This window comes from Mesoplodon mirus, assembly GCF_964341445.2.
Source record: "Mesoplodon mirus genome assembly, chromosome: 4".
In the NCBI taxonomy this organism is placed as follows: Eukaryota; Metazoa; Chordata; class Mammalia; order Artiodactyla; family Ziphiidae; genus Mesoplodon; species Mesoplodon mirus.
In genome coordinates, this window is record NC_138979.1 from 183,321,250 (window position 1) to 183,465,428 (window position 144,179).

Consider the following 144,179-nt stretch of genomic DNA (forward strand, 5'->3'; position numbering starts at 1 on the left):
TCAGGTCTGCATGGTTGTGAGAGGAGGTGTTGGAGCAATAAAATCTCTCACCTGATTCCAAGTCCTCAGATTCAAGCAACTTGATCAAAACTTTTGTTATATTAATTCCTCAAGATATTTAAAATTGTCTGAAATATTGCAAGGTGGCACGCTGCTCACCAATTCTCCACATTTCCTGCTCTCCTGGGCACATCTGAAGTTTAGTTTAGGCATTATCTTTTTCTTTTAAATTAGCTTTAGTGAAGTATAATTTACATACAATAGAATTCACCAATCATAAGTGTACAATTTGGTAAGTTTCCACAAATGTACACAGTCATGTAACCACCACTATATTCATGATACAGGATGTTTCCATCACCCTGGAAGTTCCCTTGTGCCCTTTGGAAGTCAATCCCCTCCTCCCACCCAGTGGCCCCTCCTACTCACTAGTCTGCTGTCTATCACTGAAGCTTTGCCTTTTCTAGAATTTTACCTAAATGAAAAGAATTCATATAGAATCTTTGGCTTCTTTCATTTGGTTTCTCTCATTTAACATAATGCATTTGAGATTCATCCATGTTCTTGCACATATGAATAATTTGATACATTTTATTGCTTTCTACTATTCCATTGTTTATCCATTCAAGCACTGATGAACATTAAAGTTTTCCCAGGGTTTTTGGCTATTATAAATAAAGTTAGGCAAAACCTTTATGTGAACCCATGTTTTTATTTCTCTTAGATAAATATCTAGAAATGCAATTGTGGGTCATACAGTAAGGGTGTACCTAACTTTTAAGAAACTGCCAAGCTCTTTTCCAAAGCTGTGTATTATTTTGCATCCCCATTAGCAATATATGAGCATTCCAGTTGCTTTTCATTCTTGTTGGCTTTTGTTAGTCTCTGTCTCTGTCTTTTTAAATTTTAGCAATCGACTGATGATGTTGTACACGTTTTCATGTGCTTGTTTGACCTTCATGTATCTCCTTTGGAATAGTGTCTGTTCAAATATTTTGTCTGTTGTTTTTATCTTATTGTTCATCTTTTTATTACTGAGTTGTGAAAGTTCTTTTTATAGTCTGGATACTAGTTCTTTATTAGATAGCTGTTTTGCAAATATTATTTCCCAATTTGTGTCTTGCATTTTCATTTCCTTAATGGGACCTTTTGAAGAGCAAATGTTTTAAATTTGAAATCCACTGATTTTTTTGTTTGTTTGTTTTTTAGTTCACCTGCTTTGTGTTTTATTTTTTAAATCTTTACCTAATTAATACAAGGTCATGGAGATTTTCTCTTTTTTAAGTTTTATAATTTTAGCTCTTACATTTAAGCCTGTGATACATTTTATGTTAATTTTGAGGTGGGAAGTAAGGGTTGAGATTCATTTTTTAGTATATGGATATTACCTTGGGACAATAGTCAAAAACCAATATGTATGTATGGTTCTATTTCTGGACTCTATATTCTATCCCATTGATCTATAAATCCACCTTTAAGGCAATACCAACAGTCTTGATTATTATAACTTTACAGTGAGTTTTGAAATCAAGTGATGTGGGTGCTCCAATTTTTTTAATTATTTAGGCTATTCTGAATCCTTAATATTTCTACATAAATTTTAGAATCAGTTTGTCAATTTCTATTTTAGAAATCCTGATGGAATTTCAATTAGTATTGTTTGAATACATAGATAAATATAGGGAGAATTAATATTGAGTCTTGCCATCTATGAACATAGTATATCTCTTCATTTCTTTAATTTCTCTAAGCAGGGTTTTGTAGTGTTCAGTGCACACACATGCATTTTTTTGTTAAATTTATTCCTTGAAATATCTTTTTCTTATATGATTGTAAATTGTACAGGCATACCTCAGAGATATTTCAGGTTTGGCCTCAGACTGCCACAATAAAGCAAACATAGCAATAAAGTGAGTCACGTGAATTTTTTGGTTTCCCAATGCATATAAATGTTGTGTTTACACTATACTGTAGTAAGTGTGTGATAGCATTATGTCTAAAAAAAGTACATACTTTAAAAAATAGTTTATTGCTAAAAAAATGCTAACCCTCATCTGAACCATCAATAAGTCTTAGTAGTAAGATCAAAGATCACTGATCACAAATTACCATAACAAATTTAATAATAATGAAAAAGTTTGAAATATTGTGAGAAGTACCAGAGTGTGACACAGAGACTGGAAGTGAGCAAATGCCGTTGGAAAAATGATGTCTATTGACTTGCTCAGTGTAGGATTGCCACAAACCTTCAATTTGTGAAAAATGCAATATCTGTGAAGTGCAATAAAGTGAAGCACAATAAAACAAGTTATGCTTGTATTGTTTTTTAAAATTTATATGACAATTATTCATTGGTATTTATAGAAATACCATTGACTTTTGCATATTGACCTTGTATTCTGCAACCTTATCAAATTCACTTATCTGTTCTAGTAGCTTTTTTGTAGATTCTTTGGGATTTTCTATGTAGAAGATAATGTCATCTGGGAAGAAACATTTTTACTTCTTCCTTTCCAGTTCATATGGCTTTTATTTCTTTTTCTTACCTTATGGCATTGTCTAGAATCTCACATATAATGATGAACAGAAGTGATAAATGCAGACATCATTGCCTTATTCATGATCTTAGGGAAAAGCATTCAGTTTTTCACCATTAAGTAGGATGTTAGCTATGAGCTAACTTAGAAAGTTCCTTTCTGTAAATACTTTGTTAAGAGTTTTTAATCATTACCAGGTACTGAATTTTGTCAAATACATTTTCTGCATACATTCAGATGATCATATGATTTACTTTCTAGTCTGCTAATGTGGTGAATTACATTAATTGATATTTTAATTCCTGGCATAAAACCCACTTGATCATGATGTATTGTCATTTTATATATTACTGGATTCAATTGGCTAAAATTTTAAATATTTATATCCAAGAAGGATATTAGTCTGTAGTCTTCTTTCTTGTAATATCTTTATATGGTTTGGGTATCAGGGTAATGTTAGCCTCATAAAATAAGTTTTATTATCCCCTCTTCTTCTATTTACAGCAAGAATTGGTATGCAATTATTATTATTTCCTTCTTAAATGGTAGATAGAATTCACCAGTGAAGCCAGCTGAGCCTGGAGGGATTTTTTTGCTTTATTTTTGTGGGAAAGATTTAAACTACAAATTCAATTTATTTGTTAGATATAGAGCTATTCAGGTTGTCTATTTCTTCTTGACTGAGCTTTTGTAGCTAGTGTATTTTAGAGAACTTGTCCATTTCATATAAGTTGTGGAATATATTGGCATTAAGGTGTTCATAGTATTCTCTTATTATTATTTTAATATCTATAGGACATGTAGTGATGCCTACTCTCTTGTTCTTGATATTGATAATTTGTGTTGTCTCTCTTTTTCCTGATCAGTCTAGCTAGAGACTTATCAATTTTATTGCTCTCACAAAGAACTAGATTTTGTTTTTATTGATTTTCTCTATTGTTTTTCTTTTTTCTATTTCAGTGCTTTCTGCTCTTATCTTTATTCCTTTTTTCTGATTATTTGAGGTTCAGTTTGCTCTATTTTTTCTAGTTTCTTAAAGTGGACGATTAAGTCAATGATTTGATAACTTATTTTCTTATATAAATATTTAGCGTTGTAAATTTCTCTTTAAGCACTACTTTAGCTGTGTCTCACAAATTTTTATGTTTTGTTTGCATTTTTATTCAGTTCAAAATATTTTTAAATTTTTCTTGCGATTTCTTCTTTGATGCACGAATCATTAAGTGTGATATTTACTTTCCAAATATTTTGGGAATTTTCCAGATCTCTTTTTGTTATTGACTTCCAGTTTAATCCTACTGTGATAAGAGAACATTAGTATGATTTCTTACCACTAAAATTTATTAAGACTTGTTTTTATAGCCCAGGAAATTAACTGTCTTAGTGAATGTTCCTTACGTTCTTTAAAAAAATGTGTACTTTGTTTTTGTTGTTGAAGTGTTCTATAAATGTCAATTAGGTCGAGGTGATAGTGTTGGTTGGTAGTAATGTCTTCTACATCCTTTTTCATTTTCTATCTATTTGTTCTATCGAGTATCAAGAGAGGAGTATGAAATCTCCAATTGTAATTGTAGATTTGTCTATTTCTCTTTTTAATTTTTTCAGTTTTTCTGCACATAATTTAAAATTCTATTATTATATACATATGCATTTAGGATTATTATACCCTCTTGAGGGTTATCATGGTCCCTTTTATAAGTGATGCTCAACTTTTTTGTCTGAGGCCCACTTAGTTGGAGCAAATGATCCTGAAGTTCATTACCCTGCCCATTCCCATTTTCCAAACTAATTACCAAGAAAAAAAAAACGATTAACAAAATGAAAACCTAGAAGCTATTCTACCAGTATATTTACCAATGTGAGACTACAAACCATTGAAAACCACTTGAATTCAAGACCACACTGATAATTTACTAATAACAAAGTGTCCCTACCCAAAACTAGGGAAATTTCAACTCTTTACCTACGTATTTGATCTACTGTAATTTTGCATCAATGTCAGGAAGTCAGATTCCTTGATGGAATGCTAAAATAAAGTCCTTAGTAAACTCCAGTAATGCACTAAATTTAATTTATGAGAACTATATTTGTTAACTTTGAATAACTCAATGAGTTACTGCTAAGTAAACATCAGCCATGCATAACAACAAAAATAAATGGGCTTGTGCATCATTCACAACTAAGAACTGGACTCAGAATGTACATTTCTAATTAGTTTGTGACTTTTCAGGAGTCCCTTACTTCCCACCAGTGTGCGGTGGACCACACATTGAGAACCACAACTCCATGCAAGGATTCATTAGAGTAACTGCTTTCAGATTAAAGTACCAGGAAACACTCTGCTTCCCCTGAAGCAGTACAATGGCTTCACACCAATGACTATACTCATTGTATCCCTTTTCTCTTTGACAGCCAGGAAGCTCGGAGCCAAACTTGCAAATTGTCTTGTGTGTTTTCATTCTCACTTCTTCTATTTAAAGCAGCATTTGCCCTAATCGTATTATTCATATTGTTCTGATTATTAAACATTGCTTTTATCAGCCATCTCTTTATCTTTTTTCTTATTTGTCTGTGTGTTGAACAAAGCACTGACATGAATAAATAAATGCATGACTCTCTGTGGGTCGCTTCAGTTATTCCCACCATCCTTGAATGCAAAATTCCGACCCCAGCTTTGCATTCTGCTAGTCCACTCCAGCCCCTTCCAAGCTGCTAAAAATACCCTTGCATACTTAATTCTTTTAAGATAGAGGAGAAACAAAGTCAGCTCCCTGCCAGTCATCCCACCATAAGAACATCCCAGAACGGCAGACACGGCCAGGGCCTGGTGGGCATGAGATGATTGAGAAATGAAAAGCAATCCTGGTCACATGGCATCGCAGTGGAAGCCGGGGGATGCCTTGTGCATTCTGCTAGAGCAGTTACCAGGGTCTGGAGTCGCCGCGAACATGACATTGTAATCTCAGTTATGTTTTATTTATGGGGAGTGGTGGCACATCGAGGGTGTGTTAACAAACAAAGATGATTGCTTCTGAGCCACTCTTGTCCTGAGGTAATTAACACAAAGTAATGCACCAGTTGGGGGATTCAAAGAGCCGACAACATTTTCCATAGGAAAATGATCTGCAACACCCAGGCCAAAAGGGTGGAATCTGGAGAAGTGAGGAAGTGTTTTATCTCTGGTTAAAGGTGCCTCATTAAAAGGCACTGGCATAAATTATCCTTCCTTTTTTAAAAAAAATCCATATAACATTAAGAAAACTACAGAGTATAAAATGTCAGGGGCAGAGATGTGTGGATTTGCAGCTGTTGGTGAAGTGGGCCAGGGGCTCCTGGTGTATCTTGCATGGCATAAATTAAAAATATTGACTGCAACCCAAATAGCATTTGCAATCAGCTCAATGTGGCAATGTGTTATACAGACCATTTGCTTTTAAAAAAATTAAAATATGAATCAAACTTGGATGACAAAGAAGTTCAACTCGGGAAAAATCAAATACATCATCAAAAGGTCACAATTCATAGACAAATTGCTGTTAAAATTTATGACTTGTTTGCAAAATGTACTGTTGATCATTGGTAACTGCTAAATGCTTGGGCGCCTTCTGACAAAATAAATAAATAAATAAAGCACTCTGCATTCATTAGGGGGAAAAATATGAAAAACTACCTGGGATGCTAATACCTAGCTGAGGGAGGGTAGAGGATGAGGCTGCTAGTCTGGGCAAAGCAGAGGAGGAAGGACTCGGGGAGCTCAGAATCCAAAAGCAAAGAGGGATGAGCATCAGCCAGGCTGACTCACGGTCACTCCTTGGGAGAATCTGAGATGGCCAATTGTCCAAAAATCACAAAAATCAGAGCATCTAAACATTAACCAGCAAGGTTCCTGAGGCCCCAGAAGACATGCTTAGAGATTCTGTGCGATTCTAACCTTCCCGAGGGCCCCAGCTCTGACCCTCATCTGTGCCGGGTTCTCCAACCTCATCACCTACACATCTCTGAACTCCCTGGTGGCAGAGACCACCCCCAGGTCAGATGGGCCCCTCCAGTGCCCAGCAGAGCACCTGGCACCGAACAGGGCAAACTGGAGGGCTTTATGGTCTCTCCCCAGCATCCCTTCTACCCTTCTTGCATTGGGCAGCAGCTACAGATCTAGGGTAGGGTAGAAATGCCCCCCCCCCAGTCCAATCCTAGGCTCCTGGCCACCCTGATTGGTTTAGAAAACCAGGATTAAGCCAGTTGGCACATGGCTTTCTTCTGGCCAAGGAATTGGTTCAGAAATAGTCGTGCGGTCCATTTCAGGCCAATGAGAAGTGAGGGAGAGTTGGCTGGGGAATTCTAGGAAAGGGGGTTCCTCCCTCTTCTGAGAGAGACCCTAGAAACCTGTGCCCTGGAATAGAAGGAGATGAAACGGGGAAGGTACACTGAACCCAGCTGTGAAGGATTTGAACGCCATGCTGAAGCGTCCGCAGCTCCCCCTAAAGTTAGGTTGGGGCCATGTCATTGCTTTCTGGCCAAGGGGCTGGACACAGAAGTGATACTCACCACTCCCTGTCCTGACCCAGTAGGACACCTGCGTGTGACTCTCCATATTTCCCAATACTGATGGCTCAGCACAGAGGATCCAGCAGAGACCCCCGAGGAGACTCTGATCAGCTCCATCCAATAGAACTTTCTGTGACGGTGGAAATGTCCTATGTCTGTACTGCCCAATATGATGACCACTAGCCACGTGTGGCTACTGAGCCCTTGAAAGGTGGCCGGTGCAAATGAGGACCTGAATTTTTAATTTTATTGATTGTTAAAATTCACTTGAATTTAAATAGTTTCTGGTAGCTACCATATTGGACAGCACAGTTCTAGAAGATGGCAGCAAAACAAGACAGAAGGGGCTGGAGTCCCTGAATCTCTCCATAGGAAGCTGCCCACCATTCACTTTATGGGACTGTGACATTAACAAGAAATCAACCTTCATTACATTGAGTCATTGGGATTTTGAGGTTGTGCCAGCAGAAGTGTGAATGATCCTGGCTGACGCACTGGTGCTTATTGGGTGTTGACTCAGTGCACCGAGCTGAGCACTTTGCATGCCGTATCTTATTCAATCATCCCAACAACAGACGGAGGTGGGTAGCATTATTACCCACATGTTACAGATGAGGAAACTGAGGTGTAGGGTGGTCATACATATGGAAAGAGGCTGAATGGGATTACAACCCAAGACATCCGGCTTCAGAGCCCCTCCAAGGTTAAAACCAAGGGACCCATGAGGGATGTTCCTGTCGGGACCCAAATGGAAGGCAGTGGCTACATTGGAGATGAACCCCAAAGAGTTCTATGATCTAAGGGAGCTCAGAGAAGAAGGCCCCTTGGCAAAAGAGGCACCAGGTACCTGGTGGTCTTGTTCCTGGCTTTGAACTCCTCCTTGCCATGCTGCTTTGACAGTGCCTCTGAGGGGAGGGTAGCTGATTCCCCAGGGTTCTGTACCCCCACACACACAGGTGGGTGTTCCCCCCACTGAGCACAATGGGACACTTCCTCCTTCCTCAACTCATAGCCCTCCAGGACCCAGGATGCTAAAAGCTACAGGGGACTGTGCCAGGGTCTATGTGCCCATAGGTGAGAAAGCACACATGGTCTGGGGTGCAGGAGGTCCAGGAGATGGGGCGGGAGAGGATCTCGATTCATACGTCCCGTAGGACATGGATGGGAGGGGACACGTATTCTTGAAGGCGGGGACAGCGTGGAGAAAGGCCAGATGTCTGGGAAGAGCTTGCAGTGTTCACAGGGGCAGGACGCTTCCTCTGAGGGACGCACTGTGGCAGGTGAGGTGGACTTGGGGTTGCCACCGTTCATTTGGTTGTTTATTTAATACATCCATCATTTTCTGATACACGTCTAGGAGCATAAGTCCTTCAGAGCCTTCCTCATGCATCACCTCATCAATCTTCCAACCGTGCTGTGAGGACCGCACATCCACCCCTGTTTGCACAGAACGAAGCAGGCTGAGAAGTGACGGGACCCGTCCGGGGTGAGGCCTCAGAAAAAAACGTGGAGCCAGGAGGCGCCAGCTGATGGGGGCAAGGCCAACTCTCCCTCGCTTCTCATCGGCCTGAAATGGACCGCACCAGCTCTGGAGATGAGCACCCATTTAACCCACATGGGGCTTCTCGCATGTGAACCTCCCAAAAAAACCCGGCATCAGAATCTCTCAGGATTTATGTTTAAAATGCATACTCCATATTACTCAGCCACAAAAAAAGAATGAAATAACGCCATTTGCAGCAACATGGATGGACCTAGAGATGATCATACTAAGTGAAGGAAGTCAGACAGAGAAAAACAAATATCATATGATATCACTCACATGTGGAATCTAATTTTTAAAATATGATACAAATGAAATTATTTACAAAACAGAAATAGGCTTACAGACTTAGAAAACAAACTTATGGTTACCAAAGGGGAAACGTGGTGGGGAGGAATAAAACACGAGCTTGGAATTAACATACATGCACTACTATATAAGAGAGATAACCAAAAAGGACCTACTGTATACAGGGAACTCTACTCAATATTCTATAATAACCTCTATGGGAAAAGAATCTGAAAAAGAATGAATATATGTACATGTATAACTGAATCACTTTGCTGTACACCTGAAACTAACACAACATTGTAAATCAACTATACTCCAATTAAAAAATGCATATTCCAGGACCCAGACCTGCAGACTCAGAATCTCCGAGCAGCATGAGCTGGAAATCTGTATTTTAAATACAACCTCCATGGATGATGCTTCTACTAGTTAAAGTGTGAGAACCAGCAGATTAATCAGGTTTGGGGGCTCCACATCTTCAGGGAGCCTGTGGGACTTTCTCCAGGAGGCAGCAGCCTCTGGACAGGGTCACTGGTCCCTAGAGCCCTCAGGATGATCTGGGTGGGTGCCACACAGCATCTTTGCCCAGAAGATGCTCGCCAGGGTGTGTGCACTGGGTGTTCAGTGCAGGGGAGGGAGGAAAGGATCGGAGATGAAAGAACAGAAGGAGAGATGGAGGCGAGTGAGACTCAGTGATGACAGACAGACAGACAGAACGAGAAAGTGGAGGGAGAGGGAGGGGAGGGAGCATAAGAAAGACTAGAAGACAGAGGAGACAGTGCAACGTGATGGCTCCCATCTGCCAGGTCTCTGGCCCCTCCTGCGAGCGAGGGCTGGCCAGGCCGGAGCAGCGCCCCACCTCCGGAGCAGCGCCCACTCCACATGCCAGCCACCCCCTGCCCAGCTGCCCGGCACTCAGGGCTGGGGCAAGTGGGTGTCTCCGTGACTGTGCCCGGCAAGGCTCCCCCAGATGCACACATGGTGGGGGGTGCGTGATGGAGCCAGCCTTCCCAAGTCCACTCCCAATGGTGGTCAGGAGGCTGCAGGTCGTCTGCAGACTGCAGGGGTCACGGGTGGGAGGCAGGGGGCAAAGAGGCTGGAGTGGTGAGGGGTGAGGGGTGAGGTCCAGGGCCTGCTGGGAACATGGGACCACAACCAGAAAAGGAAAGGGAAAACAATGGAATTTTGTTGGGCACCTTGCTTGTACCAGGGGCCTTGGCTACCTTTTGCTGTTTGAGCCTCACAACTCTGCAGTGAAGAGATCTTGTCCCCATATTACAGATAAGGAAACTGAGGCTAAGAGATTACAGACCCCAGGTATTTAGCTGGTAAGAAGCAGACCCGAGATTCCTGATCAGTCTCAAGTGCATCCAATTCTGAATTCCATATTCTTTCCACTGCACAAAAGTTTCTAATTTCATAAGAGGACAAAGAACAGTACAGGAGATTTTGAAAACAGTGCAAGTTGGCAATACCAGAGCCATCACAAGGCAATCATGACCAATCATAGACAGGGATGTTTGGGAGTCTGGGGGATAGAAGAGTAGCTTCAGCATAATGTCTTGGGAAGGCTCCATGGGGTGAAGGGAGTTATCTATTTATTTATAATTCTCTATCTCACCATCTTCTAAAAAGTATTGAGGAGGTTACGATAAGATCACATATACAATAAAGCTGTCAAAATAGAAACTCAAAAATAGTATAGAAGAAGGAATATTTTTTTTGACATCACATCGTAGGAGGAATATTTTTTTAAAAACTCAAACTATGTGGATGCTGTGCTTGAAAACTAAATTTACATGGAGCTTCCTGGCAGTTGTGGCAAAAAGGGAAATGCAACAAGTTACATGATTCAAATACAAGATGAACTATATGGACTTATCAAAAGAGATGTTTGTTTCTCAATGCTAAGTCCTAGAAATCAGGGATAAGAGTTCTAGATGAATAAAATATCACAAACACTTGTTATCTTGTTATACACTCAGACACACACACATATATAACTACATATATAAAACATGTGTGTATATAACATTATAGTTGTGTAGTTACACAGTTATACAACTATATAACTATACAAGTATAGTTGTGTAGTTGTATATAAAACTTGTATATGTAACTCTATATACTCTTATAGTTATATATATATGATTGTAAATACAGTATATAACTATATAGTTATATATACAACTGTAGCAATAGAGCTAAATAGTATATAGTTATATGGTACATAGTTATATATAGCATGTGCCTGTGTGTGTGTGTGTGTGTGTGTGTCTAAACCCAAAAGAAAGGGAATCCTTCCTGTAATAAACCATAATGGAAAAGAATATGAAAAAGAATATATATATATGTATAACTGAATCACTATGCTGTACACCAGAAACTAGCACAACATTGGAAGTCAACTATAAGTTTTTTAAAAATTTAAGTTGCATGTACCTAAAAAAAAAAAAAAAAAAGAAAAAGGAATCCTGGAAAGAAAAAGGAATCAAAGCCAGAGTGGTGAGAACTGACTCCACAGCTCATGGGTTGCCGACCCACAAACAGAACCTGGAACTAGGGACTGGAGTTCTGGCAACAGTCCCTGTGATGCTGGGCACGTAGACTGGATCCTTCTATATAAAGCCTGGATTCTGAAGAGCTGCTCTGTTGGCAAAAACAGGACAAGAAACTCTATACCCCCTGGCATGTAGTAAAGAAGTGTGTGGCCTCTCTGGGCCTTAGGTGGAAAAAAGTGCTGCGGCCAAGCATGTGTGGGACCCAGGTTTACACTCCCTTTCTAGACCAGCTGAAGTTGCTGGGGTCTCACAGAAGCATCCAATAATGTGTTCTGAAGGATGTTTTTATAGCAGAAGTCACCAGACTCACCCAGAGGGGGAACCCACAAAGATGAATTCACAATCCGAAATCACAAACCACCATGGAATCAGATCCATGAGAGTCCTTGGAGGAAACAAACCAGAGAGAACTCAGAATGATGCAAAGAGCTGAGCAAGAGATCAAACTGCTGTGTTTGAAGGATGTCAAACAACATAACAGAACGTGTCTTTAACAAATTTTTGTTTGTTTTCATTGGCCATGGTTGAGAGAATTGTTAAGTGACAATAATTGTTTTCATAGCCAGCCCTAGAAATGACCATCCATGGCAGATGAAAGTATCACATTATAATGAACCCCATTTTAGGTGTAGCCATAGAGAAAAGTTAATTGCTAGTGCAGTTTTGTGATGTTGTACCTGGAAATGAGGTAGATCGTGAAATTCAGAGAGAACTGGCCATCTTGAAGGATACAAGTAGTCAGACTCTGGTGAGAGTCTAAGTTCTGGTCTTCTTTAAGAAAGGGGACAGTCGTAAGCCCAGTTACAGGTGCTCAGAGGTTACCAAGTGGTTGGCTCACTGGATATGGAGGCACGTTTACAAAGAGTTATTAATCGAATCCTCATCATAGCTCTATAACGTAGTGTCTTGATCAGCTCATGCTGCCATAACAAAATACTACTGTCTTCTGTCCTCCATCACCTGCTTTACCTCCTGTCTATGACAGTCTGCCCTCCACATGCAGCCGGAAGAGTCCCACTAAAATGTAATCCAGAATCAGCCACCAGTATCCTTCCCACGCATTTCCTCCTGGCACTTGTTTTGACTCATATGTGTCTTCATAAAATCACAAGTATATAACAGATCCTGTAATGTGTTTATTTTAAAACCTAACATTCCTCACAAACACCTTTGCAGTGCCATTTAAATCGATCCAATAACATTATTTTTGATACCTGAAAAATATTCCATTGCATGGAAGTTCTATCACTTACTTATCTCATCCCATGTTTTGGGGCATTTTCTAGATTTCCAGCACAGTGGACATCTTTTTAGTTAAATCTGTGACAGAATTATAGTTTCTTGAGGATGACTTTCTAGAAGAGACATCATGTCAGAGATTAATCAAAAAAAAGGCAAGTTTGCTTGTGTTGTGATCCATGCTAGGTTTAGGGATGTATAGGCATTTACAAATTGCCCAATGGTAATTCTGTACAGAACCTTTACATGTCTTAGAAAATCATCTGCTAGAGCAAATGGCTCCAAGAGAGAGCAAATACTGGAGAGACATTTATTAGAGCCTCTCTGACACACATTATTCACTTGAATATTTTCAGTTGCAAAGGCATTAGCACTAACCTCCTGAAACTCTGGGAAAGGTAGGAGAAATGAGGCACTCCTTGAAGCATCCACATCTGATATACTTCTATAGCCACACACACGTTTAGCTAGATAATTTGGAATCATAGCATATGAATATTTTCTATTCTTTTGAGTTAACATTAGGTAGGGCAGAAGATCTGAACATTTCTCTAAAGAATATGTATAGGGCTTCCCTGGTGGCACAGTGGTTGACAGTCCGCCTGCCGATGCAGGGGACACGGGTTTGTGCTGTGGTCCGGGAGGATCCCACGTGCCACGGAGCAGCTGGGCCCGTGAGCCATGACCGCTGGGCCTGCGCGTCCGGAGCCTGTGCTCCGCAGCAGGAGAGGCCGCAGTGGTGAGAGGCCCGTGTACGGCAAAAAAAAAAAAAAAAAAAGAAGACGTACAGATGGCCAAAAACACATGAAAATGTGCTCATCATCACTAATTATTAGAGAAATGCAAATCAAAAGTACAGTGAGATATCACCTCACACTGGTCAGAATGGCCATTATCAAAAAAATCTATGAACAATAAATGCTGGAGAGGGTGTGGAGAAAAGGGAACCCTCCTACACTGTTGGTGGGAAGGTAAATTGGTACAGCCACTATGGAAAACAGTATGGAGGCTCCTTAAAAAACTAAACATAGGACTACCATATGATCCAGCAATCCCACTCCTGGGCATATATCCAGAGAAAACTATAATTCAAAAAGATACATGCACCCCAATGTTCATTGCAGGACTATTTACAATAGCCAGGACATGGAAGCAACTTAAATGTCCATCGACAGAGGAATGGATAAAGAAGATGTGGTACATATATACAATGGAATATTACTCAACCATAAAATAGAATGAAATAATGTCATTTGCAGCAAGATGGATGGACCTAGAGATTGTCATACTGAGTGAAGTAAGTCAGACAGAGAAAGACAAATATCTTATGATATTGCTTATATGTGGAATCTAAAAAAAAGGGTACAAATGGACTTATACAAAACAGAAATAGAGTTACAGATATAGAAAACAAACTTACGTTTACCGGGGGGAAGGGAAGGGCTAAATTGGGAGATTGGGATTGACATATGCAAACTACTATATATAAAATAGATAACTAATAAGAACCTACCGTATAGCACAGGGAACTCTACTCAATACTCTGTAATGGCCTAAATGGGAAAAGAATCTTAAAAAAGGGTGGATATATGTATATGTATAACTGATTCCGTTTGCTGTATGCCTGAAACTAACACAACATTGTAAATCAACTATATTCCAATAAAAATGTTTTTAAAGTTAGCATTATCTCACATACAGTTTTTCTACTATTACCAAAGTCAACCCCCTCATTTTAAATGGATATAAATATTCCATTTGAACAAAGTCTTTATCAATCATTCACTTCTTTTTTATTGAACACAGAGGCTACTTCCAACATTTGGCTGTCATGCATGTCATTGGCTGGAATTTCTCTTCATGAATAGTAAGCAGTGTGTCTATGTTTCTTTTTTCCCTTTGGCTACTGAGAAGCTTAGACTCAGATTTATGATTTAAGTGTAGCAACGTATAGCCTGCTTCTCTATGCTATACTTTTACACAGGTGCGTACGCCATGCTCTATCTTTTCTTCTCTCTGGTCCTATGTTTTACTGCTTACTTACATTTTATTATGTTTCCTATTGGCCTCCTCAGAGCTTTGTGGAATTATTGAAAAATAATTTAATGAAATGTCAAAGTGACCATCTGTAAGCATATAACTCATCCTCTCTCTAGGAATCGCTGACGAGTATACTTAGTATAGTTGCTGAGAATAACATGACCAAATCAAATAATCACAATACCATTAAGCCCTTGATATGTACTACCCCAGAGCTTTCAGAAGGAAAAAGGGGAACGTGGTTGAAACACGATAGAGGTAACAAAACTGAATCCTCAATTACACCACCAAACACAGGCCCAATGGCTGAGTGCCAAAAGTGGTTGAACATCTGGGAGTGTCACCTGCAGTCTACCTCTTAATTTCTTCCTTTCACTTACCAATTCCTTGAGTCTGTTTCCACACTGTACTGTGGGCCATGGAGTAGATGCTTTGTACAGTCTTGTCAATGGAAGGAGAAAGAAGGGCTACGAAGAAAGAAGGAGGAAAGAGACACCATCCCTGATCCTCAGTAGTTCCTGGCTTTGCTGGAAGACCTGCCTACCCTTTGGAAACTTCAGCCTGCAATGCATTTTGTGCCAAAAAATTTTCATATGGCCTGTCCCATGAGCGACATGCCAGTATTGTTATCACATCGTGGGATTTAGACTGGGTGGGAGACCACCCACTTCCTCTAGACAGGACCCCTGGGTTCACATCTTGGATGTGTCCCAAATTAGATATTTCTTATTTTTTTACATCTTTGATTATAAAAGGTCACAGAAACACAAGTATATTTTCATCGTGGCCTGTGAGAAAGAGACCACAGTAAAGAGAGACAGTTTGGACTGCAGCAGGACACAGTGGGGCAGGACTGGGTTTCTAATCTGTAATGAAGACATGAATGTCTCCCCCAGCCTCATGTTGGACCCTGAGCTCCCATCCAAAAGACAGAACCCTGCTTGTGTGTTCACTCACTGCCTCCCCAGCTAACTGGGAGTCATCCATGCTGTGGACTGCATCTCCAAGGTCTAGGAGCATGGGGCACTCAGTAGGAACGCCAGGGTCATTAAGGAAACAAATAAGTGAATAGATGGATGGATGTCCCATCCTGCCAACTGAAAGGTAAACCCCTGGAAGGCAAGGGTGAGTCTTACTGATCTGTAACTTCCCAGCAGAGTCTGTAACACAGCATAGGTCTTCGATAAATGTTTATTAAATGAATAACTTGTGGGTGGTTGGCTGGATGGATGAATGGAAGGATGGATGGATGGATGGATGGATGGATGGATGGAATGGAATGGAAGGATGAATGGATAAATGGGTAGTTGGATGGATGAATGGTTGATGGGTGGAATGGATGAATGGATGGATAAATAAATGGATATATAGATAGAAGGATGGAGGGGTGGATGGATGGATGGACGGATGGATGGATGTGCTATACTTTAGGGTTTGGGAGATGATTCCTATATTACATGGGCTTGTAATAAATGACTTTTAATGGTCCCGGCCAACTATAAGATTTTGCTTCTCCATTGGCTTCACTGTGCTTTCCCAACATCCATGCATTTTCCTGTGCCATACCCTCTGCAAGACATGCCATTTCTCCCTCACCTGTCCTCAACTTCCCAGCGAATCCTTACTCATCTTTCAAGGAGCAGCACAATTTCCCTAGCCTGCCCTCTCCCCAGCGGATTAGTTGCTCCCTCTTCTGGGCTGCTCTCACTGCCCACATTGCCGCATCCTGCAGCGTTGTTTCATAATGCATTTCTTTCATTAAACAAGGAGTCCCTCGAGAGCAAAGACCAGGCCCTAGACCTCCCTGTGTGCTCAGGTCTGACCTCCAGCTCAGTCTTTGCTTTGGGAATTAAATAGACTTTTGAGCTCAACCTGCTTTGACTTCTTTAGCGCATCCTAGATGATCTTTAACCAGAATGCTATAAAATTGTTTTGAAGGCTAGACAGAGCAGGCAATTAGTGACTAAGATTTCACCTGCGCACAAGAAAGTCAGAATTTGATCCTCCCTGGCTTGAAAGTTACATGAGTTTCATTATATATTTCATCACATTAACATTTTTTAAAAAGTTCTATTCATCTAGTTTTAACTCCAAAGCAGAAGAAGATGTTTTCTAGCTTTAATTGCTGAACTTACAGTTGAAGAGTGAGCTGTTTAGCAGCCTACTCTGATGTCCCCAACGTGCTCAGGACCGCTTAGAAAATGGGGAGACCCTGTGACTTGCAAGGTGGATTAAGACCCCGAGGTAAAACCAGCAAAAACATGGGATTTTCTGTTCTTGAGAACACATTCTCACCCTGAGTTTCGTCATCTGAACAGGGCACATTTCTGACCTTAACTTTCCCATCAAATTTTGTTATTCTGTGCATACACGGCATGCTCATCTGAAGGCAGAATGGGTCCTTCCAGATCACCTTAACTCTCCATTTTACAGGTGGGAAAACTGAGGCCCAGAAAAGGGAAAGGACTGGCCTGAGGTCACAGAGCTACCGATGGGACAATGAGAATTGAATGGAGCTTTTCCTTTGCCCTGCTGGTGATCTCCAAATTGGGCTTTCTTAAAAGGGCTGAGGGAAGGGATAGGCCATGAGTGTGAATGTCAGGCATTCACACATGTTCACACATCATCCCAAGCTTTTTTTTTTTTTTTTTTTTTTACTCAGTTTAGGTGTCTGTTCCTCAACCCTAAGATGGAGGTTCTTCCCCAAATGACCACATCTCCGTATATTCCTATCAGAAAGCAACTGACCATTTCAGTTCTGCTATTTGCACCGTTTTCTGGGCGGGAAAAATCACAAGTCAGTGGGGGATAGGCAGGACCTACAGCAAAGAAGAGAATTCTTCTCTGGGAATTCTTATTCCCTACACCCCTAGAAAGCAGGGCAGGCCACCTGCCCTGAATGGCTACCCACTCCGTTTTTAGTGCTGGACTTTAAATCCTACTACCTCTATTCATCCGGTGGTTAGATATGGCCTTGGGAGCATGGTGACTTTTTGAAGACAGCACACAGAGAAACACATCTCCCTCGTTCTTCCTATCATCTGGCCAGAACCCACGCAGCATCTTCGCAAGCATGGCTCAGTGTTTTCATTTTTTGCAAAGTCTCCTTGTGAAGATTCCCAGGCTGCCTACCTTGGTACCTGGTTTGTGGATGGTGCCCAGTGAGTTTGCAGAAAAGTGACTTGACTGGAATGTTCTTTGTGTCTTGAAGAGCAGGAAACATAAGAAGAGTGGTCGAGGGGGACGTCCCTGGTAGGTGGTTAAGACTCTGCATTTCCGCTGCAGGGGGCGAGGGTTCGATCCCTCATTGGGGAACTAGGATCCCACATGCCACAGAGTGTGGCAGGAAAAAGGAAGAGTGGTCGAGAACCCAGCGGATCTTTGATCCCTCTTCACACAGGGGTGGGCTCTGACCCTCACTCATTGGAGGAAAGCAACAGTTTCCTAAGTGGGTGAAACCCAAAGGAAAGCTGCCATCTCCCTCTTCCATCTTGCCAGTTGCTCTGGGCCCAGCACGGGGAAAAGCCAAGCTAAAGGCTATTTCCTTCTGAAAGACATTGTCTCCTCCTGCAGATCTGAGATTATCCCCAAAGAAAGCATCCTCAGATCTATCAACCTCTCACACAGGGGAAGGGAAGGTGGTCCTCCTGTGTGATTCTGTTAAAACTCATGGATGGGTGGAGATGCTCTCTAGTCCAACAGCCTCCCTTCATGATGGGAACCCCAGGGGACCAGACCAGACCAAGGACACAGAGCAGCAGGGCCTCTGTCCCATTCATTTCTGACCCCTCGGTGCCTCACCCAGTGGCTCTCCCTGGGAATTCAGGAAAGGTTAGCTGAATTACACTAGACCCGAGCCTTGTCATTCCCAGACAAGGGCTTTTAGTTCTAAACCACTTGTTCTCAAACTTGGCTGTATAAGAGTCACCTGGGTCATTTTCAAAAATACTGATGCCTGGATCTCACTTCCAGATTCTGATAGAAATTGGTCTGGGGTGAGGCCTTGGCAGTGGGATTTTGAAAAACTCCCATGTGATTCCAATGTGCAGGCAGGACGGAGAACCACTATTCCACATCACAGTGCTTCACAGGGGTAAACAAAGAGAACTGTTGGTCTCTCATGGCATTATTTCCTGTCCTCCCAAATACAGGAGTAAGGGGTTGAGTCAGGAGGAAAATGGAGAGAGACCTTTAAGTCACCCTTGGAAATAAGCTGTCCATTCCCTACCCTTGAAAGACACAGAAAAGGACAAGGTTTGGAGATCAAGTTAAATGTCCAATTTATTTTTATAACTTGAAACCAGAACAAACTTGGTTTTGAACAAGCGTACAAATGAAATGGCAGACACATGCTGAACTGAACATTGTGACATTAAGGGAAAAAAGAGGCCCAAAATCTTGTACAGAGAATAAAAGGAACAATAAATATTTTACTAAGCCATATTGAAATGACCTCCTGTCATCTCAACATTTTATCCATAATAAAAAAAAAGTGCCTGTTTCTTAAACAGAGCACAAATACCAAGCAATAATAAATAGTTCCAAACTTGTAGTAAAAGACAGAACCTCCAAGTAAACAACAAAATCTCATACAATAAGTAATAGAAAAGGTAATAAAAATATTTCGCCTTGCCAGTACAAATGCAAACAACTTAACTCAATGTAACTTTGCTTCACAGAGCTGATACAAAGAGCACCAAAATCATGGGTTTGCCTGTGTTCCACAAAATCTTTGACTGTCACTTAGGACAGGGATGAAAGGCTGATTTCCCTACTTTTCACATTTTTGCTTAGAGGAATTCAGCTTCCTCCTCCCCCCGTGAAAGACCCTCAAATGGCAAGTGGCAGGTTCCAATTTGGGGCAACTTTGAACCAAGTTGTGGCAACTTTGAACCAAGTTGTGGCAGTGTGGAAACCGGCGGGGTCAGTGGGTCCCCCAGGCTTGGGGCCTCTCTCACTGGGTCATCTGCTTCAGTGTTGGCTTTTTAAACATGAAAGAGAAGCAAAATGCTCATTTCTCTGCAGTCAACAGAGACAAAATCTTTGTGCTTTAGGATGGCTTAGTCCTGGAATCGTGGTGACTTTGCGGAAGCTGGTGAGAGCTGGCTAGCTTTTGTTAACTACAGGAGGATCGCCTTGGAGGCTCTAAAGGACCTTCCCAGGGCATCCGGAGGAAAGGGCGGCCCCTGGGTCTTTAGATCAAGCAGGTAGGAAATGGACATCTCAGCTTTATCTTCCACTTCCTCTCCCTTTCTTTCTACTTTGCAAAGGTAAATGGCAAGGAGCAAAGAGCATACTAAACAGAAAAGCGCCCAGAAGAAAGATTTCTGCGTTTGGTAAAGAATTGCCCGACAGGATGCTTGGTTATACTTTCGTAACCTGAAATGGTTTCTTAGAGTTCCTGAAATAAAAAATGGCTTCCTGATATAGGTATTTTTTTAAAACGTATTATTCCCTCATCCAAAAAAACCACCATTTTATTATCTTAAAGCTACTTGGCTTTACAAAAAAAAAAAAAAAAAAAAAGAGTTGGGGGACAGAGAGGGAGAAATAAATCAAATAAAAGAACAAATAAAGGACTGACAGAGGGGTAAGGATGGAGAGGAAACACAGAGGAAGGAAAGAGAAAGAGATATGGAAAGGCACCGAATTCGTCCCAGGCCCTAGGCATTCGGAAACTGACGGAATGTAGGTTTCGGAGAGAAAAGCAGCAAAGCAGGTAAGAAAGACAACAGGCCAACACTCTCCAAGGGATAAAAGGTCCTGGTTGTGATGGGGACTCCTTCCTGAAATCCGATTTGCGCTGGTCCCAGCCACAGATCACGTCACCTGCGCCTAGCTGATACACCAGCTCCCTTTATTACAATTTTTGTTTGCTTGTTTGTCTAATGCTTTCTCAAGGACTAAAGAAAGCTCAGCTTGCATTTCTTTCTGCTCTGAAGGGCAGGGTGACGGCAGAGGAAGAAGATGCTCTGGGCTCTCCTCTACACCTGACATCTTTACAGATGCCTCTTAAAGAAAGGGAGGGCTCTGTGAAATGGTACCTATACCTTGACAAACACTGATTTTTCCACTCAACACGAATAAAGAATTTCCCATCTGGTCTGCTGTGGCCACACCAGGGAGCCTTGATGCAAGGTTCAGGGCATTCAGAGTGAAGCCCTATTCGAACAGTCCTTTGTAGAGGCCAATTCCGACAAAAATATATACAACTAAAATGATTTGTGAACCAAAGCATTTAGCTACTTCCTTTTGTTTCTTTTCCTCAAAGGTTGTCAAACAACCCTTTTTTCTCCTGTACAATAGGACTTAACATACAAATTTTTTTTTGCAATATTTTATCCTGCCAAATTAAAAAAATATATTATGGCAGCCTGCTTGTTTTTGTTTTTTTTTTTCTTTTTATTTCCAAATTCACTAACAAAAAGGTACATTAAATCCTTTTAAAAGGACAAGCTTACAGTTAAAAAATTACAAGCTCCAGTAAAAATACAGCAAGTGCCTACATCATATGAACCAACCAATATATCCATTCCAGAGAGGTGGGAGGAGAAAAATAAGTACAGATCAGAAATGTGGATTTTTTTTTTCTGCAAAGCAATAACAATATTAAGCACTTTTTTTCTACATACTTTTTCTACATGGTGTAGCAATCCCCTTTTAATCCCCAAATACAAGTTTCTATACATTTTTTTTGAAATAAAAATTCAACACCCAAGGCAGAAAAAAATTTACTAAAACTCCGACTTTACAGTTACTGTGACAAGAACAAATTATTATAGACCCCACCATTTAAATTTTACTGCAACATTTTCAAGGAAAAGAAAAGGGTTTTTTTTTTTCTTGTTTTGTCAAATGCCCAGGCATTCTCGATTATTACAAATACTGGTCCACTTTTACAGTAATCAAGAAATTTTCATATATATAATATATACTAAAACCCCGTCACCAAAAGAAAACAATATACACGCAGCCACTGTGGCATCTTTTTATAACCTATTAAGCAAACTCTGAAAAAAACGATCGCTCCAACACACATACACACAATTTTTTTTTACCCTTGTATGTATCCAATACTGTAAACGTATTTTTAAGACAGAGTGCACTAAATTTAACTTTAGAAAAAAATTAGCCGTTGTTCCTGAATTGTTTTTGTTCTGTTTTTCATTCAACGATATCAGCTTGTACCTTGTGTCACTTGAGTTTTAATTCAGCAGTAAATCACCTCCACTCCACATCTAAGCAGCGTTGTCCCACAGACAAAAGGGGCTGAGGATAATTCAGCTAATGGATATCCAAGGTTGTGCTGGGTTTATTTCTTCATTTGATTGGGTCTTATGGCATTTTCATGTCTTCAACCAGGATTTTTGAAAATGTATTTAAAGTAAATGTGGCTTTGTTTGTTTCTAAAGAAATGTACTTTTCTCGTTTTACTTTTTTTTAAAAAAAAGTCTTTTCATTTCAAAAAAAAAAAAAAGTTTTGCATTTGTCTCAAGAGACTCAAATAGGAAGATCAGTTTTCAAGGCACTCACATCAAATTGAATGGCAGTAGAAAAACTGTCCAATAAATTATTTTATTTTGTTCTTTATAGTGCCAGTATTGTGAATGCCACGCTTAGCAATACTGACACTCAATCTCAGCCATCCCTTACAGTTTAACCCACCTCTGGGCCAAAAAGAAGAAGATGCTGCAATTTCTTGTTTAGAAGCCATTTAATTTAAATGCAAACAAAAGCTTTAAAGTGCGGGTCAACAGAATTCAAATGTCTAATCTTAACAGTCCAATGCTTAGTACCTTCCAACCTAATGGGATAGAAAAAAGAAAAAAGAAAAAAAAAAAACTTGCGAAGTAGCGCTGGGCACCTTCGGATGGAACTCTTCCCGTTTTCCAGTAAAAGGGAACTGAAATTGGCAAGATCCTCCCCCCACTCCCCCCCCGCCCCCCCCCCGTACAATGTCATCAGTGTGCATTACGTGAGAGAATAGTAACTTCCCTCAATTCACTATCAGTACACTTGTCTGCTTGGGAAACGATCAGTTGTCACTGGCAGGAATGTATGACTTAGGATTTCTGTGGTGGGGGTGATAGAGAGAGAAGCTGTCAAGCCAGAAGAAGCCTGAAAGAACACGGTTGGTTTCTCTCCTTTCTGTGTCACTGCGGGCCACCACCATCTACCCCCAAAAGTACCCTCAGCCCATTTTATTTAGTCTAATCTACGGCAAATAGCAGAGATGGCATCCCAGGGCCCACCAACATTCCAAGAAAAGTACGGGATCTGCTGGGAATGCACAATTTTAGAATGCTTTTGGGCCATTTCCCAGGGGCAGCCCTCAAAAACTCCTGTTTCTCTGGCAGTGTGGAGTTTTCTGAGGGCCTCTCCCCCCCACCACCACGCAAAGGTTTCCTTATGTATTGCAAAGTTGAAATCAACACAGAAAAGGCCTCTGTTACTCGGGACATCATCAGTGCTACATCTCCTTTCCGATTCTGAAACAAAGTGCTACAACTTTAAAGATTGTTATCCGCTGTTCATCCACCCCCTCCCCCAAAACAAAAACAAAAACAAAAACGCATGCCACTTTTTATTTCAGGACAAAAAAAAAAAAGGAATAAAGAAGTAAACAACTTTAAAAGTCATTTAAGTGTTGGCTTCTTCACAAGAAATTACACATGCTTAGCTTAGATTTCAAAAAAGCAGCGCCCTCCCCCCCCCCAAATTATAATTTAAAATATATGCTTCCCCTCTACATAGCTCGGGAGTCATCGCTCAGGCTACTACTGAGTTTTAAAAAAAAAAACAAAAAACTGAAGAAGGGATGGATACCCAACAAAATCTCTTAAAGGAATTTCAACAGAAAGAATAATAATAAAAAGTACCTGCACATGCCAAAAAAATTACAAAACCCAATAAATACAGAAATTATTGCACAGTTAAAAGGCTCCACAATTTTTACTGCCTTAATCAACCCTCGGGTTTCCATAGGACTTCGCAGACACAGGTTAGGTTGGAGGGCCGCCTCCCCTGGGGCCCCAGGGGCTCGCAGGGGGTACCGAGCGGCGACGGCGACACGGAGGCAAGTGTCAGGTCAGCATTCTCTCGCTTGGCGACGGGGCTACTGTACAGGTGCGCGGGGGCCGCGCGCGCTTAGCTCCTCTCGGCCTGCTCGATTTTGACGTCGTTAGTCAGCAAGTGCTCGCCGTGCCACTTTTTCATGTGTTTCTCCAGGGTGCTGTAGACGCTGAAGGGCATCTGGCAGATGTCGCAGCGGTACACCTCCTTGCCGATCTGCCCGTGCGTCTTCATGTGGCGCGTGAGCTTGCTGCTCTGAGCGCACGCGTAGTTGCACAGCTCGCACTTGTAAGGCCGCTCGCCGGTGTGGCTCCGCCGGTGCACCGTCAGGTTGCTGCAGTTCTTGAACACCTTGCCGCAGTACTCGCACGTGTCGCTGCGCCGGCCCTCCTTGGAGCTCGGCCTCCCGGGGCCCGGGCCGCCCAGGTGCGGCGTGCTGCCCCCGCTGGCCGTGCCGCTGCGGCCCGACAGCCCGCCGTCCAGCAGGTCCCCGGGCGGCGTGGAGAAACGCAGGCTGCCGTTCTCGGACGAGTGCTCGGACGACGTGGCGAAGGGCGACTGGCGCGCGTCCGTGAAGCCCAGGAAGGGGTCCTTCATGAAGTGCCGCGACGCCGCGTAGCCCACGAGCCACTGCGAGTACACGTTCTCCGACGGGATGAGCGCGGCGGGCGGCAGCTCCAGGTCCTTCTCCACCTTGATGCGCTTGGCCGCGCTGTTGAGCCCGGGGCTGGGCAGCGGCGCCGGCTTGCGCGGGAAGAGGCCCGGGAAGGGCTCGGCACCCGGAGCAAAGCCGCCGCCGCGCCCGTTGACCGCGCCGCCCGGGCCCGCATCGCCGCAGCCGCCCGCGTCGTCGTCGTCACCCGGGTCCCCGCCGCCCGCCGAGCGCTTCAGGAAGGCGCCGCGCTTCTGCTTGTCGGCCAGCAGCTCGCCATAGGGCGGCAGCGCGCCCAGGCCCACGTTCTCCATGACCTTGCCCAGCACCAGCGCCTTCTCGTCGGCCAGCGCCTTGGCCGCGCCGCCCACGCCGCCGCCCGCGCCCGGCACCCCGGCCACGCCGCCACCACCGCCACCGCCGCCGTTCTCCCGGTTACGGCTCAGCTCCGAGTCCATGCTGAAGCTCGACTCGGGCCGGCTCTCGTTCTCCAGCAACAGCTCCTCCTCCTCGTCCTCCTCCTCCTCGTCCTCCTCCTCAGGCTCGTGGCCCAGCGACGGGTCGCTCTCGTGGTGGCGGAAGTCACCGTCGGCCGCCTTGAGGCCCTCGCCGGCCAGCTCGCTGGTGCCGGGCTCCGGGGAGCTGGCGGCCGAGAGCCCGTCGTCGGAGCGGCCGGCCAGCGAGCCGGCCTTGTGCATGTGCGTCTTCATGTGGCGCTTGAGCTTGCTCGCCTGCGAGCACGCGTGGTCGCACAGCTGGCACTTGTAGGGCTTCTCGCCCGTGTGGCTGCGCCGGTGCACGATGAGATTGCTCTGGAACTTGAAGGTCTTGCCGCAGAACTCGCACGACTTGCTCTTGGCCGGCGGCTGGGGCGGTGGCGTGCCGCCGGGGGGCATGGGCGGCAGCGGCGGAGTGCTCAGGAACGGGGACTTGGGGCTGGGCTGGAAGGGGTTCAGGAGCCGGTGCATAGGGTTGCCGCGGCCCGGGGACACGGGCGGCGGCGTGGAGCTGTTGCCCGCCAGCTCGCGGAGCCGCCGCGAGAAGTCCATGGCGGGCGAGTCGATGGCCATGGGGTTCAGGCGCATGACTCGGTCGAAGGCACTGGGGTGCTGGGCGACGAGCCCCATCTCCTCGGCGCTGAGGCGGTGCGGGTCCAGGTGGTGGCGCGGCGGCGGGCTGAAGAGCGGCGGCGTGCCGGGCAGTCGGCCCTCGCCGAAGCCCGGGTGGTCCCGCAGGATGGGGCCCGTCATGCGCAGCAGGTTGAAGGGGTTGCTGTCGCCCAGGAAATTCATGAGCGGGGACTGGGCCACGGCCTCGGGCCCGAGCGGCGGCGGGATGGTGAGCCGCGGCGTGAGCGAGCTGCTGGCCGGCCCGGGCTCCAGGTAGATGCGGAAGCCGTGCGTGTTCTGCGCGTGCTGCAGCAGGAACCACGCGCTGTTGAAGGGCTGCTTGCATGTTGTGCAAATGTAGCTGGAAGGCTCATCTTTACCTGGGGAGACACACGGACGGAAAGGCAGAGAGAGCGTGAGAAGCGGAGGACGGGGGCTTGCGCACCACGGGGCCACTGACCTGGAGGCGAGCCGGGGCCGAGTGCGTCCCAGGACCCACGGCCCTTGAGGGCGGCAGCAGCGGGACGGCTTCTGAGCAGGCCCAGGCCTGCGACCCCCTGGCAGGTCCCCAGCAGAGGGGCTGAAGAAGCCTGCTCTGTGGGCTGGCCGTCCCGGCAAAGCCCGGACCAGGCATGCGACCTCAGCAAGTTACTGCAATTCGGTAGACATACCTCTGTGCCCCTAAAATACGGTGTCCTTAAGCCCATCACCTCAGAAGCCAAAGGAGATGTGTTTGTGAGAATGCCTGATTCCAGTAATAGGAAGTATGGGAAGGCTGGACTGCATAAAAGATAGCAGGGCAGATTTCAGCCGTTCAGGGCTACCTTCACACTGGCCACGGTCTAGACAAGGGATTGTCAAGCAAGGCACTACTGACATGTAGACCCTGATGATTCTCTGCCTGGGGGCCGGGGGCCGCCCTGGGCTTTGTAGGATGTTTAGCAGCATCCCTGGCCTCTACCCACTAGAAGCCAGTAGCACTCCCTCCCCTCCCAGTCATGAGGATCCAAAATCTCTCCAGGGGCTTCCCTGGTGGCGCAGTGGTTGAGAGTCCGCCTGCCGATGCAGGAGACACGGGTTCGTGCCCCAGTCTGAGAAGATCCCACATGCCGTGGAGCGGCTGGGCCCGTGAGCCATGGTCGCTGAGCCTGCGCGTCCGGAGCCTGTGCTCCGCAACGGGAGAGGCCACAATGGTGAGAGGCCCGCGTACCGCAAAAAAAAAAAAAAAAAAAAAAAAATCTCTCCAGGCATTGCCAAACCTCCCTGGGGGGGGGGGGGGGCAAAACTGTCCCCTCCCCCCCCCGTCACTGACTAGGCAATCTTTTTTTTTTTTTTTTTTTTTTTTTTTTGTTGCGGTATGCGGGCCTCTCACTGTTGTGGCCTCTCCCGTTGCGGAGCACAGGCTCCGGACGCGCAGGCTCAGCGGCCATGGCTCACAGGCCCAGCCGCTCCGCGGCATGTGGGATCTTCCCGGTCCGGGACACGAACCCGTGTCCCCTGCATCGGCAGGTGGACTCTCAACCACTGTGCCACCAGGGAAGCCTGTAGGCAATCTTTGATCCAAGAAAGTTCTAAGAAGCACAAATCAAACCAAATCGCCTTGTGAACATTTTAAGAGAAGCGGCTGATACCTCTGCATCACTCAGGATTTTAACTACAGGAAATCCCAGGGTTTCATACACCAGGGTCCGTGCAGAAGGTGCTGTCAGATTTAAACACGGATGCGTAGGAACAGAAGGAATTCAGCATGTTATGAACATCACTACTGGGTGACAGCTGCCCCCCACCATTGCCCTCCTGGCCTCACACACACACACACGCACACACACACACACACACACGCCCCTAACCACCGTGTGGAATCTGGCCTCCAGAGACCCCTGGAGAGGGGGAGGGGTGAGGTCCTTTGCCAGAAACACTGAGTGAAAGAATGTCACATCTGACAGGATGGTCAGGATTAATGGTGGCAAGTGTGGATTTGTTACAAACTGGCTCTGGTGACATTGGGAGCCAGTCAGTGGACGCTGGTGGCATGGAGCCAAAACGTCCCTGTCTTTGTCCATCATTAGGGTCATCACAAAATGGAGCCTGGACCTTCCAACCAGAACCTCTTTTGTGGCCAACGTCCTCAACCTGCGGGTGAAACTGGCTGCTTCTCCAGCCTGAACCTCTTCTCCTCATGCTTCACGTGAACAGGACAAGTGTGGGCAGGTCCTGCCTTCCAACATCAGATTTGCTCACTGGCTGGGGAAGGAAAAGGAACACGACATCACAGCTGAGATCTTGAAAAACCCCTTATTGTTTTTTCAAACCTTCTCGTACCTGGAAGATTTTAACGCTGATAAAGCACAGTAGCCGCAAGCTCCCTGGTGGAGCCAAACGTGCATGTTAATTTCCATACCCCGTATCAGGAAGGGGAGGGGGGAGTACACGGGGAGGGGGGAGTACACGGGGCAGGCTGGAGCAGACAATCCCCATCTCAGCCACTCCCTGGAAGATTAAGGACTTCTGAAATCCCGTACAGAAATGTATTTTTTTTGGTTTTCCAGCTACAAATTATGTTTCTTGGGGGCTTCACCCTTAGCAGTAAAATCCAAATGGCTCTGGGACCAAACGTCCTGAGTTCCATACAGGTTAAACTTGACCTCTCCCAAGGTCCAAGGTCCAAGGGGCCTGGACCTCCCTGAGCCATGCAGTGTGTGCGGGCTGTCCAGGGGGCAGGCGGGCAGGGTGGAGATTCTCCCAGACACAGAAGCAACCGGGCCACATCAGCCATCACTGGAAACCAAGACCTGCCTTCCAGGTCTGGTGGTCTATGGGCATCACTGCACGCTCGTGTGCAATAGGACATGTGTCTGTGTGTTTGGTAGTGAGGAGACCAAGAGGGGCGTGGGGGGCAGGGAGGCCAAAAAGGAAAAAAGAATTCCGAAGGTCAGCTTCACCTCACTTTTAAACACAGCTCCAGGAGAACTTCGGAGGCAATTTTCTTTCTCCAGGGTGTCTGGGTAACTTCCTCCTCCCAGTATGTCTGTGTAATTCAGTTCCCCATGCTGGAGCCCCTGGGGAGAATTTCCCCACCTGGAAACGTGGCCTTTCCTTCCCAAGGCCCTGGACGGCCGTGGTCCTTGCTGCGGGAGCAGTAGGCCACACGGACACCCCAGCCTTCCCGTCCTGCGTGCCACCCCGCTATGGCAGAGAGCGCCAGCTTCTTGGAGGCACCATCTCCTGTCCTGGCTTATTAGTAAACGCGTGTGGGGAACAGAAGTCTTCACCTCAGACGGCCTCATGGGAAAGCTGGCCAGAAGCCATAATATTTAGAGTCGTCTGCAAATCCTTTTCTGGAGCAAGGCAGAATAAATAAGTAATAAATAAGAAGATAAAGGAAAAGTCCCTTTCGGACACAGGAGCTAATACCACAAATGAAGCACCACCTCCCACAAGGTCGTAGATCTTCCAATTGAAGATCACTCTGTACCCTTCACCTCTGCTGCAGCCACTCTCACTGACCAAACTACTGCACACAGCTGCTCTGGTTTCTCATGTTTTTAAGACGGGCCGCCTCCCTTCCCCCAACCTCTTTTTTCATCATCTTCATTTCCTTGGGTCTCTCCAGAGCACTTCCTGTTTCTTCTTCTGATGGCTACACATTTTCTAGAAAGTTCTACTGCCCGTGAGGAATGTGGGTATCAGAAGACAATGCAAAACTCTTAGGCAGGCCAGGAATGAAATGGCCAATTAAAATATATATATTTTTAAACTCAAACGGCAGTTGCTGAGAAGCATGTAGCTGCATGTTCTAAAGAGTTCAGATGTTTCCACTTTTTGTTTAAAAAAAAAAGAGCAAAAGACACTGCTAAAACTCTAACTTGGAGCAACCGGGAGGAAGTTAACTGTCCGGAATTCACCATCAGGGGGAGAAAAGCTCTGTGTGTATCCCTTGAAGAGGATTCCAGGGTCCCTCGTCAAGCCAGGGTAAGCTCTTTTCCCACACCCCTGAACCCATCTGGCTCCCACACTTCTCTCCACGCCATGGCAAGATTCACTGCAGGTGCCGGTCTTCCCAGGATCTGACGGCTTCCGATGTTTTTAAAATCTCCCAGCCCTCAAAGGCCCTCCCTAGACAATGCACCTTCCACTCTCCTTCGGAACATTTTTCTGTTCAAATACTCACTAAATATTTTAAAGCCCCAACACACACAGTCACCAACGGCTCATTTTTAAATGCAGCGGAAGACCCTCGGTGAGAGGGCTGCTTTGGACTCAGGGCTGTCCCCCCTCCTGGAGCTCAGGGCCACCTGCCCAGAGGTAAGCTGGAAGCTCTACCACGTGCCGACTTTGCTGGTGGCCCACACAGGATCCACGTCCCGACACGCTGCCACTGTGGCTGCCGACGTTCCAACTGAGAGGTCAACGCCTAGGTTATTTTGAAGCGACTTACCCAGCGACGCCAAACCTGGCCTACAGGCCTAGAAACGTCAGCTGCATTTGGATCACTACATCAGGCTTGGCGGCTCAGAACCCAGGGCCCGTGTCTTGTTTGCTTGCTTCCTTCCTTTTTCCTTCCTCAGACATTTTTGGTATCCATTGGCAGAAACCCACACTGGGTCTTCCTTTGCTCTCCTGGCTTTCAAGGGAGGCCCTGTGTTTTTCTCAAATTCAAAACCCTCCCTGCGATCTCTGTTAAAGAGAACCCTGGGGGCTTCCCTGGTGGCACAGTGGTTGAGGGTCCGCCTGCCGATGCAGGGGACACGGGTTCGTGCCCCGGTCCGGGAAGATCCCATGTGCCGCGGAGCGGCTGGGCCCGTGAGCCATGGCTGCTGAGCCTGCGCATCCGGAGCCTGTGCTCCACAACAGGAGAGGCCACAGCAGTGAGAGGCCCGTGTACCGCAAAAAAAAAAAAAAAAAAGAGAACCCTGGACAGCAGCGTGAGTTCATACCTCCGCCTTGACATTCCCAGCAGAGTGATGTTGATCAAGTCACTTAACCTCTCTGAGCCTCTTGTTTCCTCATCAGTAGAGTGGGAATAACATAGCTGCTTCCAAAGAGGGCTGGGGGAGCAAATGAGATCGCACATGTGGACACACCCTACAAAATTCACACATCACTACGCACATGTTATGGTTGGGCTTTGCATGTTTTGTTTTTTATTATCCACCTTGTACCTGGCAGTGGATGTTTCAGGGATGCCTTTCAGTGTAACTCTGGCAGTAATAAAACCCTGGAGGAATTTTCTTCTTTTTTCTTTTTTAACATCTTTACTGGAGTATAATTGCTTTACAATAGTGTGTTAGTTTCTGCATTATAAGAAAGTGAATCAGCTATACATATACATACATCCCCATATCTCCTCCCTCTTGTATCTCCCTCCCACCCTCCCTATCCCACCCCTCTAGGTGGTCACAAAGCACCGAGCTGACCTCCCTGTGCTATTCGGCTGCTTCCCACTAGCTATCTGTTTTACATTTGGTAGTGTATATATGTCCATGCCACTCTCTCACTTCGTCCCAGCTTACCCTTCCCCCTCCCCGTGTCCTCAAGTCCATTCTCTACATCTGCACCTTTATTCCTGTCCTGCCCCTAGGTTCTTCAGAACCTTTTTGTTTTTTTAGATTCCATATATATGTGTTAGCATACGGTATTTGTTTTTCTCTTTCTGACTTACTTCACTCTGTGTGACCGTCTCTAGGTCCATCCACCTCACTACAAATAACTCAATTTCGTTTCTTTTCATGGCTGAGTAATATTCCATTGTATATATGTGCCATGTCTTCTTTATCCATTCACCTGTCGATGGACACTTAGGTTGCTTCCACGTCCTGGCTATTGTAAATAGAGCTGCAATGAACATTGTGGTACATGACTCTTTTTGAATTATGGTTTTCTCAGGGTATATGCCCAGTAGTGGGATTGCTGGGTCGTATGGTAGTTCTGTTTTTAGTTTTTTAAGGAAGCTCCACACTGTTCTCCATAGTGGCTGTATCAATTTACATTCCCACCAACAGTGCAAGAGGGTTCCCTTTTCTCCATACCCTCTCCCCTGGAGGAATTTTAATGCAGCCTGCCTAATGCATTAGAGGTTCCAGGGAAGTAGAAACTTGCGAACGTTGAGGAAGCGTCATTTTTTATTGTGACTCTTGGGAACCAACACGCAACTGGGCTCCTGCAATGAAGTGCTACCGCCCCACCACCTCTGCTAGTAGGAGTTTTTTTTTTTTCTTTTTTTAATGAGCATTTAAATAATTGTTCTTCCTTATTATGCTGGTTAATAATACCAATAAAGGTATCAGGAACGTTCAATATAAAGCACACCTTTAATTGAGTTATTATTCAATTAAAAGGCCATAATTGAGAGCACTAACTTAAGAGGGCTCTCCTAAGGCCAAGTGATACCCAGTAGAAGGGTATTCCTGCCTGCAGGGGATTTAGTGGTTCACGGCTGCTCAAAAGCCACAAGCAGATACCACCTCCCAGCTCAAACAGGGCCTGGGGTGATCACCAGCCAGGGCCTTTCTCCTCCCAAAGCTGGAGGCAAAAATGAGAGTCCTGACACTTGGACACTGAAGAAAGAACTGGGTCTTGGCTTCACGTGGCCCTCTACCGTTTGCAAAGCACTTGACAGTTGGTTTGGCATTTTCACAGCCATTAGCGCATTTCATCGTCACTCACACGACCGCTGAGGGAGGCCAGGCAAGGACCACCTCCCTGCTGGCACGTGATGGTGCTACAGCTCAGAGAGGCAGAGTCCTCCAGACAGCAAAGGGAGGGCCACGTCCCTGCTCAGGCTTCCAGAGCCCTGGCTCCCTCCTAGCTGCACCCCCCAGCACCACCTGAGATCGTTCTCTTTACACTTGTCAGGGCCTGTTTCACAATGAAAAGGTCCTCCTGGCACACTGTGTGTGTCCTCCCAGTGAAGGGCACCGATTACCCTTTGATGGAGCCCAGTCGGGTCCACCACGGGCCTTGTCCCTGGAGTGGAGATGTTTAAGAGAGCAGGTGAGCCTACAGGGCAACATGCCACTCAGGACCTGGCGAAGGGGTCATGAGACACCGGCAGCCAGATTCTGGGGCAGGCTGTTAGATCCAGGGTCTCCCTGTGGCAGGCCCCTTCCCCTCTCTGGATTTTAGGGTACCCAGTGCCCAAGGAGAGGGCTGGATTCATTGGCCGACCACCCAATCCTCCTCCAGAATCTATGCCCGCTAGCAATGCCATCTCCTCAGTGCCCAAATGTTAATAATTATTGTCACTATTATCTCTAGATGTGTAGACCCCTTATTAGTTTAAAGACTGTCTTCCCTTTCATGATCCCAGAAAGAAAATGTCAGTTGGTTTCCTTGGGGAACTCTGTAAGTTTTGTGTTCATATCGTTTCTGAGCACAGTCACCTATGAAATCTATAAGCACCCCTGCTTGTTCTGAAAGCCTCCTATCAAACAAAACCTCAGCCTCTCCAAGAGAGAAGGTGGAGCTAAGGGAAGAATAACAGCAGTAACAAGAAACCATTATTAAACCCTTACATGAGCTGCCTGCAGCGAAGGAGAACTGTCCTCACAACTCCCAAGGTCAAGAACTGTCATCAGCACCATTTCACAGATGAGGAAACTGAAGACTGGAAGAGATAAGAGCCACACAGCCAGCTGTGCTCTAGATAAAAGCTTAGTCAAAAGAGGAAAGGGTGCAGACCTGGGCCCCTCCCAAGCCAAGGGACCCCAGGGTAGGAGACAGGGCAGCTGTGTGTGCCTCGGGATCTTACCTTTCGTTCCAGCCACGTGCTAGTGAAATGTGGAGACGTGTTGTTCTCGGCTAGAATTGCAACAACTTGGTGAAATCAGGCCAATTATCTCATGGAAAAGTAATAGATGCCCTTTGTTGGGTGTTGGTTCTGGTGCTGACAGCATTTGCATTACCACCATAAATGGTCTCCCTGGTGACGAAGTGCTGAGCCAGCCTCAGTCTAACACAGCCAATGCCCCTCCGCCGATGCCCATGGCAGACATTGCCAATCCATCCCCACACTCCCCCACCAGGCCTCAGAATCCTCTTTAACCCAGAGCTCCAGACAGCCATTACCACCACAGAGTGTGCGTCTGCCTCTTTGCCATCCCTGGACCCCAGCTCACATAAGCCCACTAAGTGGGGGGACCAAGATAGATAGAGCTGAGTGGACTAGGTAGCAGGGTGTGTCCTGCTGAGAGCAATGCCTACGCTTGCCTTTCATTCATTCATTGAACACGTAGGAGCTGGGCACCCTTTATCCACTAGGTATTCTGCTGGTATCGAGGGATGCAGCTCTCGAATTCCAGGGGGAGACGAGAGCACCTAATAACCCTCTCAGTTATTTCATGAAAAGTACGAGTGCTGCTAGGACCAAGCTCAAGGTGCTGGGAGAGAAAAGCATGCAAGGGCTTGGCTGACTTTGGGGTTTAGAACCTGCATCACCCCATGTAGTCTCATGATAACTCTCTGCCCGTGACCAGACAGGAGCAATAAGGGAGGCTCAGAGACTGCAAGTAAGTTGCTGGAGGCCACATGACTGGCCTTGGGTCATTTATTGAAAATTCATCCTCTGGTCTGGCTTCTAAGCTCCCTGAGGACCGGGGCTGAGCTGATCTTGCCCACTGCCACAACTCCGGCCACCAGCAGGGTGACAAACGCACACGTGCTTCAGAATTGCCGGTGCCTGTGTCAGCTGTGTTCTGTCTGTTTGCTCCCCCGTGGTCAACGTGGCTAAAGTCATCACAGCCAGAACAAGGGCGTCTGCCCAGGTCTGGGTGAACCTTCCCAGGCTGTACAGTCTGCCCTCCAGGCGAGGCCGCCTCCGGAGCAGGGCCCAGCTCAGCACTCAACACGACCCTGCTTCCCGGGCTCGCTGGGCAGGACCCCGCCCAGCATGCCCACGCCTCTCCGCTGGCTGTGTTCCAACCACCAGAGGATTCTGGGATCCAGGTGACTCCAAAGAACCCAGACGCTCCGCCACCGCCCCCATCCACCTCTAAGCCGCCCTGGCAGAATGGGCGAGCAGGCCAGCGATCCTCCCAAATCACAGCCCTGACGGCCGCTGCTGCCCGGAGGAAGCACCAGGCTCTCAGCCTTCAGGATCCGGTCGGACTCACTGCCCACTCACGCGCTGGCCCCCCACCCTCCTGGTCCTCTCCTTGCCCGTGCATCTCACACATCCTTGCACCTGCCGTTTCAGCTGCCTGGAATACCTGCCTTTCCTCCTCTCCCTGCAAAACATCTTCTTAGACACAGCCCAAGCATAGCCCCCTCTGAATCCCCATAGTCTTGGGGGTCATCACCTGCCTCTGACTCTGGTGGGCTTGACTCACATACCACTGCATGTGTCAGAGGTGGCCTTGTTGGCGCTCACAGCCACTCTGGAAAGTGGGCTCTAATCCAGATCTTATATAAAAGAGAAACTCAGTCCATCACAGTTAAGTGAGGGGCCCCGGGTCAGGCAGCCTGTGGGTCGCAGAGCCCAGATTCACAGCTGGGTCTGAGCCCAGGGCCTGGGTCGTGTCTGACACACACCTCGCTGCCCCTCCACCGGGCCTGCAAACTCCGCCGTAACCGGCCCTGGACCAGCCACAGCACACCATTCCATCTGCCCCCGCGCACACCAGCGAGCTGGCCGGTGCCACAAGCTGGAGGCTCTGTGCAGGAAATGCCACGTGGAGCTTGGCTGAGAATCGAGAGGCCCCACGAGTAAGAAACCTCACCCCGCTGTGGTCCACTCACCCTGAGAGTGTCCATGCGGCAGAGGTCAGCTTTGTGCTTCCGATGCCCCGAGTTACCTCGGGCTGGAGGACTGGGCCTTCAGGCTTCACCACAGCCTCAAACTGAGGCCCCAGCATCCCGCTAGACAGCCAGGGGGACAAGAACCCCAGCAGAGCAAAAGCAGCATCCTGGGAAGTTATACTAAGGCCAAGGAAATCTAATCTTGTCCCAAATGGTCTAGGGACATCCCTTTCCCATTCATTCATTCATTCACTCATCCATCCGGTCACCATGTGCCAGGCGCTAGGACCCACAACAGGACCTACTTACTCGGAGGGGTCAGCCACAGGTGGGGGTCGGGGGGGCAGCGGTGGGTTAAGCTGTGGACACAAAGGATTCTGAGGCACAGCAGCATCTGCCGAGGGACCTCAGAGCATCCAGGGAAGAGGCAGGCAGGAAACACCGCGTGGAGGTGAGTTCAAGCCAGACACAAGGAAAGTGGCACCTGCCCAGATCCAGCAGGGAAGGCACTCGGGGTGGAGAGCCCTGTGTGAGCACCCTCGGGGTGCACCAAAGAGAGAGCCGCTCTGTTGGCTGCAGAAGCAGGCAGGGGCGGGGAGATGGGAGAGGCGATGAGAAAGGCAAGGACCTGCGGAGAACTGTGCAAGTGTTTCCAGCCAATGCATCCCCTGCTCGTTCTGCAGGGTTTCCCGTGCAGGGCTGTCCGCACTCACCCACACTCACCCTCCAAACCCAGGGCTAAATCGTAAACGTGAAGAAGATGACCCTCTCGAAGGGATATGGGAACAGATGTATATGTATAACTGATTCACTGTTATAAAGCAGAAACTAATAATAAAATAAAATAAAAAGAAGAAGATGCCCCTCTCTCGGTGTGCTCATTCTCCTCCTAAAAAGCCAGGAAGCCCCTCAGGACAACACCCAAGGTCTGCACCACACTACGTCTGCACCCAGAAACCGCACCACTGGAGCAAAAGCTGAGAGGCTCTTCTGCACACGTCTGTTCTTTTGCTCCTTCCTCCCTTCCTACCTTTACTCTACACATGCAGGCAGCGTGTGTCGTCTGCCAGGCCCGCACTGAGCTCAGGAGGGATATGCCCACGCAGAGCCTGCGGTCCAGGACAAGAGGCTCTTGACTCCACAAACATGCAGTAAGGGCTCAGGCCGCTAGTTCACTAAGAAAGGATGTGCCACACGGTGCAGGGCCCTGAGGAGGAGAGACTGACGTCCTGGGAGGATCGGGGGAGACTTCTCGCAGGAGGAGACCCTGGAGCTCAGCTCAGAAGGAAAAATGAGTCCATTGTGCAGAGAAAGGGCAGAAAGTGTGTGCCCAGTGGAAGAAACCGCAGGCACAAAAGCATGGAGGTGGGATCTTAAGATTCGCTGAGGGGAGGACCTGGATGTGGAACTGAAGAGGCAATGCAGGATCCACCTGAGGAGGCTCTGAAAACACGCAAAGAAACTGAGCTGGAGAGAGACCAAATTCCATTGCTGCAAATTCCATCACAATGAAAACTTTGATTTTTTTTTTTTTAATGAAGATTTTCAAGCCCACACTCAAGGTCTATTTGAATCACGAACTGTTCAGTACAACAAAATCTCAGTACAACGAAAGGATGGAGGTAAACCCCTCGCAGAGTTTGGTTGCAGACCAGACCTGCCCTTCCCAAACTAAGAAACCATAATGTATAAAGAAATGAAACTGGGGGGTGGAAAACGCAAAGAGGGAACTTCAAGTACAATCTATGAGGATCACTAGCTTAGCAAGCGAGGTGGCTTCTAAATCACCCTCTCCAGCAGAAGTTCTATTATTCCAGCAAGCCTCTTATCTGAACACCCACGGCTGAGAAGCCCGTCTTCAGGAATGGGGTGGTCCAGACTCCTGGGGAAACAGGGAGGTAGGAAAACTGAACTACGGCTGCAGGCCCCATACACCCCCGATTTCCCCCAAACAGTCTTGACTTCAACTGCTCGATTCTGTGGTCACACCAGGTGTGCAGTTCAGGCTCAGGAAACAGCCACCCAGCCCTGAAACAAAGCAACACCTCTAACTGTGCAGGGGGCATCTCGGGGCAGGGTGAGAACCGTGGTGTTTGCTAGTCAGATGGAAGAGCCAGAGGCAAGACCCACAGAGTGATTTTATACGTGGCAACTCATTTACGGCATTCTGGAAAAACTACAGCGCACTCCTCAAGAGCATCTGTATACAGTTCCCCCGCTTTACACCAGGCTCTCACATGCGCTGGAGATAATGTCTTCCCCGAGATAGATGAATGCATCGTCAGACTCCCTTGAAATCTGCTTTCTGTAGACTTCTCTGAAAAGGACGTACACTTTTCCAGTGCGCGTTGGTGGACTGAGAGATGAACGTACTTCCTCAACCCTTTCCCCCCCAATATAGGGTTTTCTGAAAGGATTCTAGAATTCTGGGGACGGGAATTTAGCAGAGAACATGAAGAGGAGGCACAGAGCAAACCATCCTTATCAGTTAATGGAAAAATAAAGAGTGAATTAAGAAAGAAACAGGAAAAACCCATCACGCAGTGAGCTGCTTGGGTGCTTGAGTGCTGGTGTGTGCACAGATGTGCACACGTGCACACACGCCAAGCACATCTCATACACACATTCTGGCTGACACCGGAAGTCTCCCTTCTCTGTAATTCACGACTTCCTTCACGAGGCAGGTCTCCATCCTTCCCTTCCTTAAATCCCCAGAAGTCTCCACATTCCACCCCAAGAAGTATTGCAGGGGCAGTAAACCTCGTTTTAACGGAGCCTCGATGCCGAGTTACACGGGTTAGCTAACGCAGAGGGGACCCATAGCCACACACTGCAAACAAGCAGTAATATATTACGTAGATTGTTCTGAGCGGCGTGCGTTAGAGCAAAAGTGTGCGGGTCCGCTGGGATTGATAAAACACAAGGAAACAGCAGATGCGCACCTGTAAATTTGTCTCATTTGTCTCTGAAGCGAAAGGTTATTCCCTCGTTCAGAATTGGTGATAAAAACATGCTAGCCCAAGGTTTGTGGAGAATATCTGAATATTTAAGTTGTGTATAATGATAGGCGATTATAGGATAAAAACTGGGCCTTATGAACAGGGGAGCACTGTCTGGATCACCAAGTACTTCCCACCGCTGAGTCATTTATCTTTAACGCACAAGCGCTTCCACGCCACATGCCCCCCCCCCCACCACAAAAAGGCTGCAGGGAGTGTTACCAGACCCCACTGCCACGAACCGGTAACCACCCAAGCTTGACTTTGCCTGGGTGGGTGGATTCTTTTCTTTTGTCTTTTCTTTTTTTAGTTTTGTTTTCTTAAACATGTCTAGTACCTCCCTCTAACCAAGAGCCGAGACTGAAGTCACGCCCCTCCAGGACAACCTCCTCCAGTAGGCCATCTTTCCGGACCCGGAGCCCAGGCCAGGCGTAGGGAGGGGCCTCTGCCCCCGTGTGGGCACCCTGCTCCCCAGCACCCTCCCTGGAGGCGAGCAGGGGGGCTGGCAGGAAGCACCAGCTGTACCGCGCGCCCGGGCTGGCACCTTGGCATCCTGGCTGGAGCCGAGGTGCCCGCCTGGCCCCATCCAGGTTAACCAACTGCAATGCTACAGTAACTCCAGACAGCCTGTCACCGAGCACAAAAGTCACCAGCAAGTGAATGTTCTTTTCTGCACCACAATTAAGACGAATCAATACGACGGGCCACAAATGGTATTTTACTCTCAATAAGAACTCGAGCTGAGTTTATTCAGAATATTTTAGCGCTTCCCCGGGGGATTTTGGGCCGACGCAGATGGCAAATAAAGTACTCAGCCTAAGGCTACAGCACATTATGGTAATTCTAATGTCAGATGTACTTTAATATACAGCTCTATTTAATCACCCCATTATTTCACATTTCCATATGAAAAACCTGCGGCACTTCTGCGGTGCTTTGCCTCTGCCACGGTGCCAGCTTCCTGCAGCCCGCGGGCGGTGGGGAGATGGTCATCCTCGCCAGGCACGGCTCACAGTGTCTAAGTTCCCAGATGCCCCTCTGCACAGCGGAGCTGCCCGGCATGATCAAGGGGTTTGGAGATGCACCAAATGCCACGGGAGGTTATGGGAAAGAGAAACCTAGCAGCCCCCGCACCGGCTGCACACAGGTTCACACACACATGCAGGGGTGTGTACACACACACACACACACACACACACACACGGGTGAGGGCTCACCACTCAGCCTCTCTCCAAACACCAATAACCCCAGCAATGTGACTGGGTGGCCCGGTGGTTAGACCCAGCCAAGGCACTGGGCTGGACCAGACACGCCTCCTGCACGTGCTTGTCACAGCACTGCCCCACGCCCCCACCCCACAAGGGCAGAGGAAGGCGGCAGCAACGCAAGGGCGGGAGGAAATGTGCAGGGGCAAGCGGAGGCTGGCTGGAGACAGAGGAGGTGGGGTGGGAGGGGGAGAGGAGCTGCAGCCCAAACCGACTGTACATCTGGAGCCAGGGGGCCCCCAGGATGTCCTGTCGGGTTCGTGCTGGAGAATCTGAAGCTGAGGAGCTCAGGCCCCAGGGGAGGTGGAGTCCCGTGAATTCCAAATGGCTGGAGCACCTCAAGGCTGGCTCGGGAGGCCAGCTGGCGGGAAGAAGCCGGCGGAAGCATGGGTTTTGGCTGAGCCCAGGAAATCACTCTAACGCTGTCACATGCATACTTGGCCACATGGCGTTCCAGAGAAACCCAGCACGAAACCCGCTGACCACCCAATTCTAGATTTCTCAAAGATGGGCTGCTGATGAGTGAAATGAAACCTGGCACCTGGCACCTGACCCTATTGGATGCCCCACTAACTAGTCAACATTTAAGGCCACAGAACAGGATTCCTGTACATGGGTACAGCATATGCCACCCAAATGAGGCCGCTGCTGCCCGTGAGCGGGCCCGGTCCCACTCCTAACATGGGGGAAACAACCTCTAAGGGAAGCAAGGAGGCAGGCGGGGAGAGAGGAAGGAAAGAGAGGCGACAAAACTGAGAAAGTCCTAGCGTACGTTGCCAGAAACACTAGCAAATTCCTCAGAACTGTCCGCTTACCAATAACTATCAGTTAACCTAATTCTAGCAGATTTGTCTCATAAGCTCAGTCTGGGAAATGTTTTTTAGAGGAAAACTGCTTGATTATTTGAAGATACAGACTCTGGCTATTCCAGATCCTGCAGGTATCACTGCAACAAACAGCTCACCACCCAGCATCCACCACCCACCGTAGTCGCCCCGCAAACCAGGATCAGGACTTCTTCTTAAAATACACTTTGGGGGGGTGGGAAATTCAACAGTGGGAATTCTTTCTCCATGTCCAAGGCCTTTGATTCCACCCTATTATTTCTGGTGATTCGTGAACCTAAAAATAGATACTAATATTCCCCAGTCCTTTTCCTGGCTGTAGCGAGTGCCAGATTGGAAAAAAGAGCTAGAACAGTGGCTCTCAACTGAGGACTATTTCGCCCCTCTCGGGGATTTGGCGATGTCTGGAGATATTTTTGATGGCCACGATTAGGAGGGCGGCGGTGTTACTGGCATCTCGTGGGTAGAGGCAGGGATGCTGCCCAACATCCTACAAAGGTCAGCAGGTCTGGGGCTGCCAATCCAAAGCTAGACGCGCCCCGGCTTCCCCAGCAGCACTGAAGCTGCACCTGGCAAAGCCGACTGCAAGGGGAAAGTGGGAATCGCGGGTAAGGCAGAGAGTGGAAGGGGAGGAGAAAGAGGGGAGAAAGAGGGTGGAGAGAAACTCTGAGACCAGAGAAGAGAAGGAGGAGGGGCCCACATCACTGACTTTTGGCAGTAAGCGGACTTGTGGAATCCCAGTCAATTTCGTCATTATAGAAATCATATGAATTCCAGAACGGCCTGGAGCTGCAAATATCCGGGGCTCCTAGGGAGCTCTGTGCCTCGTAAAGGGGAATGCCAGCCTCAACAGGCAGAGGGAGCAGGGGGCATTCGATGTGCCAGCACCCCCTCCCCCCAGCCTGCCATCAAAACACCGTCCGCCCGATGGACGCCTCCCTCCAGAACTGGACTCGGCCACCAACGCCAGGACGTCAGGGGCTGCCCTAGATTCAGCTGCTCAGACGTGAGCCTTGCAACAGCGGCTGCAGGAGATGAAAACCCAAATACACTTCCTGAAGTCAACGAGATAAAAATACAGTTTCTGCTGCGTACACCACTCTTTAACAAGGCAGCAATCCTGATGCGTTGAGGGAGGGGGAGGAGGGAGCAGAGAGGATGACCACGCAAGCTTAAGTCCATCAAAAAAAAAAAAAAAACACGATCCGGAGCGATTACATAAAAAGTACAATTAAGGACCGCTCAGAATCCCGAGGCCTTGGAGAACGTGCTGCCTCCGGAATATTTTTAGAACAATCACTGCAGTGATTCTTCTGAGTTGTAGAAACACTCCCAATCAGAAAGTCAATTTTTCCTCTATTTGCAGAAGTGAGCTGGCTCCACGGGACGGAATGCGTGTGTTTTGCTTGGCGCCTGTTCACGACGCTGTCTTGGCAGCGTTTCCTTGGATCGCGCACGGTGAACCTGGCGCTCACACAGTAGCACTTTCATCTGAAGCGCCCGGGCCACGCTTCCCTAATAACAGCCTGGGAACTGCAAAGCCCCTGCAAGCCCAGCCCTTTACATGGGGAACAGAGACGGGCTTTCGGGGGGCCCCTCTCGCCACAAGAGGGATTGTAAACGGGCTGGTGCTTTCAATAAAGCTGTTAAAAGGCGGAAAATAAAACAATGCCAGCGAGTTCTGGCGACCTTTCACCTCACCCCCCACCACACACACACGCACACACACACGCGCACACACACACACACACACCCAGCCCTGATGGCTCCTCCTTCCCTCCCACTGCCCACACAGGTACCAGATTATCTCTGGACCTTCTGAAGTCTGGATGGGAAGGGACACGGCCACTTCAGAACCTCATCGGGGTTGAGTCCCTTGGGCCTGACAGATCTGATTCTCCTGCTTGGTAGCTTTGGCTGAACGTGAATGTGTGAACTCAACTCTGAGCTACAGTTTCCTTCTCCACGAATGAGGTTAAAACCTGTCTTGAGGCTCTAGGGCACGCGTGTAAAGAATCTTACATCTGGCCGGCACCCAACAGAGGAAGCTACTCATGAGTAAGAATGTGAATGAGTGAATGAATGAGTCAGTGAATGAATGAGTGAATGATTAAATGAGTGAATGAATGAATGAGTGAGTGAACGAATGAGTGGGTAAGTGAATGAATGAGTGAGTGAGTGAGTGAATGAATGAATGACAGCAGGATGGGGCTCGGAGGGAGGAAAGAGAGGGAGCACCCATGAGCCCGCCCTTCACCATCACTGGTCAGCAGCCGCGGTCCCGCCCTCCCCATCAGGGGAGCTGTCACTCAGAAAAAGGACTTCCAGGTACCCTTTCCTCCCCTCCCTGGCGTCAAGAAATGTAGTTATTTCGGCCTCTTGGAACTGGCTCATCACCACTGTCTTGCTTCACACATTCCCCTTTCTTTCTCTCTGTGTTGTTTACAAAGGTTTCACTCTGTTTTCAACTAATCAGAAAGGCCCTGCTAATACACAATTAACATGTGATTATAAAAAAAATTAAAATAGCTTCCAGAAGAAGGAAGTGTAATTAAGTAGAGAAGGCTTTTCAGTAAGTGCTTGCTTTAACCCATTGTCAGAACACAGTCTACGTTCATCCACAATGCCTGGAACAGATGCCAAGGGCAGAATGTTAAAAACAAGTAAAAAAAAAGGACATTATTTTTGGGGGGAATAATAACCACCAACTTGGTACAACATGCTGGAGAACTCAGATTCCGGCTGCAGAGGGCTGACCTCCCCACAGCCCTCTCACCACCCTTTTCTGTAAAAACGCTTCTCTTCTAAAAAATAAAATAAATGATTAAACCCAACTCTAACATAATAAGTGAAACAGAGTGAAGAAACAAGATCCAAACACACATATTTACAAACTCCACCATCAACAGAAGTTCTAGTCCAGACCACGAAAAGAGTTTGATATCACCACTTTTTAATCAAGTCCGGGATCATTTTGTTTCAGATCATTCTGGCCAAATTTCAAAAGGAATCTCTCTTAAAAACCCCCAAATCGAAAATGGATTTTTAACCTCATGTTCAAGAAGCAATCTGACAAATCGAAGGAATTCTTCTCCCTTTTCCTGCAGCCATCCCGATGAAATCCAGCCATTCTATGGGCCCGATGTTGATGGTTTCTGACAACCAATATGGTGCCACAGCAAACTGGAAATTCAAGGAGTTCCCATTTCCTTGGGAACCCTGTGAGAAACGTGTGTGTCCCCGCACACGAACCATCTCCCAAAATGATGGAGAAGAAGCAACATCGGAAAGCTCAGGGCTGGTGGCAGGGCCACCACACCAGCCACCTGTCTTCCATCCTTTGAACCCAAGCACAGAGCAAACGCTCCCAGCCCCAGACTGTCCCCAGCCGCTGAGGGAGCAGTCAGTGAACGGCCCACACTTCCACCTGGCCAGCCAAGAAGCTGGGGCTTCTGGACAAACATCCCACCATGGAGGCATCCCTCTGGGCCACTCAGGATGCCATCCAGCGCTGCCCCTGCACCTTGAACCATGCACGAGGCACCACGGTTCTATTCCCGACTCGGCGGTTGTTAGCTGGGTGACCCTAGGCAAGGTGTTCCACTCCTCTGGATCCATCTCCAGTGTGACATTCCTCACCTGTGAAATGGCCCCAAGAGGAAGCAAATTTCTGTGTCTTACAGGAAGAAAAGTGAGATTCAAAGGGTTTAGGTGTCTGGCCCGAGCTCCTGTAGGAAGTGAGGGAGCAGAGACCACGGGTCAGTCTTCTCAACCAGGGGGCTGACTGCCCTCGGGGACAGCAGCCCCCAGGAGCCGACAGACCCTGAGGGGCACTGGGCACCCGCGGGCACCAGGTCAGCAGGACCTTGTTTCATCCCACAAGTTACGTGCTTTCACTGCAGTCCATGGATGAGAAGCCTGCGGCTGAGGATTTACTCTTGTCTGTCTAAGGCCACCCAAAGTGTAAAATTAAGGCAGGCAACAGCAAGGTCATCCAGCCCTCCCCACGTACCGGATGGGGAAACTGAGGCTGCCCAGTGGAAAAAAGACTTCCCATGTCACACGTGTGTTCGGTGAGGCAAGCCCTGGTTCCTAACCTGGGCTTCTGAGTCCCCTTGACAAACCCACCCCAGGCACCAACAGGCTGGTCCGCTCTGACCCAGGGCTTCTTCTGAAGAAAAGAAAGAGTGGCTTTTCTTTGTCTTTTCAATGGCTCCCCCAATATTCCCCATGCCTCCTTCATGGGGTTTCCCCCAGCACCCCCATTTCACAGATGAGACCAGAATGCAGAAGGCGAACAGCAGGCCCACGGCCTACACTTCGCCACCCAGCACCCTGTCATCACCCCACCCCACAACCCCTGAGACCCAGGACCCTTCCCTGGGACCCCAAATACAACAGCCTGCATATCTCAGCATTTGTTTGATAACTCCTACTAGGGTCATTGCCTCGGGTTCAGATGGAGAATCCAAGGCTCAGAGACATAAAGCAACCTGCCTGAGGTCACACAGCTCAAACCCATCCAGGGGCCGGCAGCCACGGTGGTGCTCAAACTAAATGTAAATACATTTCCTAGTAAAGCGCCCTGACTCCGCTCCCAAGGGACAGCAGATCCCTCCAGAGTGGGAGCCTCTCTCCATCCATCCCGGAATCCTTCATCACTTGGCACCATCTTGACACATAGTAGGTGCTGTACCCACACCTGCTGAACTGAATCCTGCCCGCCGTCCAGAGAAGCCGTTAAAATTCTGCAGCCGGCGCCCGCCCCGCGCATCTGCACGGCGCAGCAAGAACTGACAATTCTTCCTAGATAAATATCTGGAGAGAAGTCGGGAAACAATTAAAACTAGAAGCTAATAAATGATGGAGAAGCCCATAAGCCAAGTCCTGGCCCACTTCCCAGTCTTCATTCATGCATCAAAAAACCCCAGCGGTCCGAGGCTTCAAGAGGGCAGCTGGGCAGTGGGGCTGTCCGGCGTCATATAAATGGGAATTAGATATGATCGAGTATACTCATTGCATTCCCAACAGCAGACACTATCTCCCAACTCCCCCTCTCGTGTCTCCCCAGCCAAGCCCCCTCCTCAGGGAACTGGCGACAGATGATCTTGTAACCAGGCAACCAGGCGGAGGAAAGGTTCCAGAGTTCCTCCACTGGAGCACTGGCTCCCGGGATGCAGCGCCGTGACACCCTCTTCCGGACCTTAAAAAAACTGGAGGAGGGGGCAGGTGCACGAGCTATCCCCCCCACCATGAAAACTTAAGTGCTCTGGCGTCCTCCCTCCCCTCCCAAGCCAGGCCAGCGGCCAGCTTTTCAGGGAGACAGGTTTCCACGTGTCCCCCAGTGACGACCATGGCTATGGACGGACCTGCAACGGAAGGTCCCAGGGCCACAGTCTTTCCAGAAAAGCTCTCGCTCTGCGGCGGCCAACCTCCTTGCCGATCTGCCACCTGTAGCTGTCTTAACAAATGCTCCCAAGATTCCAGGGAGCCTCAGAGGTTCAACCGGGTCAGCTGCACTTTGGGCAAATATGTGCCCACAAAGAGAATGCCCTGTATCCATGGTGGGGGGAGGCGAGGGAAGAAGGATGTTGGGGTTCTCAACCGACAAAATGGAAGCTCTGTGTGCAGGGAGCACGTGGACCCATCCACGCTGACAAGTCAAAATGCTTTCAAGCTGTATTAGACACCTCGAGAGCCCTTTCACTGGGCGTTTGCCATAAGCCAGGTGTCCTCACATCCAAGGGGATACTAGGTCCACACCAGTTAGGTGGGTATCATGATTATCATGCTCGTCATGGTAACATCGAGGCTCCGGGCTAGAGGGGCTGCAGGCACATGTACCACAAGCTGGGAACTTGCTAGGAACTTGGCCAGGAGGATTTGTATACATAATCTCGTGAACTTTATGCTCAGCCTGGGAGGAGACCCAAGATGCACAACCAGGGGGGCAACTGTGTGGCTTCCTGCCTCCCTCACCTGTGCCCTTCCCAGGGTTCATGACAGAGCCTTTGCCAGCAGTCATCTCATCTTAGGGCACTGCGTAGGATTACGGTTGGTGGCATCGAGCAGATAAGTGAGAAGAGGACCACGGGCAGACGGACACATCGGCAGAGGGCCCAGAGCCTGCCAGGCACCGCCCCGGGTCTAAAGAACCCCCTGGCCCCTTCCTGCCGGCCGGCTGAAGTCGGTATGCAAAGCAGGGTCCAGACACTCTGAATTCAGGGCAGAGCTGTCATTTTCTTTCTTTCTCTCCAGTAACCAGAGTGCACTCAATAAAGAAAAGGAGTGAAGTTGGAAAATTGAAAATTGGAAACAGAATAATTTTTTTTCCCGAAGGCAAGCCCCCAGGAGTTTCCTGTGGGTATCAGAGGGTAAGGGGCACTCAGGGAAGAAATGAAGACCCTGTTTGGGGGGGGTGGATATCATCCAAGTATCTAATAAGGTTCTTCTGACAACGCTAAGTAAGATACACACACAAACCGCACACACCCTCTTCCTAGCTGCATGAACAGATATGATTCTTTCTAACATCTCTCTATCAGAATGGAAATGACCACGGCCAGAGACTGGGCAGACACTGGAGCGAAGAAGATGCAGAGACTGGGGCCCATCAACTCAACAGATGTCCTCACCATATGCCCCCACTTCTGGACCATGCAGCCCCAGACCCAGAGGAGGAGGGCCTCTGACTCCCAATGTGGGGCCACAAGAAGGGAATGGAAATAATTCCAATAAAAAGAAGAGGCCTCCCAAACGCACAGGGATCCAAGCCTTCCGTGATGGGAAGCTATCCATCACCGCTGGGCTGACACAAGTGTTTTCAGCTCGTATCCCCCTGTTACATCTAAGAGCTGAATGGTTTTCTGGGAAGTGGGAGGAGCTAATGAAACCACAAGCTTGGCAGAGCCCGAGGCAGGGTGTCCGGCTAGAAACTTCTCTTTCCAATCAGCCAAAGTCACCACAACTTTAAATCAATGTTACTGCGTCTTCTGATTTTTAAAGGAACACTTTCTTCTTGTAGAAAATTTTACAGACACAGACCAGGATACGGAAGGAAAATAGAAACCACCAAAGTAACTTCCATTACCATTTCAGTGCTCCCTTCCAGTCCCTTTTCAGTGGACTTGTACAAACAGACATCCACTGATTGAGCTATTACTGTATACATTTTGGTTTGTGCTTTTCTCTCTTGATATTACATTGGGAGCATTTTCCCACGTTGGCAGAAACACCGTGAAATCCTTATTTTCCATTGCTATGTGATGTGTCCCATCATACGGCTGGGACACCGTTCATATAGCCCTTCTCCTCCTATTGGAATCGACTTGCTTCCAAAACTTTCCACTGTGACAAGGACACTGCAGGTGCGTGCCCATGTTTTCAGGCATATACCTAGTTAATCTTCAGGATGGTGACCAAGAAGTAGAATTCCTGGATCCAAGGGCATGAGGGATCTCTCTACATGTTCCCAGCTATGCCTCCGGCCCTCTAAATCCTGAACTGCTTTATAACTCACCCTAAAAGGACACAAGAATACCTACGTATTCTCAAGTCAAGAAAGTTTTCCACCTGATCAATAATTTTGGAAAAACGTTCCCCAGAGGGGCTGGCAGGCATGCACTCTCCTGGTCCCTGCCAGGCTGACAATACCTATTATACGGTACAGCTGTCTGCCCCGTGCACCCTAGAAGGACACCCAGCACCGAAGGCCCACCAGTGTGCCTCTCTGGATGCCCTGGATGCCACCTCCCTCCACATGGAATGATGCTAGTGTCCACAATCATTTTTTAAAAACAACAAACAGAAAGGGCATGTAGGCCAATACTTTAGCGAGATAACTTGTCCGCTTCCTGAAAATGCGAGATAATGAATAAAAATGTTCATTACGGAATTATTCACTTTCCTCCCCGATTCACGTCCTGGTAATTACCGTGACCAGCCTAATAAAAACTGCTACAAACCGAAGGTCAACTGGCAGTTAGAAGTGTTCATTTTCATTTCAATGTATTCATCTCTGGCTCCTAATGGCCTCATTTTCTCCCATGCTCCTTAATAAATACCACTGAATTACAGGTTAAATAGCTAAATTAAATTATTGCAATTACAGCGTGCAGAGCCCTGAATCTGGGTTTACCTTTCCCAGTTCAATTAGAGGCAAAGTTTCAACAGCCACGGAATCCGGACTGCTGTCCATATTCTCAATTGCTGAGAATCTGCGCAGACGCCCAGAAATTTGGTGAGAGGGCTTTTTTTTCCCCCTGCTTGTTTCTGAGGGGCTGATTGGAGCGCTCTCGACTGAAACCAAATCACACCATCAAAAGTGGTTTTTGGAAAGAGACCACAAGGCATAATTGATTCTTTTAGACTGAAAAGGGAAAAGACTTAGCAGGGTTCTGGCTAAATGCTCTGTGCATGCGTGTGTCCGTTGTGTATGTGTGCGTATGTGTGTGTGCATGCACCAAAGAAAGCCCCATCTTCTGAAGGGGAAAAGTACATTTCAATAAATCCAAGTTCCCCCCTCCTCCATGCCACGGGCCCACAGTGATGTTACAGGTCCACGTTAAAGAGCCTGCTCATCATTTAAATATATTTGAATGCTTGTTGCTATTGTCACACCACAGGATTAATTATCCAACATCCCTTATAAGACAGAGTGTCTTAATAATACGGAGTGCCTGGGAAGGAAAAAAAAAAAAAAAACCCTCACCAGTTCTGTTTTCCCAAATCCCAAGATATGAGAGTCTATTTCTTGTGAAAGAGCTCCCCCTTACTTCTCCATCCCTCTGCTTCTAAAGGCACCAAATTCCACCACGGACAGGGACTCTTGTCTTGTTGTGGTTTGGTTTGGTTTGTTTTTAACAATCGTATTGACACACAGCACGGGTGAGTGATAAAACCCCCCTAGGCCCACCCACGAGTGTTTAGAAATCTGGGATGCTGCAGGGGTCCACGTCATGGAGAAGAGAGCCCACCCACTTCCCTGGTCCCCGAGCCCAGGCCTGGTCAGACTTGAAGGGAGGGCTGATTCCACCCCGGTGGATGGGGAGGTAGGGGCCCAGCTGAAATCCCATTTGGAGCTTTGTCATCCCTGTTCCGAAAGCCCACAGCTGAGCGCGTGCCAAGCACTGAAAGGCTGGTTGCACGGCCAGAGACTGTGTATGTGGGTGGCGGCTGAGACCCTGGGCACGTCGGCCATCAGGGCCAGGGGTCTACTCCCCGCCCGTGGCTCAGGAACCGACATCTGGAAGCCCTCCAACCACGACAGACCTCCTCTGGAGGCCTGGGCACTTTGCCCCCGCAAAGGTGGAGGAGTCTCTGCCCAGGGCCCAGGGAAGCCACCTTGCCCGTGACGCTGGGGTGTGGGGCATCTGTGTTCACACTGTGAGGCCCACCACTCCAGCCAGGACCATGGCCAGGGCAAACGCCTGTTCCAGGCCTGGGCCACAGCCCACGAGGGACACGTGCCCCCAGCACAGGGCAAGAGGCTGGCACGGCCACTTCCAGGTCAACCCAGAACGGAATCAGAAGCAGGGGTCCTGACAGGGAGCTCCCCGAGGGCAGGGCCTGCATGCGGGTCACCTGTTGGGCTCTCTCCCGGGCCTGGCCCAGAGCAGCCGGCCCTCCGTCAATATCTGCTGATCCAGACTGAGTCGGCAACAGCCTCCCAGCTGTCCACGGGCTGGCCAGAGGGAGCCAGGCCTCCCTGTCCACAGCCAGGGGCCTCGGGGAGGCCCTCGGGCCTTTCTCCTCCTACACCACGCTTTGCTGACATGGGGACAGCCAGGCCCGGTGTGGTGAGGAGACTCCTGGGTGCTGAGGCAGGTCAGAGAGTGGAGAGACGTAGCCCCAACTTTCCAGGCCCCCAGCATTCTCCTAAGGACCGGATTAACACCACAGAGCATCCAATTTCCCAGGAGAAATGGCCAGTGGCCCATGCAAATATTTCTACAGAGGAAAGTGCAACTCTAGCCAGCGATTTCTACCCCTGGAAGCCAAACCAAGACTCATTTTAAAGAATGCCTGAAAAACAAATTGACCATCCACTGCTTAAAATGGATCAGTAGTTGAAAAGCTGTCACACACAATTAACACATCAAATACTGGGGGGTTTTTTTGTGGGGGTGGGGGGAAGAGGACACAAATGGTGACACCAGCCCTCCCAAGTACCAGGCATGTGCACATCTGGATCCCTATTTGAGCCTTGCAACAATCTGATGAGACATCACCATCATCATCATCATTATTCCGCTGGGGTGCTTCCTCCAGTTTACAGAAGACAACCTAAGATTCAGAGAGGTGAAGTGACTTATCCAAGGTCACACAGTTGGGAGCCCTCAGTCTCCCATTAGAGGGCTGCCCCCTGGGAAAACAGCAGACCCCCAAACCTGGCACCTGGGTACCTCTTGATCTGCTGCCAGCAGCCTGCTCCACCCCCTCTGCACTTTGTCCAAGGCCCCCGACGTCGAGCTGGCTGCTCGTAGGGCCCAGAAGTGTCTCTTCCCTCACACCCTTTGCCTACAGTGGCCTCCCAACCTCCGTGCAGACTGGGGAAAGTCTTGGCCTCCCATGACGGTCCCTGGATACATCGCACTGTTCCCTGGCCATTTACCTGGTGTCCTCCAGGGGCTGCCTCCCTTGTCCCTGGATCCCAGTGCCTAGAACAGTGAGTGGCCTGAGCAAGACCCTTCCCCCCTCTGGGCCTGGGTCTCTGGCTGGGGAGGGAGTCAGGCCAGACAACTCTCCACCCTCCACCAAGAATCCAGGGCCGCAGAGCCCGAGAGCTCTGGGGCAGGGATGGCCACTGAAAAGCTATGTCCACGGAGAATCGTGTGGGGCTCCCTGGTCCCTGCCCTCGGCCGTCCAATACCACAGCCCACTTGGACAGGACAAATGGCAGCTGCCTTTTCCAAGCCTCCAGCACGCCCAGGCACCAGGCTGGGCCCTTCCACACATCATCTCAGTGAACTCCCCATTTCCCGGAGGAGGAAACTGAGGCTCAGACATGGGAAGGAGGTTCCCAGCCACCGAGCAGGAAGGCAGCGGCTGCTGCACTGCCCACCAGCCCCGTTCTCGTCCCTGCTGCCCCAGCAGGCAGAACAGGCCTCGATGGCCACAAGAGCACGGACCCACCAGAGGGTCCACGCTCGTCTCAGGTCTACTCCCACAAATCCCACCGTCACGGGCGGAAACGGTACAGGCATCCCCAGGCTCTGAGCTGGGGTAGGGGCATGCAGTTATAAAGGGACCCCCCAACACACACACCTGAAGGCATCATTACAGCACAGCAGCAAGCAACTACCTCTACCTCTTGAGGCCCGATAAATCCTTTTGCAGCACCCCTACCCCAGCCTCTCTCACCCCTACCTTCGAGCCAACAGGCATCACAGAAAGGTCCGGGGTACCATGTGGTCCTGTCCTCCCAGGCTGCTGCAGATGGAAAGGCTTCTTCCTCATGGTTTAGGCCACTGCCCCTGCCCTAGACTTCCAGGCTCTTCCCGGCCCCCAGAGTGTGGGTACTCTGGGGTCCTGCTCAGTCAGAGCTGACCTTGGAACGGAAGAGGCCGCACTGGGCATGACGATGGGGTGTGCAGCTGAAGGGGGACAGTCCCCATCCTGGCCAGTTGCTGCAGTTAAGACCAATGCCCCAGCTGCATGGTGGCGCCTGGTGAACTTTGGAGACCGGCTATTTCCCGGGGGTCTGGGGTGAAGGCAGAGGCTGAGGCTCCTCTGAAGCCCCAGCTAGCCTGTACCGAGCGCCCTGAGCTCCTCTTGTCTGCTGTGACTGAGGGCATCTCGCCCTACAGTGCAGGGGGGACGGAGGCGCAGGGGCAGGGAGGCAGGTGGGGGACCCAGAACTTGGCTCCCCCCGCCCTGGCATTTCACCCCAGCAGCACACAGGTAGGGGGTGCATGGCGACCCCTCCCCCCAGGACTCGCTCCACAGATGTCCTGCCAGTTGCCCACCATGACCCCTCAACTGCTCACTCAGCACATCCTCAGTGATGGGGCCACCGTTGGGCAGCCAGGAGCTGGGCATTGACATGCGTCCGACAAGCGTCCAGAACCTTCTCCCTGAACAGTGACTTCCCTCCTTCCCTGCACCCAGGCAGAGGGGGAGTTTGAGCCAAAGTTGGGGAAGGAATGTTTCAGACTAAACTGAGCGCCAGCATCTTAGTTCCACCCTTGGGTCCCTGAAGGTGGTCATGAAGGGCATTCCTTGTTCAAAAATGTTAAAAACGGGCTTCCCTGGTGGCGCAGTGGTTGAGAGTCCGCCTGCTGATGCAGGGGACGCGGGTTCGTGCCCTGGTCCGGGAAGATCCCACATGCCGCGGAGCGGCTGGTCCCGTGAGCCATGGCCGCTGAGCCTGCGCGTCCGGAGCCTGTGCTCCGCAACGGGAGAGGCCACAACAGTGAGAGGCCCGCGTACCGCAAAAAAAAAAAAAAAAGATAAAAATGCTAAAAACCGAAAGAAACTCATTAACTCATCCACAATAAGGTCACGTGGGCAATGTGAACACAGTTGATTGACTTTGTTCCTAATTTAAGCCCACCTAGTGTGACAACACCTCTTATCAAAGGTACCTGGGACAGGACAGGTGGGCCAGGTCCCAGACCTGTGGGCAGGTGTTCAGAAGATGCACCTCCATTAAATTACTTTTAAAGGGAGGCTGAAATGACCGTTACTTAATGAAACGTGATTTTTCACAGCAGTGGGAAGGGGGAATTAAAACAGTTCCTTGAAGGGAGGGTAGGGCTGTCCTGGGAAGACGAGGGAGAATTCTGGGGCTGGGAACTCTGACGCTGCTTTATCCTCGGCCATTACTGCAGGGTGGTGTGGCCAGTGGCTCTTCAGACCCTAAAAATGAGCGTCCGGGGACATCCCTAACTCAGAATCCAGGGCCAGCTGGGCCCATGGAGAACTCCCATCCACTCTGGGTATCCCATCCAGGTTTTATACAGTTTGGGGAAATTCAAGGATTTTCCCAAAGGCTGCACTGCCCACTTCTGACAATAGTTAGTGAAAAGCAGCCACACTGCAAGGTGTCGGCTACACTGGCATCTAAGGAAAGGGGAAAGTCAATTCCCTGCATCTCCTGTGTGCCAGGTCCCACCCTGGGAGCTTTACAAACCTCCACTTTCCAGAGAAGGAAAAGCAGCTCAAACATAAGTATATCTTAGCAGTCCTCGCCCCCATCCCAGCCTTTGGAGAATGAGGTCAGGAATAAGTAAACAAACTGAGAGTAACGGGTCATGCGCAGAATGCACAACCTTCTATTCCCATATAGCGCCTCCAACAGTCAAAAGAAAATACCAGCGCAACTACCTCTTAACCACTGTGAAGCCATAAAGCCAGCCCCAAGGCCTTCCTTCAAACACCTTTCCTTTGCAGAACAAGTTGCTGAAGGAAGGTCAAGGTCACCCCGTAAGGGGCCGCCCTTAACAGTGAGGTCTCACAGGAAGGGAACCCGCAAGGCCAGGGCTGCCTGAACACCTGAGGCCAGGGCTTTGGGAAGGGAACATCTAAGCCGCGAGGTGCATCTGCCCGGGGCTGCAGCCGGTGGCCTCCTTGACCCAATTCTCTCTCTCTAGGGACAAAGATGCCGAATGAGGTCTGGGGATGCGGAATAAAAGGACCAGACAGACCCTCCACTTTATGTTTTGTCTCAACTTCTACCAGGGTCAGTATGAGAACCTGTCTCCATTTCTGTGTGCTAAGTGCCATGGTGATCTGCAGTGTCACTATTCCTTATCTCAGGGATCCTCAAACTACAAGCCATGGCCTGGCTACCTGTTTTTGTAAATAAAGTTTTATTGAAACAGCCACACCCATTCAGTACACACTGTCCGTGGATGCTCTTGCCCTGTAATGGCAGAGTTGAGTAGTTGCAACAGAGATGGTTGGGGCCCGCAGAGCATAACATAGTTACTACCTGGACCTTTATCTTAGATAAAGCCCTGTCTTATCTAAAACACCCTGGGATGAAGTCTCCCAGACTTGAAGTTGATGCAAAAATCTCTCTGTCTTGAACCATTATGCTTTGTTTCATAAGCAAATCAGAACTCACCATGTTTCCCTTTTTGCCAAGGCTGCCAGGAAGCTCAGAGCTAAATTCTGTGCTCCTCTGCTGTGTAGTTTACTGGGATAACCTTTCCAATCACTTGAATGTATGACTCCCATTGTTTCATCATTGCTTTAATGCTTCTGTTACTGGTTTACTTAAAGTAAGAGACTTTATATCCCTTTATTATCGATGAGGCTACGGTATAAATAATAGAGAAAAAGAGCGTGAGGACAGGATGACACTCCAGCTCAGGGGTCCCTCTGCATCATGATAAGTCTTTGCAGACCCCACTCTCAGAATTCACCCAGGCAAGGGACCCCCCATTCCTTCCCTGCCAATCTCAACTCCCTCCAGCTGAGTCCTCTGGACCAGGAATTCCTGCATGAAGCTAGGTGAGCTTCGGGCACTCACTCTGGTCACTTCCAGTGCCCTACCTGCTTCTGATGGGCAAGACGCTCATTCACTCAGACCCTCCTGGACAGTAAGGCCCACTTACATGCTAAGCCTCAGACAGAAACACAAAGCTCAAAGCACAGTCCGTGCCCTGGGAGCCCCCCATTCCACATAAGAAGGTGATGGACTCAGTCCAGAGGTGTGTACTAAGTGCCGCCCAGGGGAGCTGGTCCCGGAGATGTGGACGAGAGCTGGCTCTTTGGGAGTCAACAGGCTACCCAGAGTGCCTGAGGGGCTTGCCGGGCAGAGTGCAGCCAGGCCAAAGGGCAGAGGTGCCCAGGGCCCAGCAAGGAGCCCTGGAGGCCGAGCTCAGCCACCTACCAGCCACCACCAACGGGGTTCTGGCCAAGCAGTGTCCCACGGCTCCACCTGGAAACCAGGTGTGTGGGCTGGGTGACCCTGAGCTAGCTACAGATGCTCCCTGTCCTCACACCAACGTCGCAGCAGCAGCCTTAGGAAGACGCGAGTAGTTTATCAGTTGAAGCTGTGATGCACAGCCTGGCTGGGTGGTGGAGCCCAGGGCCAGCACTGGAGGGTGAGGCCAGAGGTCCCGGAGGCCGTGAAGGCTGCAACGAGGAGCTTACTTTCCCCTGGGCATCCCCAAGCGTCCTGACATTTAAAAGCAAGAGCTCAGGATCCAAGTCCTCGTCCTCCCGAGCAGCACAGTTTGAACTTGAGCTCAGCCAGGCCTGCCACGCCTGCCCCCCTACGGAAAAGCCCAGGTGTCACCGGGGTGCCAGCCACAGGCCCTGGGACTTCACTGAGCCCTGGATCCCAGGTGTGGACAGGGACCTGCCCCCGCAGAGGCCAGCGTCTCCAGGGCCCCCGGGCCGCTAATCACCACTCTATTTACTTGGAGTTTATTAAGCAGTTGCTGCCACTGGCTGCTGGCAGGCTCTCATATTTACACCCAGCTTTCTCGAGGTCTCCCGAAGTGCGGAAGTAATAAAAGGGCCGTTCCTTCGCGCCGCTGGCGGGGAGGCTAACCCAAGCAAAACCAAGCGCGGGGCTGCGTTTAACGAGAAGAAAGGGGCTTTTGGGCTCCCTCTGGCTCGACTTCAGGATTCCGGCTAACAACCCTCCCTTGGGCGGTGACACGCCCAGCTGCCTCCATCCTGTCCGGGGAGGCTGGGGACAGAGCCTCTGCCCAGAATTCAGCCAGACTTGCTTGAAGCATTCCTGACCTGGGGCGCAATGGGCTAGCGTGAAGGTGCATTTGCTGGAAGGACCACTCTGGCTGTCCATCCACCCATCCCCCAGACATCAGCAGGCCCCTTCAGTGAGCCAGGCAGGATGCTCACACCAGAGATACAGAAGTCACTAGACAAGGTCCCTGCCTCAGTCTAGAGAGGGGGACATGCAGGCAGACACCTACACTGCAGCCAGGCCAGGGCACCCAAGAGGAGGGAGGGAAGGCTCCCGGCAGGGAGCACGTCCCGGGGGCAGAGCGCAGATACGGCTGCACGGGAGGGAGGCAAATTCAAACCACATCTAGAGGGAGGAAAAGAAAAGCTGTGGCCTCGGAGACCTGGGATGAGCTTCCCTCTGCTGCTTCATAGCCGTGCGGTTCTATAGGAGAGCCTTGACCTGTACAAGCCTCAGTTTCCGCATCTGTAAGATGGGAGTGGCCACTGTGATGAGGATTCAGGAGGTAAAGGATTGGAAAGATGGGGCCCATGGGTCCCCAGTCTCTCTCAGCTCACATTCCTACTGGACCCCAAAACTCTTTTTGTTGATCAAAACATACAGCCTCAGCTGACATCAGCTGGGAATTCTCAGGTGACTGAAGAGCACGCTCGTCCCTGGGGTGCAACCCCTAGAGACCACGGAGACCATGTGACGGAACAAGCTGAGTCCCGAGCCAGGACCAGGTCAGCGCAAGGGCCTCCCCAGCCCGTGGCAGCTGGGACAAGCAGAGAAGAGAACCGGGCGGCCATAGTCCCGCACCCGCCCTCTAGGGCTCACAATGATCTCAACCAGGTACCAGAGAACACGGGTCCCTGGGGGCCGGGCGGGGAAACCTCAGCCTCCGGTGGGCCAGTGCCCACTACTCCAGGCAGCCAGGCCGGAGCAAGATCTGGGAGGGTGAGGCAGGGGCAGGATCCCAAAGAGCTCACCCGTAGCTCAGGTGAGAGGTGAGAGGACTGGGGTTGAACTGGCCGGGTCAACCATCCTCTCTGCCTCTATGTCTGTGACCTCACACCAGGCCTTTCCTTCTCTGCATCTTCACTGCAACACTGGGCAATGCAGTCTGCTCCAGAGGGTCAGACTGGCCCCGGCACACACCAGCCCTCAGCAAGACAGCATCATTTTTACAACGGCTACACTTAAGCCGAGGCCTCCCAACTACCTCCCCCCAATTGTCCAATGACTTGGAAAGACCCACAAGACCCAGACATTCCCCTCAAGGGCTGAGGACACAGTGCAAGGTGGTGTCTCCTCTCCTATCAATTCCCTCACAGCAAAGTCATGCCAGGATGGAAAAGAAATTTCGACTTCTGGGCTGGTGTGATCAATTAGTAGTGGCCGCCTCGCTTAGCCACTTCAGGTGCCCAGGCCCAAAGGACAGAGGTACCGTGATTGACTAGTAATAGCTGCCATAGGTACAGGAGGGGGCAATGGAGGCACACGTGCTATATACACACCTGACCCCAACACATCTCTGGACAACAGCATGCCATTTCTTCAGGAAGAAACAAACAAACACAGGCAGAACACGGATTGTAGAAAATAGGAAAGCTAGGACAGCTGGTCCAAAAGAATGGCCAAGACCAGGGAAAGGAGGAAGAAGAGTTGCCTAGAATTTCCATAAATCTCTGAATTTTACCAGCAACAATAAACACAAGGCCATGGGTTTTCTAGTCCGTCTTGCCTGCAGAGGTGTTTACTGAGAAGGTTTTCTCCTGGGAGACATAACTGAGAATAGATCTCTCTGCTCAGCTAACCACCTCCCTGGCTCTGGCCCCTTTGCTCTGGGTCTGCAACAGGCTCCCAAAGGCACCCAAGCAGCTCATGCCCAAGGACCAGGAAACCGCCATCCTGAGGTTTGGGTTCGTGGCGAGGTGCAGAGGGTCATTCAAAGAGGAGACACAGGCAGCGAAACCGGAAAGCCAGCACAGGGCAGGGGTTCCCACAGGGGACAAGGAGGTCCAGGCGAGCCCCAAAGAGCAGCTCACACTGGTCTAGCAGGGGACACTTGGGTACTCCAAAGCCTGGGGCCTCCACACATAGGACACGAGAGGACCCTGAGGCAGGGGCCCAGCCCTCATCATCACCCCCTCTGCTCAGCTGCCCCCAGCTTGGGTCATCATGGAGAAGACACCTTCCTCTCTACCGACAATGACAATGATCATCACAGGATGGTCAGTAAAGGTGCCCTTGCTGGGGCCTTCCACGTGCCAGGCCCTGTGCTTAGCGCCGTGCACACACTGGAAACTAGGTAACACCACCATCTCCTCTTAGTAAGTGAGGAAACCCAGGCTCCAAGACGGAAGGGAAAGGCCACGGTCACCCAGTTAGGAAGGGGCAGTGCCAGGGCACGCCCAGGCCTGGCAGCTCCCCGGCGGGGTTCTCTGCCCGCCCATCTCTGCCCTGAAAGCACCAGCACGGTGGCCAATATGCACCAGGAGAGTAAGAGCCGGGGTCCCCAAGAAAGCCTGCATTCACACACTAGGGCACCACTTGGGTCTCACTCCCTCTTGGCCCTGTGCATGTTTCACTGCTCCCTGGCCCTTCACAAAGCAACAGAGCAGCTGACCACGGAGCCTGGTCTTCAGGATGGAGGGCGGAAGCACCGTTCATGCACACACATGCACATGCGTCCATGCATGCAAACACACACACGCATACACACATAGGCATGCACACACGTGGATACACATATACATGTACATGCATGATGCACACACACATGCCTCCTTCTGGATACTCAAGTCCATTGCCCTTACTCCCCAGGGTGACCTCCTTAACATAAATGAACCTGCTGCTGTAGGGTCCAAAGGCTCTAGCATGCTGGCCCACCTCTCACCCAGAGGTTCACTTGAAATGTTTACCCACCCTTCGGAGTCCTCCATCATGGGTTCCTCCGATCTAAACCTTTGTTTATTTTATGGGAAATGTAATGCGTAAACAAACTGCTTTTCCAGCCTGTGTTTCTCATGGTCTACACGGGCTTTTTCTTCTTACTCATAAAAAGAGGAAACGTCCACTTAATAAAGGTAAATGAACTTGAACCCCTGGCCACTCCTACTGCCCCACACGCATCCTCCAAAAGATGTGATGGTGCCAAACTCAAGAAACCAAACTCTGTATCCCATTCCAAACCAAGAGCCTTCCCCTATCCTGACTGCTGACTTCACGGGTCCATCCCCCCCACACGCCTTCCGTCTCTGTCTTTCTCAGGTGTGTCCCTAAGCACTGTCCTCCTACCTGAGGATTCACCTGAGCGGTGGGCGGGCTGGAGCACCTTGTGGAATAAAGAGAAGCAAAAGCAAAATGGACCCCTAAAAAAGGCTAAATTTCCAAACATCAAGTGGCGCACCCAAAGCCAGAGAGACGCAACTCCAGGTTGGCCTGACAGCTACAGCTTACAGAACTCAAGTCTCGTATTTCTTCAATATGCAAAGCTGCTGTTTCCCCTGGCCCAGCAGAGACTTCCCAGATGACACTCCCTCCGTCCCTGCCCCCCTGCAAGCTGCATCTGGGGCCGAAGGTCAGCTTACCTGTTGCCCAGGCCCGTGGTGAGAGGGTGAGAGGGTGGGAGGCACAGGAGACAACAGCCCGGGGGGTTGACCCCAGCCTTACTGCGCTCTTCAACCTCCCCGCCTGCCTTGGTTGCTTTCCCCCAAAGCAGGATGCACGGCCTTCAGACAAGAAGTCTCTGGGTCTGGCCCCTCCCCTCCAGTGACACCTCCCTGCCTTGGTTTAGGACTTGGGCATCGGAGGCTCCTGGGAAAGACATCCCAAATCTAGAGACCAGTTTTTCTTCTTCTTCCTTCCTTCCTCCCTCCCTCCCTCGCCCCTCCCTCCCTCCCTCCCTTCCTTTCTTTTTTTCCCGCGCTGCACAGCTTGCAGGATCTTAGTTCCATAACCAGGGATCAGACTCGGGGCCGGGCAGTGAAAGCCCCGAGTCCTAACCACTGGACCACCAGGGAATTCTCAAGACCAGTTTCTTTGAGGGAACAAAACCTAGTCTGTCTTCTTCACCCTCACCTGAGCAGGAAACCCACCAGCAGAGGGGACCCTGGGATTCTGTGCCAGGGCCAGGCACGGAGTGGAGAGCTCACTGTACCCCACGCCCATCTGCTTCCCATTCACATGAGCAGACAGATATGGAACCCTTTCAACTGGACATTAATCATTCACAGCAATTAGATCCCCGAGACCTCGCAGAGGGAGTGCGATGAGCCCAGGAAGGAAGGAAGCCCCGAAGCGCCAAGCAGCATGGCTGTGCCAACCTAAGTGTGCCGACACAAAGGGAGATAAAGGCCCCGGGTTGCTCTCTCTCACCTGCCGCGTGCAAAGCCCCAACTGTGATCAGATGTCAGAGGGCTGCGCTGCACAACGCTCGGTGGATTATTCTGCAGTAAGGTATAATTGAAAGGATTAACATGAAGGCGATGTTTCCCTTCCAAAAATTCGAGGAACGCCAAAACGACTCTCATCTGGTCTGGTATGACTCATGTTTTAATAGAGGAACTTAATTTTCACTTCTGAGGAATTTGGGCTCCGGGAAACATCGTCTAAGAAACACTCGTTTTGCTCCACCGACAAGAAGTACCGCCACCACGAAAGTCAAAGTAAAGGTCCCCCAGCCTGTCCCCTGTCTCCCAGAATCCACTGTCATCCACCGGGTGGGGCCTCCATACGCTGGGACCGAGCACGAGGTCTCAGGGGAAAGGGTGGGGTCTGAGGTCAACCGGGCAGGTCCTAACTTGGCGCGGTGGCCCTTCCCGTCTCGGAGGCACTGCTCAGGCCGGGTCTACCCAGAGGCACCTGGCAACACTGCACAGCGGCCCCTGGCACGGTACACTGTGTGGGCAGGACGTGAGGCTCCTGAAGAGGGATGGTCTCCATATCCCGACCCTATGGCATCCTCCGCCCAGCAGCACTGGCTCCCAGGAGACTGAGCCCCAGGACACTGACTCCTGCCCCTGCCTGAGGCTGGTCCTCACGCCCAGCAGGGGCCGATGGAACCAGGGCTCAGAGGTCAGGACAACCTGTCACCACCCACCAGCTGCCTAGTTAGTGGAGGCAAGGTTCCCTACCTCCGTAATGAGACATCACAGAAGCTCCAGAAACGCCCATCCCTTCCCAGACCCCGCCCTCCTCGCACCACCCGTGTGCCCACATCCGTGTCCCTGCCCTGAGCCCCACAGAGACCCTGCCTCCCAGGGACCCTCTAGACACCCCACCCCACTCCGGATTCCAACAAGTGTGGAGTATTACCTAAAAACTGAACCCACGATGAGCATCTGGGGTACAGATTTCTTGCAACCAGCAGTACCTGGCAAGCCTCTGCTTTTCTGCCTCTTTACCCTCCCAGCTGTATTTTCTTATTTACATTGCCCCCAGCAGGTCCCTAGCGCCCACAGCATCTAGCTGATGGATGGTCCCTGAAGGGGAGTAGGGGTCATGGGGGCCGGCTTGAGGCCACAGCACCCGAGGACCACCGTCACACCACGGAAGAGCCCCAGAGGTGAGAAGTTCCCATCAAGCATGCCCGGACAGAGGATGCTCCAAGATATCACCAATCCTCAGGTGCTCATCACCGCATCCTGGCAGCTCTGTTACCTGAGCAGCCGCAGCAGGAGTCCCTTCTCTGTGCTGCGCACCATTCACCACGTCTTCCGCAGGACCCGACAGTGACCAGGATGGCGCCTGCCACCCCTACCCCAACCCTGCAATGGAGAGCAGATATCCAGATCCCCTCCCCAACTCTTCCCCACCTCTGCTCCGGCCAAGGGAGAGGCGCTCATTTATAAGTTGCAGATAATGTCACCCACCATTCATCCAAATGTGTCAGTTACATCCCATTAGACAGTAATTATTTTTTAATTAAAACTAAGAAAACTGGCATGCCTGTGCCGACTTTATGCATCTGTTATGGGTTAAAATAGCTTTTAAAAAATGTTTCGGAGACCGCAGTCTATTGTGGCCATGGCCTCTGCCAAAGAAAACGCAAGCTTGCTTATTTTCTCTGTGGGGCGCGACAGCGCCTGTGTGTGCCGGAACAGAATCGGCTGGCCGTGAAAAGAATTCTAAATAAAACACAAACATGGAATTTGGCAACGCCACAGAAGCAAGCTTAAGACTAATTCCAGCATGCGGACGGCTCTCACATAGTAAGTCTGGCTCCAGCATAAATGAAACCAGGCACTGTAAAATACCAAGCAAGTTGGAGTCTCAACTTAAAGGGACAGGACGCTGGTTCCAGGTATAAAAGCTTATTAAGCCGGCTCACACTGGCTCCATAAATCCATAGGTTATTAGCGGTTTGCTTTCAGCCAATCCCTCCTTAAAGAGATGCATATTAGGAGAGAGAGAAAGAGAGAAGGAGAAATGAAAACCATCACTTTGCACTTGACTTTTAGTGCAGCCGTTCTGGAAATCCTGTGTGCATTATCTCAATTAGAGGAGAAAGACTATCAGACCTCGAATACACACAAACCCGAAAGGGAGGGGAAGGGGAGGGAGGGCCCGAGGGATCCAGGTAGGAATGCCCATCGCACTGGAAAGATGAAAACGGTCCCCCCCAGAAACCAGAAACATCAGGGGGCGGGACTCGGCCACAGGGGGGAAAGCCATGTGGATGCTGGAATACCCCCACCCAGGGAAACAGCAATGGTAAGGATTTTGATAATAATTATAGCAACAATAAAAATAGTAGAGTAATACCTGCTACTGTTCACCACCTTTCATATACCAGCTGCGGCTGAAGGTGGTATAGTATAACAGGGACAGTTCTAAAGTCTAATCAAGTGGTTAAGGGCTCTGAAGTCAGACTTGCCTCAGTTTCCAAATGTGTAAAATGGGGATAACAGTGCCTTCCTCACAGAGCTGGGGTGAGGGATGCTGAGGATGGAGCCCAAGGTAAGCATTTAGCAAAGCACCCCTGTCAGAGTCGGGACTTGAACTCAGCCGTCCAAAGGCAAAGCTGGCACCCCCCCGCCACACTCTCCTGGGCAGGGCACCCACGGGACTGGCCAGATTTTCCGGACTGGGAACCGAGGGCTCCCTCTGAGATTGGGGAGGGGCAGGGACCGCAGTCTCCCCCAGAAGGTACTGAGAAGGCCAGTTCATCCCCAGAGAGAGACTTGCCCTCAAAGGCTTCAGCGGACCTCAGCGCTGAAACATGATCGCACACACCGCAATCCAGGAAGAACTGCAAAGTTCAGGGAAGAAAAATAATCAAAAGTGTCTCCACCATAAACACCCGGCACTGGGCGGAGGTGCAGGTGGGGGAGGGCCCTATTCTGTGCTGACAGTGCTTCCACACCACCACACATACACGCACGCGCGTACACACACACGCATACAAACACACACTCACATATACACACACGTATGCATGTACAGACATATAAACACATGCACTCACATATAAATACACTCACACATATACATACGAAATACACGCACATGAGTACACATACACATGCATGCACAAATACACACATACACACAAGTACACACTCAGATATTAACACACAAACACACAGGGCCTCCTATTACGGGGTCTGTGCCAGGCCCAAGGACCTGGCAGAGGCAATGGGAAAAACCAGGGAGAGTATTACATGAGGCGATGTTTTGCTCCAAATGAAAAAGCCATGGAATGTTTTCCCTCAAGTCTTGGTTATTTCTTGCAGGTCCACTCAGACCCAGCTCATCACAGCCTCGCCCAGAGGGAAGCCCTGACCCTCCCGGTCCCGGAGTTAAACCAGCTTCAACCCTCCCAGTGGACCAGGTGTGGCCACAGTCAGGCCGCTCAGGGAGTATCCTCCCAGCAAAGATATGCACGGCCAAATGGGGGTTCCTGACCCTCTGACCCACCCCCGTCCCCGCCCTGCTCCACAGGCTGCTGCACCCTGACTTGGTGACATCACACATGTGCATCTTCCTGAAAAGATGCTCGACGACTTAGAAAATGCAGACTAAAAATACCCCTGGCTTCTCAGAGCCGGTTTACAAAAATAATTATATTTTCTTTAAAAAAAAGTAGATTATAGGCAAGTTTGTGTCCGGCTATTTTTAGCTTCTATTCAACTCTACTAATTTTTTCTCATAATAATCATTGCAGACTTTTTTTTTTTAAAGCCACCCGCCTCTCTGTTAATAATTGTGTTCTGACTTGGCACGGGGGATTGGGAGGGAGGCACACAACCCTCCGTAAACCATGCAGGTCTGAGTGCTGCCCAGAGGGGACAGCGTCTGAGAATCACCGAATTCCTGGGGAAAGGAACATGTGGCCATTCCATCGGAGACCAGCTCCAAGTTCAACCCACCACGCGTTTGGGGGACTCCCCGCACGCGCCTGAATCTGTCCCAGACCTCAGGAGTTCACAGAGGCCACCGAACTGGGGTTCCTGGCCGGGAGGGGCTCACAGTCCAGGAAGGGGTATGTCGTGGGTTGAATGGTGGCCCCCCGAAATGAAACACCCATAATCAAATCCTTAGAATCTGTGAATATGACCTTATTTGAAAAAAGGGTCCTTGCAGACCTAATTTCAGAATCTGAGATGTCGCCTTGATTACCCGGGTGGGCTCTAAATCCAATGACAACTGTCCTTTTAATTATCCAGGAGAGAAAACAGACCCCCAAGGAGGAGGCCACGTGACCATGGAGGCAGACACGGGAAGGATGCGGCCACAAGCCGAGGAATGCCCAGAGCTACCAGAAGCTGTAAGAGGCCAGGGGCAGGTTCTCCCCTTCAGAGAGAGCACAGCCCTGCTGACATCTGAGCAAGGTTGGCATGATGAACCCCAAGCAGAGGCAGATAGGAGAGGCTCAGAGAGGGGCAGCACAGGCCCCGGGACACCAGCCAGCTCTAACCTTGCCCCCAGGTGTCCCCACTCTAAAGACACTTTCTGCTGAACTGAACCCAAATCAACGCCCTGAGGACACAGCAGGAAGGAAAGTGAAAACTGTCCCTTTGCAAAATGTTCTTCCCCTCAACTCTCAAGCTAGTGAAATGTTTAGCTGACAGCCAAAAACCAGCATCTGAGAGACGGGGCCATGGTGGGGAAGCATTTACAAGAGAGATTGATGTTAGAGACCCTGAAAGGAACTGAAGACACTGGCCCATGACCAGGGCCACAGGCACCAAGCCTGAGTCAGTGGGGGCCGGTTCCATGCCGGACGCTCAGGCCTATTAACCACATAACCTGGGCCAGCTGGTGTCCACATCCCTGAGCCTCGGATTACCATATGATCCATCAATTCCACCCTGGGTATTCAGCCAAAGAACTGAAGGTAGGGTCTCCCACTATTACGTGTACACCCACCCTCCCAGCAGCACTATTCACAGGAGCCAGAAGGTGGAAAAAACCAGTGTCCATCACAGAATGAATGGATCAACTCTGGTCCAGCCACACAATGAATATTACTCAACCTTCAAAAGGAAGGTGTAACCTCTATGGGAAAAGAATCTGAAAAAGAATGAATGTATGTATATGTATAACTGCATCACTTAGCTGTATACCTGAAACTAACACAACATTGTAAATCAACTCCACGCCAACAAAAAATAAAAATTATATTTAAATAACTAAATAGGAAGGTGATTCTGACACATGCTGTAACTTTGAGGACCTAATACTGAGTGACACAAGCCAGACACCAAAAAGACCGTGATTCCACTCATAGGAAAGCCCCAGAGTGGTCAGACTCATAGAGACAGGAAGTGGAATGACGGTTGTGGGCTGGAGTGGGGGGGGGGGATGAGTGTTTAATGCGGACAGAGCTTCCATTTGGGATGACAAAAAAGTGCTGGCGATGGATGGTGGTGATGGTAGCTGAACAGTGTGACTGTACTTAATGCAACTTGACTAAAAAGGGTTAAAATGGTACATTTCATGTCTTGCATAGTTTACCATGTAAAAGAAAAAAAATTCCAGCACACATAGGCTCAAACCATAGCGAGAAAGAATCGGTACAGAGGATTGTATGCAGCCCGTGCACACAGTGGGCCCTCAAGCAGTGGTTCCCTTTACTAGTAAAGCAAGAATAAAACAAGGCGCTGGTTAATAAAGCACAAGGAAATTCAAGACGAGGGCGCCTGCGTCAGCGCTGCTTACATACAGCTCCAAGGGCGACTCAGGCACCGGGGGGCCTGGTCCCACCAAACATTCCTCACCTCTTATGAATAAAGGCAATCATTAAAAATGTCTGGACTTATGAAAAGACTCCAACTGCCCCTGTCTCTGCAGGTAGTGACTCCGTTTTTGCATTAACCTCCCTGGAGAAGTCCTGAGCCCTCTGATCCCTTCCACTGAAATCATAAAACACAGGCATTCTTATCACCCCGAGCTGCTCTGTGATACATAACCTGTTCCTCTCCCTCACACCTGCCAGGTAGAAGGCCAGCAGGTGGGCAGTCTGGGAGCCAGAAAGCAAGCAAAGGAGCAGGCTGTGGTTCCCAGACGCAAGGAGACCTGGGTTCAAATCCCACCTCTGCCGTCTACCAGCTGTGCAATTTCGGGCAAGTTGCATCACCTCTCTGGTCACAGTCTCGTCACCTGTGAACTACAGAATAGGCTGCCTTCCTAAGGGAGAAGCTTACATTTGCGGGAAGGCCCCTGCAGAGAGCCTGATGCACAGTGGGGACACAAAAATGATGACCAGGCCATGACCTGGTGGCCCCCCCGCTGACTGTAAGGACGCTGATGGGAGAGGAAGTCACGGTGGATGCATCACCCACCCTGACCACACACCGTGGTCACACCCCACCCCCACCCCAGGCTCTCGGTTATTATTAAATAACACCCAAGGAGCAGGTGGGGGTGACGGGCAGGCTATGATTCCCCACAGGTATAACGCCGGGCAGCTCCGGGCAGCTAAACCCCACACAGAGGGACCCCCTGCCCGCCAAGGGTGTCTTCCCATTGCTTTTTGGATTAAATTGGCCAGCCTTGATTATGTTTGGATAAACTTTATTTCATGGTTTAGACTATTTGGGTTTGATTGTGAAATATGTACAGTACGCAGCCCCTCTGCCCCGACCGGCCCTGGGGTTTGAAAAGTCAAGTACATCTTGTTCCTCCCACCGAGAAAACAACAAAGAATACCTCCAGCTGTAAGGACGATGAAAAGCTGGTTTCTCCTGAAGGAGGAGAAATTGCTTCTAGGGAACTGTGTATGAAAATGAGATGGGAACAGCATTCCCTGTATTTCTTCGGCTTGCTCTCACAAACATGAACACACCTTTTCTGGGTCTTCCTCATCCACCAGCACCTAGAGGGCTCGGCCAGCCCAAGCACTGGGAAGACCAAGATAGGGATATAAGTCAACCTGGTATGTGAAGGAATTTGAGGTTGATTTGATGAGAAAAGCTTTTCCCATAGTCCAGGCCTCTTCTTCAAAACTTCCCTCTGGTGGTCTGAGGGTCCAGAAAAACTCTGTGTCCCCGCAAGTCACTAACAACTCAGACCCCTTAGGGGCTAGCCGGGGCTACAGAAGGCTCACTGGGTCAGCAGGACCCCTCTTGGCAGGTACCCACACCCACATCGGTCACTGACCCACACCTTGGAAGAAGCCTGTCCCCTCCGCCAGCCTCACCTTCTCCATCAGGAAAATCCCAGTGGTCCTCGGGGGCCCTCCCAGCTCCCACAAGCCCAGTTGTTTAACTTCCTTTAAGCAGAGAAAGGCATCACGGAGCGTGTACCTCGCACTCTGTGCTCCCCCACTGCCGTGAGCTCCTCTAGGGCAGAGACCCCAGGGAGCTCCTTCCTGGATCCCTGCGTCCAGCCCAGATCAGGCACCAGCATGATCGGTGAAGGAAGGAAGACGCAGGGGACTCTCCCAGGATCGTGTCCGAATGTGGTCTGGTCTCTCACGGGTGAGCTGCTTTTCTGTTGCTCACGTCTGAGCCACCAAGCAGCCCAACGTGAAGCCGGAAGGGAGAGCTGAGAACATGACTTCCCAGCTGGCCAGACCTGAGTTCCGATCTCAGTTCTGCTGTTTGTGTGCTGTGTGACCCCCGGGGCATTGCTTGGCCTCTCTGAGCCCCAGTATCCTCATGAGCAAAAGGATGGAGCTGCCTTTCCTTACAGGTGTTATGACGACGGGTGACTGAGTGAGGTATGCAAAGTGCCCAGGACAGTGCTGGGAACCAGCAGGCCCTTTAGACACAGCGGCAAGTCTTAGGAGCAGTGATGGCAGTGGGCCTTCCTCCTCTTTCATTCATGCTAAGAAAACCTCCCAGGCAGGACTTTCAAAGAGATGGCAACCAAGTCATCATTGAGGTACGGGGTACCCAAGGCTTTTCAACAGCCCAGCCTTCTCCTTCCTGCCCCCCCCCAACACTTCCCTTTGCCTCTGCTTCCCCACGTGCTGGTAATCAGCAGTGGCCACCCACCCCAGAGTGGAGGCCCATCAGGGGACCCTCCAAGGCAGGGATCAAGAGTGGATACTCCTAGTGTCCCCATTTCCCAGATGGGGAAACTGAGGCTTGGAGAAAGAAAGCAACTGGCCCAGGGTCACACATTGACACCCGTGCACCTTGAGAACAAGGACTAAGCACAGTCCCATCTCTGGAGCTTCCCACAATGCCTGCAGCTCTTCCGCCAATATGTGTCCACTATGGCATTTAAGTTCAAGCAATCCATGCCACAGAAGAGATGCCCAAGAAGAGATGGAGCTGCCAGCGATCAAAGCACAACCACAGAATGTCTCAAACCTGGGACGCACAGAGCCAGGTCCCCACTGCAGATGGCAAAACTGGGGGTCCGAGAGGCTAGGTACAGGGCTCCCCAAAGCAAAATTTCTATCCGTTGCCAAATCTAACTGCACGTTTCACATGGCTTCAGCTAGACGATGAATTTCCTTCTCCAGTTTTCAATATGAACTCAAGAGGGGCAGTATAGCCTAGTGGGCAGAGCCTGGGAGACTCAGTCCAAGCCGGCTCTGCCACACCCATCTTGTGGTCTCTTCCCCACTCTCTGCCTCGGTGTCCCCACCCAGACTACGAAGGGGTTGGGTGAGATGATCTCTCGGGACGCCTGATCCTAGATCGTTTAAAATTAACTCAAGCCTTCAGGTCACCAGAGGCGGACCCATTTCTGGACCATTCCATCCAAGCAGAGGGCGCACAGCCTCCTCTGCCCCTTTCGCATTCCCTTTCAAGCTGCAGAACGTGGCCGCCTTGCTCTGAGATCTCTGATGTCGGTGGCCAGTGCTGGTTCTTCACATCCACTAACTGCTTTAAAGCGCTGCACCCAGCGCTGCATTAAACATTAATTACACATGCTGTTTTATTGCCAGTGCACAATGTAATGAGCACCAGCTGTGGTGAACAGCCAAACTCCTTTTTAAGACAGCTATAAAAAAAAGAAAGAAAGAAAGAAAGAAACTGCACTTCCAAATGCCTCTCCTGTCAGAGCAGAGAAACAGCAACATCTTGTGCGGATTTGAACAGAACTCTTTGATTTAGCTCTGTCTTCAGAACGTCTGAAGGGCCGGCTTGGAGAGGGAAACGAAATCTGGTGAGGCTGCACGGGTCTCCGCTCCGGGATGTTGCTGGGACCCCCCTTTTACCTAAGGACAGTCGTGCGGGTAGGTGCCCCTGCCCCCCACTAGGCAGCATCGCACTCCTTCTGGCCCCCAGTCCCCGTCTGGCGCCCGGTGGTGCTGGAGGAGATGTGAGTCTGCAGCTCTGGCGGACAGGGGACTTTTCTGCACCCAAGCCCTGCCACCCTCCGTCCCTGGAGCCTTGCAGCTCTCCATGGCCTCTCCCGGCACTTCCTCCAATTACTGAAGGAGGTGCCTGCGTTCTAAAGGCAGGTGGTCAAGGGCAGCCTCTGCAGCAGCGTGATCCCAAGAAGCCAGCAGACTCCAAGAATCACCGATAAGCTGGACCAACATCCCCTTGCACGATGTAGACACCGGTGCAGGGCATACAGATGACTCTTTAAATTTTTAATAACTCCCCTGAAAGCGCTTCCTCCACAGCGATCCAACCACCATGGCCCCTGGGACCTGGTGAGCCCAGAAAGACCCCACAAGGAATGGGACTTTGCAGAATCAGGAGAAAGGCAAGGGCGTGTCTGGAACCTTCCCCGAAAGAGTGCTTCTGTCCACCCACACTCGCCCACACTCACTTCTCTTCTTCACCCCATACTCACCCCTCCCTCCAAGGTCTCCATGGAGGCCCCCACGCCCCACCGGAGCGCCTCTGCACCCCCTGCCCCAGACTGGAGGCATGCACCAGCAGGGGCCCGGAGAGCGTTGCCATCTTGGTCCACATCGCCCTGCGGTGCCCACTGATCCTCCAGTGTCAATCAAACCCAGACCGAAATGAAACTACGGCTTGCTTCTTGTTCTGGTATGAAATGTGCAAAGCACAGACCATATCATTAACATAAAACTTCCAGAAATAAGACCACTTTCCAGACAGACTGTATTAATTGCATCAAGCTTCCACAGCTAGGGTGGTCTAAGCCACGGCATCCCATTGGAAGGATTCGGTTATAAAAACCAACGCAAAACGAACACTGGGATATAATTGAAAGAGGAGAAAATGACAGATTCTACTGTGAAACCCTACTATTTACTTACAGGTATTCTTTTATCTTTATTGTCCCTTTAACCCATGCCAAGAAACCCCAGACTAGTTAAATAACACAGCAAGCACAATTTCAGTAGAAAAGTAAATTGAATTTAACTTTACAAGATTGCCCTGTGATTTCAGCATATACTAATGACTGCAACTGACTCCTTCTATTAAATCCAAACACTTCACTTCCCCGAGCCGGGATCCTGTGCATTCTTGCTGACGACCTTGAACTTCACCAAGCGCATGTATTAATCATTATGGCTGATGACCATTTGTGGCTTTTAAATATGCAATGAAGTTTCTCGGTTCCTTTTCCACTTCCCAATGCTGGTACATGATCTGAGCCAGCCAAGAGGCTAAATGCCTTTAAGAATGGAAACTAGGGATCAAGCCTGATTCCAAACAGAGTCGAGCAGGTAACGATATAATGATGTGAAACCCATCCTGCTCATGCATGAGTCAGAATGTCTGGAGGGCTCGCTCAGCAAGAGGCATTGTTCTCAGCACCTGGCGTGTATGACCTCAGCCAGTCCTCAGAGCAAGTCTTCAATGACCCCCATTTTACAGGTGGGGAAACTGAGGCAGAGGGTGGCAATGACTTGTCCAAGGTCACCGGCCAGGTGGAGTAAAGGCCAGGACCACAGCCTTAGACTATTGATTCCCCGGGCACCTTGGAGAAGTTCCTACATGGAATTTCTCAGGGAAGAAATTTCAGTTTCCAGGAATACCCCAACTCAACAGAGTCAAAAAGCAAAGGGGACCCCTCCTTCCCACTGTGACCATCAGAAGGAGATCTGGGGTTGGGGTCCTGGGAGGCGGGGCTGTTGGGGATGCCGCCAGCCGGAAAGGTACACAAACACACATACCTGTGTGGTTTTCTCCCCCATAATATCACATCCTTCTATAAATAACCTCATATGCATTCACGGGCATGCAATTAACCTGTGTGAAACACGGTTATACCAGGGTTTTCCGTATTAAGTTGAAGAGATAGGTTCAGTGCATTCTGATCCGAAAAGGGACAAAACAAAGTAAGGACGGCGGCCCCTTTCCATCTTTACAGAGGACCGCTTCTTCCTAACGGGTTACTGGGGATTTAATGGCTCCATTCAAACGACTAATTAAACAGGCACTAAAAACACTTTAGCAAACAGCCCAGTGCCAGGGACAGAAGCCACAAAGGGACCAAAACCACTGGATAGGATATTTTCAGGTACTGAAACTGATCTGAAGATACGATGGCACAACCTGGTGCAGGCTAATTACCGCAGACCCATCGATGAAAGATCAGTGCCGGTGATCAGGGTAAAGCGTCGGAAGCTGAGGGTCGGTCCCTTAGCAGGTCAGGAGGAGAGGTCCCAGGGACCCCAGGAACAGACACAGCCCCACCTCACTCCCCTCCCCAGCACTGCCAGCAAGCATAGGGGCTGCTCACGGGCTCTGAGCCATCACGGCATCAAATTCTAAAATCGAAGAAGGCCTCTAAGCCAGGTGAGCCAAAGCCAAAGGTGAAGCAGGTGCAGGATGAGCGACCCAGGATCAAACCCCACCTCTGCCCTTCCATCCCCTCCCTACAGGTCCCCATTCCCACTCCACCACCCGGCCCACCAGACTGCAAGCTGCAGGAGGGCTGGGACCTGCCATGATGGACCGCAATGTGGTTTGCATAAGAATGAATGAACCGGGGTGGGGGGGGGTTCCCCAGCGGTCCAGTGGTTAGGACTCCACACTTCCAGTGCTGGGGGCCAAGGTTCGATCCCTGGTCAGGAAACTAAGATCCCACAAGACGCACAGCGTGGCCAAATAATAATAATGATGATGATGATGAATGAATGAGTGAGTGAACAAATGAAGGTGAGCCTCATGTTTTCATCTGTAAAGTGGGGACAGTAAACCCACCTCCTAAGGTGGCTGTGAGGATTAAATTCAAGAACGCACACAACATGCCTAGCACAAGGCGGCACACAGTAGGCCCTCAATTCACGGTCCCTACAAGGAAGCGGGCGGCACTATGGCTGAGAGAGTGACTGGGTGAGAACGTCCCCAGGATGTATGTAGGCAGAGGCATGTGGCTCAGCGGGAAGAGGGGTGGCCTTGTCGGGAGGCATCCTGACAACAAATCCCAGTTCTGCAACCTGGGCCCAGCCACTCACCCTCCCCAAGCCTCTGTTTCCCCATCTGTAAAACAGGGGTGTAACAGCTCCTGCTCGGCACCGCAGCTTCTAAGCAGAGCCAGAAGTTAAGCAAAGCGGAAAGTTAAGCAAAGCCCCAGGCACTCCACTGCCAGGGAGAGCGTGTTCCCGCACCACAGAACTTAACCAAGTCCAGTCATGAACACTCAGGCTGATCTTTGACAGTACGGCCCCCCGAGTAGTTGCAGGGCTGCAGCACTAATTACAGGAAGCCATTAGAGCAGGGCAGCCACCCAGACGGAGTAGGTAGCCCACACTCACCAAGCAGGGATCACAGCACAGACCTATGGAGCTGGGACCGGAGCCCCAATCACCGTGGGCACCCGGGCAGCCCGGGGCAGGGAGCCGGCTTCTTTGTAAGCTGTGCAGACTCCTTCCCAGGTGATTCAGTCTTTGCTTTGTGCGTCCAAGACACAAGCCCAGTACCTATGATGTCACGATCTGTCATAGCAAGGGGTGCCGAAGGCTGCAGGCCACCCCACCAGCAGGAAGGCCCGGGGAGCTCTTGACCCTGGAGCTGGGCTGCCTGTGGCCCTCTGCAGAGCTGTGGCTCTAACAGGGACCATCCCTTGGGACAGCTTCAATTAAAAGCAAAACCTGCCCAATAAACATAGTTTTCCTTTTACCGCTCGAGTCAAGAGAAAGCCTGCAACGTACCCGGTGAGAAAGCAGGGACACCCAGAATCTGCCCCGGCTCGGCACCAACCCTCTCTTTTCCCGGCCCCTGCAGGACATTCGCCACCACCGGTGTCTGTGTCAGCATCCCGGCTCCCGCGGCCTCAGTGCTTTTTGCATCAGGGTCCACGAAAATACTGGGCAGGAGAGGCTAGAATGAGAGGTCCCTGCCTGCAAATTCCAGGGACCCCAGGCCACAGCAGGAGTTTGGGTTTTGCTTAGGGAGGGAGAAGGGATGGAACAGAGAGCAGGTCGGGTGGCCACACGGCGCTGTCTGCCCATCTGTGTAATGGGCAGCCACGCCGACCCGGAGCTGGGCGCTCAGCCCCGCCCCCTACCCCTACCCACCCCCGACACACCCCACAACGTTTCACTCCCTCCCAGAGCCGAAGCTAACAGGCTCCTTCAGAGAAAACTTTTTTCTAAAAGTTAATGGGCAACACATTCTCGCAAAGAGAAACTCAGCAGTTTGGACGGCTCCAGGGACGTACACAGACAACCAAAGTATCTTCTCCTAGTGGTGAGCTGGGGGCGAGGGTACTGGCTGGGGTTGGGGGTGGGGGGCGGCAGTGGTGAGGGCAGAAGAAAACCTCAGATGTTAAGCGTTATCCAATTAAACTTTAGCTAAACAGCCCAAAGAGATGAAATTTGGAGGCTGGGGGACGGCGTTCTGGGAGTGAGACCTCAGAATGGGTGGAGGCCCAGGGGGATCTCCTGACCACGGGGGACCAGGGCACCCGGGTACAGCTCTGTCGACATCCTTCGCCATTTCCCCGGCACCTCCCCAAAAGTGCCTTCCGGGGTGCAGGTTGCACGTCTCCCCTGGGTCCCCCCCTTGCCCCAGCCCACCTGGGAGAGGCAGCCGCCAGCCCTGCCCAGGGCACACCCGCCATCCCCGGGAACCCGCCCCCACCGCGGCCGTCGGTTACCTGACAACTGACACTGGCATCCAAAGGGAGCCTCCGTCTGACCCTCACCCTGAGTCCCGTCACCCGAGACAGGGCGCGCGCTGCAGCACGGCAGGGGGAAGCAGGGCGGGAGAGCGCCCAGGGCCCGCAGAGGTGAAGTAATCACAGATGTGTGAGGGTGGGAGGAGGAAGCAGCTATGGGGGCCATCGCTGGCAGCTGGGCAGGCCTGCACGGCCCTGGAGAGAAAACAATAGAAAAGGCTGGTCAGTCGGACCCTGGACTGGGCAAGGGCTTCAGGGTGTGGAACGGGGCCCGGGGCAGAGGGCTGCAGGCTGCCCTTCCAGGGTGGGAGGCTCAGGGTGCCAGCCCCTGTGGGGGGTTTGGCGGGGGTGGAGAAGGGGGATGCAGCTGGGACTCGGGCAGGGGCAGGGGTCGGGGAAGCGGGTGGGGCCTGAGGGGCTCCTACGTCCTCAGCTGCCAGGTTGGGCTGTCTTGGGACCAGACTTCCATCCCAGGGAGACCTAATGCCGGGGCTGGGACAGATAGGAGCTGTCGGTGGCCCCTGATCCCAGGAAGGTCTCCCCAGGTGGGGACTTCTGGAGTGTTCTGGAGCAGACCCCATTCAGGGATCTGTTTCCCCAAATCTGGGCCACCCCCCTCTGGAGGACCCAGGAAGTTCCAGGCCACCACTGTTCGCTCCATCAGGATGGGCTGCGGGCGCAGGCCTCGGACGCCTCCAGGCCACCTCCCAGTGCCTGGGCTGAGCCTCTAGCCCGGAGGACCGCCAGCTGGTGCCCCCTCCGGCCACAGTCCTCAGCAACTGACACCTACACGCAGCACCCAAGCCCCAAGGCCTGTGGGAAGGCTCTGAACCCCCTCCCCGAGAAAGCCCTGGCACTGCCCAGCACCCCGTCTTCACACCTCCCCGGGTCTGACGGCCACAGCGCAGGGCCAGGGGCCTGCCTGTCTCCACCAGCCCTACAGCTTGCCCGGGCTCCCCGGCAAGGCCTGCATTTGATTTGGCCGTTTATCTTAAATGGCTAAGAGACCACCAGGGCAAAACATTTGTGTGAAGCCCTTGCCAAAACCACAAGTGAAGAAGCCCAAATTCCCTGGGTAAATAATTGAGCGGAGAAGCATCAGACGAAAGGAAAACATCAACAAGATGACGGGCAGCTGGGCCCCGGGCCGGCCCTGCCAGGGATGCCACCCCACACCCCCATGCTGTCAGTGCCCCGCACAGGTCTACAGGGGCGGGGATCTGCCCACTCTACGGCCCCCATGAGGGAGCACCCCGTCCGGAGGAGCCACAGGGCCCTGCAAGCCCACTGTGAGCCAGCAGGCCTATCAGTCGTGATTGTGAGTGAGCTTCCTGGCATGCCCTTGGGGGCAGGGCTCAGCAGACCCACTGCACAGACCAGGAAACTGATGACATGACTGCAGAAAACTGCAGACAGCAGCAGCCAGCCCCACCAAAACCCCGGCTGGCTGCCTGGCTCCAGAACCAGGGCTCTTTCTCTGTGTCCCGTCTCTCCAAAACAGGTATTATCCAGGACCGGGGGCGTTAGAGCATTGGAGGACCACTTGCACATGTCCTGCCAAGAGGCCAACGCTAACAGCACCAGCACCTGGCCCCTCTGGGCCAATGAAGACCCTGCTCTAGGCTGGGCTCAGGAGCCAGGCCATTTCTGAGCCCGTGACACAGCCCGGAAGGCGTGGCCAAGACCTCATGCGCTGTTCCAGCCACAGACACTGAGCGCAAGGCCGAGCCCCAGATTTGGTGCAGGCCCTCAAGAAAGGTCAGCACCTGAGACCAATGTCGTCCACCTCCTCCCAGAAGCCTGCCCTGGCTGATCCTTGCCTGAAACTCCCCAGCAGTGGACACAGCATGATCGTCCTTGTCAACCACGTCAGCCCCGCTTCACACCATGGAAGGCTCCGGGTCATGGTAACTGTGTGACAGAGGCTTTGTGCTGGGCCCCTACCACAAGGAGCTGGGCTCACTTCACCACAAACACCCCACTCGGCAGGGAAGACCACCCCCCATTCCACAGGGGGAAACTGAGGCTCGGGGAGGTCTGGACTCGAACCCAGTGTGTCTCCAAAGCCTGGATGTGCCCTGCCTCCACCTGGGGCTGCAGCTGGGATGGAGTAACCAGGGCACCCCAGAATCTTGAGAGGAAGTGTGGGAGGGAGCCTGAGGGTCCTTGGGCTGAGTGGGGCCGCTGGAGGTTACAAAAAACAACTCCGGGGCTTCCCTGGTGGCGCAGTGGTTGAGAGTCCGCCTGCCGATGCAGGGGACGCGGGTTCGTGCCCCGGTCCAGGAGGATCCCACGTGCCGCGGAGCGGCTGGGCCCGTGAGCCATGGCCGCTGAGCCTGCGCGTCCGGAGCCTGTGCTCCGCAGCACGAGAGGCCACAACAGTGAGAGGCCCGCGTACCACACACACACACACAAAAAAACTCCGGGCCCCCAGGTTCTGGGTGAGGCCACAGCACAGCCACCACCATTTACCATGGCTGAGAAAACCAGCAGGATGCCCAGGTAACTGCTGTCCCAGGCCGGAAGGGTGCAGAACCTGTGTGTCCATGGTTGGGAGGAAGGACCAAAGGGCGTGTCTGGCCGCACCCCTCTCCTTCTGGAAAGGTCGGGCTGAGTTAAGCCAGAGTCTGTAAAGGCAAAAAGTCATCCTCCAACTCAGGTAGGGCTAGGGGGCTGGGCCGCCCCCTGGAGGGGCTTCTGAGTGGCCTCATTAGACTTCTGGCCTCCATGAAGCCCACCCGCTCCAGGGACTGGCTCAGTGGACGCAGGGGAGAGGGCAGCAAGGGCCAGGGGCTTCCAATCCTAAGCTGCCCACAGAGGACCCTCTGACCTGGGGGAGGTCCCCTCATCCCAGTCAGAGCAGTTTAAACCAGAACCCTGCCCAAAGGTAGAACTCCAAAAACACTCTTCTGAAGCTGCAAAAGCCCAAGGTGATGCCAGGAGCCACCTATTGTATGATGACAGGAAGTGTCCAGAAGAGCAAATCCGAGGAGACTGAGATGGAAAGCAGAGAAGTGGCCGCCAGGGGCCGGGGAGGTGGGTAACGGGGGAGTAAGGGCTAAAGTGTGGAGGGTGTCTCTGGGGGGATGATGGAAATGCTCTGGTGTCAGATCGTGTGACGGCTGCACAATACTATAAACATACTCAAAGCCACTGACTGCACACCTTAAACTGGTGAATTCTACATTATGTGACTCTTATCTCAATTTTTTTAAAGCCCAACGTGAAGACTGTCTCTGGCTGCAGCACCTGTCCCAGGCCACCTCCCAGCCCTGGGGGTGGCTGCCTTGAAAAGCACAGCCAGGGAATCCAGAATGCACTTGACAGAGGACTTGAGACCCTGTGATGAGACTGTGCACCTAAGCACAGGCAGAGGAAGCCCAGGGCACAGAGGCTACGCTGCCTCGGAGAGAGGCCCACGTCCGAGAGAGGCCCACGTCCGTCTCCTCCTCCGCCATCTCCTGGCCGTGTGACTCGGGCTGAGTCACTGTCTCAGAGCCTCGCCTTTAAAGGAAGGTCAGAACACGCCTGGCCAGAGCCAGGCTTCTAGTAAACACCCAATAACCGTCACTATCCTTCATTTATTTTCCATTCTGGAACTTTCCCTAACTCCTTATGGGTCCTCCCTACAGCATGGCAGCAAAGGTCACCACCACCCGTCCCCACAAAGCCCTGAAAGGCACTCCTTTAAAAAGGCGCTTTCTTTTGAGATCTAGGCCGGCTCCCCTCTGGAACTGGAACAGACACACGTGTAGCGAGGTATGTGGCAGAGGGACACCAAGACGCCACCTCAGCTTTACGTGGGATCCAGGCGGCTTAAAGATAAAATCCCGGCTGGCTCGATTCCTTATCATGGAAGTTCACTGTGGTTAAAGGAAAAAGAAATACACAATGGCTACATATGTCATCTCATTTAAGCCCAGCAGCCTTGTTATCAGATAGCTATTAGGACCCTCCTCTCACAGACAAGGAAACTGAGGCTGGGTGTCCACCACGAGGCTCAGACGGCTGAGACTCTAGCTCCATGCAATCCGTACGGAAAGGTACAAAATGACCAAAGTTAAGCCCCCTAAGATGTTTCCTAAGCTCCAAATCCGGGTGATTTTGAATGCCTCCATTCTGCGGGAGTCTGTAACCACCCATCTCCCTTCTAGAGGGGCCCTGCAGATGGTCCCGCCTCACTCTGCACACATGCGCACCACCCAGCAAACACGCCCACACCGACTGAGGCAGACACAAAAAACTCCCTGGAAAAGCCCCAGCCTGGTTTCGAGGGGAAGGCGAGCCTTTCCCAACACTGCATCCTCGGTGTCCCCTCCCACATGGGAGGGTTACAGATTCCTAGCTAGCGAGAGTTGTTCTAGAATACACTGTGCAGGAAGGAGATGTATATTTTTCTCCCTACTGCTGCCTTTCAATGGATACATTTTTTAAGGCAAGAACTCCTACTGATGGTGCAAAAATGAGTCATAGATCAAGGAGGGAGACAGACAGGGAGCGAGTGCATGTGAGTGAGGGCCACTGGCAAGGAAACCTGACAGTCCCCGCGCCCCCTCCCCCCATGCCAAGACATTAATTCTCACAAGTCGGAGAAAATTACTATGCATGAATGCAAAAAGCATGATCAGGAGTAATTAACATGGCTTCATATGCAAATTTTATTAATGCAGAAGTACAAAGTCATTATGCAAATGAGACTTACGTCAACTCTCTTGACAAATATTCATCTCTGAGGCTCAAGTTTCTTCCTTTTTATTTATTTATTTAATTTCTCCCCCCCCTTTTTTTTCCTGGTGATTTGGTTTGGTGTTTCGATGTTTTATTTATTTATTTTTTTGCAGGTGGGGGTCAGGTAGTGCTGGTGACCACTTCGGGGGGCAGCAAACCACGAGGTCTGTTTGACAAGTCTGCAGAGTTGTTTTTCAACCAGAGAAATTTATTCTTGCATTGTTGATTTTTTTTTTTGCGGGGGAGTGCTGCTGGCAGGTACAAGACAGCTCATAGGAGAAGAGGAAAAAGTAAAAAAAATTAAAAAAAGCTCTGGGCAGCAGGCAGCCAATCAAAACGCCAGAGCCTGTAATGAGGGCGATGGATGGCTGTTTGGCTTTTACTGCAGGGTAATGAACTAGACTCCAGTCTGAGGAGGGGGAAAATATGAATATTCATGAGACTGTGCTCCTGCCTTTGATGATTAAAGAAATTTTTAATATTCAAATAAGCACTTGCCAAGTGATTAACAAAGAACATGCACGCAGAAATATGGAAATGGGAGCCGGGAAAGATTTGAGAGGCGAACAGACTGCAGGAAAGGCAGCCCCAAATTTCATAAACAAGATAGGCAGATAACCCAGTTCGCACGCGGGCAAATAAAAACACTTCTTTCGATCGCTTAAATATTTTGCCAGCTACTTTGTCTTAAGGATGATAAAAATATTACGTATAAAGCGGGGGTGGGGGTAGCAGGGAGGGAGAAAGAGAGAGAAATCGCATGAAGTCAAATGCTCTGCTCACACTGAAGAATCCTGGTCCTCATCCTAGCCCACCCCCACCCCGCACCCTGATGGGAAACTGGGACTCTTTCTGGTTTGCTAGAGAGAGAAGATGGAGGGAAGCCACCTTAGACTTGAAAACCCAGTGATGGAGGTTCTGGCCTGCCTGTTTGGGGCACTGAGTAGTGGGGATATGGCCTGGGGTTGGCATGTCCGCAGCAAGTGGTCATTTGTTGCTTCGAGGCTGGTCCAGAGGCCCAAAGGCAGGGGACCATGACATCTAGAGGTGGAGGGGGTGTGATTCTTGGGGTCTCCAACCTGGAGAGCTCAGGGCCTCCTCTGGACTCAGACCCTGGTCAAAACACCTAAGGAAAGTAGTCACAGGGAATAACAGGTACATCTGGAGAAGGTGAGCAGACTCAGACTCTAGCACGGGGTCCGGCCTGGGCCTCTGCAGGGCCATCGAGGGAAAGGGCTCCATCAGTCCGGCGGCCTCCATGAGCTGTCTGCTAGGGCTCCTATTTTAACAGCTCCACCACGGGTTCACGGTGAAGCACATAATAACAGTATTAGCTAGTAAAACGATCCTGCGGTTAAAATACATCTAATTAGCAGCCGATGACATCCATTTTGGCAATTTCCTATTTGAAAGAAGCAGAGTGCTACCTTAGAGACAGGCAGTGGATACTTACCCAATAAACCCAGGCCTTTCCATCATCTGTCTCTTTCTCTCTCTCCCTCTTTTGCAGGGACTGGGGAGGGGTGGGTAGAGAGTGGGGAGTGGCTGAGACAGTGGGAATAGAGAAGAAAGATCCTAAGGAGGCTTCTTTGTTACTCAATTTCCGAGCTACAAGGGTCCTGGGGGAGGGGCACTCAAAAAATAAATTCCTTCACTCCACAGGTATTATTTCATGTCTTTTTCTTAGTTTTTCATAACCAAGCTCTGGGAACCAGCGAAGACTAGAACTTGTTTTTCATTTCATTATATATTATATATATATATATATATATATATATATATATATATATATATATAAAGAGAAAGCAGAAAGGGAATCCAAGGCTTTAAGTGAACGCAGTAAGTCACCGTGGGAACCTGCAAGCCCAAGGTCAGGTCCCCAAGGCAGGCCCCGAGGTTGAGTGGGTGTGGGGCATGGCTTGGTCACTGCACCAGAGCGTTTGGGGGACCTAAAATTCCTCTATGGGGAGCTGTGGCTCCCCAAGTCCCACTTCCCACTACTTCCCACTTCACATTTAGTCAGGCAAGTCTGAGCACCCACCAGCGTGTCCCTGGCTGCAGCAGGTTTGGGTTTGGGGGTGCATGTGTAAGGTCCTTTAGAAGAGAAGCAAGGAAAAGGAGAAATGAGTTCTCACGGGGTTTGCACAGCTGTGTTTCAAGCCTTCCTTTACAGTCATTACAGGGGAGACAAAACACATAGCTCCAATCCATGTCCGGCCTTTACTGAGGCTGCATGCTGCAAACAGCAGCCCTCTCGCCTGCCTGGGAGGGTAGAGATTCCGATGCAGGTGGAAGGGGCTGCTTGGCTTCCCTCACTGCAGCCTGGGCCTGGCCGGGCTTAGGAACACCGTGGGTACCCAGTGCCGGGCAGCAGGAGGGAGGAGCCTGCAAGAACATCTCTGGGCTTAAGGCCAGGTCCACTGCCACTCGCCCAGAGCCCTGGGTTAACACCAGGGCATCTTCCTGCACCCACATTCTCAAGAAGACTTGGCCACCGAGAGGAGGCCAGAAGCACAGCCCTCCCGACACCCCGAGCCTGGCCACCTCCCCCTGGTGCGTCTCCCACGTCCTGTGCTCCTGAGATCTGTCACGGTGAATCACCGCTTCAACTATTTTTGCTCTGCAGTACGCGGCACATTTAATGCATCCCAGAAAAGGGAGAGGCGAGGCACAGGAACAACCTTGCCCCCCAAAAACACCACCACACCCGCTTTCCTCCTTCCACCGGGGCTCGAAAAGGGAACACCCTCCCCGGCAGCTGCATCTTGCAGTTAGAAGCAGGCACACACGCACACCCCCTGGCCAGGTCCAAAAGCACCTGTTCCAATGACTACCAACCACAATTTCCTCAAGATGCAAGCAGCTGAAATACGCCAGGGCAGCAGATCCCCTTTCCTGCGCCCTGAGCCAAGGATCAGTGAGGCTACATCACAAATTCCAAAACCTTCCCTGGCCCTTCCAAAAGGTCCAATAAGGGAGCAGAGGAAACCTCAGGCACTGCTGGGGAGGCAGGGTGTGGCTGAATCATATTCTGGGAACCATTTCGGGGTAAGATGGAGGCAGCTGGGCAAGTACTCGGGCTGACCATGCCAACCCCTAGTGGGCACCTGCAGGAGAGAGTGCACAGCTTCAACTCTCCTTCTGCTGTCTTTCGGGGAAATCCCTGGAGCTCTCTGAACTGCTGGGATGCCAGTAAACACAATCACTTGTTCTCCAGCCGGGAGGTGAGGCCTAGGCACCGTGGCTTTGAGACACACACAGATAAACAGGTATGAGTCCTCTGGGATGACCTCAGCAGGAAGGGTCGGCCAAATTGGGGCCTGGAATGGGCAGGCCTGGGGACAACAGAAGGTGAAACCATGTGTCTCACTAGCTAGAAAAATGTATGCATGCACATCTATTATAGAGAGATTGTACATATATGCATACACACACACACACACACACACAAACACACACGCATACATCAGCAATGTGGGCATGTTAAAATGTCTGCATGCATTCCACGCAATCTATAGAGGCCAAGGACAAACCAGAGTTGACAGATTCTGTGAATCTCACCAGCAAAAACAGCCGACCAATACCTAGCAGAGGAATTTCCCCCTTTCCCCCTGATTTGGGCCTTCTGATCAGAAGCTGGGTAGCGGTTTCAATCTTCAGCAGTTTCTGCCCTAAAACACAATGTATGCAAGATCCTCAAGGGATCTTCTCTTGGGCTGCATCAGGAGCCACGAACAGTATAAGCACGTATCTTCATGAAGCACCCCAGGGCAAAAAGCTCAGTCTATACGTGGAAGTCAGAAGCTGGTTAAATCGTTTGGATTTCAAGCAGGAAGACTTTGGGACTTGGGGTCAGGGCCCTGCAGCCCTTTCTGAGATGGCCAAGCTCCAATGACCAGCTTGGCCAGGCAGGCCTTAGACATGTCCCCATTCATTTCAGCCTGGGGGGAGGGGGCGGGGGAAATCCACAGTCAAGACAGAAGTCACGTGTCACATGAAGGGAAATAAGCCAGGAGGTGATTCTTCAGATTTGGTGCCTACAGCGAGTTTTAAACTAAGGGCATATTTTTGTTTCGCGTCAGCATCCACTGGGCCTGGTATCTGAGGGGTGCCTGGGAACACTGAATCCTGACATCTGTTTACAAACTGGTGAGTTCACAAGTTGTGGTGGTTTGCAGGTCCCACCAACTCCAACACTGGCTTTGCCATGTGCAGAGTGCACAATGGAACCACAGGACAAAGTCTGAACTATGAGAACCCCAGAGAATTAAGAACGAAAATAAGGCAGCACAGCCAATGAAAAGAACATCAAGCCATTGGAATGCCCAGCAAGGTGCCCAGCAAGGAGGTTACCCTGATGACTCAGTCTGAGAGAAGCAGGCAGGAAAAGGGATTACAATTCCAGGTGTTGATGGAGTTGTGGATTTGAGGAATGTAGGCATCACCAACCTTTTTTAAGATCAGACCATAAAATTCTACCTGGGCAATAAGGGAACATGCAGCCACAAGGGCCAGTGGAGTTCCTTGTTTTAGATGGACAAGAAATTTAACTCGATTACAAGGATGTTTTAAAACATAATAAATAATAAAGGGAGGGGGGAGGGAGGGAGGAGGAGAAAGAAAAAGAAGAAAAAATTCCAATTGTATTAAAAAAAAAAAAAAAAAACCTGCTACAGTGTAAATGCATTTTTTGGTTTTAGTTGCATTTATTAGAGTTACATGCAATTGATCTCTACTATTGTAATAAAAAAACCCAGCTCTCCCCTGCATTTTGTTGTTGATTGAGTCTTCTTTTTCTCCTTTCATTTCTTTTCACCTTTTGCTAATGGACATATAAAACACTGAGGTTCAACGCTTTGCATCACGTAAGAACAAAATCTTTCTATGGTCTCTTCATGTTTCTAAGCCAAGTCTGAAATGTCACTGACTAAAACACACTGAACAGGCCTATAATTACTTTCAACAAAATAGTTCCTTTAACTGAGTTTTCTGTATGTAGATGGCATTTCATATACATATTGTGAGCCTTCCTTTCAGCGCAGGTAGCAGTTGATGGCGAAAATCACAAATGTTTCTTCTCAGGGAGCCGTCTGACAGCCACCTTCTTACTTCTTTTTCGACGTGAGATCATTTTCCTTTCCTAACACACCAACAGGGACGTACAGTGTGTGCACAACAAAATTTGTAAAAATTAACACTTCGCCAGATTAATTTAATAAAGATAGTTAGCACATTAACACCAATAATATTGCTCCTTGTGATTCAATCTAGCCGCGTTCTCGGTGTCGCTGTAACAGGGGTTTACGTTCAGCTGAGGTTTACACCGCCATTTAATGTAATTAAAGAAACCGATAGTGCAGTCCTCAATGGAAATATCATTTCTATTGCGGAGTATTCCCATTAGAAATTGGGGGAAATCAGAGCACGCTGACTTTGATTTTGTTGTAATTTTCTTTTCCCTTGGCTCTCTCGGAAACAGAGCTGATGTCCTGGACCTCAGACTGAATGCACTGCAAAGATTCCCTGATAAGACCCGCCTAGCCTCCTGGAAGCAGCACCCAACATTTATATGCCATTGTTTTGAATCTGAAACTGTTAAAAAAAATTTTTTTTCAAATCTAGTCTATATTCGGCTGTAATTCTCTGCCCAGCAAACAGCATCACATCGTGAGAATGACTTTTCAGATACCCCCAAACAACATTATGGATGAAAACCCAAAGGAAGAGAGGCCTCCCTAGCTGTTCTTATAGATAAACAACGATAGTGGAGCTAGAATCCCAACAAGCTCCAAACCCCGAACCTGGACAAGAATTGAGCTATCACCTCAGAGGATGATCACAGCAAAGCACTTGCTCAGGAGGCCTCCGAAACTAAACAGACACAACACCAACCCGAAAACAGGAAAAAAAAAAAATCTTTGTACCACATCATCCAAAATGGCAGAGAAAATTCAGTCCTGGGGCAGAAATGAACCCGACTCAGCTCTCCGGGCGAGCAAACAAAAAGTGAGACGATTTCTAAGCCTGCTCGCCGCAGGTCCCTGTGCTGGGCAGGTGACTGAGTGGGGTTTTTTTTTCCCCTTCCCTAAGTGCATTTTAATACCCTTATTCTACAATACATCCTAATTTCTTTGGGGAGAAAAAAAAAATTAGTGTCACTTAAAAAACGTCACTCTGTTTTGCAAAATCCAGCAGCTTCCTTGGCAGCAAGAGAGGCTGGCTGGCATTATCCCCTCATTTGACAAAACTACTATTTCTGGGCATGTGCTCAAAAACAGGTAGGAAGCAAATGCTGAGAAATAAGGAAGTAAAAACAGCCAACAGATTTTTCACTACCAAGAGCGCCAAGCGTAAACATGATTTATTTAGCTGTGTTTAACGTCTGTCCTCCACACAGCTACGAGACCACTTGGGTTGAAGGAAGGGTGGAGAGGAGGGGACAGAATCGGTGGCGGGGGGGTGGGGAGCTGGGGGGACAGCAGGGGACTGTGGAGTGGGGGGCGGCCCTGGACGAGGACTTCCTGAACGGCTCCGTTCAGAGTTTTAGGAGAACAAGAATCTTTAGCCCCAAAATACATGCATGTGTCAAAAGAAGGCAGCAGTAATCTGCTGGTTAATTAACGAGCTGCCACTAACAAAAGATGGAAAACCCAGTTCATACAAACAATATTTACATGGGAGCTGCGAGATCCTGTCCCCAGCCCCCCACAGTTGCCTTCCTCTTTTGCAAACCACGTGGGCTGGGTGCAGGGAACGGCGAGGAGGCCCTCCGGGTTGGGGGGTTCCGAGCTTCCAAGTCCCGGGGGAAATCTCACTGCCTTCCCTGCCCACCCTTGCATGCCCACGTGGAATTGACTGAGCTCTGTATTCAATTAAGGAGCACCAAACAGCTTCTGGCTCCAAGCCTGCACCAACACAGGCTACGGGATCTGCCGTGCCTCCTCCACCCCCCTCCAGCTCCCACGCCGATGCCAGGGAACTAGGGCTCCAGCGCGTCCCCCGTGGAGAAGGCGGAGTGCCACACTCCCCCACCCCGACCCCAACCCTCAAGCCTGGGGTCTCAGCCCTCCTGGGGTGAACCGACCACATACGTAAAGAAAGCATCCGTATTTTCCAACTAGCAAAAACTAAGCCAGAGGTTTGGGGCCTTGCCAGAAGTGATTCCTATTAAAAGTCGAATTCAAGTCATTCAGCATTTGCTGGAAAAAGAATCCAAGCCTCTTCAAAAGAAAAACGGCAACAAAAATGTAAGACGAAGCCCCAACAGGACACTTGGGGCCTCCCATTTCCCCTGTGAAGGTACCATTTCAGTGCAGCCAGCTGTGTGCTCAGTGGGCATAAATGCCAATTTTTGTTAGCTTTGTGACGCAGTGATATAGCAAACTGAGGATTTCCTCACCAGTCTGCACTGAGTTCCTTCCTCACCTGCACTTAGCAAGACTGTGCACTTAAAGGTCGCCTGCTGTATGCACTCTTCCCCAACACAAATCTATACCCCCTTTGCTCCACTCCTCTCCTGGGGCCAGATACCAAATGTCAGGAAAGATGCCTTTTCTGGTGTCTTCAGGTCAAGGACAACAACTCTGTATTAGGATTCTGAATCACGTGACAGTCCCCAACAATAACAAGAAGCTGAGTGAGAGGGGGCAGCTCCCTAAAATGAATGGGGACCGGGAGAGGTGTTTCCTATTGGTGTTAGGTTCCTAAATTGGAAATTCAAGTCCTGCCCCTCACACCCCTCCTAAATCTCCTAATTCTTCCCCCTCCCATTGAAAATGACAAGCTACACAAGTAGCTATTTGATTCCTTTCCTTTGCAAATTAGTCACCCTGCCCCCATGGACTAATAAACAAGAACAGTTTACACTTTTATGATGTCTTTGCAATCAGCAATTACTTCACTCCTCCAGAATGATTTGTTTTCCTATCTGGATGGCAGCAGGAGCATAAACAATTGAATAGCCCCATTTTACAGATGAAGAAAGGAAGAGATGAACTGGTTTGCCCTGCGTTTTTTAGGAACAAACCTTGCAGGTCCTTGCCTACGCCTAGGATGCTTCAACACGGCCCCCTGCACAACAGCAACAGCTAATACTGATCACAAGTCTAACCCAGACTCAGGTGCTGCCTGGGAGGCCATGCTCATAGAAAATCCTCGAAGAAAATCTAGATTGCTCACAGCAGTAACATTGAAGATGCTTAACTGCACCTCTGGAGGAGGCCTCCCCGGCATCCCTTTGGCTACCAATTCCATGGGTATTTCCACAAGATCCAGCTGACAAGATCCCCCGTTCGCAAGCAAATCTCCAAAACATGGCTCCCGATCAAAGCAAGGCTAGTCACCTGTGCCCTGCAGACCTGTCCCACGGCTCAAAACCACATGCCGCAAAAGCAGCCCACCTGCCACTCCGACACTGAAAGGTGTGTGTCCTCCAGAGGAGGGAGAGGACCCAGAGGGGCTGCGAGCTCCCTTTGAGGATTCTGAACGAGAACCTTCCACCACTCTGCCCCAAGCCTTAACCAAAAAACTAGCGGGAGAAATCACCCGTAATTTTTATCATTGTTGAGCCGTCAAAATAAAGAAAACAGAAATAAGGTAGCCTCCTCCTCCCCGCGGTAGCCATTAAATCAGCCAGTCACACGTTTACCCGTCATGCAAGCCAAACATGAACAATCACACCCGCACACACACACACACACACCCCTGGTCTCCAAAAATCCTGAAATGGACATCCCTCTAAAGGAACTGCAGAGACCCAAGAGGAGGCCCCTCGAATACACACCCATAATTAGTGTTTCATGTTTCTTTCTGTAAAGGAATCCGGTAACATAAATATTAATCAAACATGAGAATCTGCCTTTCAGTCTTGGACCATTATGAGTGTCGGATTGTGATCTTTACCCGTATTTACAGATATTCAAAGGCAGATTCTATCTTGTTAGAACTGTTATAAATGGCCGTCTGAGAAATCAACGAGCAAGTTCAGGCAGATATGAAAACCTTCCTGTCCAGGACTGGCAGCAGCTTTGAGTTCCCAAGTGTTGAATTTGTTACCTTTTCCGTAGGCCTTTCAAAAAAAAAAAAAAAAAAAATTGACAAATGCCTTCAGCAGAAGAGCCAGCTGCTCAAAGTTCGGGTAAGCTAAATCTGAGATTTTCTGAGATCAACTCTTGAAAGCATTGTTTACAAAACACTTTAGCCTTTGAGAGCACAGAAAATGCCATATTAATATTCTGTTATGATTTGGGTCAGCCCACATCATAAATATATATGTATATACATTTTTTTAAAATTACCTTGACTCTTGTTACAGCAAATATATTCCGCTTGGTTCAGACCTACTTCTGAATAATGGAAAATAGAGACATGGTTCCAATTCTAGCTAGAAAAGCTGTCATGGTGAAGGTAAACTTTTAATCTTCTATAGGCAAACAGCATACATTTTTATTTCCAGAGCAACAGCTTTGGGGAAGTGTTTGAACGTTCTCTTAAGAGCTTTGTGGTAAATACATTGGGCGTCCAACCAATGCTTTTCTGGGTCTTTAAGGGCCTGTTGGAGTGCTTTAAACAATTGGAGGCCAATTTTTAGGAAGCAAAAATAAAGAGCGACTCCTAGGACGGTGACCATTTGCATTTAGATTCTCTTTGGGGGGGTTATTGTAAGAGGTCAGGCTGGAAGAAGGACTGACATTAATTCCCTGTAATTCCAGGAGGCTTTGTGCCCCATTCTAGTGGAGGGTTCCATTCCCACACAATTGGGAAAACACTTTTGTTCCTGAGTGCTTTAAAATCCCAGCCCCAGGAATTCCCTCTAGAAAAGCAGACTCCCTCTCCCCCCCCCCCGCAAAAATAAAACAAAACTCCAAAGAAAACCACTTCGGGACAGGGCTTTTGGCCCGGGATGGACATAAAAGGCACAAGGGAACTCTTTGAGGCACCTTCCAACCGGGCCCCACCTGGATCCAGGGAATTGTGGGACTCTGTCGGGCCGGGCCAAGGCGGGTTGATGAGGGCGGCACGACCCTCTAGAGCACAGGAGGCAGGAGGAGAGGGGATCCCCAGGCGCCCCCAAGACCCGGGACCAACGCCAGGGAAGGAATGCCACGCCAGCCTAGGAGGCCCAACCCTCGCGCGCGGCGGTTGGGAAAGGGGGGTTCACTGGCAGGAGTTTTCAGGAGTCCTGAAATGCAATTCCCCACGCACGGAAAGGTCGCCAGCGCGGGCGCACGCCGGGGGTCTGGGGAGGGGGCGGCGGCGGCGGCGGCGGGTGGAGGAAAGGCGGCCCTGCGCGCACAAAGGGGCCCCGGGCCCGCGGCCTCCCCGCCCTTGACCTTGGGTCTCCGCCTCCATCCATCTCCGCGCGCTGCCAGGGAAGAGGGCTGGCCCGGGGCCAGGGGCGAGCTCGCCGGACAGCTTCGGAGCCGGGGACCAGGGGGGAGGATATCGGAAAGAAAGACTCAAGGGCAGCAAAGTGCTCGGAAGAAACCTGCATTCCAACTCCCCCGGCTCCTTCGGGAGCCGAGCCGGGTCTTGGGGAGTCTCCGATTCACTGCACGCCTCCGCCCCGGAGGAAAAGTTGCACGGAGGAGCGAAGGAAGCCCCCTCCCCTTGGCTAACCCTACGACTCGCCCGCCCCCCGCCTTCCACGGACCCGGGCCGAGAGGGGGAGGGGAGCTGTCACGGGAGGAAGAAAGGAGCGCGCCTTCCCGGCCAGGCCAGACGCGGGCAGGGTCAGCTGCGCCTCCGCCCGCCCCTCGCCGCCCAGCTCGGGCAGCTGGCCCATTAAGCCCCCGAATTATGCATGGGCCTGAAGCCCCCTCGGCCCTCCCGCCCCTAGAATACGCAATCTACGTGGGCGGTGGCCGGGGGCCGGGAGGGCAGGAAGGAGTGGCTGATGGTCGCACAGCCGCGCGCCCGGGGCGCAGACCGGAGAGGCCGCTGGAGAGTCGGCGAGCCCGGCTGCCCCGCGGGGGCCAGACGCGCCCAAAGGCCCTCGAGCAGAGCCTCTGCACCCCCGGCGGGACCAGGACCGGCCGAGAGAGGGGCACCGACCGCAGGGGAGGCCCCGGGAGCGGTCACGAAGTTGCCAGAGTGTCCGCCCATTTCCCGTACGACGTCGCGGGGGGGGGAGGGTTCCGGCCGCCCCCTCGCCCCTGCCTGAGCCCTGCACCACCCGCCGCGGAGAAGGCCATTGTGTGCCCGGTCTTGGCAGGGAAGGGAGACTAATGGACCCCAACCTTGGAGGCCGCCCCGAGGGGCGGGGCCTAAAGTCCCCCGCCGGTGTGGCAGGAAGCGCTCCGTCCCCGCCCCCTGCCACGGGGGAGGGGATGGTTTGCAGGTGGTGGGCACCGTCGGGGGGAGGGGAGGGGACTAGGCTGGGGGTGGGGGAGTCGCTGGAGATCCGGAGAGGCGGCCAGTGGAGTCTTAACACTTTGTAACCGTCAGGACACACGGGAAATTGCGTTGGTGGTGAGGCAGGTGCCGGCTGGTTTCATGGGAGCGGGAGAAAGGGATTCAGTCTCAGAGTTGGGAGGGTTTAGGTGTCCATCTTCCCACCCTCGCCCGTTATGCGCCAACGACCCAGGCCCCAAAGCGCAGGGCAGCCTCGTAACCCCTCGGAGTCGGGCAATCCCCACAGCACGCTGCTTTCGTGTCTGGAACCGCTGTGCTCCGGGCGGGCAGCACGACCCCGACGCCAGAGTGTGGACCTTGTTTGCTGTCTTAGGCCCCATTTGTTTCCTCTCCCCTTCCCTCGGAAGCAAAGGCCAGGTCAGGAAAATTACATACTCCTTTTTCCCAGCGAATAAAGTCGCCTCGCCTCCTTTGCAGGGAAAGTTTTACAAGCCAGTGATGTCAGTGATGCAGGGAGAAGACCGCACTGTTTAGATTTCTTAATTGGCTGGTTTTGAACTCGGGGTGGGAGGGGGAAAGAATCCACTCTGGCTCCCTTGGAGAACTTAGTTTTGTGGGGTCTACCAACCTCAAACGTTTTAGCCCGTTGCTGGGGTGGGAGGGGGTCATCAAAGCTCTGTCCTGTTTCTCCTTAAGGGAGAGGAAGAACCCGAGACGACTGTGGTCACACTGAGCCCTGGACAGGCAGTCCCTGGCCCCCAGCCCCAGGGGAAGACCCCTAGAACCCAGCTGGGTGCTATGCTCTCCAGATGCCACGCTCTGGCCCAGAAAAGCCTTTGAAATAAAGCCAGCGTTTCCTCCACTACTTTCAAGGATCCCCTAATGTCAGGAGAACTAGCGTGTTTTCTGGACACTTGGGTTAGACAGGCATCCTCCCTCGTGCTCCATCACAGCCCAGGCACTGAGGCTGTCAGGCCGCAGGGCTCTGCACATGCGGGTTCTTCTTGGGTGGGCGAGGACCCACGCACCTGTTGGCACCTTTGAGTCTGGATTCATCTGCCTATACCTAAGGCTGTGTCCACACTTGAAACATGAAGGCGGTGGAAGCTACCCAGGGTATTCAGCCAGGGTCAGCAGCCCTTATCAAATACTGCCTCGGCTTAGAGAACCAGCTTGCTGTCTCAGGCTGGGGGATGCACCCCACCCTTGGTGGTACATCCAAATAACTGCCTTCTCCTCTCCACACCAGGAGGGGGGATTCTGACTTCTCACGTCCAACGAAAGGCCCTTTTGTTGCTGCTTTGCCATCCAAAGGAGCCTGGGGTGCCAGTTTCCATGCTGTCTGAGCAGCAGTAGGCAGACCTTCTCCCAGACCTGTCTCTCATTCAAGTGGTCCCACCTCTCCCTCTCAGGCCTCCCCTCCCACACCCACCTAGCCTCAGCACAGACTCCTCCTTCCTGAGCGCCCCCCACGCAGGGGGCCTCCAGAGCAAAACCAGAAGACCAGGAAGAGAGCCCTAAAGACACCCACTTAACAACAAAATAAAATGAAGCCTTGCCTTCTCCAAAAAGGCCTCCCTACCCCTGAGTCCAGCTAAGGGCCTCCAAGTCCTGATCCACCCAACCCTGCCATTCGGAGCTCCTCCCTGGGCTCAATTCCAGCAAAGCTGACACTCCTGCCCCTTAGGTCACTTGCTGCCACCTAGCAGTGCCTGGGCCAGGATGGGTCCAGATTCTGTGGGACCTGAGGTTTATACAAGGCGGGGCGGTCCTCTTAACAAGAAAACAAATACCAAGCCGTATCTACAACACTGGGGACAGTGCCCAGAAGGGGCCTGGGCACTCAAGGTACCCCGAGCCTAAATTCCATCAATCTCACAGTGTGTGTACCAAATCCTCCCAGAAGAATCTTCACAGCTTGGAGCAGAAAGAGACCCTGTTTATCCTTTAGTGTAATAGTTTTCATTTTCAGCCACCAATTTCTTCAAAGAAAACCTACTTCCAAGCCCAATATGTAACAAATGAGGAAAGTCCCTGAATGAACTTGCTTTAATTCAATAAAATTAAACTTTTTGGCTTCTTAAAAAAAAAAAAAAAAAAGAAAAAAAGGAAGGGAATTTAGGTGGAAAGTTGGAGTCCACCCGCTACCCTGCTGCCAGGCTCCGGCAGCTGTTAGAAACCACTGGTGGCTCCTTCTCATATTTTGGCTAAGGAAGTTCAGGCCCAGAGAGGTGTAGGGTCTGCTCAAGGTCACACAGCATGCGGGCCACAGGTTTGGGGCCTGCCCCTCCCCACACTGCATCCAATAAGCTCACCTGCCTGTTACTAACCCTACCCTGGGTGGGGGTCAGCTCCTAACAAGACAGTATTTTTGCACAGACGGCAGTAGGCACAAAATCCACAGACATGCCTGAGACAGGGCTGGGGGGTCCACGGTCCTGATTCCTTCACCCCACACTAGACCCCAAGTGCCATCATGGAGCTTCACCCTTAGGGTGGAAATCAGGAGCAGAAGGGGCCTGTGCCAGCCACAAAGACCCACATGAACCCCGGGCGGCCTGGGCTCCCTGGAGATGACCCGGTGAGGACCCCATGCCACCCTGCGAAGGTCACTGGCTGGAAGTCAGGAGCCTAGTTTCTAGACACAACCGTGCCACTGACTCACAGGGTGGCTGTGCAAGGCGCCTAATGTCTCTAGGACTCAGTTTCCTCATCTACAAAATGAAAGTAATATCTGATTTACCGCCTTGGCGGGGCAGAGACAGTGGATGGGAACGTCGGATGAAACATGACCACCGGCAGCCCATGCCTCACCACAGGAAAGAGCATGACTGCCGGAGTTGACACCCTGGGCCCCTGTTCACTGGCTGTGTGACCTTGGGCAAATGACTTAATGTCTCTGTGCTTCAGTTTCCTCTTCTGTAAATGAGGTTGCTAGGAGGACTGAATCAGTTACTATGTGTAAAACCCTTCAGTGACTGGCACGTTGTAAGTTCTGATAAGGATGTGTTAAATTAAAAATCCAAATACGAAAAACTCTGTCTTTTTGTCTCCTCGGTGAAAAGAGGAATCCAAGGGCACAGGGGGTGACAGCCAGGCTGCCTTATTTATATAACTTACTGACGTAGAGCCCACTCCAAAGAGATTCTACAGCTGCTGGTTATGCATTAGTCAGGCACGAAAATTAGGGGGGGGAAAAAGCTGTCAAATGCCTAATAAAAAACTTAAGTCAACTACTATTTACTGTCAAATAAAAACAATAATAATAATAATAATAATAATAATAATAATAATAATAATTGAGGCTGAATGCTGGTTAGGTTCTCTGCTTGGGAGCCCAGTGCCTTTTTCTCTCACTCTCTTCCTTTACTTTCCTTCTCCCTTCCTGCCCTACTGCTGGAAGCAGGGATCCACCTATATAAATCACAGATAATAAGGTCCAAGACCTAAAAAGGGGAGAAAAAAATGACCCTTTAGCTGACCGGTATTTCATGTCTCCTTAATTCAATACAACTTCCAACTACGACTCAGTGCTACAGTCACGTTGCGTAGCTGCTGACACTCTTTGCCATGGTTTGGACAGTTTACCAAGGTACCTGCCATCTCCTGCCTCCCTGGGAGGCCATCAGGACAGGGACCACTCACCCCCGTTTACAGGTGAGGAAACCAGGACTCCGTGAGGGGAAATGGCTTGCCTCAAGCCGCAGGGCTGGGCAGCCTGGTGTGGCCAAAGGTCACCTGTTCCTATTCAAGATAAATGGGGTCTGGACTCAGCCCCACCAGCAACCAGTTACACAGGCTCAGACAAGTCTTGTAATAGGCAAGAATGGGGAGTCAGCAAAGAGATCCTTCCAGCTCAGGCCAGGAGGCCAGAACCCCCATGCACCCCACTGGCGGCTCTATTATTAACAGTTAAGAATCCACAGGGACCTACTATATGCATACCTTGTCTAAACCAAACCTTATAACAAGCCTGAATGGTAAGAAAGATTATCTCCGTTGCACAGCAGAGATTTGGAGAAGTGAACATTTGGCTGTAGGTCACACAAGTCACTGGCAAACCCCAAATTCCAGCCCTGGTCCATCTGAATTCACATTTTATTGCTTGCTTTTCTGCCACCTTCACCAGGAAGTACGGGCAACTGTATGAGGATGCCTGGGACTGTGCATCAAGGTTTCTGGGGGACTGAGGCCTCCTGGCAGTATCTCCAAGTGTCATATCTGGGACAGTCTTCAAAGACCTCCTTGAATGGGGTCTAGAGATAGTGCCTGCCACCAATGGCTCCATCAGCCAGGCAGAATTAGAATACCTCTTCTCCCTAAAGGCCTCCACACCCTGTGCTATCTGAGGAAGCCAGGCAGACCTGAATCTGATTCCACTTTGCTGTGTGACCTTGGGAAAGTCCCTTAACCTCTCTGAGCCCCAGCTCAAAGTGGGATTAAAAATATCTATATTTCAGAGTGGGGCTAATGGTATCTGTTTCAAGACTGACAGCTATTTCAAGGTGAGATAACCCAAGAAAAACACCTGGCACGGTGTGGGTGACCAAGTTGGCCCCCTCTTCCCCACCACCCACAGGCACTGCCCAAGCTCTGAGGTCAGCCCTGCAATGCCCAGCACCCCAGCCGGAGCCCAGGGCCATGTCTAGAACACTCCATGACTCCTTGGAACTAGCAATTAGCTGTCACGATTTAATAATAAAAAAAGATAATCCATGCCACAGCACACATGGATTTAAATAATCTTAAGTTGAAGGGAAAATAACAACTCTAAATATATCAAATGCAAGTTTTTTAAGACAACCTGCAAGTGGGGTTTATCTCCAGTTTCCAGCACAAGCAAGTTATTTAGTTTCTCCCACTGGCCAAGCTACTATTCTTTTTTTCACACTTATTTATTTTTTACAGTCTGAAACAAACGTTCTCAGAGCAGCATGTAAATCCTCCAGCTGAGCAGAAGCCCTTTTCTGCAACGCATTTTGTCACTGGGACCCCACCCCAAACCAAAGCCCTGGTCTGTGCCCTGCTGCTACGTGAACCCCATCCCTTACCCACAGACGCACCCCCGGCCCTTCCCGGGTTCCCAATAAAGACATACAGAGCGGGTGGAGCCGTCACACCAAGGACCTGCCCGCCACCTCCAGCCCAGGGGAACCTGCCACCTCCTGTCATCCACTGCCTGTCTCCTGCATTTCTCCAGAAATCTGACATTTGGGGTTTCGGAGGAGGAGCCCCCCAAAAAGGCAAAAGGCAAACCTGTTTCTGACAGCTGTAGCTCGCTCCTTCCGTGATAGCTTCTTTTGGTTACGGAAGGGGTGATAACACGCAAAAATGAAATACCTGTGATCGGGGGCTATAAAATAGGAATTCTAAGGAGGAATCTGGAGAGAATGGCTGAGAGAGATATCCAAAGTAAGTTTTCAAGATTCCGATTTAGAAAAGCAAGCACCTCATGCCACCAGGCAGGGTCCACGCTCTTTTAAAAGATTTCTAGATGCTTCCACTTCTCAGTGGTCTACCCAAGGCCAGACCCTGTGCTAGGTGGGCGTTTAACACCCTCACCTCATTGAATTCTGAGCCTGAAGCCAAAAAAGTAAGTGCAGACAAGGAAACTGAGGCCCAGAAAAGTCAAGTGACCTGCCTGGGTGGGCGCATAAATCCCACCCTGGCCGACTGGCTGCAGAGCCTGTGCTCCTTCAACCCCCCGGACCCCACCCCCAGGGCGACCCGCCCTCAGAGCTGTCACCATATGACAGTAATGTGACTGAAGACAGGGGAAGGAGGGGTGACACACCAGACGGGACACGTGAGAGTCGTCCTGAGGTTGTTTCTGATGATGGCATCCTCAGAACCCCGTGGAAATTTCTCCCCGATCCCAGGGAGACCTACAGTCACTCACACCAGGAAATGACGGAGCCAGGGAGAGAGGAGAGCATCCATAGGGAAGGGGGAGGGGGCTCATATTTGTAGTACGTGCACCGTGCACCAGGCACGTGTCATTTAAACGTCATGAGTATCGTTAGGTAGGTTCCCAGGGGAGGAAGCTGCAGGTCAGAAGGTCAAGTCACAATGTGAGGGGCCGGCAAGCAGCAAGCTGGGGTGCAGACGTGGGCTCTCCAGTGCAGGCCGCAAACTCAGACACCCCTATACCCCCCTTCTCCTCGCCCCTTCCCAGGATGCCCATCCCAAATAACAGCTCAGAGACTCATGCTCTTCGCAAAGCCTGGACCCCACTCATCTCCCCTCCCAGGCTTTACTATTCCTGCTCCCCTTGATGGATGGGTCCCCCAGCTCCATCAGAACCCTCCACAGAGGCAGGAGAATGCAGCATGAAGGGATCTTGAGAAACGTAAAGAACTCCTATACAGGCAGACATGTATCAGATGCCTGCCCCTGAGTCAGATCTCCAGCCAAAGCCCTTACCTCTGACTAATGCCAGCCCTCTGTCTGCAGATGTGCCTTGGACACAAGCTCCAGGGACCTCCTCCACCCACAGCTCATGGTCAAGGAGCAGCGCCCCGGACCTCGACCGCACACATCAAGGGCAGGGCCGCTCGCACTCCGGCCGTGTCCCCCAAGCAGGACAGAGCGGCAGCCCAGATGGCCATCCTCCCACATGCTCCCACCCCCTGGATGTTCTTTCAGGTGGGGATGTCCTGGGCGGGGGAACGGCAGTAGGTGCTCAGTTGTTGGTTGAATGAATGAATGAATGAATGAATGAATATCCTCCAGGAGACAAGGCTTCAGAAACGTCCTCCTTCTACTCACCTACTTCTCTATCATTAAAAAAAATAAAAAAGGAAGAGTTAACTATTTCTTTTATACCTGACTCCAGGATACCATCTCAAAGAAAGGGTCCAACCCTGGTGTAATGATCTACGGAATTCCAACACACTTCTCACCCTGGGGATGCCCTTAACGGTGGAAGGGATCCCACATATTTACAGGCCAGCCCTGCCCATCCATCTCTGGAGCCCTGCCTCCAGAAGCACCTGGCAGGAGGAGAGTTGGGACCTACCTGTCTGAAAAGCGGGACCCTCACAACCACCTGGGCACCTCGCCTCAGACAGCCAAGCCAGAGGTGGAGTCCCAAGAATCAGCACCCCCAACCCCGACCAGCTACCGACCGGGGCCAGCTCTGGGGACAACAGCGGAGCATGGACCGGCCGGAGCATCTCCCTGCCATGGCCGGGGCGCAGGAACAGGAGAGGCCTGGGCGAGGCCAGCGGTGCCAGCGGCTGGGGCAGCAGCTGTGTGGATTTCCGGAAGCCCGGGTGGAGAAGCAACTGTGATTCCTAGTTCCCCTCTTAAAATATAAAGACTCAATTATCTCTGAGCAGCTTGCTTTACACATGAATTGACACATTTATTTTACAATAAATAACTGAAAGTTATCTGTGTTTCCTTTACTGTTAATCTACACAGAGAAATAATAAACAGGGCTTGTCTACAAAAATGCAGTCCTCAGAATTCAATTAAGCTAAAATAATTAATGCTCCCACCATATTAAATGACTATACATTTGAGCCACTGAAGTTTTACTCTTTAATCTTTCCTTTTTATTAAAAAAAAGAAAAGAAAAGAAAAGTTGGTGCCAAAGTAGGGAGGGGGAAAAAGCAAGAAGGGAAACTGGGCTGTTCAAATGGAATGGTCGTCTTCAGCTGACACAGCATGGAGACTGTCTTGTGCTTTCGATTAAAAGAACATTTTAGATGCTTTGAACAAACATATCTCTTTAGACTTCTAAGGGATTATTTTACATATTTCTTCAAGAATGAAGAAATCCATTCGTCCTGTTGCTGAACAGAAAGGGCCAAGAATATCTTTCGTCACACATAGAATAAAAATACTGTAGGCCACTGCAGTATTACAACCCAAAAAAGGGGGGGGATGGCGGGGGACGGGGGGACAGGGGGATGAGGACAAAGCTGCCTTGAAGATTAACTTTGCCTTTTATGAAATCATACTTAGCCACTTTCTTAAACAAACCTACCCACAATGATCTGCAGCCTCTCATTGGAAAATACCTTCAATGTGAAATGAGGACTCGGATGGGTTCTGGAGAGAGCAGGAAGAAAGTCCTCCCATTGAAACATGAATAGGGGACCGTCTCATCGGCAGAAGCCACCCTGAAAGGTCTGTGTGCACTGATGCCAGGTGTTTATACCACTGGTGAAAACTATCCCTCTAGCGTCAGACAAAGAAAAGAAAAACACAGACAAAAGGGGCCCAACACCTTTGTGGATCACGGCTCTGGCCCTAAGGAAGGAAGGATCACTCAGATCTACATGGTGCTCTGAGAAAGCAGGGTTTACAGGACTTTGGCCTGAACACGTCAGACACTTTTCTCAATGCCCTTGGCAACTTCAGAGTGTGGGAGACTTCGTGTTAGGACACCCACACGAAGGCCAGCCGCACAGGCCAGTCTGGTCAGACGGGGTCTCCCCAGGGCCCAGCCGGTGCCTGCAGGAATGTGCACACCACCTTCACAGTCTCTTCACAGGAGAGAGAGTCCATTAATCCCACTGTACAGATGGGCAAAGGGAGGCCCAAGGTCACAGAGCTGCCAGGTGGCTGCCACAGAGCAGCTGGGCTTGCTGCATCAGCCTAACTGCCTGCTGGGTGATGGGGGGTTCCTGGCCATGCCCACCCATCTCACCCGTGGGAGCAGAGTGCCCCACTTCCATCAGGCTCACCCCGCAAGGACCACCCAGAGCCTCAGTCCGTCCAGTCCGTTTTGGACCAAGACACGGTGGAGCTGGATACGCAAACTTCCCAGCCAGGCACCTGCTTGTGCGCTGCCACACCAGAAGGGACCCCCGGAGAAAAGTTCCACTAGCAAAGCATGTGTGGAGCCTGTGCTCCTTTAACCCACACGCCAGGCCTGCCAGGACTGTCCCTCCTGATGACACGTAGAGACACTGAGGCTCGGACCCTAAAGGTAGTCCAGAGTCTATCGGCAGGGTCTAAACCCTCACCTGCATGAACTCTGATAGCGTCTTGCTGCAGGACAGACTGCTGTTTCTAGTAAACACAGGCCAGCCAGGGCCCTGAGCTCAGAAGTACGAACCGGAAGCAAACACTCTGGGCTGCACAGAGCACAGGCTCCCTGGAAGAGGCTCTGGTGCGCCGTGACCTTGACCTGGAGAGGCCTTGATGCATAAGCCGACCTGCCAGAGGACGCAAGCCTCTACACCTGTTCTTCAGGTGCTAAAAGCCAGCTGTCCAGGTGACCGGCCAAGTGGGCATGCCAGAAGGTACGGCCAACCTCCCCCAAGGGGCACACGCTCCAGCAAGTTCTCACAGGCCCCTCCCCAGACCTACGCCTAGGACCAGGCAACATCAGAAGGGGCCTCTTTTGACAGATGGGAAACTGAAGCCAGAGAGCATTGGAGAAATGAAGGCCCCACCCACATGCAACATCTCATTAAGCCTCACAACCACCCCGACGAGATGGGTCTCATTCACTCCACTGCACAGATGTGGAAACTGACTTGTCCAAGTTGTGAAGAACGAATTCCACCCAAGACTATCTGGTTCCAAAGCCAGAGACTAAGCCAAGAACGCCTGCAAAGGGAGGGCCAGCTAGCCTTCCGAATGTCCATCCTGTCCTCCTGGCCACCTACAGATCAGGCCCCACAATGGAGCCTATTGCCAAAAGCACAGCAACCATCATCAACCCACTGGGCTTCTCCGAGCTCCAGGCCCATCTCCTCCTGAGGGTCACTGGACGGTGGCCCCTCGGCAAGGGCGAGCCCACCTGTGGCCCCATCCTAGTAGCCCCCGGGCCCTCCCAGAACCAGCACCCTCAGACAGAGGGCGAGCCCCCCACAGAGCGAGGGGTGAGGGCAGGCCTGGGACCCGAGAGGTGGCTTTGGCAGCGGCCAGACGAGTGCAACGTTCCGTACCTGCAATGTTCTCCTGCTTGGGGCAGATGCCTTTCGTGGGTGAGAGCAGGTGGTCATCTTCGTCGGGGGTGACCTGGATCCCGATCTCCACCGGCTCGGACACTTTCCTGAGCTCAGAGCGTGAGGAGGGCGGCGGGCTGCCCTTGTCCAGGCCTTTGTCATAGCAGCCACCCAGGCTGCCGCCACACTGCTTCTTCTTGTGCTCTATAAAAACCAGGATGTCCCCCAGGGGGAAGTTCATCTGACACTGTCCACAGGTGAGCAGGTCAGGGTCGGGGCCCCCCACCATCAGCCCCAGGCTGCTGGGCTCCTCTATCTCCAGACCCTCATCTTCCTCGAGGATGGTGGCCTCCACATGCTCAGGCTCTGCTGGAGAGAGAAAGGAGAAGGGAGGGGGGGGGCAGAGAAGACAAGATGGGCTTAGGCAATCACAGGCACCCATCGCACATTCCAACCCTTCCCCACCAAGAGGCAGGCCCCTCCGTTGCAGGATGCTAGACGTCACCACGTCCTCCCCACAACTCCTGGAGGCAGGGGGTTCACCATCCTGCGTGCAACAGATGGGCAAACTGAGGCTCCCGGAGCAGCGCTGCAGCTCCCAGAGGTTGTTGCTTAAGTGGTACTGAGCTTACTGCTTTCTAGTTTATCTCCTGCCAATTTCCGCCCCCCCCCCCAACTCAGCATAGGGACACACACATGACCACCCGCACATCCACACACATCTTGGTTTCACCAGAGACTGGGCCGTCTAGAGAGGTGTCTCTCAAACTTTGCAACATCTAAGAATCACCTTAGAGCTTTGAAAACCCCCAACACCCAGGCTGCACCCCAGACCAATTACACTGAGAGCCAAACGTCAGGCTGTCTTTTTTTTTTTTTTTTTTTTTGTAAGATTCCCAGGTGATTCCGATGGGCGGCCAAGGCTGAGAACCGTGAGCCAGAGCTGTCTCTCCCTGCTTAGGCTCAAGCTGCCTCCTCCCTTCCCTCCCACCTTTCATTCACGTTCTCCCCATTCATAAGAGTCCTGCTTGCATTCCTCTACCTGAGACCTGGCTGCACACCAGACAAGAAAACAGAAACCCAGACGGGCGTCCCAGGGCCAGTCCTTACGAGAGAAAGGAACCCACGGGCTCAGAAAGCAACAAGTGAGCGTTGGTTCAAAAAGAAATATTGAAAGAAAAAAAAAAAATGCAGGGAAGAGACGCTGGGAGTTGGCTGGCTGAAAGCGGGAGCCGGCTTTCCTGCCAACACTCTGCTCCTGGTCAGGCTTCCATTGCTTTGTAGATTTCCCGACACTCACCAACTCCCCACTGTCCTTTTTTGTTTGTTGGTTTTATTGTCACTCCCAGAAAAAAGAAAAGAAAAAAAATAATAATTCTTCAGACTACAAAAGCATTTCTTGGCAGATGACAAACCACACTTTCAACGGGCTGTACATTTTCATATTTCTTTAGCAGCCGATATATCTCCTTTCATTCTTTTTTGTAGGGGGCACGGGACCCAAATATCTTGAAGCTAATAAATGCCTCAAAAAGCAGCAACCCCCTCAGGGAAAACTGGGCGACACGGCAGCCGAAACTGTCATAAATAAGGGAAGTGGACAGTGAGGTTCCATCCTTCCTCGGGGCCTGAGCAAATTCGGGGTGGAATTTTTCTAGAACAAATGTCAGTCGTCATGTAGATAGCACAAGCGGCAGGGTCTTCAGAGAAGCAAGAGGGCGGCCAGAGGTCTGAAACCCGAGGAGGCAGGTACATTTTCTGTTGTACGGTATTTAGGAAAGGATAATGAAAACCACAGAAGAACAGAGGGAAGAAATGGAATGGGGGAAAACACATTCCGTGGCAGTGAAGTTATTGACGGGCCAGAGCCAAAGAACAGACAATTTAAGGAAAAAATTCTGTGGCATCTTCCATCCTACATATAAATCACTGTTCTGTATTTTCTGAACACAAGCTCCTTCAGGGCCTGTGAGAGTCCATGTGTAAGACCGAATAGACGGCACATGTAACATGTATGAACTAGGCATGCACGGGTCAGTGCACAGGTATTGCTGAGAAGGGAAGTGACAATTTGAGACCCCGCCTGTGCTTATAGAAAAGCAGACAGAACCCTCGCTGAATTACACGTAGAAACGCACTGGAAATGTGACCGCACAAAAACACCCCGCAGATGAGGAAATCCGAAATCTCTCGTCTGCATACCTCTCACAAAAAGAACCTATAAGGTAAGAGAAACAGTGTGCACAAAGGCAGCCCCAGAAACCATTAATTACACTTTAAAAAGAAATCGGAGTTTATTTTAAAAAGAGTTGGAAGACAATGCTACATAATTAATTTACCAATTTATTTTAAGAACAGACGCTTTGCTATGGTTAAAATGTAATCACAACCCTCATGCCGAACAGTGGTTCTAGAGGGGACTGGGTTCCAGGTTCCTGTGAACGGTTTGCCAGAATGTAAAAGGTAATTATTCGGTGCCTCTTTTCTCTTTAATGATCTAACATTGAGCAATACTGTTTATATTGAAAAGCTCGCACCTTTAATTACCAATTACATATACATAATTTCAGAGCCAAAGGAGAGGGCTGTGAAAACAGTTCTTTAGAAATATAAGGATGTATTGTAGGCCATTTCTAGAAAAGGAACTCTAATAAATGGGGGGAGGATGTCAAAATATTGTTTTGTTAAAAAGAGAGAGAGAGAGACACAAAGGAAATGTGCTAAAATGCAAAAAAAAAAAAAAAAAAGGACAAAATGAAATTGAGAATTCAAATGAAACAGGGGTGAGTTCTGTGGAGGTACCCGGGCCCTCCTGAGCAGGCCTGGCAGCCGGCTGCATCCATAAGGGCATTTGATAAAAATCAACAAAGACAACAGCTCATCCATCCAAATCCCAACTGGATCATCCTTTCTGAGGATGGGGAGGTGTTTTCTGCCGTCTAATTTCATCTTTGGTTTCCTTGTTTTGGTTTTGCTTGGTTTTGCTTTTCATTAACTTTTTCAGCCGAGTCCGTCCATCCGTACTCCCGGTGGGAGTTTTGGGAAGAAGCATGAATATTTCCTCTCTGTTGGGAGGTTTTAAGCTACATAATTTCAAATTTCTTTTCTCTTTTAAAAGAAACACAGACTAATTTAAAAATGAGCAAAGGTCACCTGTTCACAAGTATCCCTCCCTCGCCCCTCCATCTTTTGCTAAGGACTCTGTACCAGTACTTTTTCCTTTTTCTCCCTTTTTTTTTTTTGTTTTGTTGTTTTGGTAACATCTGGTATTCTTTCCTTTATTTGGCGGCCTCTGCCTTTTCACTTTCCTCACGCAGCAAGCCCTTGTGAGCCCCAGTAATTGAGTTTGAAAATATCCGAAGCCGTTCACTGGGCTGCAGGTCTAATTTCTCCCTCCAGCCAACCAGCCTGAGCAGCCAGGCGCTGCTGGCGTCCCATCCCGCAGACGGCTCTGAGCTCGGGTCTCCAGACCCCGGGTCCAGCTCACTGCCTCCTCCAAGGGCGTGCAGGAGAAAAAGAAACACACAAAAAAATCCCCTTCCCCCCCGCCCCACTTGCAGTGCTGAAAGTAAAACTCCTTAGGATGACAGGGGTTTTCACCCAACTCCAAGAATGGGGTTCCCTCTGCCCAGCCCCTGGCACGTGGAGCTCTGAGCTTTGACTCTGCAGGAGGCACTTCTCAGGAAGGCAGCGACGTCACCCCGAACCCCAAAACTGTCAAATTTCTAGGCCAGAGCAGGTGGACCAAGACAGCTTGCTGAATCTCATGTTCAAGGCCTTCGGAGACACCCCCAAAGGGCTGTGGTTTCACTTCCGCTGGCAGGCGGATACCAAGCTGGGCGTGTGGGGTGCATGTGTGTGCGTGTGTGTGTCTGTGTGTGTGTCCCTTCTTAGAACCCCGTCGCTCACAGAAGAAATAAAAGGAGAAAGAACCACTTGCCCAAGCTCAGAGGAGGGCAAAGTGAGACGGGCCTGGCCCCCACCCCAGAACCTTCCTTCCTCTGACCTGTGGGCACCTTGATGGAGCCCACACAGCCTCAGAGAACCCGGCCTCTGCTGGGACAGGCACCCAGCGACGAGAAAGCACCAGGAAAGTGAAAAGCCACATACAAACGAAACAGCCTTTCAAATTCCCAGACCCTACAAACCAGTCCCCTCAGGCTGCCCTGTCCGGCAAACTTCTTCAAAAAAAGAAGGCAAAGATGAGGTCTTTTCCCCTGAGAGGATTTCTGCTTTCACACAAAGTTCCCCGAGTGTCAGGCAGCCCTGGAAAATACTGCTGCCCTCACTAGTACGAGCTGAATAAAGTAGAGGGATCGCTAAACTGTTTGACTCATTAGGAGGAAAACTGAATGAATGCAGCAGATGACCTGTTTAAACGTCAGGTATCAGATTGGGGTGGGTTCTGAAATGTGACGTCTGAAAGCACATGGACAAACGTGTACTTACACACACACACTCACACATTCGTTGTAATTTTCCTTTACAACAAAACCACATTTAATTCACAAGGCGAGGCCTCCTCCCAGCTGATAAATGCATTCAGAAGCAATGAAATCAGGGTTCGCAGATAATAATGGACGTTGTTGTTAAGTGGACGGGAAAGCACTTGGTCCTAAGACTCGCTTCCCCAGGCTTGGCTGGGAAGGAATTTGGGCAGAAGACAGATGGAAAGACATCATTAACACCGGCCCGGCCAAGCAGCCCACAGGCCCCCGGCAGCTGCAGAGGCTTAGCGGGCCTTACCTGGTCAGTGACTGCCCTACACACACGCTGGGCTCCAAGGGCCCCGCCCCCCCACCCCCCGGGTCTGCCCTAACAACTGCCCCTGCACCTGCCCCTCGGGGAATTCCAGCCAAGGGGCGGGCCTCCTGCTGTCCCCAGAGCACAGCGTGTGTGCCCTGCTGCACACACAACGCACAGGCCCGTGTCCCCTTACCCCCGCACTGATTCAAATCCAAATCGCTCTCCTTAGTGGCTAAGCCACAGACCAGAAGAAACCTACATAGGATTATCGATTCAGTGATGGGGGGGTGGGGGGTGGATAGGGAAAGGATGTGGGGAGGAGGGGTGCCAGGCTCTCAAAATCTTGTGCCACCAACGTCACAGCCGCCATCCTATTTGCACGAGTGTTTACAAGAAATGTTGAGCATCCATCCGCCCGCCGGAGCCCTGCCTCCGACTGGAGACGTTACACCTGCTTCCTACGAAGACGGAGCCTTTGCCAGCCAGCCCGTGCTCACCAGTAATCTGCAAAAGGATCTTTTCACTCTCCTCCCCGCGAACATTCAGGGAGGGGCTGAGACCCCAGGCGACACCTAAGCGCCACTAAAACGCGAACTCGACGGAGCACAACACTTTCTGAGCTTCCATCAATGTTTAATTTATTGGCTCCAAGAGAAAATAACAACCGTGTGTGGCGGGGGGAGGGGTGGATGGGAGAGAGAAAGAATCAATTCTTGGTGGAGAAAATAATCTATGACTAGATGACGCTTAAAGGCTCGACAAGACATTTATGAAGTTCTCCGCACAGAGGGAATCGCGCAGTGCCCGGCAGAGGAGTCGCAGATAAGCGGGGAGCCTCAGCCGAGCCAGGCACGTGTTCCGAGGACGTTTCTCGAGGCGCCACGAAGGGTCAGGACGCAGCCGGGTCCCTGCCCCCATCTGCCCACCAAACTCCCGCCTCCAAGCAAGGACCCGGGAAGGGTGCAGCCAGGCTGGTCGGAGACAGGCTCCACAGAGAGATGACCTCTCTCTTCCCGGACCACCTGCCCTCCAGGGAGAAGGGCTGAGGACTCCAGCCTGTTCCAGGTGTCACCCAGACCCCGAGCCTCCTTGAGACCCTCAAAGGCCACCTCCCCAGCACCCTCAAATCAGCTGCAGGGACGGGCACACACCAGGGCCGGCCACCACCCCACAAGGCCCCGTCTGCTCCATGCCAGACACAGCACACGCCTCAAAATGAAATGCTCAAGATTTCTGACATCTGGGCAGAGAGAAGGGTGCCAGGGCACAACCTTATCTGTGACGTGGATTTCCCTTCCCATGAAAATGACCCAGGGTCTGGCTGACTGGGCCCATCATGGGGAAGGCTGGGGCTTGGCCTGCATTTCAGGAAGGCGGGGATTCCTGATCTGAGGAGAGGTGTGGGGTGCAGGAAGAACCCAGCCGGTAGACTCCAGGTGGGGAGTTTTGAGGGTGTGAGGGGCACCCCCACATACATACACACATTGTCCTCCATGCCCCCTGCCTGGTTTCAGAGTACTTTAGCGTGTTAAAATCAGCTCGCTGCAACACACCCTAACTTGCTCCATGGACTCAGTCCAACCTCTCCCGCCTCCCCCACTGCATCCACCTCTCCAGATCCCGCAAAACTGAGCTCCGGAGGCCGGGTCTCACACATTCAAAAGCTGGAAAAAGAGCCCATTAAGGAAAGCAGCATTCAGGTGTATTCACAGAGCCCGTCCACTACTAAAAGGTTACTAAGAAAAAAGTCAAGTCCGTGATACCAAAGAATGGAGTGACCTATGATTTGAGAAATAAAATAGTTCTTTAAAGAAAAGGAAAAAAAAGGAAAGGTACAGAAATACTTCTAAACACATTCAGAAGATTCCATAAAATTGCAAACGCCTTAAATCTTCAGAGACACGACAGAGCTCATAACGATGCGATATAAAAGCATTCCTGGGGGCCCAACGAAGAGATTTGTTTTATTTAACGCTGTGCTTTTTCAAAGGTGCTAAACAGAAGAAAAGAAGGACCATCCATACAGGACACTGAACTACAAGCCCTTAACTGGAGGAGATTCTCTGAGGCTGACAGCAAAATAGCAAGAGTGGAAGCTGCTTTCAGCCTCTCATTTCCAAGGTAGAAATTTAAACATGATCCTCCACCCCTTTTTTAATTCTTAGCAGGGCATCCATTTCTGAGGTACACGTTCATCACAGTAACATTGGCATTCAACTTTCTTGAGTCATTTTCGTGTGTTGTTTTAGCACAGAAGTTGTTAGAACATTCTCAAGTGTATTTGCATTTCAGCAGTTCAATTGAAGGGGGTCATTAAAAAGTTGTGTAAAACAGAGGATTTTTTTTTTTTTTTTTTTTTTTTTTTACTTTGAAGTTACCTAATTTTGTGTGGTCTGGGATTTCATTATAGTACCAGAGTTCAGGCTGGCTGATTCAACACCCAAGCAGATTATCAGCTGCCTCGGAAAAACAAATAAAGAATGAATTTCTTGAATTTCAGCAACTACACAAAAGACTTGCATATGTCAAAATGCCGGATGAGAGTCCCCGTGAATGTAGCACCATTAATCAAAGCGCGATCTGGTGTCACTTTTGCCAGTAAAAACGATGCTGTTCCCCTCACCCCGCTCGCAGGCTCGTGCAGAAGACACACGAAGTGTGTCCCTCTGCTTTTCATGTGTCTCCAAATAGCCTGCTCTCGGCACTTTTTATACACGCCTGGGGAAAACTACTGCTCCAGGGAGGCGGTCAACAAATGGCTTTTCTTGGGGAGGGGACGACAGCTCGGGGTAGATCTCACTGAGGTTTGGCTCTCTGGGAAGGAAGGAAGTTTTGGGGGATGGGGAGCAGGGGGTGGGGAACAGGACACGCAGGCCCCCAGGCCCAATCGTGTGAGTAAATAGAGCTGGAAAGTGACAAAGCCATGCTCAGAGCAGCCGGGTGACACAGACATTCATCCCTGGTCTTCTGATGTGCCCTCTCCCCATGAAAAAAATACGCCCGTGGGCCCACAGCTAACACCACCTGCAGATGCTTGGCCGGCATCAACAACTTGACCGTGGGCATGGTCCCCAAGGAGCGTTTACTGTCCCTTGTCCTCCCAGATGTGACAACAGCATTAAACTTAGTCCAAAGTCCCTGGAGAGTTTCAGCTAAAGGTAAGACCTAACTGGACAGCCAGAAGGTCCTTCCTTAAGCCATAGGAGATGCAGGAGATAGTCCCCAAAGGTCAAGGACCCCATCTTTACCCTCCCCCATAGAATATTTTTCTTCACACATTGTGGTATCTGTAGTCTGTGTTTAGTTACAGCTTGTGAAACTCCCCCAAGTTCCAAGGCAAAGGATTGGGGATTTCTGAAATGAATTTTTTTAACGGTTTTCTGCAGGCCAGAGGCAACTGCCCCGGCCCAAGGCTTCGAGGTGACAGTGACGCCTCATCTCTGAGTTGTCAAATGAGCTCGCTGACACAATATGCTTACAGTAGGCGCGATTCAAACATTAAATGAAGTAGAGAAATCATCAGATAAATTGCTGGCCCTCTGCACTGGAGAGTGAAGGCTCTTGCTCTGGCTGATGACAGCGCTAGGCTTTTGTCTGACCTAATTTATTTCTCTTTCAGGTTAGAATAAAGCACTCCTTTCCTGTCGCCATGTAACCTCTTCTGCCCATATACTGAACGCAAGCAGAAGACTCTCGGTTAACTGTGCTGTCTGCAGATTTCTTTCTTTTTTTTTTTTTTTTTTTGCGGTACGCGGGCCTCTCACTGTTGTGGCCTCTCCCGTTGCGGAGCACAGGCTCCGAACGCGCAGGCTCAGCAGCCATGGCTCACGGGCCCAGCCGCTCCGCGGCATGTGGGATCTTCCCGGACCGGGGCACGAACCCGTGTCCCCTGCATCGGCAGGCGGACCCTCAACCACTGCGCCACCAGGGAAGCCCTCTGCAGATTTCTTGAACTTGGAGAAGAAGATATTATAGATCCACAAATTCCGTGATCAAAAGCACACATATTCCCCAGCACGAAATTACACGGTTAGGGGAGAAATCATCTCATTAAAAGCCATCCATTAAGGGCACCGTTTGGGGTGAAAGGTATTAGCAACGCTGGGTCTAGCAAGCACATACTCCTTCCAGACAAAGTTTTACACATTATTTGAGTTGGCATTTTATCTCTTTGAGGAATGGTGCTATTTCACTTAGTACAGTGGGAACATTACCTAATAAATGGAATTGAGAATCCAAGTGTTATAAAATCTGAGCTGAAAAGATTTCCACTCATCAAGCTGTTTTAGACGCATGACTCCCCAGAGCAGTGGCAGATCCCCAGGTCTGTGACATACAACACAGGAATGGACAAAGCGAGGTTCACTCTTCCCAGACCCCCTCACTCCATCAGGCATGCCTCAACGACCTAATGCAATTCAGAAAGTCAAGACCACAGACTAACCGGAGGAAACACGCCCGTTCAAAGCTAACAATTGTAACTGTTTTTAAAAAAAAAAAAAATTAAAGAAAATTGCCCCCATCTGCCGAGTGAGGGCTTGTAAATCAATGCCGATGGCTTGAAAATAGATTTCTCAAACTTATATTCTCATTTTATCCTGCTCGACTCTCTGCAGGAAAATCAATATTACAACTTCACACTTAGGACATTTTGCAGCAACGTAAACTGCTTTCGCGGCTGATGGAAGCCGGGTCCCGGCCCCTCGCAGCGACGGCTCCACGCATGACACGGGCACCGAGCTCCCCCTAGCTGCCAAGAGGCGCCAGACGCTGCTGGGCGTTGCAGCCTTGCCATCAACTAAAAGCCAATTCAACTGAAAGTTTATTTTGGAAAGTATTTTATCACAACAAGCAACAGAGAATGCAAAGCGATCGGAGAAAGGAGATGAAAAGGAAAAGGAGAAGGCGGGTGCAAGCCGTGTTCTAAGCCCAAAGACAGTGCCAAGAGCTCGATTCTGATAAGGCGCTAGAAACCGGTGCCCTGTACAGTGGGAAACTGATCGATTGCTTTGCCTGCTTCCATCTCACCTGAGACAGATGCTAATTACTGTCCGGTGCACCCAAAATTGGCCTTCCCTTTGGTCAAGAAGACCGATCTGGCCCTGCACAGTGGTCAGCAAGGCATCACACCCCACCATCTGACTCAGCCTCCCTCCATGTTCCTAAGGCCGCCTTCACCAAAGCAACGGCTGCATTCACTCCAGCACTTGAGAAATGACTCCTTTTCTGTTACGAAATATTTTGAAGGCCAGACAAAAATCGCCAAGGCCAAGGCAGAGACAGAGAGCCACCTCCCACCCTCAAAAAAAAAGGAAATATGCCCCCGTACATAATTTTCAGGGAGGGAAAGACTACCCTGTAAAAATATTACGGGTTGTTAAAATATGCTCATGGCTATTTTTTCTCTCAGGTGTGAATTACAAATGAATAAAATCCGCCTGGCATAACACCTTGGATGAACACATTTCTATTCTCCCTTAGAATCGGAGCAGCTGACATATCACACTTCTAATGATATGGGGTTCCCTTCTGTGCAGAAGGGAGACAAACTTCACTCCCCCCACCAACTACCAAAAAAAAAAGAGGGACCCAGGGCTTATGATATTTATCAGAGGCCCAATTTTGAAAGATATGTGGACACCTGGAGATATACTCTACCCTGGGGAGTTAAGATAATTGTAAGCACAGCGGCCTTCAAAACACACAGCCACAGCAAAACCTAATTTGAGAGGCAACCATGGAATTAACACAGCCTAACTTCCGTGTCAAATCTTGGGTCTCTAGTTGTCCTGCAAAATCGTGAATTCATACGGAAAATTACTAATCTTCCAAGGAAACCTGTTGGTGGGTTGTTGAAAAAAATCACCTTCGCTGGGGCTGTGTAATCTACCCTGGCCTTCTTATTTCCTTCGGGAAGCCTCAGAGCTCCTGCACGGCCTGGGGTTCATCTGCCTCCCCACTCTCCCGGCCTGGCACAGTGGGCTCACGGCCCTTCCCTCTGCCTGGCCAGTCACTGCTCCTCATCCTACCCTGTCCACTACTGTCACTGTGTTGTTTTGTGTTTGTTTTTATTAAAAGCTGTGTCTGTCCTCCGGTTTTAAAAGCCATATCCATCTGGGTCAAACATTTTGAAACAAACCAGAAGCCCAAGTCTTCATCCCCAGCTGTCTCCCACTCTCTCTTTTCTACCTCACTCCTCTTCTCACTGGCCCTGTCTGTAAATTTAACTAGCTCATTATGGAGCCCTTCTCCCACTTGCCAACCCCCCTGCAAGATGATCGATGCTGTTTGTGGGCTCTTCTGTTTCTCAAACCATCAGTTATACTAAGTTGCATCATCTCTAAAGAACCTGAGGCCGGCGGGCTGCCACCCAACTGAAGATGCACCACGTTTTATTAGACTGTTTCTTTCACATTTGAAATCTAAACTGTGGACACCGGATCGGGTCTCTGACAGCACCCATTTTGCTGGCCAGGGCTCCAGAGCACCCGAGACCCACAACTCCTGCATCATTGTGGAAAGGCACACTTGTACAGGCCCTACAGCTTAAACTGCATCCAATTCTTGCCTTTCCCCTGCCTGCACTCCCACCTCCCGGGTGACATAGGACAGACAGAAAAGCCAGCTGCTTTTGGATAATAAATAGCCTTGTCTGAAAACTGGTTGGACCACTCTCCCTGCTTAAACCCCTGCATATGCCCTGGGCTCCGTGCGCTCCAGGAAGGCAGGTGGGATATCCTCTCCTTCTCCCCACCTCCCCTTCCCTGCCACTGCTCCAGTGTCAGCCGGCTTTACCCAGCACTGCTCTGAGCAAGACTGAAACAGCCGTGAAACAAATGAAAGATGGAAGGATGTTGCACTAGGCACCCCTCGCCCCCCATGCCCAGCTGCCGCCAGTCCTCCTGGCCAGGGCTTGCTCCTGAGGTCCCAGGAACACCAGAGAGGAGAGAGCAAAAGCAAAGCGAACCTACCTGCTTCTTTCCCCCTTTACACACAACTGCAAACACTCCTGGCTCCTTCGCTGCTGCCAGCTTGGCAATGCACCCCAGACAACTCCCCCTTCCCGGACTCCCCCCCCCACAACGTCCCCCTCCTCAAAAACAACCCTTGCAATTATACAGAGGCTCTGTGGGGCAAATTGCCTCCTGGAGAAATTAGGCGTCTGCAAGTACAGACATTCTAACAGCCACTCCACCATCTAAACGGGGGAGGGGGGTAGAATAAGCGATTGCTAAAGGACTGGTAAAGGACGATATGTCAGCTGGCGATGAGGACCTTGATCAAACCAGGTTCAAATATGGTTGCAAAACATTTTGTATTAAATGCAACCAGCGAGTCTTCTTTGATGTTACAATGATGAAAGATAGAAGTCCTCTTCCCTCCCTCCAGAAAGGTATCCCTCTCCCAAAGCAAGCGCACTTTAATATCTATTCCCTCCCCCCCAAAATAATAATAAATCCACAAATTCTTACTAATGTATCTGCTGTAACAAAGGAGAGATGGCAACAGCAAATGCTCCGAGCAGATGGCGCCTATGCTGGGTTTTCAGGGGAGGGGAGAACCCCTTTATATATTTATTTATTTATTTAAATTTTTTTTTAAATATAACATAAATATTCGGCTCTCGGCCGCCCCGCAGCCGGTCCTCGGCGGCGGCTGGGCGCGCAGCCCTCTCCAGCTCCGCGCCGGCAGCCCGGCCCCAGCCTGACGAGGTGCTCCAAGGATTGCAGGAACACAACCTGCCCGCTGTTTCGATGGCACCCAGAGGACGTTTTATTTCTATTGCAGTTTCAAAAAAAAAAAAAAAAAGCAAAGGCGACCCAGGCACCGCGAGAGAAAGGACCTCGGGGAAAGGTTCGCGCGCCGCGGAGCAGCGGCCCCGCGGGCTGCGGCGGGCGGGGAGCGCTGCGAGCCGACCTTCCGGGTGCAAGCGTGCAGGCAGCCGGGCGAGCTCCCCTGCAAACCCCGTACCTGGCCCGCTCCCGCACGCTTTTTCCCTTTGCTAAATAAACCCGACTGGGGCGCTGGAAGCTGCTGCGTCTCTGCCCCGCTGCCTGAGTTTGCCCGCCCCGCCACTTGCTTGAAATCCACACGATTTCAGCCGGTGGATTTCCACTGCGACCTGCCTTGTTTATTTAGATAGGGGAGATGAAAGATCCGAGATAGGAAGATGGGTGAGAGATTGATAGATCTCTTTCCTTTTTTTCTTTTTTTCTTCCCCCCCCCCCCCACTATTTTACAAGCACATCCCACTCCTAGCTAACAACGCTTTTTTTTCCCCCCGTGGCGGGGATTTTTCACCAGCCCCCGATGCCCCCACCTTTTTTTGGAGTGGGGGAAAGAAGACAAGATCATCCCAGGAGACAGACGGAGGTGGGGAAATGGGGGTTGGGGTGCAGGAGCCCGGCAAACAGCCACGCAGCTGGATTCTTTTGCAAATAGCAAGAGGAGGGGAGAGAAAGGCGGCTGCGGAATCCTAGGACCGGCGTGGCCGGCGCCCTGCTCGGCCGGGTGCAGCGCCTGGGGGACTCGGAGCCGGCGGCCGCCCCTCGCCCCGCATCTCCCCCAGGCCCGAGCGCACCCCGCTCTCCTCCGCCCGCGCCGTCAGCGCGGACCCACGCGCTAGCCAACTTTTCCCCACTTCCCGGCTCCCCCCTCCCCCTCCGCTCCCCCAGCCCCCTCCCCCTCCTCTCCAAACCCCGCCACCAGCGCCGCCGCCGCCACACACGCCGCTCGGAGGGGCGAGCGTCCAGCCTGGATCCGCGCGCACACACACACCTCCTCCAGCCCGCGCGCCCCCTCCCCGGCCCGGAGCCCGCTCCGCAGGCCCCCGAGCCCGAGGCGCGTCCGAGTGCGCAGAGCCCGGACTCTCCGGGCTGCAAAGAAACTTTCCCAAGGCCCCCCGCCCCCTACCATGCTCTGGGCCGACGCCGCTGCCTCTGCGAGCCCGCGGGCCTCCCCGGCGCCCGGCCCGGCTGCGCCTGGCTCGGTGTCCCCAGCCCCGGGCGCCCGGAGCCCCATCCTCCGGCCCCTCGTGCGCACGCCGCAGACACTTACGGGTGATGAGCTCCCTCTGGGACAAGTGCTGCGGGTTGCCCTGTTTGCGGCGGGACATTGCCCCGGCATCTATTCTGGCATCGCCCGGAGAGCTGCACCGATGGGGGGAGCCGGGGGAGGGGTCCGAGCCGCCGCCGCTGCCGCCGCGCCGCGCCGCTGCCGCCGCCGCTGCCGCCGCCGCCGCGCCTCCTCCTCTGCCCGGGTTGGTGTTTTGGTTTTTTTTTTTTCCTTCCCCTCCTGCCCTCTCTTCCCCTTCTTCTTCTTCTTTATTTTGCGCTTTCTTCTATGCTGTTTTTTGTTTTGTTTGCAAAAAAAGAAAACGAGAAGGAAAAAGGAAAACCTCTCGATCTAAAATAGGAGAAAGGCAAAAAAAAAAAAATCTGCTCTTGCTTGCCGCGGACTGGCTGGTTTCTTCAAAAATATATTCTTTTCAAGGAAAAAAAATTGCTTACACTTCTTCAAACTGCTTGGCCTCCTGGACTTGCAAATGTCTTCTTGAACTTAAACCGGATTTTGCACCGGCTCCTGACACTTTCTTTCAGGGTCTGGTAGGTGGAAAGCGCACTTCTACCAGGAGGGGGGAAAAGGAAAAAAAAATGCAAACAAATAAAAAATAGAAGAAAAAGAAAAGAAAAAAGAGCAAAGAAAACTTGGGGACTTGTCTCGTACCCCCTCACCCCGCCCCCTCCAAAAACCCAAAGCAATGTAAAACTGCCCCGGTTCGGTTGTTTCTGGGTTTTCTGCGGGCTGCCTGTTTTTTTCTCGGAGACTGACCCTTCCGAGGCTCTGGGGGGACTCCAGGAGCGGCTCCTTCCCAGTTCACCTGGCAGGCTGGCGCCGGCCGGAGAGGCTGCCGGGTCCCCGCGAGCGCTCCCCAGCGCTCCCCTGGCGCCGCGGGCCCGAGGGGAGCTGGGCCGAGGGGCGGCTCGCCCAGTGCGCCTGGGTCGGTGCGGGCGCGGACTGGGAGCTATAGATTGCAACGTGAAGATGGCGGAGTCCGGGTTCTCTGGGAGCTCTCGGTCTCTCTATGGCTGGGGCTGCCTCTGTACAATGGGATAAAATTCAAGTTCAAGTGCGGACGTGACGTTTAATCTGCACTAGAGACAAAAAGACCCAGAGAGTCGGAGCACTGGGGGCGACTAGCGGTGGCTTTTTAACATTGTACCCTGTAAGAGAACAAGAAAGCACGCACACACACACACACACACACTCGCGCGCGCGCGGACACACACACACTCACACACACATTCACCCGTGCGCACACCCGCGGTCCAGGCCGGCCACACGTGCAGCGTTTTAGTGCGCTCCTCTCCTCCCCGTGCGCTGCCAGCGCAAAACGCCTGGGGGAGGGGGGGGGAGGACGCTGGGCAGGATATTTTTAAATAAAAGAAAATCCTCCATCCCTCCCCCCTCCAGGGAGCTGGACCCCGAGAGAAGGGGGGCGGAGTGCGCTGTGCGTGGAAGTAAGTTGAATCAACGCAAGTCCCCACCCACTCATCCGAAAGCTCTTGGGGGGGGGGGCGTGGGGATGGCTGTGAAAGAGGGTTGGGGTCGACACGGGGACTGGAGGCAGATGGTCAACTGCTTCATCTCCCTAGAAAAGTAGCTTGGTTGTTTTCACTTTTGTTTCATTGAGGGGTCGGGGTTAAACTTCCAAAAAGTGTCTCCATATAAATCCTGATATTCCAAACTCGGCGAGAGCGAAGCGGACAAAATAAAAGATGCTAAGAGGAGAGAATTAAGAGCACATTTGGGGGAGGGGAAACGTGAGACCTTGTCTGAGTCGCATTCCGGAAGGAATGTTCACCCCAATCTGTGCGCTCCCTCCACCTCAGCCCATTAACTCCTTGGGGTGTACACGGACACCCCGGCCCCAACGTCAAGATCTGTGGGAAGCGTGGGGGTGAGGGGCAGGGCTGCTCCACGTGGGAGAGGTTCTCGTACCTGCTGACCCAGAAGTAGGTGCGGCCGGATCTCTGGACCCACTCGTGTGGGTGACCCCCTCAGGTGCCGCAGTTCCCTCCCACCCCCTGACAATTACTGCAGCCTGGAAGTAACGCCCCCCTCCCCCAGGGCTCCTCCGCCCAGGGCAGGACTGGAAATCTCCCGTCAGACTGGGAAGGACACAGCTGCCTTGTCAGCCGTTTGATCTGCAGCCGGCGAGGACAAGAGGAGTTGTGGGCGCCTGTCCGTGGCCCGGGGACAAGGCCAGGCCGCAGTCCGCGTGGACCTCCACCCCCACTCCAACCTCCTCGTCCCTCCCCAGGCCGCAGCCAACTTCATCTATTTCGCGACTTGCCCTCCCGGCTGGGCGTGCCACGCGGCCGGCCCCCTCACCGTTCCCAGGGCATCTCGGGTCTGGGCCGGGAGGCGGCGAGGGCGGGTCCGGGCCTGGCTCCGGACTGGGCTTCGCGGGCGAGCCCAGCTGCACCCACCCCACTCCGCCCCCAGGCCGGGCCCTGGCGGCCTCACCGGAGCGAAAGGCTGGGCCGTGACGCCTCCGGGCGCGCCGCCTCCCTCAGGGCCTTTTCCTCGGGGGAGGATACGGGGGTGGGGGCGTTCTCCCCCAAGGTCCTGGGTCGGGCGACGGCACCGACAACTTAACAGAGCGCAGCGCCCATTAGCGAGGACAGAAGGACCTCCCAGCCCAAGCCACCCCCCACTAAAAAAATAATAACAATAAAATGTGCCCTAGCGTGCAGCTCTGCGGACCGGGCGGCAGGGTCGGCGGACGAGCGGGTGGAGACTGGGCGGAGGGGGCGGCGTGGGGGGCGAAGGGGCGCGGGGGGCGAGCCAGTCCGCACTAGCTACCCACCCGGGGCTGCACGCTGCAGCCCATCACCCACCACCTACACCCCACCTCCACGTGGTCCAAAGTCTGGAAGCACCTCCTCCCATGCAGCCCTACCACGAAAATCTTTCCAGGAAAGTGGCCTAAGTAAGAAAAAATGCCCATATGCACCTTAAATAAACTTCTTAAGAAAGCCATAAACCGGCCATCCCAACCTGCCCACATTCTTAAACTTGGGAGAGCTCTCTTTCTGAGCACTGGTGGTGTGAAGTCCAGAGAGGGATAACGCTTAGGCCAAGGTCACACAGCGCACGGGGGCAGGTCTGGACTCAAATCGCCGCGGCTGGCCTGCCTCCCCGCGCCGCCGGCGCTCCGGCGCCCGAAATCCCAGCACGCGACCCTCACTCTCCCGGGGCCGATTACAAGGATGGGGGACCCGGTCTGTGGCCTGGGGGAATGGGGCAGCCCCCTCCTAGGAAGGAGGCCCCTCCGCGGACTGCGCAGGGTGCCCGGGCGCCCCGGCTGCAGCTGCCTAGTCGCGCGCGCTCAGGCGGCTGGGTCCAGGGAGGGGGCACCCCCGCCCCACCCCCAGCAGGAAGTAGCGGGCAGGGGGCGGCGCGGGCCGCGACTGACCCGGGGAGCACTTCCTCATTGGCCCCACGCTGCCCCGACGGCGGGAAGAGGGACGCGCGGGCGGGCCGGCGCAGGGCTGGACACGCCGCCGCCCGCCGGCGCGCTCCACCTCGCGGCGGCCAGGGAGAGGCTGCCCTACCCCTGCCCAGCCCTGTGCTGGCCCCTTCGCCTTCCTCCCCCTCCTCCTACTTCTCCTCCTCTCGGGAGAGGCGGCCGGGCGCAGGCAGCGAGCGATCCCAGCTGCCGCTCCAGTCTCCTTTTTTTCCCTCTGCCCGTCTGGCACGGGCATCATTAGCGCTGAAAGCTGTTAATGTCTGGTCTCACAGCTCCCCCTTTAGTCTTGCTATGCTCCCTGTCTCGCGTTCCAAGTCGGATCAATAGCTGCCTCTCCGCCGACCTTGACCTCTCCCTCGACCCCGCCCGGCTACGGCAGCTGGCCCACAGTTTCCCCACTCTCTCGATGCCCAGACAACAGGCAGGCGGAGCGAGAGTGCGGTGGCGGAGCTCGGGTCACAGCCCCGTCCCTACCCCCTCCTCAGGACCCCTGGCAGTCAGGGGATCCAAGACCCTTCTGAGAAGGTTACTGCACACACACACGCACACACACACACACACCACTCCCTGACCTAGCAAGCCTTTGTTCAGAGTAAAAGTCACTCCCATCCCCAAAATGGGGGGTGGGGGGCAGGTGCTTAACATATGAAAATATAAATGGGAAAAGTGCAAGTACAAACGTGGTCCTAAAGTAATACCACAATCCTTCCGACTCTTTTCTTCAGAACCTGCTGTAGACCTACTGTGTGCTCCGCCCAGAGCTGGGGCTTTGTGCAGACTGCAATCAGACAGAAAGAAATGCCACATTTTCTGCACCATCTTTCAAAAAAAAAGGAGAGGTCAGAAAGCTTTTTGAACTCACAAATATTTCTAGCTTCACAGTGCGTTCCAGCAGATAATCCTTAATATTTTTTCAGTTTATTTAAATTTCTTTATTGAGGACTAGGTCGGAAATCATAAATCATTTATCAAATCAGAGTGTCTTTTTATTAACCTTGTGTGGGGCTCTGATGCCCAGTGTGTGCTGCGCGGACCACGCCATGCAATGGGGGCAGATTAACAGTCACGTGACCCCCTAGCCGAGCTTCTTGTTTAAAATTTTTGGAACAATTCTCAGTGCTTAACTCTTAGCTAAGGTGGGGCTCTATTCGAGATTCTGCAATGTTATCTTTGCCTTCTGAGCTGTTATATTTTATATTATGTCTTTACAAAAAATTGGAACGAATCGAGATGTGTAGTGTCAGTAAAAATGGGAACTCAATATTTCTGCAGAAAGAAAATCGTCGTTTCATTTGTTTGTTTGGTTTTTAAACACGGATCCACCCTCTAAAATGTATTCAGATAACTTTGTAGCAATATAAAAACTCAACAACACATCTTATCAAATTACCTTGGGCTTCATTTCTGATGCTTTAAAAAAGAAAAAAATCCAGGCAAAGAGAAGGCAAATCTTTTCGTATTCACAGGTGTAGGGCAAACTCAGAGGCAAACCATGTCTGCTGATTTCTGTTCCTTGGAGTCTATAAATGCTATTGACTGCGAAGATGAGGATAAATAAAACACATCGATCTGATCAGTGGGTTGACTTGTTTTAACTTTCGAAGAAACTGCAATGGAAGGCCTAAGCAAGTCACATTTATGTACATATTAATAAGGTTCCCAAGATGGCCTTTATCTCCTTCTTTACCATTCCAGAATCTCTAGGAGCTATCAAATCCCGAAGCCTAAAAAGACAAAAGAGGCATTTTAAGCTTCCTGGCATATCTTCTAGAATTATTTTATGTCATTTCTGAAAATTACAGCAAATTTCTAGGAGCCATAGCTCTCAATTAAGGCTTTGCTAGATTTGGAGACGTTTTTTGCATTGTCACCTTATAGCAGAGACAGGACCACAAAACTTGCCTTCCAACAAGTGTTAGGCTGATTCTTTCCGTGCACTGAATTTAGCAACATTGCTTTTGTTAAAACATGGCTTCACTTGCACCTTATTTGTTTCTGCAGTAATACCTGGGCTTGATACAGTAGTAGATTTCGGACTACCAGAAGCATGGAAGCTCTAGGAAATTGAGGCATCCCTGCCTGCAGGCTTTATAGCTGCAGTCTGCAAGGGGTTAAACCAAAGTCACTGCTCCTGATTCATGTATTATTTTCCTTAAAAAATACTTACCCAGCTCTCCGTATATGAAAAAGACTTACGCCCACATTGAATGTTCCTAGCCCTGTCCCTGTCATCAGAAATGATATTGAATGGCTCAGTACTAGGGGATCTGGAACTATTTCTACAGCTTTCTCACCTCATTTGGAATTTTCTTGCCTTGCTAATTTTAATTCTTTAGTTGAGTCATCAATTCAAATTTGGTTGGGATTGGCATCAGCCAGTTGGTCGACTTGGTAGAAACATTGTTCACGAAAATGATCAGCCTCCACCAAATCCCACCCCCCCACACATACACAGAGATCAGAGTGGTTGTGGGGAGTGCGGTGTGTGAGTGTGTGTGTGTGTTGTACAAAAAGGGTCTCTCTGCTGCTTTCCGTCCTGTCACCAAGTCTCCAAATTGTATATCTGAAAATGCAAAACGCACACACAGACACCAGTTTGAATTCAGTGGGCTAGTGACCGTCAATCTACCCTATTTAGAGCACAAACAGGGAAGAGAAAGAGAGTTAAAATGGTTCATTTGGGGAAAGAACTGAGATTCAGAAGGGAATTTTCAGTTCCAACTCTGGCTGTCAGCGGCTGTCGTCAGACCTGGCGCTACAATGAGGTGTCGTGGTGACGGGAAACGGGGAGGCGCCAAGGAGGGAGGCAATAATGATCACCTTCTTAACAAGGGTTTTATGAAGCTATGAGGATTAATTAGTTTGTATCCTTAAGCAGTTTGAGAAAGAGGAAGTTTCAGTAAATGCTAAGCTGGAGTTGTAGACACCTCTGACTCAGTTGTGAGCTCTGCGCCCCTCCCCCCCCCCCCCCCCCACAATGTAGGCTCTGAATGCTCCTGTCTGTGCTGTGATGCTCTACAAAGGAAGTGGTGAAAAAGGGAAGTGAGGGGGAAGCGCTCACTTTGGGAGCAGCAGAGGAGAGAGAGGCATGAGTCAGGCGAGCATCCCTCTGAAAGGCAAAGGCACCGTTAGTGAGGATGCTGCAAGGGGCACTTACCAAAAAAATAAAACTGAACACCGGCCAACACCTTGTCTTCAGATATGCCTCCCAGAGCTGGAAAAGACAAGGGAATCTGGGAGAGCTCATCGGCTGTTTCATAGTTTTAGAAAGACCCACGGCATGCTTTCAAGTGAATTCAACAAAGGTAGTTTGTATCCTAGAAAACACTTAAGGGCCATTCCCTCTATTCAAGAGCGGAGGGTTAAGGTTGCAAGCTGACAAATAAACAAGCCTCTACAACACAAAGTTTGAACTGCAGGTGCATTATTGGAGGTGGAATAATATATCTACAGTACGTGGAAGTTATCAAAGTTCTTCCGTTGTGCGCATTCTAAAACATTGCACCTGCTTGAAGACACAATTTACAGGGCTCAACTTACAAGGAAGACAATTTGCTACAACAAAAGATAATTAATGCTGTAGAGGGAAAACTGAGACACTGGATTGCTGTGCATTCTGGTATTAGTTTAATCTGGGTCCTTTAAAAAATGATTTCAGTGTGATTTTAAGCCTTTGGAATCGTTGAGACAATGGCTTCTAAAATTTGGATATGGCAATCATGTTTCCGATTTGAACTTGCAACAAAGCCCCTCTGCTTCTCTCTCTTTCTCCCTCCCTCTCTCTCTCCTTCTCTCTCTCTCTCTCCCTCTCTCTCTCTTTCTCTCCCATATGTGTCCTGAAATGGAGCACTGCACAGGAGCAAAGACACCCATCTTTGACCTGTCTCCAATGGTCCATCTACACAGGGCAGATCTGTGGTCGATTTTTTCACATCTGAATTTGGACTTCCAGATTCCAACCCATAGATTCATCAACTGTTGAGATTTAGCACAGGGATCTGCAGTTTCATTATTTGTATCTGATTAACAGGAACAATTAGAGAGCTGAAGAGTGAGGACGCCTGTTTGGGGACCGTTTCGGTATTGTACCCAGACCACACATTCCAGCTGGGAAGGAACACAGTAATGTAGAAAGCATTAGTGGATTTAACACTCTGCATCGTGTTCGGGGAATCGAATTGTTGATGTTTCTGGCAAGAACTCATACTCCAACTGAAATCTATCAAACACCTTAATTAGCTCTGGGTACCTAAAGGCACCCAACCCAGAGGCAAGTTGGAAAGCAGGAGAAGACAAGGGCAGGAGCTGCACAAGGGTGGCCGGGGACTCCCTGAGTTCCCCCCAGGGTCCTGTGGCCTCAGTTTCAGGACCAGGATGTACGGGCCATGGTGCGAAGTTGCAACAGCCCTGACTCTCACCGCGGCGGCCATGGAAGACAAGATGGAGGATGTTTGGATGGTTTGACGGGTGTCAGCTAAGGGGATGGGAAGAGGCCACGGTGACACGAAGCCGTTGCCGATGGTAACTGAAGTCTTTTCCTTCAGCCAACCATTCCGCATGGACCTCAGCACAAATTATTGTTTTCAGTTACCACCTGTGTATTCCTTCCCATGCAACTTATTGATGTAAAATTACAGCTACACCGGTATAAATAAGTTCTGCTGCAGTTGTAAAATGGAAGAAATTTTGTTGTAGCAATTATGTTCAGTAAGATGACAAAATAAATTTCCAGAGCTGTGCCTGCAGTAACCTGGGGAATTTAAACCTCATAATTTCCATTCATTTCAGATAATTTGGAGTAATTTCTATACGTAATAACTTTGTAATGAAAAACACAGCGGTACTGAAGTGATTTTGCTCAGTTTTTTTTTTTCTCCTATGGTATACATGGCACAAAATAAATGATAAAAATAATATTTCCTTTTTATATGTGTGTGTGTTGAGTAATTCCTTCGGCAAAAAAATCATAAACTAATACCCAGACTAAATCTCTGTCCACAAAATGAAAAATAAATTGAGTTAAAGAAAGTGAAAAAGTATGAAAGGCTTTGGATGTTTTATTGTGACTTTATTGAATTGTCTTATTCTCAGGTTCCTTCTGATCTCTAAGGGTTACACTTCCCAAGTAAGGGAAGGCAGGCTTGCCCCCAGATTCCCAAGGGGGGCCGCAGGGAGACCCCCAAATCTGGAATATCCAGGCCAGGTAGCGATTTCTTCCCCAGAAACTGTAAGGAAAGGCGGTCTCCTCCTGAGATCAGCTGGGTTGTTCTGAGTTGCCGCTTCTCATCAAGGTCTTTAGCAGCAGCTTTCTCTGCGACTGGAAATGACTTATTAGGCTGGGCAGTGGTCACGGAGGGCCTCCTTTAATTAAAGACATGTGAGGTGGCGCTGCTTCCCTGCCTGCCCCGGTGCCCTGCCCGACCTCTGACAGTGACACCCGCCACGGATGTACACAGCCCCCAAACGCCCCGTGTGATCCAGCGGAAGCCCCCACTGCGTTGTTGGAGGTGACAAGGATTACAGCAGCTGCATTACTCCCAGTGTCGTGCAATTAGCCTCCAGGGCCCATCAAGGGTTTCCTCCAGAATGAAAAATGGAGGCTGGATCTGGATGAGCCATCTTCCCCCTAAACCCTGCCTGCCAGGAGGGAAGGCCAGACCACTTGTCAGCCCCCGAGAGGGCTGCCGGCTGCCTTCTACTAGAGTTTCTCCCCCTGCCCTGCCCGATCCTGTCACTGCGTGCAGCCAGGGGCGCAGACCTGGGGTCTCGGGCTGTGTACCAGGTGCCCACTGGCTGGGTGGTCTGGGGAGAGGGGAGAGGGCCTTCATTCTCAGCTCAGCCACCTCCCTTGTCAGATGGGGCTCCAGAGCACCTGTGGGCTACTGGCTGAGCAGAGGTAAGTGCTGGCCCAGTCCCTGGCATGTAGCAGTCACCCCATAAGCATCGCTGTGACTCATCCTTTCAACAATGCACACTGATGGGTGCCTGCCGTGTGCCAAGCATGCAGAGGTCCAAAGACTGCTGTGCGGTTCCTCGTTCAGACAGACCTGAATTTGCCACACCACCCCTGCTCCGAGGACCACGTGGTAAAGCAGACACAGTTACAGGACTGTAGTAGTTGTAACCTAGCCCACCAAAGGGTCTCGTGGCCGTGCATTCTAAGTGCCATAGGAGCAAAGGAGTAGGGGACAGGGGTCCTGAACAGACTACAGAATTTTTCCCAGACCCTCAAGGCCTGCTAGGTCAGAGAGAGACTCGGGCGGTTTATCTTATCTAATCCTGGGAAGAGAAGGACCTTCATCCCCAGGAAGCCCAAGGCCAGTCGTGAAGAGGCCGGGCCAGAATCACCACCAGGTTTGTCTCAGGTACAGCCATGCCACCAGCCTCTGCCCAGATTGGACTCCCAGCCATCCTGCAAGGCAGCAGCAGGTGGCTGGAGGCACCACTGGGTGTGGAACTAAGTCAGCAAAGCAAAGTGAGTGCAGGACCGGAACCCAGGAAGAAAGAGAAAATTTAAGGAGAAGCAAGGATGGGGTTAGGAGAGGAAGTTTTCTTCCACTGGGGACAGCAAGATCCAGGAAAACACGACCATGGCTCTGAAACCAAATAATCTAGAAATGGGATGAAGGAGCAAAAATAAAGAAGATCTGGATATGCTGAGTCTCAGAGAGGGCTCAACAGAAGAAAGGGGCTTGAAGTCCAGCCAGAGGGAGTGGGGGTAGAGAGAGGGGTCTGCTGGTTAAATTTTAGAATAGACAAATACTAATACTGGTACAGACTGTTACAGAGTGCAGAGCCCGGTCCCCACCCCGACTTGAGTTTCTCCTTCCAGCAACCTTGTGAGATATGCAGGGCGGGGCACAAGCATCTTGCTCCACACCTCCGAGAGGCACAGGGGTTGAGTCCCTGCTGTACACACTGTTTGCTGGGAAACCTCAGGAGAGCTCCTTCCCTTCCCAGCATCCCCCCAGGTCCTCCTATGTTATGTCCTAGACTCTCAGCGAGGATTACATCAGATAATCTATTTGAAAGCCCAGATCACAGGGCCTGACACATAGTAGGAATTTAATACATTATAGATATTATCCTTTTCATGGAGCCTTATGCTGAGATCAAGAGGAAATTCACATCCAACCCAATCTATGGTGTACACCTGAGCATTTCATTTCAGGAGGGAAAAGAATAATTCTCCCTGGATTTCATTCATGAGCATATTTCACTAATGTTGGTGAAGCACCTACTGTGTATCAGGGACCAGGCTAACCTCTGGGCAGACCCAGAGGTTAGCCTTGTCTTTATCAGCAAGCAGGCTATAGCACATCACTGGACTCTGAGCTCCTCAAAGCAGATGGCAGAGTCTGCCTTTTCTCCTCTGCCCATGACGGGCCTATAATAGGTTATCAATGAACAAGACAGCAAGACCTCCATACAAGACTTAATAGGTCTGCACGGGGGCCCTGAAAAAGCCAAGCCTGCAGAACTAAGACCGAGAAGACACCCTTTTGTGTGTATGCGGGCGCCATCTCAAAGATGGGGACCAGAGCCTCACCATTTCCTTCTCTTAATCTCTAAATTCCCCATAGTCAACATTTATGGCTTTTATAATCAGCCACAAGAAATTAAAAATTAAAGGTTGTGGCCACTGTACTTTGTGTTAGCAGAGACGGGGGAGATAAACTAATCACCTATGAAAAAAAGACTGGAAGGAAATAGAGAAATAATGACCACTATTGTGTTAGGATTATGGGATTAGAGTGTCTTTTTAAAAAACTTAATTTTCCAAATCTTCTAAAATGTCGTAGAAGATTTGCCATACATTTTTAATAAAGTTTTGCAAAAGCATCACAGGAGCAGTCACTGGGCTCTGAAGAGCTCTGTGGGTTCAATTGGCCTTAAGATGCAGTGGTTGGAGGACACTGTCCTGACACAGGGACCATCCTGGGGTCAGGGGCCGCTGCGAGACAAGGTTGATGGGATCCTTTTTAAGAAGCTCCCTCGTTTTTTCCCTTCATTCCCTTCTGTTTGGAGGCCTCCATCACCTGAAACTGCACATTGGGTAAGACTCTCAGAAGTCTAAAGGGACAGGTGTTAAATGCCCCCTCTCCCCACCTGCTGGGGACACCGAGGAGCTGGCATCCTTCCCTTCCCCCTCTGCCATCAGCATCAGGGAGCCGCCTGGCTGGGCTCTGTGCAGGGTACGTGCTAAGTGGGGGTAGTTTTAGACACGGAGGATAAAGGATGTCCTCTCGAAGCTTCCCCCTCTTTCCCACCTTCTGTCATCCCAGGAGATAATTCATTTATGCAGCTTTCACAGAAGACTGACATTTTCGACTTTTTTAGCAGAATAAATTTATAAGGTAAATTAGGGGGTGGGAGCCCTAGTGTCCTAGGCAGATTCAAACTGGTAATTACAGAGGGCCTAATTATGTATTCACCACGGAGCCTTCTGGAACAGGGAAGGCTACAGGGTGGCTCTTGTTCCTCCTACAGAGGACATTCTCCCCTGGAAACTTCACAACCAGCGTGTGAGACGCTTTTTCTTCCAGCCCCGAGCCATTGTGGGGAAGTGCTCCCATCAGCGGCACCCAAGCCCTGGTATTTGCAGAGAAAATCCTAACCCTAGTCAGAGTGCCCAGATTTTCCCCAGCAGTTGTGAGGTCAAGTATTCTTCAGATCAAGGGGGCCTGACTTGGATAAAATAAAAGTTATTTTTTAAACCACAATTTTTTCATTTTTTTTTAACATTTATTTATTTGGTCACTCCGGGTCTTAGTTGCGGCTCGAGGGCTCTTTCGTTGTGGCTCACCGGCTCCTTAGCTGTGGCATGCATGTGGGATCTAGTTCCCTGACGGGATCAAACCTGGGCCCCCTGCACTGGCAGCACAGAGTCCTAACCACTGCGCCACCAGGGAAGTCCTACCACAGTTTTTAAAAATTCTTGCTCTTCCACATCTTCCCCAAATTCCACTTAGAATTCTAGATCTACATCTACCAGCCTATGGTATCAAATTATCATCAGAGCTATCTTCTGTGCTTGGCTGGGGGCTCCTTGGGAGCCGAAACTGTGTCTTTTACTTCTCCATCTCATCAGAACTCGGCTTGGGAGGCTGGCCTCTCTATAGTTGCTTAATGAATGAATGAATGGCCAGCAAAAGTGCACAATGACCCTCAGAAGGGAAGGACCCTGGTCCTCAGCAAAGTGGTGATCTGGGTAAATGCCAGCCTTTCTCACACATCCCAGCACACTCGATGTTTGCATGTATCCACTCATCTTAAATGCTGAGCCCTCCTCTCTGTGGCCAGCTCTCCCTCCTTTTCCAGTGCCCTCTCTGCTCCCCAGGTGTCTAATCATTCACTTGGTAAATATGGATTGTGCTCTGTTGTGGGTTAAATTGTGTCTCCCCCCCCAAAAAAATATATTGAAATCCTAACCCCTGTACCTGTGAATGTAACCTTATATGGGAACAGTCTTTGCAGATAACATTCGTTAAGGTGACCTTACACTGGATTAGGGTGAACCCTTAATCTAATATGACTTGAGTCCTTATAAGAAAAGGAGGGGACACACAGAGAGAAACACAGAGAGGGCGGTCATGTGTCCACGGAGACAAAGATTAGCCCAGCAGCCACCTGAAACTAGAGAGGCGAGGAAGCATCCTCCCCTAGACCTTCAGAGGGGGTGTGGCCCTGCCGACACCCTGATCTCAGACTTCAGACCTCCAGAACTGTGAGACGATAAATGTCTGTTGGTTTAAGCCTCCCAGTTCATGATACTTTTGTTACGGCAGCTCTAGGAAGCTGATACACGCTCCTGCTGGGTGCCAAACCACGAGCGAGGCACGGGAAGCAGAGCTGGACCACGCAGGTGAGGGGGCTGCTCTCAGGCGGCTCAGAGGCTACAGGCCTTTTCTTGAAGGCCGTGAAACACTGTGAGAAGCTTCCCAGGAGTTTCACATTTGCAAAGAGAATGTTGACAAGAACTGTCCGTCCTCCTTGTCACCCTAAAAAGAGCAGTGATGACTGGACTAGAAACACCCCGAGGCCAAGACGATGGCGAGTCCCTCCTTCCAACCTGAAGCCCCACTCGTACACCCACGCTGCCCTCTCATCCTCTCTTGGTACTTGCACAAACTTCAGACTCCAATTATAATGGCAGAACTTGGGGAAAAGCAGAACTTCGCTGGGGAGATTCTGCGGGGGAGGCGCTGAAGAGCCTTCCCATCAGCCCTCAGACCACACGCCCCCAAGTAACTCACACCCAGCATGGGTACAAGGTTGACTCTAAAATGAGCCGGCACCTCTGAAACTCTGCAGCCGCTTGAGGTGTTAGCTTGATGTGTGGTTGGGTTTCGTTTTCATTTTGGGGTTTAATAAACAAAGAATAAAAAGCAAGAGACAACAAAGAACAGCCCACTTGGTAGTGGTGGTAGCCAACGACCATGCAGGGCTAAGGAAATGGAACTGGATAAAAGTTGGGTCCCTGGAGTTTTACTGAAAACTCCTTGGGGTGAAGTGGAAGACCCACTGCTTTCTCTTCCCCCACCCCCGTGATCATCCAGTCAAACAAAACCAGCCCTGCTCCTACATGTGCCAGAGAGGAAGGAAAACTCTTTACCTTTCTCCCCCATGGACCCTCTTAAGAAAGCTCCAGCCTGGGCAGAGCTGACTCCGGATGGCTCTACCACTTTCTGGCCTGTGTGTGCAGCCACTGGGGAGCCAGATGGAGAGTTCACACTTGAGAAGTGCTGGGTTCACACCCAGACGCAGGCATCTGCAACTTTGACCAGACGCAGGGACGAATGGCAAGTGGATATTATTTAGCTCATGCAGGGACTGTCTTCCTACTAGGCTGTGAGGGAGTGGAGAAGTGGGGATGGGCTTCCAGACATGGTCTGGAACGGACATGGTCTGTACCCCTACTATGTGCCAGGCCTAGTACACATAGTAGGGGTACAGTTGACATCTACAGTTGAACAGTTGACACCTACTCTTCCAACACCCGCACCCTGTCAGGTACATATCAGTATATCGCATTTTACAGGAGAGGAAACCAAGTTACATAGCCAGCCCCGTGCTGCACAGCCAGAAGCGGCAGAGAGGATTCCAAGTCTGGTGGTGCGGGTACTATTCATTTCTACATCCTCACGTTAGGCTTAGGCAGGCTGTGCTGCAGAAACAAAATAATCTCTAACAGGAAGAGTTTGACACAAGAAAGGCACACAGTTTTCCTGATGTCCTATACTTCGCACGTTAGCGGCCCTCCCGCCCCTCTAGCCACTCCAGGTGGCCTCCAGGGCCATAGCGGCTGAAGAGGGACACCAAAGAGGCCACTGGCTCTTAACTGCCACAGCCAGAAGTGACACACATCACTTCTACTCACAGCCCATTGGCCAGAGCTAGTCATGTGATCCAGCATAACTGCAAGGGAGAAATGTGGACCAGCACCTGGGCTATTGGAAGTCTGTGCCTGTTGCCACCATATCCAGAAACAGCACTTACTTGAATAAACAGGCAAATGGGCCTTAACTGGAAATTTCTCTACCAGTCAGTTTGGGGAGCAGAAGTATGGCTCCAGGACAGTAATAACATGCCTGATTTGTTACATAACTGTACTTAGGATTCTTATTTGAGCTTTTTTTTTCCCCCATCTTCTGATATTTACTCATGACACTGTTTCTTTATCCATCTCTCACCAGGCTTGCCCCCATCACATGGAAGAAGTGAGGGCCCTCACTTCTAGATCTTAATCTAGAAGACTTTCTTCCTCATTGTGCAACTTGCCATTGGGAGCAAACAGACCTACAGGATGTAGAGGTGACCAGTCAGCTCCACAGAAAAAGAGGATCATGGATGGGGCCCCTCCGGTCCAGAAATGTGTCCATTTGACATGACAGTCAAAAAGACTTTGAAACTCTGGAAGGTGTGAAGTAGGTGTGTGGGATGATGTAAAACACCCAGGCTTCACTTCAAAACCCTCAAAATAGTGTTTGATGGATGGATTTGGATCAGAGAACTTTCAGGCTGGGAGGAGTCAAGAGATGATGCTGTCCACCTACCTCAGGGAGAGTCTGAGGCTGCGGGAAGGGGCCCGTGCCCAGAGGGAGAGCCCGAGCCTGGAGGGTGGGCCCCCCTGGCCCCAGCTCCCGGGCCAAGGCTGCAGCCCCAGATTCCCCAAATGCCCTTTGGATCTGTCAGTCAACAAATGTGAAATGAGCTGTTAAGAAACCACAGGACTTTGTCACCATTAGGCCTGACAAAGTCTTGGAAAAGCTCTCAAATCCCAGTCACCTAGGACGACAGCTGGTGACAGGAAAATGGCAGGCGTGATGGGAACCTTCCATCGTCAGATGCGACTCAATACGGGGCTTCCCTCCCTCCAGACCATCTTCTCCCGGTTTCCCCGCAGCACTGGGTGCCACCCATGCCGTGCTTGAGGTCAGACTGGCCAGACCTCACCTCAAACAGGGTGTCTCCCTTCAGGAAGGTCACCAGGTCCTCAGAACCTAAAGGGACTGACTCAGGAGGGATAAGGGTGTTGGGGGGCAGCAAAGAGCACCATCCAGGCCACGTGGCACCTCACTAAGGCCTGGCGGGATCCCGGTCGGGATAGGGGCCTCTCCCAGGGGTCTTGCCTTGGAACACAGGCCACCCAGAGGTGAGTCTCACCACTCTGCCATGTCCTCGTGGGTCGTGAGGCCCAGCACCCCTCCGAGTGGGAAATAGAACCCTCCAAACTGCCAGGGACTCATTGTCTGGATGGGTCAGAATGGACAAGCTTCCCCAGGGAAGCTGAGAGCTAAAGGAATCCCGGGATGAGTGGTTAAGTCTCAGCTGGTGACGAATGGGGAAACAGGCCCACTGAAACCTCATCTCCAGCCAGGCCACCTCCTCCCTGCAAACCAAGCATGGCCTCCCTGCCTGCACCCGTTCCCTCTGCCTGGGGGGCTCTGGCCTGGCTCCTGCAGCAGATGACAGGCGGCAGCTCATCATTCAGGGCCCCATCCTGGAAGCCAGTCCCCCTCAGCCCACCTTCCTTAGGAGCTCGCTCTGTACTCCTGCTTCCGCAGAAATTAGCCCTGCTCCAGAAGCAGCAAACCTCCCCCCAGGCTTCAAGGGTTCTCTCTCAGCCCCTCACCCAGACACTGAGTAACTGCGGGCAGAGACCAGGGCTCACTCAACCGTGTGTCACCGGCTTCCCCCCCCCGCCCAAAGGAGGCTCCCAGGGTTAATGCAGGGAGCAGCGAGGGGAGAGGTAGCGGGTGAAGCAGAGGATGAGGGTGCAAAGACGCTGATGGGGGGAGGGGCAGGATGATGCGGCTGGACCAGTGAGTGACCCACGAAAGTGCTGCCCTCGCTGGGACCTGCTTCCACACCAGACACTGAGCTTCCCTGGTGGCGCAGCGGTTGAGAGTCCACCTGCCGATGCAGGGGACACAGGTTCGTGCCCCGGTCCGGGAAGATCCCACATGCCGCGGAGCGGCTGGGCCCGTGAGCCATGGCCACTGAGCCTGCGCGTCTGGAGCCTGTGCTCCGCAACGGGAGAGGCCACAGCAGTGAGAGGCCCGCGTACCGCAAAAAAAAAAAAAAAAACCAACACACTGCCTGATCTCAACTAAGAAAAAGAAACGTATAAAAGAAAATAGTTTATGATATTTTTAATAAAAGGAAAAGAAGGCAAGGAACAGAGAGAAAAAGAAGAAAGGGAGGGCGGGATTAAAAAGGCAGGAAGAAGGAAAGAAAGAAAAAAAGAAGAGAGAGAGAAAGAATGAAGCGTGGGAGGGAGGGAGGGAGGGAGGAAGCAGGGGGCGAAGGAGAAGGAAGGACAGGGCGGAGGGGAGGGGCCGAGGGAGGGAGGCAGAGACAGACCAGAAGACGTGCCAGGCTAATTTCACTAAACTTGGTCCTCAGGGGCCCCTGGAGGGGTCTAGGCAGACGTGGGGCACGGGAGGATTTGGTGCCACACGGGGCCCCTGGAGTTCGCCTGGAGCAAGGGTCGTGCCTCAGGCGCGGCTCACCGCTTAGCTCAGGCAACCACGTGTAAACCACTCAACTCCCCCACAGCAGGTCCTGCGATGGGCTAGCACGGATGCAAGACATCCTCTGAGTTGTTATCTGTGCAGCCAGCCAGGAGACATTCTCCTCTGGCTTCTGAAAAAAACAAAAACAAAAACAAACAAACAAACAAACAAACAAAAAACCTCACTTCTTTTTTACATCATCTCAAAAATCATTTCCTGAGCCGCTGCTATGTATAAAGGCTCCTGAAGTGAAGGACAAGGTTTGCTGGGTAGGGACCAAACCGAATTCAAATCAGAGCTCCGATACTGCCTTGAAGGGTGACCTTGGGCAAGATACTTCACCCCCCAGCACCTCAGTTTGCTCATCTGTAAAGTGGGAGTCATAGCAGGACCTCAGGCCCCCTGAGAACTCACTGAGATAATGCAGTCAAAAGTACCAAGCTGAGCATCCGGGTATGGAAGTTTCCCGATACAAGTAAATGGGATCCAGATAAATGACCAATACCAAGCAGAATGAAGCAAGTTCTAAGGAGATGAAGATGGGAGATGTTGTGCAAAAACAAAGGCAAGATAACTTGACTAGGCAGATCAGCGGAGGCTTCCCAGAGGTGGAGGCTTCTTGCCTCCCTTTCAAGGCTCAGCCGAGCATCACTTCCTCCAGGAAGACTTCTGTGACTGCTCAGCTGGGTCAGGTCCACCTGCAGAGCTTCCACCAGCCCTGGGCTTCATCCATCACACTGCATCCCTCCCTGGGCTGTAAATTTCTATAGGTCCATTGCTGCTGCTAAACTGCCCAGGGCAGAGATGGTGTCTCCATGCCTGAGTCCCCAGACTCTCACATGAATGACACATCCTAAGTACAGAGTAAGTGGTTCCTGTATTCTGGGCTGTAATTAAAACATGCTGTGATTTTCCCACATCTCCCCTAGGTACCACCCCATTTCTCCAAGAAGAGAAGATTCTTGAAAGAAGTTATGTACACTTACTCATTGAATTACTCTCTCCCATTCCCTCTGGAAGCCACTCCATCAGGTTTGGCTCAGCCAGCTCCAGCCAGCTGCTCTTGTCAAGGTCACCACTGTCCTCCATGTTGCTAAACCCAGTGGTCAGAGCTCAGTCTGCACTCTTCCAGACCCATCAGCAGCCTATAGTCCAGCTGACCACTCCCTCCTCTTCAACGGGCTTACAGGAGGCCATATGCTCCTGGTTTTTTTTAACCCCATCTCACTAGTCAGCAATCCCTTTTCTGGTCCCTCCTGTCTCTTGACCCTCTGGACATAGCACAGCCCCAGGGCTCATGCCTTGGCCTTTTTCTCAATTTACACTCACCTGTTTGGTGACACCGACCTGTCAAGTCCTTTAAAAGCTATCTACATGCCAATGACTCCCAAATTTATATTGCCGTCCCCTGAACTCTCACTCCATCTACCCAGTGACCTGCTGACCTCCTCACGGGGTACCTAATAATCACCTCACCCTTAAGGCCTCCAAAACTGAGTCCTGAACTTCCTCCCCCAACTGACCCCTCCTACAATATTCCCTAACTGGGCAAATGGTCATAGCTCAGGCTAAAGTCCAGAGAGTCTACCCCGACCTTTCTCTTTCTTCCATGCCTGATATCCAATCCGTCAGTACATCTTACTAGTTCTACTTTAAAAGTCTTTCCAGACGTGACCATTTCTTACAACCTCCACTGCCACCTCCCTGGACCAAGAACCTTCTGTCTGGGCTTTCCCTCTCCATCCTTGAGTCTGTTCCCAATAGCCAGTCTGACCATTTGAAACGTAAGTCAGGTCACCACAATATTCTACTCAAAGCCCTCCATCACTCAGAGTAAAAGCCAAAGACCCCACAATGGCCTGGGTGGTCTTAGGTGGTCTGGGCTCCATTACCTCTCTGACCTCATCTCCATCACCTCTCTGACCTCTTCTCCATCACTCTTCATCTCTCTTGCTCTCCACTGACCTGCATTTTGTTCCTCAATTCACCAGGCAAATGCAGGCCTCAGGGCCTTTGCACCTTCTGTTTCCTCTCTCTGCTATACCCTCCCCCTCCCCAGATATCTGCGTGATGTACTTCCCTCCCTCCTTCAGGTCTCTGCTCAGTGAAGCCCTCCTGGTCCAGCCTATTTTACATTAAAACACAGACAACTTAGATGAAATTAACTAAGTTCTTGAAAAACACAACTTATCAAAACTGACATAAAAGAGACAGAAAATCTCAACAGTCATGTCTATTAAAGACTGAATCTGTAACTTAAAACTTTCCTCCCCTCCCACCTCTTTCCTTGCCTTCCCCTACCCCAACCAAAAACAAAAGCAGACCTTTAGGCCCAGAAGAATTCACTGGTGAATTTTTCCAAACATTTAAGGAAGAAATGATACCAATTTTTCTCAAACTCTTCCAGGAAATAGAGAAAGAGGGAACACTTCCTAACTCATTTTATAAGGGCAAATAATGCTGATACTTAACACCTGACAAGGATATTACAAGAAAAGAAAATGACAGTCTTTTACCCCTCATGAACATAGAGGTGAAAATCCTAAACAAAGTATTAGAAAATTTAATACCACAATGTATTAAAAGGAAAATTTACATCATGACAAAGTGGGATTTATTCTAGGAATGTATGTCTGACTTACTATTCAGCAATTGATGTACTGATGTGGAATGACCTCTAGGATATAGTATAAGTTGAAAGAGCAAAAGAGTATCTATAGTACATTACATTTGGTGTAAAAGAAAGGGAGACATAAGAAAATATACATACATCTGCTCATTTGAAAAGCAAGGAACAGGAAAGATAAATCAGGGACTAGTAGGTTGGTTACTGTATTAGTTTCTAGGGCTGTCATAACAAAGCACCACAGTCTGAGGGGCTCAAACAACTGACATTTATCTCCTCACCGTTCTGAAGGGTGAAGTCCAAGATCAAGATGTCAGCAGGGTTGGATTCTTCTGAGGCTTCTCTCCTTGGCTTGTAGATGGCCACCTTCCCTCAGGGTATGTCTGAGTTTTAATCTCTTTGAGAAAGACACAAGTCCTATTGGATTAGGGCCCATCCATATGACCTCATTTTAACTTAACTTACATCTTTAAAGTCTCTATCTCCGGGCTTCCCTGGTGGCACAGTGGTTGAGAGTCCGCCTGCCTATGCAGGGGACACGGGTTCGTGCCCCGGTCTGGGAAGATCCCACATGCCGCGGAGCGGCTGGGCCCGTGAGACATGGCCGCTGAGCCTGCACGTCCAGAGCCTGTGCTCCGTAATGGGAGAGGCCACAATAGTGAGAGGCCCGCGTACCGCAAAAAAAAAAAAAAAAAAAAAAAAAAGAAAGTTCAAATAAAGTCTCTATCTCCAAATACAGTCATATTCTGAGGTACTGATGGTTAGGACTTTAACATATGGATTTGTAAGGTATGCAATTCAGTCTGTAACACTTACCTACAGGGCTTGGGTGAGAATGGGGTGGGAAGGATGGAGGGGATAGGAGATGGTAGAATAACATTTCTCTGACTATGATATTTTATATAACCCTGACCATGTTGATGTTTCACATTCTCAAAAAAGAGAGGAAAATCAGCAAGGATGAGGGAGGGGACCTAAGTTAGAAGAAACAAAGTAAGAGCTGTATTTCAAACAAATAACATGACTACACTGAAGGGAGAGAACTAAGTAACTTTTGGACACAGTATTTGCATTATATGCCCTCAGACAATAGAAAAAAAGAGTTTTAAACAAATATTGAATTCTAATTAGTAGGCTTCCTTTCTGCAGAAGTATGGGTTAGCAATTCTGAAACTACTCTCTGCACATTCTAGGATGGGACAAATAAGTGAGTATATTGTTGATAACAAGAGCCAGGCTTTCCACTTTTGAGAAGGGAGTTACAAATATGGAAAATGAATCTGAGGCATTGTTGGAAATTGGAGTTATTAGCGTGAACCCATAGTTTTTAATATACATATAGATAGCAAGATACACAAATAAGTATAAATGCGTCTGGATGTGTGTGTGTGTGTGTGTGTACAAAATTCCCCAGCTCTGTCTGATAACAGAGCTGCGTAGCAATGGGCATATATAAAGACTAGATCTTGGTTTATAAATACTATTCTCCACTCAAAGGAACTAATGGCTGATTCCACTGGGGCAGGGAAAGCACAAGATGAGCCTGGAACATCTTCTTGTAACAAAAAGTAAGGAAATGTTCAAAAAAAAATGATGGAGCCAGGTCAAAAGAACAAGAGCCAGATCAAAGGGGCTTCCACTGCACCAATCTGGGACAATTCAAGCATCAAAATAAATAATGACAAAAAATAATTATAACCTATAGAATAAAGTAAGACTCTATGAGTCCTTACTGATTCATAAATAAATGAAAAGAAAGGTTCTTCCTTACAGTAGAAAGTCAACTAATAAAAGTAGAAGGAATGACATCATTAGAAAATCACCATTTGGTCGTATGTAGTAGTGGTAATGATAATAACCCATTCTAACAGTAGAATAAATGCATAGGATAAAAACCATTTTAAAACATAACTGGCCTTTGCTCTTTAAAAGTATCAGTGTCATAAAATGGGAGACTGACTGAAGAGTAATGACGAATGTGTCCAACAGATGACCTTGGATCTCCTTCTAGTATAAAGGACATTATTGGGACAATTGGTGAAATCTAAACAAGGGCTACAATTTAGATAATAGTTTTGCACCAATATTAATCTCCTGATTTTGATGACTAGACCGTGGTTATATATACATATATAATATATATATATGAGAAACCCTTGTTTTTAGGTAGTACAGACCCTGAAATATTTAGAGATAAAGAGGTGTCATATCTATATCTTACCCTTAAATAATTCAGGAGAAGGTAAATGTAGTAAAACATTAGCATTTGAGGAGTTTGGATGAAGAATACCTGAAAATTATTTGTACTATTCTTACAACTTTCCTGTACATCTTAAAGTTTGTTAAATAATTAGTCAATGTAGTAAATTGAATACCACTCTTGGCACTTTCCCTCTCCTCCCTCTGCTTTACTTCCTTCTGTAGCAGATATCGACATACATCAATGTAGTATATTTTACTAATTTTGTTTGTTGTCTGTCTTCACTTACCAGAATATAAGCTCATGAGGGCAGAAAGGTGGATCTACTTTGTCCACTGCTGTGTCCCCAGCAACTAAAATAGTGATTGCCACAGCATTTTAATAATAAATATTTAAATAAATCATTTGCCCAGAGTAGTGTTTAATACATATTTGTTGAATGAACTAGTGGGGGCAGGGGGGAATGAATGTTAAGCTGGGCTTGGAGACCAGAGTTCTTGTGGCCTCAAGATTAATATTTGAATGCACACATTAATGGGAAGAACCTAATAGAGCATCCTCCACAGCCTGTCACTGGAACTTGCTCTGCTGTGCTGCTACCCCAACCTGGTTTTGATGAGTCCATTCCCACCCCCAATAGGAGTGAAGGCGCTCTTGGCATGGCCCCAGGAAAAATGTCTAAGACATATTTGTCCTTAGCCCCCAAGGTGAAATGGAAATAAATTCTCCAGAAGCCACCAGAACCCACCAAGATCCAATCACAAACCCAGAACTATGAGTCAAACCTCCCCAAATATTCTCTCTGAGTGTACTCACTGCTTTTCCTTGTAGGCATGACTGGAGGGCAAAGGAAGATCCAAAAATGCCTGCTTTATAGCACAAGTTTGGGAACAACTTGGGAAGAGGCAAAAGGTCCCAAGGAAGTTAAGACAGCAGAAAAAAATACCCGCTCCCTTCTCTCTCTCTCTCTCTCTCTCTCTCTCTCTCTCTCTCTCTCCTCCCCCGCTACATCCCAGAAAATTTATGATCAGCTGTCATGCTTTAGCAATCCTAGTCAGTTTCTCATCATAATTTCCACTCCTATTTTAGAGCAGTAGTTGTCAAATTTGTGGAATCATGAGACTCACCTGGGATACTGATTCAATAGGTCTAAGGTGGAGTCCTGGAATGTGTATTTTTAACAAGATAAAGGACCAGAATTCAAATCCAGGAATCTGCCTCAGAGCCCATGACCTCAACCACTATGCTATGCTCTTCTGATTCTGATAGAATCATAAAAGTGTGCAAAAAGTAATTACGAAGATGTCCATTGCAAGATTTTCCAATATCGCAAGTACTGGAAACTAGCTAAATGTTTACCAATAAAAGAGTGATTCAGACGCAAGAGGGGAGAGATATGGGAACATATGTATATGTATAACTGATTCACTTTGTTATAAAGCAGAAACTAACACACTATTGTAAAGCAATTATACTCCAATAAAGATGTTTAAAGAAAAGTAACAGTGGAAATTTAAAAGAAAAAAAAGAGTGATTCATTAAATTATGATACAGTGGAATTCTGCTCTCAGTTAAGATGGAGACGCTTTCAGGAGACCAGTGTGTCTGTTAAGAAAAAGTATAAAATCCAGATAAAGTTTTAAAAATTCCTTTTGAAAGCATCATGGCTATAGGCTGGGATGTAAAGCAATTCTCAACAAATTTGAAAAGACTGAAGTCATTTAAAGTTTATTCTTGAACAATGGTGGAATTAAGCCAGAAATCAATAACAAAAGAAAAATCCAAAATGTTGGAAATGAAGTAAAACACTTCTAATAGCCAGTTGGTCAAAAATACATCGAAATAGAAATTAGAAAATATTTTAAATGAAACGATAATAAAAATACAACATATGAAAACATATTGAACTTAAACTGTGATTAAATGAAACTTAAAAGCAGATATTACAAATGAAGAAAGTCTGAAACTTCATGACCTAAGTATTCATTTCAAGTTAGGAAAAATAAAAGCAAACTGAACACAAAGACAAAAATAGGAAATAATAAAGAATAAAGCAAAAATAAATTAAAAAGAAAACAAGTGTATACTAAAAAAAATTAGCAAAAATAAAAATTAGTTCTTTGAAAAAACGATTAAAATCGATAAATATTCAGAAAAATCAATCAAGAATCAAAGAAAGAGAAATTGAATTACCAATATAAGAAATGAAAAGAGGACATCACTACAGATCCCATATACATAGAATAACCATTTTCCAACATTTGAATTCTTGGAAATGTCCAAAGCCTTAGAAAAGTTCAACTTTTCGAAATGGACACAAGAAGAAATAGAAAATGTGGCTAGTATATAATTATTTTTAAATTGTTTTAGAATTTTAAATCTTCCCAAAAAGAGATGTCCAGGCACGTACAGTTTCCCTAATGAATTCTTTCAAACGCTTAAAGGAGAAGTAATGTCAACATTACACAAACTTTTCCAGAGAACAAAAAAAAGTGAGATTGCTTCCTAATGAATTTTATAAGACCAGCATTATCCTGATGTCAAAATTCTGCTAAAGCATATCAAGAATGTAAAATTACAAGTCAGTTCCTCTCATGAAGATAGATGCTAAAATTCTAAACAAAATTTAAGGAAGTTGAATCAAATGATTTATAAAATCATGACCACATATGATTTATTTCAGAATTGCAAGGATGGTTTAATATTTGAAAATCAACCAATTTGATTCACTAAACTCTCAGAAAATGCAGAAAAATTATATTATCATTTGATAAAATTCAACATCCTTTTCTAATTAAAAAATTCTTAGCAAACACAGAATAGAAATGAACTTTCAGAAATTATAGCCATCTATGTAGTCACATTATTATTTCACACATTGAAATTAGTATCTTATATTTAAATTTGTATTCTTTTAAAATTCATTTTGCAATGCTTATAATTTTTTAACAATAATGTGTAGTGATAAAGGTACAATTTAGTTAAAAAACTATGCTAAAAATTAAAAAACAAGAAATGAGCTTTCATACTCTGATATAACATATAAAAAACTGACAGTTATAATCATCTTATCCTTTCTTCTTAATATAGAAAACAAGGATCCCACTACTACCATTTATATCAACATTGTTCTGAAGATTCTAGATGGTGTGATCAAGAATGAAAAATAAATAAATGATATAAGAATTGGAAAAGAGGAAACAAAATTGTCATTTTCTCAAACAACACAACATATGTAAAAAATCCAAATAACCCACGTATGAACTATCAAAATTAATCAAAATTAGTTAATCCAAATTAATAAGTGAAGGTAGCGAGATTGTTAGATACCAGCTGAGTGTGAAAATATCATTCTTACTTCTATATAACAATGGCAAACAATCACAATATGAAATTTTGAAATGATACCACTTACACTTCTGGCTTATTGTAATGGCAGAGGGAACTGGTTTGGCAACTACTCCCAAAGATAACAATTGTAGAGTATGAGCAAAATTTATCAAAAGAAAAAGTATTTGAAGATATTGTAAAGTAATTAAAAGAAGGCAGAAATCACAGGAGACTTTTGTTATAAAAGAGGCCATTGCAGCGGCATAAAATTGCAAATATGTTGATTTTTTCCCTGATGTGACTGAGAGTGATCTCCAATCCTCACAAAACCTATGTCAGAAAACCTCAGATTTAAAGGCTTGATGAGGTAGAAGTGGTATTTCAGAGATAGCAGGGTAGCTAAAAATTTAAGGGGGGTGGGGAGGTTCCTGGAAACAAGAGAGCAACAGAAAGAAAAAAGTCTAAAAAATCTGAGTGTAAACTCTATCCAAAACCCTGGATGACTGCTAACTTGTACATGCATACTGGAGAGCACAGGGAGCCCAGTGAAAAATCAGGCAAAAATAAGAGAAGAGCTTACCTTTGAAAGATAGAACTGCATTGGAAGAAATTTGAAAGTTTGCTGCATTTTTTACTAAGGCTATTCCCCAGTATACAGAGCAGGTTGCAGAAAGCTAAATTGTTACTGCATATAGAGGTCAGAGCTCAAGATTGGTAAAACAGCTAGAAAGTTAAGGGAGAAACCATAGGAACAAGGAAGTCAGAGAAAGAGTGAATGACAAATTGTGGGCATAAACTGTCCAAATCTTTGGCTAACCACCAAATTATGCTGGTACACGGGAGACCCCAGGGATCCAAACTAAAAATACAGCAGCTAGAAGCTGAAAAACTGAGGATAGAAGAGATGATGTTTGAAGATTGAGACCTGGCAGATTACCCACCAGCTAGAACCAAAAAACAACAATATTTAGAAGAACATAACAGAATGTAGAATAATGTATTGTCTACAATGTCTAGTTTTCAACAAAAAATTACTAGACATGCAAATAAGCAAGAAAATATGACATGTGCCCAGGAAAAAGTTAATAGAAAGTGACTCCAAATGGGCACAGAAGTTGTATTAGCAAACAAAGACTTCAAAGCGGCTATTATAAATATTTAACAGAGATGTGGAGTTTTAAAAGGGCAAATAAAAATGTGATCTTAATGAGTAAACAAATAGGAAATTAGAGAAAACAAAACTGTCAAAAAAGTTAAATGAATATTCTACTGCTGAAAAGTACAGAACTGAAATGAAAAATGGAAAATTTATTAGATGTGCTTAACAGCAGATTGAAGATGAGAGAAGGAAAAATATCATTGAACATGAAAATAAATGACTAGAAGTTGTCCAATCCAAAGCAGTAAGAAAAAATTGAAGGAAAGGGAACATCAGAGAACTATAGAAAAATATCAAGAAGTCCAATATACATATCAAGGGAGTTCAAAAGGTGAGTAGAGAAAGAAAGTTCTGAAAAAAAATATTTGAAGAAATAATGTTCTAAAATTTCCCGTATTTGGTGGAAAATGTTAAGTTACAGACAAAGAAGCTAAACAAACTCTAAGCAGGATAAATACAAAGAAAATGACACCTGAGAACCTCATAATCAAAAGGCTGAAAGCCAAGATAGAGAGAAATTCTTGAAAGCAGTCAAGAAAAATGATATATTACATAGAGAGGAAAAAGGAAAAAAATTAAATACTGACTTCTCATCAAAAACAGTGAAGATTAGAATGTATTGGAATTATGTATTCACAGTACTCAAAGAAAAATAAAACTAGCAACCAAAAAAGCTGTCCTCCAGAAATGAAAGCAAAATAGAGACAAAAAATGAAATAGTCCAACATTACAAGAAATGCTAAAGGAAGCTGAAGGGAAATGACACCAGATGGTAATTTGAATCTATAGGAGAGAATAAAGAATAAAGTGCACCAGAAATGGCCACCATGTGGATAAATTTTAGGATATATTTATTTCTTGTCTTATTGTCTTTAAAAGGCATATAATTGTTTAAAGCAAAACTAACAACACTGTATTATTGGGTTTATAATGAATATAGATGTAATATATATGATGATAGCATTAAATGTTACCACTGTTTCAATGTTCCTCCACTTTACCTGAAATATTTCAATACAAATTCTAAGCAGATAAATTAAAGATGCCTAGTGTAATCTCTAGGACAGACCTTAAAAAACAATCCTAATATATATAGCTGTAAAGATGAATTTAAATAAAACATCAGAAACTTAGATTAACATAGAAGACAGAAAAAGAGAAATAGAAGAACAATAACAAAGAGAAAACATATGGAAAACGAATATCAATGTCATAGACCTGGACTGCTCTGGTGGCACATTGGTTAAGAATCCACCTGCCTGAGGGAAGGGATGTGGGAACAGATGTATATGTATGACTGATTCACTTTGTTATAAAGCAGAAACTAATAAAAAAAATATGTATATACAAAAAAATAAATAAATAAATAAAATACAAAAAAAAAAAAAATCCACCTGCCAATGCAGGGGACACAGGTTCGAGCCCTGCTACAGGAAGATCCCACATGCCGAGGAGCCACTAAGCCTGTGCGCCACAACTACTGATGCTGCACTCTAGAGCCCATGAGCCACAACTACTGAGCCCACATGCCACAACTACTGAATCCTGTGCTCCTAGAGCCCATGCTCCACAGCAAGAGAAACCACTGCAATGAGAAGCCCGTGCACCACAATGAAGAGTAGCCCCCGCTCATTGTAACTAGAGAAAGCTTGTACCCAGCAATGAAGACCCAACGCAGCCATAAATAAATAAATAAATAGATAGATAGATAGATAAATAAATAAATAAATCTACTTCTTAAGGAAAAAATCATAGCCCTAAAACCTACCAAATTAGTAATTAGGTTAACTATAAATGGGTCACACACTAAAATCAAAAGGGAAAGATTGTTAGACTAGATAAAAAAGCAAAATCCAGCCAAATGCAGTCAGCAATAGATGCACTTTAAGTGAAAAGACGTAGACAGTTTGAAAGTAAAATGATGACAAAAGATGTACCATGCAAAGAGTGAGGGTAAGAAATTTGGGGTGGCTCTCTTAATATTACACAAAGTAGCCTTTACAAAAAGTATTACTAAAGTGAAATTCATAATGATAAAAGAATCAATAAAGCAGAAAGATGTAAAAATTATAAATACATGTGCATTTAATAAAGCAAACACTGATAGAACTAAAGAGAGGAAGGAGAAAATAACAATCACAGCTGGAGATTTTAAACATATTTTTAAAGTAACTAATAGAACAACTAGAGAAAAAAATCAACAAGGATGGGGAAGATTTAACAATACTATCAAGCACATTAACTAAGTGATATCTTTAGGATAGTACACTCAACATCTGCAGGATACAAATCCTTTTCAAGTGTATATGGAATGTTCTTCAAGATAGATCATACACTGGGCCTTAAAATAAGTCTCAATAGATGTCAAAAGGTTAAAATCTTACAGATTATATGCTCTGACTAAAATGGAATTAAATTAGTTATCAAAACAATGAGATGCTTAGAAAAGCCCCAAGTATTTGGAAATTAGACAACACACTTCTAAATAACCCATGGATCAAAAAGGAAATTGCAATCAAAATAGAAAGTATTTTGAATTTAATGATGGTAAATATGCAACACATTGAAAATGTGAGATACAGATAAAGTGATGCTAAAAAGGAAAGTTATAGTTTTAAATGCACATAGTAGAAAATAAGTCCTAAAATCTGTGCTGTAACCTACTATATGAAGAAGCTTTAAAAAAAAAAGGATCAAAATAAAAGTAAGCAGAAGCAAAGAAATAATAGAGAGCAGAAATCAATGAAATAAACTAAACAATAAAGTAAGTGAAACCAAATGTTGGTTCTTTGATAAGATCAATAAAGTTGATAAACCACTAGCTAGAGTAACCAAGAAAATAATGATCAATTTCAAGAAAGAGGAGACACAACCATAGATCCCACAGACATTAAAAAGATAGCAAGGACTTCCCTGGTGGCCCAGTGGTTAAGAACCTGCCGGCCAATGCAGGGGACACAGGTTCAAGCCCTGGCCTGGGAACATCACACATGCCGAGGAGCCACTAAGCCGGTGCTCCACAACTACTGAAGCCCACGC

At 49.5% G+C, this 144,179-nt stretch overlaps 1 protein-coding gene across 5 annotated transcripts; it reads right to left on the reverse strand.

Moving 5' to 3' along the window:
• Positions 1-22,728: 22,728 nt before the first annotated feature.
• On the reverse strand, positions 22,729-115,377 carry BCL11B (BCL11 transcription factor B). 5 transcript variants are annotated; one of them, XM_082618161.1, is made up of 4 exons: positions 114,330-115,377; positions 100,527-100,892; positions 74,518-74,733; positions 22,729-25,969 (listed from the first exon to the last, which is right to left on the reverse strand). In XM_082618161.1, the coding sequence occupies exons 1-4, from the start codon at positions 114,385-114,387 to the stop codon at positions 23,904-23,906; spliced, it is 2,706 nt and encodes a 901-aa protein (XP_082474287.1). In that variant the 5' UTR covers positions 114,388-115,377; the 3' UTR covers positions 22,729-23,903. The 5 variants fall into 5 exon arrangements, with proteins under 5 accessions (XP_082474287.1, XP_082474286.1, XP_082474289.1 ...); XM_082618160.1 differs by having other exon boundaries at positions 100,527-100,895; XM_082618163.1 differs by lacking the exon at positions 74,518-74,733.
• Between the last annotated feature and the right edge of the window lie 28,802 nt (positions 115,378-144,179).

Coding starts and splice junctions, on each gene's coding strand:
- BCL11B (XM_082618160.1), bottom strand. CDS start 114,387: ATGTCCCGCCGCAAACAGGGCAACCCGCAGCACTTGTCCCAGAGGGAG. Junction 74,734..100,526: donor CAAGCAGGAGAACATTGCAG/GTACGGAACGTT, acceptor TTTTCTCTCCAG/GGCCGTGCAGGCCTGCCCAG. Junction 25,970..74,517: donor ATGCCAGTGTCAGTTGTCAG/GTAACCGACGGC, acceptor GTGTCTCCCCAG/GTAAAGATGAGCCTTCCAGC.